Here is a 131,382-nt window from a genome sequence, read left to right on the forward strand (position 1 = left end):
ACCGCTGTTTGCGCATAAATGCAGTTTGTAAACCACACTGTTAAAACTCGGCAGTTTTCGGCGTGTCGTCATTATCGTCATCATCATCAGCGTATATTTATGTCCACTGCAGGATGAATGCCTTTCCCTGCGATCTCCAATTACCCTTGTCTTGCGCTAGCTGATTATAACTTGCGCCTGCGAATTTCCTAACTTCATCACCCCACCTAGTTTTCTGCCGTCCTCGACTGCGCTTCCCTTCTCTTGGGATCCATTCTGTATGGTCCACCGGTTATCCATCCTACGCATTACATGGCCTGCCCAGCTCCACTTTTTATATTTTAATGTCAATTAGAATATCAGTTATCCCCGTTTGTTCTCTGATCCACACCGCTCTCTTTCTGAAAGATAAGCAGGGTGATATCTTCAGCAATTTCGATGACATAGTAAAAGCAGCGCAAGAATTCTATACTGACCTGTACAGTACCCAGTGCAGCCAGGCTACTTTCATTCGAAGTAGGTGTGCATGAACAGGATAGAGAGGCTCCTTCTATAGAAGTTACAAGGGCCTTGCGAGACATGACCCCGGGAAAAGCTGTGGAAGGAGATGGAATAACAGTCGATTTAATCAAAGATGGAGGAGATATCCTGCTTGAAAAGCTTGCGTCCCTTTATACGCAATGCCTCACGACTGTACCAGAGAACTGGAAGAATGCCAACATTATACTAATCCATAAGAAGGGAGACGTTAGAGAACTGAAAAATTATAGGCTTGCTTTAAGTGTTGTAAAAAATATTCACTAAGATAATTTCCAATAGAATCAGGGCAACACTTCAATCAACTAAGAGAACAGGCTGGCTTCAGGAAGGGATATTCTACAATGGATCTCAACCATGTCATCAATCAGGTAATCGAGAAATCTGCGGAGTACAATAAACCTCCCTAATGGCTTTCATAGATTATGAAAAGGCATTTGATTCAGTAGATATACCTGCAGTCATAGAGGCATTGCGTGATCAAGGAGTACAGGAGGAATAGGAATATCTTGGGAAATATTTACAAAGGTTCCACAGCTACACTGGTACTCCACAAGAAAAGTAGAAAGTTACCTATCAAGAAAGGAGTCAGGCAAGGAGACACAATCTCTCCAATGATATCCACTGCATGCTTAGAAGAAGTATTCAAGCTCTTAGACTGGGAAGACTTAGGAGTTAGGATCGACGGCGAAATCTCAGCAACCTTCGTTTTGCAGATGACATTGTCCTATTCAGCAACAATGGGGATGAATTACAACAAATGATTCAGGACTTTAACCGAGAAAGTATAAGACCCGGGGGTTGACGATTAATATGCAGAAGACAAAGGTAATGTTCAATAGCCTGGCAAGAGAACAAGAATTCCGGATCCCCAGTCAGCCTCTAGAGTCTGTAAAGGAATACGCTTATCTAGGTCAATTACTCACAAGGGACCCTTATGATGAGAAGGAAATTTTCAGGAGGATAAAATTGGGTTGGAGTGCATACGGCCGGCATTGCAAAATCCCGACTGGGAGCTTACCATTCTCGTTGAAAAGATAAGTGTACATCATTGCATTCTACTGGTGCTGACATATGGGGCTGAAACTTGGAGGCTAACAAAGAAGCTCGAATACAAGTTAAGGACCGCACAAAAAGCGATGGAACGAAACATGTTAGGCGTAACGTTAAGAGACAGGAAGAAGCGGTGTGGATCAGAGAGCAAACGGGTTTTCGGCGTGTAGTCTCCAACTAAACTCCTTTTGCTGCCTCATTAGTGCCAATGTTGACAATCGGAACCTTAGAAAGCTTTCCTGTTAACTTTCTTCACACTATCGGTATTTTTTTATTCATTTACATCATACTGCAGCCCTTGTGGCCCACGCAGGATTGGAGAGGTACTGCTGGTAAATATACATACAAAAGGCTAGAATATTGTTAATATAATAATGAAGAAAAGAAAAGGAAGAAAAAACTGACACATTAAGAAAACAGCACAAAACAGCAATTTTAGCTACAGTGAACTATTGAGAACGTTAGCTTCAAGTGATTCTGCAGAGTTAAGATAATCAAAAGGTATGGAATTCCATTCTTCTATATTGACCCTTTTCACGGAGCTCCCGTGGGTGCTGCCATGCTTGATCACGCGGTGACGCGTCCATTGCTTGCCTCAGCCGCCTCTGTTGCCTCCGCGTATACAATACAAGCGCGTGTCGCCGGTGCGCGCAGCAAATTTCCGTTTCGACGCATATCGTAGACGGTGACTGAGTGGACGGCACTAAGCTTTGGCCACAGCTTTAGAAAGCATGTAAGTGCTTTCAGAGCGCGAGCAGCGTATACGGTGCTTTTACTAAAAGCGGGACTAGAAATGTATTCCAAGCTGTCCAAACTTTCCGCTTATGAATTAAAGCGGGATCAGTGTGCTCTTCGTTATTTATTTGACAAAAATTTTGAACCAGCGGCTTGTCATATTTCTGACTCAGTAATGTTCCACGGTGCGGCCACTATCTGATTGTTTATTTTCAGCCGTAATCGCTCGCGGGTGTGCTCTGCTGCGATAGATTTGTTCTTGCTGCGCACAAATCTTGGAATATAAATGTTCTGTACTTTGCGGTAGCTCGTAGCAAACACGTATTATCGCTAGTCCCTCGCTTACTCTGTGGACCGTCACGAAACGTTCAGCTTCCAACATTCGTGTCTTGTCGGTGTAGTCGCCGTCAATCATGCTTCGGCACATTGATTCAAGTGAGCGCCTATTCACTTATTATTGATACGTTAGCGATAGGGTTTGCGTAGGTTGGCATGCGAGTAGGGGTGGATGTGCGTAGATGACGTGCGAGAAACTTACTATGCCAGTAAGTGGCACTACTTCCTTTTGTAACGAGCGGTACTCAATCTTAAGTGCCGACGTTCAGGAGCTGAAGTGCCTTTCTTTGGAGGTTAGCTATACAGCTCAGGCGGATGAATTATCTTTTTTTATCCTTGAGGAAAGCCGTGCATCGCGAAGGGCGGCAACACAGGCAGTCCTAATGTAGCAGCGGCGACACAAGTTGATTGCATTCCAAATATGCGAATCACTATTTTTGCAGCGAACTACCGCACACGTCTTCCCTTTATCGTTACACATTTTGCAGCACGAATTGGGCAGAGTTCATTAGCGAACACCCAGTTGAATTTCCGACGGCTGATCGCACAGTAGCAGGGCAGAAGCAGTAATGGTTTCGTATTCGTGCGCATTCGCTGAGGCAACGTATAGCGCGCCGCAGAAAGCGCCATCTCGTTCCTCTAGAGCAAACTGCTCCGTGAAAAGGGTCAATAGTTTTGGGGAAAAATGAATACTTAAAAAGGTTTGGCCTGGCAAGGTATGGAGAGAGAGAGAGAGAGAGAGAGAGTAAGAGGGTGGGAATGACGGGTTTTTCTAGATGCAGAAAAAGTGAGGTATGGGCTATAGGATCTAAAGAAAGTTTACGGCTTATTAATGAGTAAAGGAATTTCAGCCGTAGCATTTTTCTCCTCGTTTGAAGGGCGTGAAATCCATTAGTGCGCAATAAATCGGATACAGACGCTTCACGGCTGTATTTGGAAAAAATAATACGAATGACTTTTCTTTGTATCCTCCCAACAGCATCAGTGTTACCTTTGTGAATAAATCCTAAATAACGTAAGATATTCCTGTTTGGGTCGAATAAAGGTTGTATACGTTAATGACTTCACTTCAGGGGATGCAACTTTAATCGTATGGCGTTGCAGACAGTTTTCTAAAAGCAGCAGAATACACGCAGCAGTTTTTGCTACGCATACTAAATTTGCGTGAAGTAATTCTTATCCATTTGTTGACCAGGGGCGCTATAACGTAAAATGATTCCATACTGTTTTGATTCCAAACTACTGACGTCAAATTTACGTAGCCACCGACGCAAGCATCGGGCGGTGACCCGCAGCGTTGTCTGAACAACCCAATCAAACACTCTCCTCGTTTATAGGATCGAGGTCACCTTTGTTCGCTTTCAAAACCAATAACATTGTCTACACTCAGCGGTTTTTCTTATCTGATTGGCTGACAAGAGGCGAGGAGCACGCTCTAGTGGAGAGGGTTTCGACGGGGCCGAGCCAGCACAGTGAAAATAGATAACCGCATGAAGAGGGTGGTGCCGGCTTCTCCGATTGGTCCGCTTCGCCTTACTTAGTTTGCGGTGGCTGGTCGAAAATCGCGGTGGCGTGCAACGGAAGGATAAGAATGCCGCTAAAACGGATACTCAGCAAGGAAGAGTTGGCAGAGCGATGTCGTATAGATAGTATTCATGTGACGTCACGCAGCCATATCTCACCGCGCTGGTACCCTAAGATGGCGACTACGATGACGTCAGTGCAACGTATTATCACGCGCAGACTGTTTTGCTTTTTCACGGCGATTGTTTTTCACCGGTTTATCATTGTTATCGCTCTGACGTTCGACGCAAGACGTGCTTTTTGTTGCTGTCATGCTGTAATGTTCCTTGCTTACGCCCCTTCTCGACCTGCTGGTACCCCAATATTGCGTCCGTGATGACGCCCGTGCAACCTATGTATATGTGCTGAAAGGGCTCGACAACGTTTTACTGCCAGGCAAAAAGGTTTATCATGCGCAAATAAATACATGGTCACCGGCAGGTGCGAGTAGCGAGGGCCTGAGCGATCGGCGGGCAGCCATCTTCTATTACTTTCGGAACGGGGCAGTCTGTGGCTTTTCAGAAAAACTTTCAGTTTTGTTCGGCATATTAATGCATTTTTTCGCGTACATGTCACTTTGACTTGGTGAGTTTTCGCGGTTTTGTGAGGTCGCGTGACAGACAGGCGAAGTGGGCGTAGCCAGAAAACATTGGACCAATAGCAGAGGGCTAATGGTGAGAAGGCGTCGAATCAGGAATGATATTTTTCTTTTGTGCGGTTTAATCATGCATAATCAGTGTGTACACGTTATATCAGATGAGGAGCTCGCGGTTTTCGTGACGTCGCGTGACAGACAAGCGAAGTTGGGAGTGGCCCGAAAATGTTTTGACCAATCATGGAGGCTGATTGCAGAGATTGGAATCAAAACAGTTTGGAATCATTTTACGTTATAGAGCCCCAGAACCATGTATGGAACAGAAACATGCTGGTACTAGCATCTCGATCGTCTCACCGCAGGAAGGTCGCCGTGGACTTGACTTCTGGAACGATACGCAGCCCCTTACGACTGAGGACGGAAAATACTCTACCACTCTGTTCACGGAGCGGGCTACTTCTATCATATCGAACAGGGATAAATCAAAAGTGAGCATTTCTTTCTTGTTGAATGCATCAAGAACAAAAGAGAAAACACTGCCGCTTCTTTTGTGTAGCCCCTGTTCCTGTACCTGGCGCATCAGGCATCACACAGCGGCATCAATCCGAATCCACTGCAAGCCCCAGAAGAAAACGTGGCTAAATTTCCGTACATTGGCCAACCGGACAGGACGACTTATGCGGGTGAGTTCCTGCGGTTTAAAATGTACGCGCATGCTTTCGTGGGCGTTTGATGGACCCTTTTTGCTGATGGTGTACTGTTCTGCTGCAGAATATGTACCCCCCCACAAATCGATATAAAATAAAAGGCTTTCAGCTCAATATATTAGAAATTAGGCATGTTACACCTATAGTTTTCACGAGGCGATATTTAAAAAAATTTACCTGCTTTTTTAGGAAGCTAACTTATAGATGGATAACCATATTTAAAGATTAAGCGAACTCCGCGTTACCGTTCACTTTATGGGGCTCTATTCGCTGAAGACTCTTGGGATTGCGAACTTGGGCCTTATAACGTAAAGATATTCCGTACTGTTTTATTACATTTCAGCGATCGAGTTCCACGATTGGTAAACAAATTTTCTGGCTATACCCCGCTTCGCCTGTCCGTCACGCGACGTCACGAAAACCGTGAGAACTCCCCATTTGATCTGACGGGTACACTCTGATTATACTTGACTAGATCGAACGAAAGAAAAAAAATATTTGTTGACGATCCCACATCTTTTTCGCCATTAGCCCTCCACTATAGGTCAAAAGGTTTCGGGTTGCGCCCACTTCGCCTTTCTGGCTCGCGACGTCACAAAATCGCGAAAACCCTCCAGGTCAAAGTATCCTGTACGCATTAGGGATGTAATTATATGCCGGATGAAAGTGAACTTTTTTTTTTCGAAATAGGCATACACTGCCCCGTCCCGAAAGGAGTAGAGATTGTCTGACCGCCGATCGCTCTGGCACTGGCTACTTGGAACTACGTAACCGCGGGAAGAACAGATTTATTTGCATATAATGAAAAAATACGTGACAATATAACGTTGTAAGGCCCTTTCGGAACGTATACGACATCGCTCTGTTAATTATTCTTCGCTCGGGATCCATTTTAGTGACATTTCTAACCTTCCGTTGCACGCCGCCGCGATTTTCGATCAGCCACTGCAAGCTGAGCAAAGGGAAGCGGTCCAATCGCAGACGATGGCACCACCCTCCTCATTCGGTTATCAACTTTCACTGCGCTAGCTTGGACCCACTAAAATCCTCTCCACTTCTGCGTGCTCCTCGCCTTTTTTCAGCCAATTAAATAAGAAATACTTGTCAAGGTAGGCAGTGCTATGCGCTTTGAAAGCAAGCAAAAATTACCTAGGAGAGCGTTTGATTGGGCGGTTCGATTGCTGGTCACCGCCCGATGCTTGCGTCGGCGGTTACTTAAATTTGACGTCAGGAGATTCGAATAAAAATGGGTTGGAATAGTTTTTCGTTATAGGGCCCCTGCTCTCACGTTTTCATTCGTGACGAAGTATTAGACAAATGTTATAGGTTTCCTTAGGAAAGCTTTGAGCTTAGACGCTGCAGCTCGCTTGTTTCTTCGTCGAAGGGATTAAGACACATGTCGCCGATTTGGAAGTGGAAATGTTCGGTTGTATACCAAGTGTGTGAAGATATGCGAAAGGCGAGGCTGGAGCTAAGTATAACGGGCTAATCTGTTTGAAATTTTATCTTTTTTTTTCCGGGTGACAAAAAGAAGCAAAACCTTATCTATGGCAAAGGCAGGTATCATCATCATCTAAAGTCAATAATGTGTAGAACTTCCGTTTCTGTCTTTCAAGCACCTCTAATGGCACGTACACACTGGCGGCAAAATTAAAATGCGCGTGGCGCGCCGGCGGCGGCAAGATACGCGCCGCGAAAGCAGCCGCGAAACAGGTTTTCCTTGCCGCGGGAGGGATCGCTCCTGGACCGATTTTTTGCGGTTTGCCGCGTGCCACAGATGGAGACCAATGAGAGCGGCCCACTTCCGTGACGTGCGCGCGGAAAACTGGTATCATGCGGACCCGCCCGACCGCTCGTTTCGTACTATACGTTGGCCTATGCTGTGACGTGTCTGCCGCAGCGGCGCGCCGCCGGTTGGTGTGGATAGAGTGTGGATAGTGAGGTCACTCTAGGCGTGGTCGCCCTGCCGCAGCTGCGTTTTGCCGCCGCGCACCGCACGTGTTTTGCCGCTAGTGTGTACGTGCCACAATAGCGCGTCAGCCGCTCGTATGTACAGGCCCACTTTTTACTTTTGGCTATCATACTTGATGATTTATCTGTATTTGTTGTGTCTTTTTTGGCTAGTTGATGCCTTGTGTACTTTGCGTCAGGTGATTTTTTTTGTTAGTGCATTTGTGTGTTTAAATGACAGGCTTGTTTGTGCTGTTATGGTATCTTCATTGTATGCTCATTATTTGCTCAGTATGCTCAACTGTATTTTTACTATGTACTTGCAGCTTATGCTGACTGTTCGCTTTTTACGTCAATTAATGATACTACGCTTACATTATTTATGTCGTTTACACGAGGTGTTTTCACTCATGATTGCTATGTACACCTTTCATGCATCGCGCCTCTTACCCTATGCCCCAGTTGGACTCTGTAAGGTATCTTTAAATAAATAAAGAAATATCCTTCTATAATTAGTGCTACCAGATTTAGCGTGAAAGCTGTGACGATACAGGTAGCTGAGCTGTCTGTCCTTCCTTACTTTCTCGAGGTATTTGCAAGTGTACCACTACTGCTGCCTGCTGCTTCTCTCACTTTGATGTAATGAGATCAACGGATTGCGCGCATGTAACATGATGACACTTTGCGCCAATCAACAGGGATGGTGGACGCCCTGGACCAGTCCATCGGGGCTGTTCTGGAAGTGCTCGAAGCGGAGTCCATGCTGAAGAACACGATCATCGTGTTCAGCAGCGACAACGGTGGCTCCCCCACGGGATTCGTGTCCAACTTCGGTTTCAACTGGCCCTTACGCGGTGCAAAGCAGACTCTTTGGGAAGGCGGCATCCGTGCAAGCGCATTCATTTGGAGTCCTCTGCTTCGTCATGGCGGGAAGGTGTCGCAGCAGCTCATGCACATCACTGATTGGTTGCCAACGTTATACGCGGCAGCTGGTACGTGAACTCTATTTTTTCTAATTGACTTGCGAAAGTTGGAACCGGACCACGCAAAACTTTTTTCGATTGCACGGGCTTGTGCAGCACGGGCTCTTCTTTTCTCTGTGTATAGTGATGGATGCACCGCAGTGAAGGCGTTGATGGCGCTTCTGGCCCATAGTGAATTTTAGAATGAACGAGAGAAAGGAATTATCCTTTATAATCTGAAAGCGTAACCTCAGATGCTGAAGGACAGTTGATAATGTTCATAACCTCTTCCAAGCAGCGCATGTGCGGATAGGACGATGGAGTTAATAACAGGTCACTATAGACTCGAGTCGGAAGATGACGCCAAGCTGGAAGCTTTTTCATTTCAGATTTTGTGAGCATAGCACCGAACCTACGAGGTCTCAAGCACTTTTTTGATGGCTCTGGGGGAACTTGAATGGGATGTCTGTCTGTCCATGGGAAAGAGCCAAAAAAATTGAAGGCGTCCAGGTCAATTGCAGCACCGTATGCATGCACTGTGAGCGTTACCCAGCAATTTGGCCACAAGGGGTCATATTATTGCGATAGCAATTATATGAACACTCAAAAGCAGATTTCTGCCGTCGGCGTCGCCGTCGCCGTCGCCGTGAGGTTCCGTATGACGTCATTTGGAGAAGAAATCGTCGCCGCGCCGAACGCTGTATGTGCGAGTGAAAGGGAGCGAGGGGCGCGTCTTTCACGGGGAGTGAACGCACGGCGGAGAACAAACGCGCGTTCTGCGCCGTGCTCGCTTAAGGGCTGCAGAAGTAGGCGTCTCTGTTCTCCTTCACAATCACCATGTATGTAGAGCAAACGCGCCTTCTTCCGACGAGCGAGAGGCCGTGGGGGAGGGGGAGGGAAGGGAGGCGACGTTTAGCTGCGGCACGCAGTGCCTATTTATATCAGAGGCTCCGGCAACAGTCACCAACGCCGCACGCATTTTGAGCGAACGCGGGCAAAACGCCGATGGCGTCGACAACAGTTCTGCGTGTTGCCGATGCTGCTGCATGTCCAAGTTTATACAGCTGATAAAGCTAATATCATTACTCCGTATAGCTCTCTACAAGTTTGCTATCGCAATTGATGCTTCGCCTTTCAGGTGAAACTGCGACAACTTTTTTTTTTGTTTATCTGACCACACAGGAGGAGACGTGAAGCGCCTAGGTGCTCTCGACGGTGTCAACATGTGGCACTCCCTCGTCGTCGGCAAGCCGTCACCTCGCACCGAGTTACTGCACAACATCAATCAGGATACCGGAATGGCTGCTCTGCGTTATCGAAACTTCAAGCTCATCGTGGGGAGCAACGGAGAGCTGGACGCGCGCTACGAGATCCCAGGAGGTAGCCGACCGTACGAAGACCTGGACGTCCTGCTGAAGCAGTCCAAGGCAGCCGCTGTGCTGAGCCGATTCTACGGGAAGAAGGACGTGTTCAAGCACGTCGACAAATGGAGGCGGCAGGCGACACTCGAGTGTGGTCATACTTGCGACGCCAACTTCGTAATGGGCGGGACCCGCTACCTTTTCGACATAGCTGATGATCCGTGCGAGCAGCGAAACTTGGTCGACGAGCGACCTGACGTAAGTGGCCCTGCATGCTCTGGATTTTGTCTCGTGGGCGGCTTTCCATTTCAATAAATTTAAGTTTTGCACGATCTCTCAAGGCAAGTGTAAAGTGCAGAGCAAAGAGAGTGAAAGAGAATGGGAGATGTAAGAGCGTCCGGTCGGCTGTGTATACTAGGCAGGCGAAAGGAAACAGGGAATCGAGAGAAAAGAGGAAGTCAATGTTGCATTTTTTTTCTTCTGAACACAGGTGCGAGCGCGCCTGAGCATTGATGCACGCACGCACGCACGCAGAGACAAAAAAGAAATAGAAATGACAACGCACACACGTGCGCACATTGGAGAGGTATGCGCACCACTATCGGCTGTCAGATGAATGGAAAGGCAAATTTCAGCGGTGGCCTTAACATTAGCTGCGCAGGTGATTTGCGTCGCGTCGAGAGAGTGCTGGTGGAGGTCTGTTTCATGGAAAATATGACCGTAGCGTCTCTTAAACATCCCCCCCCCCCCCCTCCCCAACTGCAGGTTCTGTCTGTGATGTTGAAAAAGCTGGCCACCTACAACAAGACGGTGGTGCCACCTGTGACTACAGAGCAAGACCCCAGGAGTTACCCTGACCAGCACAATGGCATTTGGGCACCGTGGCTGTGAAAGTGAAATGGGATGCGTACCAGCCCGCATCGTTGTATATACCATTCATTACGAATTCATACTGCGCAACAAATAAACAGAAATCGATTATTTGACAGAGTGATTTGTATCGCCCCATAGGGCGTCTTAGAAAACTAGGTAACGTCGCATCGGCGCAATCCTTCTTCCGCAGTGGCGTAAAGTTAATAAATGCATACAGAACCAAAGCATGGTATGTAGGGACACATTTCTGAGACGTTTCTTCACGAATAACGTCAGCAAGCACTTAAGTATAATGTGCCGTGTGGAAACCTGTGCGAAATGAAAAAAAAAAAAAAAAAAAATATTTGCAAGGCTGCTTGGTGGTTTGTCGACGCAGATGTACATGTGCAAGCGTGTGTCCTGTATTACTTTTTTTCCCCCTATCTAAGTAAAGAGTGAGTTTTAAAGTACGAAAGCCGCATGTTTCCTGGCCGAGCAAACGTTTCTATTATTTTAGCTCATATATATATACACACACACACTGTCATAGGCGTCTCTTTCCGGGGGGTGATTCACCATCCTGGCAAAAAAAAAAAAAAAGTTGGAAGGCGTCTAGTTGAAGTTGAACGTGTAGTTGAAGTTGATGAAAAGACCATCTCTTCCTGGGGCAGTTGGGCGTGAGAATGGAGTGGATGAACCGTGTAATTTATTGTGATAGCCGCTCAGGAGCGACAACGTTTGACCGATGTCAACGAAGTTGAATCGCCATCCAACCTTTTTGAGTGCATGACCGTCTGAAATTGTCCGCACGTCCGGCCGAAACATAGAAATTAAATGTTTCTTATTGCTTTTTTACGTGCGCCTAGCTGCACATGTTTCAATTTATATACATCAGTGAAGCGTTGAATCTCAGGTTCCGGCGGCAGTGAAACAGGTCAAAAGAATGGAAGCACGCAGGAAAAATACCGGATTTTACTGACGTTTTTATTGTACACTGATACTGCTTGTGATATTGGGTTTGATGTGTGCCGTACTAGCGCCTTCCTACATGACTAAATGGGATTCTACGTGACAGTCGGTTTCGTCACAGCTCTACAGCCCACAGAAGTTGTGCTTGGAACGTTCATTTTTTTTTTTAGTTTGCTTTATTGGCGCTGAAAAAAATCCAACTTCAAGCAGTGCAGTGAAGCAAACTTTGCCCAAAATTAAACAAATTTTATGGGTGTTCTGCAAATAAATATATTTTTCTGAGTGTATTCCGGGCATTTATTTAATTTGCCGATTCAACCAAGCACTTAAAAAAGTGGCATTTTGGAAAGGATTTATCAAAGATAACCAGGGAGGTGAACGTGAACTCAAAGCAAAGAAGTCTAGCTGCAACACAGCACATTACTGGCCTTGCTTCATTGACAGCCTCAGGCACTACAACAATACATTTTACGGTTTCACACCTGCTTACCTACAAAAGTGGACAAAATGCATGCGTCTTCGGTATAACACAGAATTCATAATGCACAATTAAACGAACGAAAATTAACTCGTAATTTAAAGAAACCCAAGGTGAACCTTCACTAATTCACTAGCAGGTAGCTTCGAACAAGGGTGGTGACGGTCACGTGCTGTGCCTCTGGGAAATGCATGCAGCCGTTCGACAATACGTGCCTTCCTGTTTTTGCTCATGCCACGTCAACCGATTAATCGCGATTAAATCGTCAATAGAAAAATTGGACAGTTAGAATTGCCCCGCACAAGGCACTATTGGTAATAAAATCACCTCGAGCGCTTGTCGAACGTGTGCCGCAGTGCTACAGTTTACCTGCCGAGGGGGGACCGAGCCCCTATTTAAAGAAATGGAGGGGGGGGGGGGGGGGGGGTGTCCGGACCCGTGGTAAGGATTCTCCCGCATATCGGCGTTTCTTATGTGAACCGCCGTTCTGTGGCGGTTACAAAGGAAATTGGCGTCGTCGCTACGTGCGTTTGTTGTAAAGGAATGAATCAGCACTCGGGGTCGTCTATAGTCATTCATTGTACAGGAAAATTCGTTGTAGGGGCCTTTGCTGTACAGGTGCTCACAATACACATGGCAGATAGGAATTCGGCCAGGACATAGGAAGTCCTTCGTTATGCAGGTCATTTCGCTGTTAAAAAAAAAAAAAAAAAAAAAAAAAAAAACCTGCAGACTTCAGTGACCCCTTCGGCAGAGTCTTATATCAACGGCGTGGGAAAAGCACGTGAATGATATGTGTCTCAATATTGATTCTCTTTCCAGTAGGCAATGCTAACGACTGGCGACAAAAAAAAAAAAAAAAGAAAAAAAAAGCTCTTCTAATTATTTAGAACATTTACGCATTAGGGATGGAAACATCGCCTCTTGAATGCAGAGGCCATAAATACGGGGTGTTTCAGCAAACACTTAAAAAAAAAAAAAATTAAAGGTGACTTCCAAAAAAGTAAAAAAAATTTAAAGGTTGCCTGTTGCAGATAGCACAATTCTAGTTCATGAGCTGGTCTACTCGAAGAGGTGGACATTACTTGCACAAAAAATTGAAATGCATAATCGACTAATTAAAAAATCACCAATTAGGTTTTTAACATATTAACTTATGGCCCGTGTTGTAATTTACAAATTCTAGCCGTGGAATTCGCAAGGCAGATGCACTAGGAACTAATTCTCAGGATGGCACCAGTTTCGAGATATTAATCCCCGAACATTGCGGAGAAATGCATTGGCGTTCCAGTTACTTTTGCGCTTACCCGCCGTGGTTGTTTAGTGGCTATGGTGTTGGACTGCTAAGCATGAGGTCGCGGGATCAAATCACGGCCACGGCGGATGCATTTCGATGGGGCGAAATGCTAGAACACCCGTATACTTAGATTTAGGTGCATGTTAAAGAACTCCAGGTGGTCTAAATTATTCCAGAGTCGGCGTGCCTCATAATCAGATCGTGGTTTTGGCACGTAAAATCCCATAATTTGTTCTTTTCATACTTTTGTGTTTTGATGCATAAAACGACGTTTTGTTGAGAAAGTGACTGGCACGCCAATGTGTTTCTCCGCAAAGTTAGAGAATATCTCGACACTGGTGTCAGCCTGAGATTTAATTCAAAGTGGATCCGCACTCCACGGCTAGAATTTGTAAATTGCACATGGACCATAAGGTAATTAGCTAAAACTTAATTGGTTAATTTTGTTAATTAGTCGATTATGCATATTAATTTTTTGTGCAAGTAATGCCCGCCTCTTCGAGTAACGAGCTCATGAACTAGAATTGTACTATCTGCCACAGGCCACCTTTAAAATTTTGGAAACTGTTAGCTGAAACACCTTGTATATAGATAGTATTCATGTGACGTCACGCAGCCATATCTCACCGCGCTGGTACCCAAAGATGGCGACTACGATGACGTCAGTGAAACGTATTATCACGCGCAAACTGTTTTGCTTTTTCACGGCGATTGTTTTTCACCGGTTTATCATTGTTATCGCTCTGACGTTCGACGCAAGACGCGCTTTTTGTTGCTGTCATGTTCCTTGCTTACGCCCCTTCTCGAGCTGCTGGTACCCAAATATGGCGTCCGCGATGACGTCCGTGCAACCTATGTATAGAATTCACTCAGTAACCGAAATGATGCCAAGCCGGATTCACTCAAAATCAGAATAAATAGAAGTCTAGAAGTCATGCGCAGCAGCGCTTATACTCGGACTCAAAGTACTAAAAAAATAAAAAAGAGTGCAGTTTGGTCGGGAAGGCGAAGCAGTATTAGTGATAGCGAAGTAGAAGACGATTACACGAAGGAAGATTCTTACCGTGTTAATCCGTGTAAGGATCGCACCCGTGTAAGGGCGGCACCCATAACTTGACAGCCAATAATAATAATAAAAAAAGAGACCTTCAACCGAGAAGCAATCACGTTCCATGCGCCGATTCTGATCGGGCTCAACAGCGAATTGTCGCGCGCAGCGTACTTTCGCGCGTCGCAACTGGATGTCGAGAGGAGGCGATCGTGGAGGTTTACGGCGGATTTCATACTCGTAGTTGGAAAAATTAGGTCAAATGACCCGGTCCCATGAAAGACTCGTAAAATCGCGACAGAAAAGTGTGGCCCTTACACGAGTCTATACGTTAGTTATAGTGGCCATATAAATTGTAGTAAACATTCACCTAAAATTAAAATAGTAAGCGAAGTGGACATAGTAAGCACGGACCATGTAAACCTGTAAATACCTCACTGGATGACCTCGAGCACTCGCTTTCACAACGCAAGCATTGTGAAGAACACCGGCAGCGGAGGCGAACGGTTCGTACAGCCGCGCGATTCACCGCAACTCCGAAAATTAGATTCATCATCATTATCTGCCTATTTTTATGTCCACTACTGACGGCCTCTGTGAGTGATCTGCGATGGCCTCTGTCTCTTAACACTGCAACACTAGGGGCGCAGAAAGACAGCCCGGCAAGGAAGACAGCGCGCATGAAGTTAGCAGCCATCCCTGGTCGCCCTTTATCATTGCACCCACCAGTGATTACCAACAATTAGATATGGCACGCGGGCCCCATAAGCGTCAGCCGCGCACAGTCATTCACAGCTAGGGCAGGTGTAGAGAAGAAGACGCGTGCTCTCCTTCCCATTCGCGTTTGATTACGTGACCTACAACTAACCCGAATATTGAGCGCGTGGGAAATAATGCCATCAAGCCGCCATCCTTTTCGGCTCACTGTTACGTGCTTTTTCCCGCACCCACAGGGTATGGGTCGCTCATGTATATGGCTTATGGATTTAATGCGGAACATCACGGCGACGACAACAGCGCCAATGCATTTCTCCGCAAAGTTCGAGAAATGATATCTCGAAACTGGTGTCCTCCCGAGAATTCATTCCAAGTGGATCCGCCTTGCGAACTCCACGGCCAAAATTTGTAAATTGCAATATGAGCCATCAAGTAATTAGTTAAAACATTATCAGTGAATTTTTGTTAATTATTCGATTATGCTTTTCAATTTCTTGTGCAGGTAATGTCTGCCTCATCGAGTAGACCAGCTCATGAACTAGAATTGTGCTATCTGCCACAGGCAACCTTTAAGAATTTTTGAAAGTGTTCGCTGAAACACCCTGTAGGTTCAACAGGTTTCGGAAAGCTGAAGAATGAAAACTTTCCGCCTATGCTGGAGAGGCGGCGTTCGTTGTAGGGGCGTTCGATTGTAGACATCCTGATCGAGATTTGCGAATAGGAAATATGAATAGTGTACTAGTCAGATAAGTTAGTTGACAGTTAATGAAAATCAGAATTAAGCCGCTTTTCGTTTCTAGTTATATTGAGACCCTTTCGAAATTTGCGCGTTGATAAACCATCATGTGCAGCGCTGCGCGTGCAAATAGGGGGTGGAGTAAGAAAGTGCAACATCGCAACCTCGACAGAAAGAAAAGGGAAATAAACGTAGAACGATTCTTTGTTAGCGTCATTGTTTGCTCGTGCATGTAAAACAGATCCGACAGAGGCGGCATATTTCGCTGCAACGAAGTCCCGAGTGGGCAGGTTGTTTTACATGGCCTTTGAGATCGTTGCGTTCCGCTCTTGCAACTTGGCGTGCTGCGATGTTGCTGTTAGTCCCGAGACAAAGAAAACGTGAGTTTCGGAATGACAACTGCACTGTAGACAAATGTATTGATAGGTGAAAGCCAACTTCCTACCAGCGCTCCATATGATTATAATACCATCCTAGCCACGGCTCTCTCAGAGTAATCTGAAAGGCCGTAATTGTTTTTTACCCCACTGATACGTGACGTTTTGGCAGCCATATTTGTTAAACCTAACGCAAGACGGAAAGGTGCTAGAAGCAAAGGTGACAATATATGGCGAGTATTTGAATGCAATAGAAGTTTTAACAACAACAGCATAATACAACAGCAGAAAGACATTTTGAAGACATTACCTCTTTTTATTTATACGTTCATTTTTGTTTGAGCCCACTCTAGCCAATCCAATCCACTAGTGTTTTTCATGAATTGTTTCAATGGTTTCTTAGGGGTTTCTTTAGTTTCATCAATGTTTTTCTAAAGCGCGAAGTCCTTGCAGTATTGTGCCTATAGCTCGCATTTGTTGCTTTTGTGAAGTATTAGAACGCTAAAGTAATACACAATGCTTGAGCCGCTACTTTGCGCGCTAGACAAGAAGAGAATCGTTCTTGCCAGTGCATCACCACGACGAAAAGAGATACTCAACATGCTGGTCAGTTCCGCGCGCAATACGATGTTAAGTAATACGGGAGTCACACGGTGCCCTTTTGATCGCGATCGAACCCGATCGGGATCGAAAGGCTACGGAAGGGAGCCACTCGCGGTTGAGAATTTCGATCCGTATCGGGTTTGATCGCGATCGACCGTGGCCGTGTGACACCGGTTACAGATATGTGTATATTCACTGTTACTTGATTGCTACATCACTGAATACAACATACGTATGGATGTGCACACCTGAGCTTCCAGAACTGTTCTAGTGGAGGAATGCATTAATTATTCGTATTAAGTTATATCTGATTTACCTCAAGCCCCTCCGAAGCTTTCTTTTATTAGTGTAGTTTCGGTCAGTTATTTTCTTGGACTTGGTTTCTTAAATTTGGGCGTGTACTAACGACACAGATGCCATTATAGGGCTTTCGTTACGATGTCGTGGCTTCCAGCTTCGAGGAGAATCTCGACAAGGATGCATTTACCACTCCGGCCGAATATTGCGTGCGAACGGCTGAAGGCAAAGCAAGAGATGTCGCCAGAGTCCTTCAAGAGAAGAATGTAAGTGTTTTGTTTTCCTTTAAACGTTCTACAAGGACGGAAGTGTTGTGCTTGAACTTAACACAGAATACCATATAATCGTTTCTTTGTAAATGTCACTGCCCTTAGTGTTTCGTTCTTTTCTTCCACCGTACACTATAACTTGTCATTCGAAATAAGGTTGCCCGCGTAAGAGAAATAAACTACCCGCATTTTAGACAAAGGAAATATTTTTGCTTTTTTGGAATTTCATATCAGGTACAGACGGGGTCAACTGCTACAGTGTCAGAATTAAGTATTTTGTCCGATAAACTACTTCTTGAGCTCTAGTCGTGCATTAGATTGTGTAGGCAAGTGATATACCTTAATTATGATGGTGATAAAAAGGGGCGAGATATATGTTACTCTACCAAACATGAAACATTTTTTTTCGGTGTAAAGTTGTATACATGCTTCTGAAATGTTACGACTTCATTTTCATAAATTTTTGGAACCTTAATGATATACTTGTTATGTAAATACACTCAACTTTTATAGAATAAGCACTAATGGAATATGCAGAACTGGTTGAAATCATGTTTGAAATGTATAAAAAGCGGGTGGGCCTATTGTGACTGCTCAACAGGCTTGACTTCCGAGGAAAGGTCAAATCAACCAGTAGCGCACCCAGGATCTCTGCCAGGGGAGGGGGGGGGGGGGGTTGACAGTTTGCCAATACCATCTAAACAGCACTAATTTCGATTTCTTCACGGGAAATTAAAAAAGAAATGCGCTTTTTGCGAGTGTATAGACGATTGCGCGTCTTACATCTTAGTTGCAGTACTCAAATGCGTAAGGAAAGAAAAGGGGTTAAACAAAAGGGGGGGGGGGATAAGTCGGCCTGAGGGGGGGGGGGTTACAACCCCCTGATCCCCCCCCCCCCGTCGGTGCGCCACTGAAATCAACTGCTATAGCATGTACAAATGTTGATGTTACTAAGGAATGCACAAGTGCTGAGGAAAATGCTTGTTTTTTGTTGCCTTGCGATTCAAATTTTTTTTTTCTCTGAAGGAGGCAGTCGATTTGGTGATTGGTGCTGACACAATTGTTGTGAAAGGCAACAGTCTGTACGAGAAGCCCAAGGACAGCAGTGATGCAGAACGCATGCTGAATGAGTAAGTTGGCTTTGTTCATAGTGCGGTGCCTTCTGAAGAGGTGGTGGTGCCTTCTGAAGAGGTGGTGGAGGATTCCGATACTTTTGACAAAACACTGTTTGTGTGTTCAACATCTTCAGATGATGACGTATTGAGCAGGTGAAAGAAACAATTGTTAATTAAACTTATGAAAATTACTAATTGGTCTATTTCATAAAAATTCATTGCAAGCAGCACCACTACTTCTGCATGCGTCCTGTGCTTCTCGATTTTAGTTCTTGTCTTTAGTGACGTGGCTCACAATGTCACAATCAGTAAATTTCCTGTAAATTTGACACTGAAGCCCTTTGTTGATATCAGACTTGTACTAGTTATAGGGAAAAAGTAACCAATTGCAATTATAATTCATTCAGAAATGTAATCGATTGCAAGTACCAATTACTGCCTCAGGAAAGTAATTGAGAAATTACTAGAATGTCATCAATTCCTTTACTTTCAGTGTGTCCTCTGCAGCCCTTTACACATTGTTTATCTTCACTGACAATAATTTTTCAAAATTTTCGTCAGTCTCCCTCCCTTGTTTTTTGTAAAGATACCAGCCATGACACTGAAAACGTGCTTAATGTGTGGAGTGAAGAGCGGTGTTGTATCATACAAACACCTTGCACACAAGATTGTGGTCACACAATGGCGCTATGCTTGCGTCTGTGTGCTCTATGAAGCTCAGTGCTTCATTGTTTTCATTGTTGCTGGGGCTTGAAGAAGGTGCTTCCGGTAGGTTCAGTGACAAGCTGAAAAATCGACTGTATTTGAGTTCCTAGCATCAACGTCTGATGTGGCCATCGCTATTGAACCATAGCAGTCAAATCGTTCTAAGATGAGGAAACAAATACTAAGCACCCGGATTTGCCTGTCTGAAAATGCGCATCCACGAGGCAGCTTCGTGGCATGACCTTGGGTGTTCTATAGTATAGTTCCTACCAAATCCAAGCACTCTAAGCTGCATCCCCTGTTACTGCTTGTCTCATCAATAAAGGAGCTGGTTGCATGTAATTGGTTACTGAAAAGAGTAAGTGAATTACAGTGAGTGTTACTAATAGTAATAGATTTAGTAGCGGAGTTAGTAATAGATCAATTACAAAACTACCAATGAATGTAATTGATTACAATTAGTTACATGTAATTTGTTACGTGCAAATATTGTTGAATGTCATGTAATGCCTGTTGATATCTGATAAAATGTATTAATGTGTACAGAATTCAGCTTTGCTCGAGGTTTTCATTGTTATCTAGTTACTGATAGAAGTAGTCAGCAGTTGCTAAAAGGTATTCTCACTGCCATCATCATCAGTCTATATTCATGTCCACTGCAGGACGAAGGCCTCTCCTGTGATCTCCAATTACCCATCTTGTGCTAGCTGATTCCAACTTGCGCCTGCAAATTTCCTAACTTCATCACCCCACCTAGTTTTCTGCTGTCCTCGACTTCGCTTCCCTTCTCTTGGTATCTATTCTGTATGCTCTAATGGTCCACTGGTTATCCATCCTATGCATTATGTGGCCTGCCCAGCTCCATTTTTTTTCTCTGAATGTCAATTAATGTCACTGCCACAATTCTTACCAAACTGTTCCACAAATTTTTACAATCCAGAAAAGAGCCCATGTTCACAATTTCTTGAAAAATAAGTTGTGCAGCAGGATGAATCGAAAAAAAAAAAAAAACTTTGTGGCTGTTGATGTTAAAGCACACAGTGCTTTTCTGTGTAGGAATCTTATGTAGAACTTCAATATCTAGAAAGTACCTATGTGTTAGCTTTTCAGTCATTGCTTGGTAAGGCAATGCTGTTACATGAAATTGTTACATAGCCATGGCTGAAGCAGTGACAAATGTGGCAGCTAGCACAGGAGTTGTCCGAGCTGCGACATTAAAGTTCTTTTGCCTTATGTGGACCACAGATGTGGCTGGCAGAGAAAAGTTGACAGATGTAGGTGAGAAACCTAATGCAGGATATATCCCTAACCCATTGAATGCAGGCATGGTGTAAATGCTGCGCCTTCGCAAGTTTGGTGAAAATGGACAGCTCTTTTTGTTTTACTCTTTGTAGCCACTCTGTAACTCAATGTTTGCATTACTTTCTTTCCCCAGGCTCAGCGGAGCAGGGCACTTTGTCCAAACAGGTGTGGCACTTATTTATCGGTGCAAAGATGGTAAGTCATTGTCACGAATCGACGTAACTATTACTGTGTTCAGAAAAGTGTGTACAAAATTCAAACTGTCTGGTCAAGTTTGCGCAGGAGAGAAATGCTTACTGTGACTCTTATGGCGTATCCTCAGATTAATATGGTATGAGAATTTAGAGCCCTCGACTACGGTGTCCCTCATAAACCACTGCAGTTTTGGGATGTTCAGCCCCACATTTGAACTTTTTTTAATGTGACCTCTACACAAGGATTGAAACGAGGCTATGATAGTGACGTACAAGTTTCTTTACCACGAGAACATACTTATACCATAGACCCTTAATAGCTTTTTCTGGTCACGAAACTCCCGCCTCAGTTTTAATATAGAGCCAGCGCCTGCCGCTAGGGGCGCCATAGTAAAAGAAAGACCACCTAGCCGAGCGGCCGCTCGGTATTTTTTTCTTCACTGGTCATGTTGCGGCCGAAAGCCCAGCTTCTTTTCGATTTTATTTACATTCTATTTTGTCTTACCACTTAGAGTATCCAAACTTGGAACACCTGAAAGTGTTTTCTAACCGAAATCAAAGCGCGTACAAAAAGTAAACAATCTCAGAGTCAGCTGGCAGCTCCGTGTGTCCAGCAGACGACGCGCATAGAATTATTCTTACTGAGAAATATGTTGTTAGTTGGCCCAACCGGCTTCGATTAAAAACTTTTAAGTGACTTTTATATGCTGTGCAAAGAATAAGACATTAGCGGTGTGGCGTTGCCACTAAACGGCAACCTGAGTTCAAGGTCGTATGCTGTTATTGAATTCAGATTGCACTCGAGCCATTCAGGCGATGGCGACAGATTCTAATCACACGTAACATAAAATGTTCTAGGACTGTCAGAATTAGTTTGGAACAGGTACATCGGCAGATCGTAGCCGTGAATGAAACACTTGCTAGAACAGAAGTATTGTCATTTTCATGTATCACAAGCTTTGCTAGTTTTTGTGCCTATTATTCCAAATGTGCGACAAAGTTTTCAAACGCGCTTTTCGTTGTCAATATACCCTATAAAACCCAAAGGGGTTAATATGCCCGACTGACTCAGCACTGCGCTTATTAATCTCGAACTCGCATGAGCAGAGTGACGAGGATTGACGGTCCGTTGCACAAATGTTGCCGTGAAAATGCTTATGAGAAATAACATTTAATTTTCGCTTTCACTCAGCACTGCTGTAGTGTAGAGCTCAAAAACGATCTGAAAGTTGTATTGACACAGAAAACTGACATCTTGTTTTTTTTCCTGTTGCACTAAGTTCCTCATGTCCCATTTATCACGGCAGGAAGCCTACTTTGCTTGGCTGGAAGCGCAGTGCTGAGGTAGCAACCTTAAGCAAATGTTAGAATTGTCAATAGCTGTTGCTATCAGCATGTGAAATGCGTAGGCAAGAACTCAAACTAAGTGGTTATGCGAAGAATTTGCCGTCTATAAATATCAAGACACAGACAGTGCAATCATGGTTACAGGACATAAATATTTGATTGTTTAAACCAGATAAAAGTTTTTATATGTGCTTATGGTTCTCATTGAGGCACTAATAGGCACCGATTTTATTTGCAATATACAAATGAAGCAAATCTTGTAAACAGAACAGGCTACTGAGAATCACACATACACACAAACGCACTCATGTGCACGCACGCGCAAGCACATTATATATATATACACATTATATAAAGTACGTGTTCAAACTTTCAGGCCGTGCTGGCCGCATCTGCAGTCTCTCTGGGTTTAACACGGAGAAAAATTTAACCCCCCTACGATAATGCCCAACTCGGGCGCTGTAGGTATTTGTAATAAATAAATAAATAAATAAATAAATAAATAAATAAATAAAAAGGTGGCCTCTCAGCTGCAGTGGCGCCGCAGCACGGCGGCTTCATGCGACATATCAAGCTCTCCCATAAAGTGACGGCGGAGTTTCGCGACCAGAAAAAGTATTGGACTATGGTTATACTTACCAAACGGAAGGAAGATTTTTCTGATTTCTTGAAAAGTGACTGCATTGAATGACGTTACTATGGTGGCCTTTTTTTTACACCACAGCTGGAACGAAAGTACAGTGTCACTTAACAAATCTGAAGTTAAATGCTGTATATGTATCTGCGTGCTGTACAATAAAATAGCTTACCTTGTGCTTATAATGCAGTGCACAGGCAAGACCAAGCTTCTTGCTTACACCACCTTAGTATGCTCTAAAATCGAATACACCTCCTTAATTTGGAATCCACATCAGGCCTACCTCAAACACAAACTGGAGTCTCTGCAAAAGAAGGATGCTCGCTTCATCACAAGAAACTACTTGCGTACATCAAGCGCTACAGAAATCAAATCTTCAATTAATCTAGCTCCTCTTGAAAAATGCAGGCTACTGACACTACTGTCATTCTTTCATAAACATGCGACACGCAAGGGCCGGGGCAAGCGAGCCCAAGACCCTTGATGAGGAGCCACAGTTCTCGGAGGCCAAGCATGGGATCAACAGTAGTTGACGGAGGGATGTGGTGGCGCGAGTGCGGGGAAGACAGCGGCGGGAGGGAGTGAATGAGCATGTGTGCGCGCGGATGAGAGGTGAACGAGGGAACGCGCAGTGGTGTGGTGTGCATGGTTGGTGTGCGATAATAAAGCATAAGTTCGGGTCGAACGTGTGGCATGTCGTCGATCATGACAAGTGGGGGCCCATCCAGGATTAACGTGGACATGGAGGCAGTGAATGTTCCCGAAGAATTAGTGCAGCATATGCTGGGGCAGACAACCGGATCAACCATGGAACGTGAGCAAGTTGCGGCAGCTGTCAGACAAAGACTGATGGCGGCCGAGGCAGTGCCTCCGAGTTCTACGACAACGGGGGCGGCGGTTCAACCGGCGAACGACTGCGCTCCACGGGAGGTCAGCTTCCAAGGTATAAGGGGTTCAATGACCCGCAGACCCCCCCGATGAATTTTTGGACCGGCTGGAAACCTTTTGTTTGGTCAGCGGTGTCGCCGCCGACAAGAGGCTTACTCACATTGTGCCCGCTGCGCTGGAAGGTAGCGCGAAGTTGTGGTGATTCGTGAACTCGTTTCGCATCGTGGGAGGAGTTCACAGCTGCGTTTATTGCGGAGTTCTCCTCCATTGACGCGAAGCGCCGCTTGAAGCAAGAGCTGGAGCTACGGACGCAACATCCCCAAGAAAATTTAAAAGAATTTATTTATACAATCGTGGCGTACTACAACCGGATTGGCGACGAAGTGCCCGAGTCGGAAAAAGTTGACCGCGTGCTGCGGCAGATGCACCCGCAACTCCAAAATTTGGTGGAGGGAAGGCAGTTTGCCAGTCTCGCAGAGTTGGCGAAGGCTGTTGATGGCCTCGTGGAGTGTTTCTGGAGGCGCATGCAGTACAAGCCACCACCACCTCTGACTGACCAAGTCGCGAGGGACTTGGCCTTCGAGTCGGCTATAACCGCGGCCTGCCTGCCGGGAACACAACCCGGAGGGTTGATCACAGCGGCTGCCGCGCCGCTGTGATCAACCCGCCGGCGGCATCCTTCTGGCCGTTGCACCCCGCGGCGATACAGCCCTCCTACCACCAAGACCAATTGCGCGGGTTGGTCGCATTTACCACAAGGAGGCCACATCTCTGAGCGCCGTCACAGCTGCAAAGGTACCAACCGCTTGACCCCGGAGGATTCATCTGCCATCGCTGTGGAGGCGTCGGTCACATAGCTCGTGAGTGCCCTACAGGTCGACATGGCGGCCTGCCCCGCTGCTACCAATGCAACGAGATCGGACATATCCGCTCTCAGTGTACGGGAAACGGGAGACGGTAGGTGCTACACCGGCAAGCACCTGCGAGACTGTGCTGCAAGTAGCGGCCTTGGCCAGCAACAAGGAGCCTCTCCTGGAAGTGCAGATTGGGAGGACGACGTTCCAGGCCCTACTGGACACAGGCTCGAGAGTGAGCTTGCTTGGAGCACCGGCGGCAAGGGTAGCGGTCGAGTCGGGCGCCAAACCCAAGACACAGGAACGAGCACCCTGCCTGGCAACAGGTTGGTCTCTGTCAACGACTTCCCTCAAGTGCAAAATACAGTGGGCCACAAGCAGCCACAGTCAACACTTCCTGGGTGGGCCAGACTTGTGTCGGGACATTGTGCTGGGCAGAGATTTTTTGACAGCAACAGGCATCTCCTTACATGTATCGCTGGGTGGATGGAACTGATCCACAGTGCATGGTGCCATTTGCTAAGCACGAAAAGGACCCAGCGAGAGCACTTGCAATAGAAGATGGAGAGTTGTACCACTTGCACAGCCTCCTTGAAGAAGTGCTTGTGGTTCCGGACATAGAGAACATGCACTTGGCTACCACCAAGGAGCTACAGCCAAGCATGAGTAAAGTTCTGTGACTTTAGCCATCTGTTTACTACAATTCCAGGATGTACCACACTGGCTCAGCACCGCATTGACACAAGGGACAGTGCGCCCGTGAGGTGCAAGCTACGTCCAGTGAATGTGAAGAAGCAAAAGATCATTGAGGGCTGTGTGGATGACCTCCTCGAACAGGGCCTTATAAGACGAAGCACCAGCCCTTGGACTAGTGCCCCAGTGCTTGTTGCAAAGAAGTCTGGAGGCTACCGGCTCGCTGTAGACTACCAGCTGTTAAATGCACGCACCCGAGTACCTGCCTACCCAATGCCCCGAACAGACTGGCTGCTAGCGCAATTGGGCCGAGCAATGTTGTTTTCCAGCTTTGATCTCTCCCAAGGGTTTTTTCAAGTTCCTGTTTGGGAAGCCGACATAGCTAAAACGGCCTTCATTTGCCATCAAGGTACATTTGAATTTACGAGGATGCCCTTCAAGGTAGCAGGCGGCCCAGCAACTTTTCAAACCCTGATGGACTGGGTGCTGCAGGGAATCGATCACCACTTTGCTATGGCGTTTTTAGATGATGTTCTTGTCTACTCGGAGACACTGGAGAACCATGTTGAGCATGTAAGGGAAGTGCTGCAACGCATTGAGGGTGCTGGCCTTATGATTAATCCACATAAAATACAGGTCTGCTGCCAGTCCCTCAAGTTTTAGGCCACATCATCTCCCCTGGGCAGCGCAGACCAGATGAGGAGAAGATGCGTGCTGTGCTGGATTACCCAAGACCCAGCACAGTTGAGCAGTTGCAAGCCTTCCTGGGACTTGCCGGCTACTATAGAAGCTTCATCCCTCACTTCTCACTGACCAACTTTTGAAGAAGAACGAGCCATGGCAGTGGCAGGAGTGCCAAGTACAGGCTTTCACTGCACTCAAGCAGGCCTTAGCTCAGGATGCTGTTACAAGCCTCCCAGATCTAAATCGACCCTTTGTGGTAGAGACAGAGGCAAGTGGCATTGGGATTGCAGCTGTGCTACTGCAGGCTGGCCCTGATGGATTGCGGCCTGTATCCTTCATTAGCAGAGTCCTTACAGCAGCCGAGAGAATGCCTGGACAGTAGTCTGGGCAGTGGACAAGTTCAGGGCATATCTTGAATTTACAGAGTTTGAGATACGCTGTGACCACTCCTCCCTGGCATGGATGTTTAATACCGACCATGCTTCACCCAGGGTCAAGTGTTGGGTTCTTCGGCTGCAGGGCTTCAACTGCCGAATCAAGCACAGACGAGGGCTGGCAAACATACCCGCTGATGCCTTGAGAAGAGCCCCTCTCCAGTGTGAAGACAGCCTAAATGACAACGTGCATGAGACGCTGTTCCCCATTGCTGCTCCAGAACCTGAAGGCAAAATTACATTTGATGAAGTAGCTGTTGCCTCGGAGAAAGACTCTTCGCTATTGAGTGACACAATACAGCTTGTACAAGAACAGGCTCGTGATGACTGCCTCTTGGGAGCCAAGGGACTCGGCTCCCAAGCTCAGACCCTGAACATCGCCTTTTCGCGATCTGGCAGAAACAACGGAACTGCAGCCAAGTGGACTACTGGTTCAGCAAAGAGGCAACCAGAAGGTAGCGTGGCTACCTAATCACTTGCGGCAGCTGGCATTGAAGATGGCCCATGACCATCCCACTGCAGGCCATGCTGGATTTTTCAAAACTCTGAGGCATGTTGCAGCACGATTCTTCTGGCTGGACATGCGGGCTGACATATCAAAGTATGTGCGATGCTGTACTGTCTGTCAGCGCACAAAAGCTCGGCGCAAGAAACCGGAAGGCCTCCTGAGCAGTCAGTGGACAACATCACCCATGGAAGAACTCAGTGTCGACATTATCACGCCCTTGCCATCTACACCTCAGGGCCACAAATACTTGCTGGTAGTTATTGATAAATTTATCAAGTTCCCAGAGCTTTTCCCTCTACGAGCAGCAACAAGTGCAAAAATACTGGAGTGCATGGTGCAAGTCTTCCGCCACCATGGCACACCTGTGGCCATCACCAGCGACAATTGCAAGCCCTTTGTTAGCACACTATGGTGCACACTATGAAACACTGAGGCTTCAAAGATCGTCACACGGTGCCTTACCGGACCGGCTGGCCAAATGGTGGAGCGTCACAATGGTACAATTAAGCAATGTCTATGGGCATACTGCACCAACTACAAAGACTGGGACCGCCATATACCCGAGATCGGCCTTGCCATGCGTACTGCCGAGAGCGTTGTCACCGGATATACTCCAGTATTGTTGTGTTACGGCCCGAGCTGTACACCCCATGGGAACCTGCAATTGACAAGGAGGACATGGAGCCTCTGGAAGCAACACATCATGCACTTGCTGCAGAACTTCAGCGGTGCCTTGGAGAGGCCCTCCAATATGCTCAGACACATCAGGCAGCTGCTTGGAAGGTGCAGAAATCCTGTTACGACCGTCATCGGCAGCCAACAACCATCAAAGAGGGCGACCTTGTGCTCCTGGATTCTCACACCTTGAGTGATGTGAACAAGGGCGTTTCGGCAAAATTGGCACCGCGGCGAAGTGGACCTTATTGTGTACTCAAATGATTAGGCGACAATGACTTTGTTTTGAGCAATCTTACTACAGGACGTCATTGGACTACTGCCCACGCAGTTCTGTTGATGCTTTACCATGAGCCATTGCTTCTCCCTACCAGCACGGCTTCACAATTCGAGGAGGGGGGAGAGTTGTGACACGCAAGGGCCGGGGCAAGCGATCCCAAGACCCGTGATGAGGAGCCACGGTTCTCGGAGACTAAGCGCGGGATCAACAGTAGTTGACGGAGCAGAAGAGAGGTGGCGCGAGTGCGGGAGTGAGTGAGTGTGTGCGCGGGGGTGAGAGGTGAACGAAGGAACGTGGAGTGGTGTGGTGTGCATGGCTGGCGTGCGATAATAAAGCATAAGTTCGGGACGAACGTGTGGTGTGTCGTTGATCGTGACAAACATTACCACAATCATTCGTCCCACATTGCTCTAAATATCAGGCCAGCGCACCATGTGTCTTTGCAACTTGATCACCAACTTAAAGTCGAACCTATCTTTGCCCGCACTAATCCGTTTTTACACTCACCTCTCCTCCTCGCTATCCGTCAATGGAATCTGCTTCCTGCTGACATCACATGCATAGTGTAAATAGTTCTGAAATCTGAGCTAATGGCTATCAGTAATCCTTACTCCCCTCATCTCTCAAAAAAGGGGAGGGAAAGAAAGAAATGGAAAGATGAAAAATAAATTTCATTCTATTACGTTCCAATTAGAATTCCATAATGTTATGATTTAATCTGTAATTCCTTTTAGGTTCAGGGATGTATACTGAAGGTCATTGTCTTATTTCGGGCTGTTTTATCAGATACATGCAATACCGCGCATTATGATAAGTGTTAGAAGTGTCTTAGGAACCTTCAACCTTGTGAATACTATACTGCGTTTTTTTTCCCACTCAATGTATATACTGTGTAATAAGTCATTGTTTTTGCGTTAATTCATGTTTACTGATTCTTGTTTTCTAGTTCACATTTTCTCTGTTTAGTTATGTATTTTGTGCCCCATTCATTATAATCTCCCCTATCTCCTCTGGGCTTTTAGGGTACATGAATTTAAAAAAAATTGTTCTGGACAACATGGGTAATAAGCTTTATGTATGTAGCACACAAAAACTAATGATGGAGGTGAGACAGGGATACGCTGAGTGCTATGTGCGACCTTGTTTGTCCTTCGTCCTTGTTTTTTTTTTTGTTCATGTGTGTGCGCTATTGGCACCGAATCATGCATTTCCATCTCCCCCCGAACCTATGCTCTAGGAATAAGAACCTTTTGGACAGCTCAGGCAAATGCTATATATGACTGTATCACTCTACTTATGCAGAAGGACAAACTATTGAATGAAAAATTGCTGAGAGGGTTGTTTAGTTGCGAATTTGTTGACCACTTGAGCACCATTAAGTCGTTCATCATAAGGAAGCCTACTGATCTTTCCAGACTTTTGATGCTTTTCTAGAACTAGATTTCTCATGTCTTTTGCCACATGTCTGTAGTTTGACTATTTTTCTGCTTAAGATTTCAGATGTATGACCTTTCATGAAACAACGGAGGTTTTCATGGCTCCTATGTCACAGGAAATTATCAAAGCATATGTACATACGGGAGAGCCACTGTGAGTATTTTAGTTGGGCTATATCCTTGTTTTTTCATTTCTGATTTAAGCATCCACTGCATCACACCTTACATATTCTCACATGTATAATTTATTTTACAATGGTGCGGATATGATGAGTCCAAATGGCCACTTGGACTCATTAGTCAGCAGAATGCACACCCCACTCAGACTCGCTTACAAAAGATATATTTAGCTTGGGGCTCATTCGGGTTCAGCTGGGCTCATGAACATCAGACCCAACCAGATCTGACAGTCTCGCCAAAAATCTGACCCCACTGAACTGAATTGAACTCACCCACAGAAACCAGACTCTGGCAGGCATACTCAGAATCGTACAATTGGGAATAAAGACTTTCATAGAATCGTGAAATCACGAACTTACTCAGGCTTGCAGGCTCACAGACTTGGCCCCGTCTTCTTAAGTGATCCTCGACTTGCACTCTTCCTCCACTCCACCGAGCTTGAGCACAGTGCATTCAATTTCGCCGGGCGTGGCCTAGGTCAACTGTGCACGGCGAAACTAAACGCGCACCCTGAACAACGATCTCCGATCGCGTCCCTGCCCTCACCTATGCTGTTAATGTGTATTACTGTATATACTCGCGACGCACTTTTTTTCCCCCCATAAATCCAATGCAAAGTTGGGGGGTGCATTTATTATGTGGGGTAAATTTTATGGCGTTCTACGAGTAAGCATTCTTTTTGAAACTGCTCCAAATTTGGGATTTAGTGCTCCGAAACATTTTTATTTTTTTCCGTAGCCTGCTCCAAATTTGGATTTTCCTGCTCCAAAAGCAAGATTTTCGTGCTCAAAAACTGCTCCAATATTTTGGCTGTTGCACTACTGCATGTGTTTGAAACTTGCACATATTTGCTGTCTCACGCAAGCTCAGATTCACTAGGATTCACTCAAGACTCCCTAGCAGGATGGAGTGGTGCTCACTCGAAGGGACCCCACATTGGCTCACTGAGGCTTACTTGGATCCAGATTAACAGGTGGTTTTGTATTTAGATGAGTCTGAGTGAGCCTACTCATGATTGAGTTTGCTGATGTATACTTAGACTTGAAAGGCCAACATGGTGCGAAATATATATTTTTATGTGTGGACATAGTGCAACAAATGCTGGTGCGAGTGCTTGCATATAAAATTTCTTCAGGCTACCCTTAAAGGGGCCCTGAACCACTTTTTATGGAAGTGGAGAAAGACATTTGAAGTGAAAATAGGCAATTTCAGTAATACTTTGCTGCAAAAAGTATTTCAATGCGTTCAGCAGAAGCGGAGTTATTGGGAATCAAACACGGGCTCCACTGTGCTCCCCTTTCTTCCTCAATGCCTTGCACTGCGAAGGCTACGGTGGGGTGGGGCGGGGCCACAACGCTCTGCCTTCGAAACATCACCATGGCGCACAGTTCAAATTTCATTTTGGATGTTAATGTAGACGCCACGACTTCCGATTTTGGTGCCTACGACACGCTAAACGTAAGCCAAATGCGGTTGCCCTCAGCGAGTCGCAGTGCACTTAGCCAGTGGACTCGTGGGGCACCCTGCGGCGACTAATAGCAGCCGCGTATTGGAATGTGCTTTATTACAAAATAAAGCACACAGAAAACAGCGAGGATCATGGTTTCTGTTGAAACGAATTGAAACGAGAGCATTTGAGAGAAAGGCAACTTCGCGCTCCGCTTGTGAGCTCCACGCACCATATACGACAGCAAAACTTGGCTGAGGTGTTCACAGCAGTGTATGCTACCCGTGGACTATGTTATTTCACCAAACCCGAGGGGTGGTTCAGGGCCCCTTTAAACAAACCAATGATTCATAGCACCACTTAATGAAAGTGGCACAGCTGGCTTTTTTCAAATGTTTCTTTAACATCTATCTCAGAGATGTCGGCAGACGTCAGTGACGTGCAGTCAGCTTGGCTGCAAAACAACGAAACAAAATAGATGCAACGTCATGCTCTGCTCAACACTGCAGCGGAACATGGCAGTGGAACACAGCAGCAGAACGGCAGCATTCTACCCACCATAGTTTTCCCATCTACTACTGGCCTGAGCATTGTGTGCACGCACACTGGTGTTCCTGCTGAGTGGTTGTGTGCAATTTTGTACAAAAGACCAGAACAGTGCATATTTCTCATATAAAAACCATTTCAGGCTCTTATGCGACAGACCTACAGTATGATCACAGTCACCTCATGGTGTCGGGCTCCTTGAGCGGAAAGAGGGCCCATATGTCACTGTTTACATTACGTGGCGAGAGCAACGTTCTAGGGAAACATTACTATACACGTGAATGGACTTGGTAGTGGCAGCTGAAGTACATATTTTACAGCCGCACTCCTATGTAAACACCGAGAGGCCATGTATTCACTTCACAATTTCGAACCAGGAAACATTATCAACCCTTCCTGCAAGGCATGCTGTCCACACCTAAAGAGTTTCTTTTACACTGTGATAGAGGTGGTGAGGGCACATGTTTACGTTGGCCCTGGCATCAATGATAAAATATAGTATTGTCTCTGTCCAGAAGATGCGAGAGATGCAATATTATTTTGTTTATTTTGTCACACTGAAGGAGTGAATACAATATGATATTAAGTGTCACAATTAGTTCTATATGCCTGTCTTTGAAACTTCAAAAACATGGTTTTGAAACTTTTAGGTGCTGCCATATTTATGGTCCAAACAAGCTTGGTTTTGACTTCATGCAGTGATAAAGCTGGAGCCTACGCAATCCAAGGGAAAGGAGGAAGCCTGGTGGAGAAGATTGTCGGCGATTTCTACAATGTTATGGGCTTCCCTCTACACAGGTTCTGCAAGGAGCTCGGGGACCTTTATGCAAGACTTGGAAATGTAAAATAAAATGATGGCATTTTGACAGAGCAAAATGTGCACATATATAGATGAAGGATGGGGCAGTTGAGTTAAGGGGTGTTCACCCATTGTTTGAATGACCACGCATTATTTCAGTGCTGACAGTGTAAAGCCAGAAAAGGGCTGTTTATAAGGTTTATGTAAGATATGTCCCATGTGGCTTTCTTTTGCGATTTAGAAAAGTTGGCATCTAGGTGCGGCACGTGCATCAATGCAGTGTTTGTCTCTGGTAAAAAATTTTGGTAAGCTGTGCTGTGAAGCATTTGCTATATAAGCTGTAGCTTATATAGCAGCTCGCCGTGACGCTCTCACCAGCTCACCGTGACGTCGTGAATTCTAACGGTGTCTGCTCAGGCTTAGTTATATTTTTTATCGGTAAAGATAGAGTAAATGGGCCAAATACTGAGTTTAGCAAGTTTCACAAACTTTTGCCGAGCTTCCACTGCCTAGATACAAAAAATGTACTTTGAGAGCAAGTGTTACACGGTTGTAAAACGTTAAGGCGAAAGCCTTATTCCACATTTTTTGTCACAATTAAGATATGTCCAGAAGAATTGTGGCAACAGTCCATCGGAGCGCACGACAGAACTCGCCGAAACCGCTGCACCTACTGGTAGTGGGAGAGTGCCGTCAGTGCCTTCGCAGGGGGAGGGGCAGTATGGGAACGCTGGCATGCTGAATGGCATCGGAGCCAACTGGAAGAAGACGAACGTGCGAGCAGTGGCACGAGCAGTATGGGAACGCTGGCATGCTGAGTGGCATCGGAGCCAACTGGAAGAAGACGAATGTGCGAGCAGTGGCACGAGCACATCTCTGTGACCACGTGACGTGTGCAATCAGGCACGCACAAATTTTCATTTTATATATATATATATATATATATATATATATATATATATATATATAGCCACACCTTTAGCCAGGACGGAGCAGCCGTGGCTTCGGGGAAGCGTGCTCGTCTCGCACCCCGGAGGCCTGGTTTCAATTGCCACCCAGATCGAAATGTACCAAATTTTCTTTTCAAAGCCACTTCTTTACTTTGTTTACAGGAACCTCCCTAAGAAATGCGACGTCAATCCGAGCATTTGTTGATGCGATTTTACTCCTTGCGGCGTCGGCTATTTTTCGTCACGGCGCAGTTTCGTCAAGGGCACCGCCAACATAGACCCCTCAGGCTTTCGCCTTAATAATTTACTCAGTGAGTGACCTACCAGCTTTTGGGTTTGAGCAGGATCAACGCACACTATAATGCTTAAAAAAATTAAATTATGGGGTTTTACGTGCCAAAACCAGTTCTGATTATGAGGCACGCCGTAGTGGGGGACTCCGGAAATTTGGACCACCTGGGGTTCTTTAACGTGCACCTAAATCTAAGTACACGGGTGTTTTCGCATTTCGCCCCCACCGAAATGCGGCCGCCGTGGCCGGGATTCGATCCCGCGACCTCGTGCTCACACTATAATGCTTGCCAGAAACATTGCCCAGGTCTGCTTAAAGGAAACTTAAGAGGAATACAAAGCTGTGTTAGCAAATACATTCACAGAGTCTCAAAAAGCTCACTGTTGTGGTGAGAGGAAACTTTGCACGACAGAATACATGAATAACGAAAGACGGGTAAGCGACATCTCTTGAAATTCCCACTTCAGCTTTTCGTGGTGCCATGGATTTTGACGGCATCTGTTTCGATTACTCCGCAATACAAATAACTAAATAAGCCATTGGCCCTTTATTTCCCTTCACCCAGTGCAGAGTAGCAAACCGGACGTGTGTCTAGTTAATCACCCTGCTTTTCCTTGCTTCCCCCTGAGCCAAAGACAATCAACGAAGATTTGGGTGCTTTTTCTGCGCTCAAACGGCGCATATACGAGAAAATTTGTGACGCTGAGGTTAGGGTGCGAAATTCAAGATATAGGGTAATTTGGCCTTCACTTCTGAACGTTTCCGCACCAAATATTTCGCCAGTTCAAATTGGCGTGCTATTCTGCACATTTTAAAATTCCGTCATATTGTCACATTCTGCAATGGCGGAATTTTGAGCCAGTCAGACGCCGCAGCAGCACTCTGGGCCAATCAGCTGACAAGATGGCGAAATTGACAATATTGCGCAATCTGACGATGTCCAGAAATGCACCTCCGATTTATCGCGTCTCCTTAGTCTACTTTTAACAATAGCACTGGCCAAACACTTCTTTTACATTCACATTACAGTCGATTAATCAACACTCACAATTGGCTGTGGGCCATCCATGTGCTATTAGCATGTAGCCATGAGAATATTACAATAAAATAAACAAATGAAATACGAAGTTGCTTACCTTGCGCCCTGGAGGTTACCTCGATCTATGCGGAGGAACAGGCTGGAGAAGGGAGCCCGATTTCAAACACAAACATTGTTTAATTAAGCGTGAAATGAAGCGAATATTTTTGCGATAAAGTTCGCCGGACACAGATCTGGTAGCCTACATCATGTAGTCTAGCGCCACAGTCGCTTAGTCTAGACTAGACGAAAAGCACAAAATGAAGCGAATATTTTGTATACGTCTAGTGCCGGGATACATACGGCGGCGTGACTGCGGATTTCGTGTCCCGTGAATTTCAGCGCAAGCGAACAGGCAGCATTCCAACAAGCAAAAGGATGACTGTTTATATATAGCCTTATATAGCCAATGGATCACGTGATCCGTAACAAAAGCAATGCGCGCACTGGCTAGATTAATTTCGATAGTCACTGGGTTGGTATCTGTTCGGGGGATGTTGTACACGTGCACTACGACGAAGAATTTGCAGCTCGGCTGTAGATGCAGGGTCTGGCCAAGGTATATCTACCTTTGTCTGGCTGGTTCGAAGAGCCGGGGGCAGCAGTTCCGGGCGTGGGTGATTCAGATACCGGAAGCTGCGGATTTGCACATTCTGTCGCGCCTGCAACCGCGAGGAGTGGCACGGCGACTGGCCCACTAGACATCGGAACAGACGGATGAGCTGTATCTTCCGAGGCTGTAGGAGCAGTTTGTACTGGCGGGAAGCTTGAGGAACCCGAGCTTGCGTAGCGGGCTCTGATGTGGTGAAATCTTTAAAACCCAAACATCAGTGCCAAATGCTTCTCACTCACCCTGAGCATAGTTCTCAGCTGGGCCGGTATTTTGTAGCGATGCCTTTCCTGTAATAAAGCCTTTTCGCGCTTTGTCAGTGGTCGGAGCGACGGTCAACGTGTTATCAACGGGATCAGCCGGCCGTGAGCGGTGGATGATAAGACTAGAATAAGTCATAATGCCTCGCTATAACATCGCGGCCCTGATGTAAGTCTTCTAGACGCAAACGTCACTGGCCTCTCTTGTCCCTCTGCAGTCTCATGATAAAGAACAGCACCCAACCCATACGAGAAAGCCCCATCACATGACAGAGCAATTGTTTTCACTACATCGTAAAAGGTGAGCACAGTACTCTTGATAAGCAACTGCTTCGTAGCAGCAAAAGCTTCGCCACACTCCCGTGTCCACGACCACTTTTTGCCCTTGCACAACAGATGATACAATGGTTCTGCCACGCAGGCATTGTTGCTTAAAAACTTTGCGTAAAAGTTTAACATGCCTAGATAAGCCTTTAGCTCCGTTTGGCAAGTGGGCTCTGACGCTTCCGTGACCGCTTTTATCTTTTCTTCCGTGGAACAGACACCGTCAGCGCACACAGTGTGACCTAGATATGTCACAGTGTCCTGAAAAAAAAAAAAAAAAAAAGATACTTCTTTTAGAGTCACGTTGTAATCATTAAGCCGCCGCAGGACTAGTTCCAACGTCTTTTGGCAGTCGGTGAAGTGTTTTCCCGGCACAATGACGTCATCTACGTAGCAATTAAGTGATCCACGTGCGGTATGCCCTTGAGCACCTCATCCATGAATGACTGAAAAATGGCTGGCGCGCTGGCTACACCAAACGGTAAACGCTGGAACTCGAAAAGTCCCATGTGCGTATTAATGGTTAGGACTCAGTAGTAAGCGGAACAAAACACCTTGCCACCCTCCATTGCAGGAGGAGGAGTAGATTTTAATGAAGAGAAGGGAGGAGAGGTCGGCCTGGAGAGCGTCTCTAGCCTGCTATACTCCTCACAGGGGTAAGGGGAAGTGGGACGCTATTGCAGAGTAGAAGTCTTGCTGACGAGGCAATGGATAGTGGTCGGTCTTTAGCACGGGATTTGTTACTTTGTAGTCCCCGCACAATCTAAGCGAGCCATCTTTTTTCTGAATCACAACCACTGGCGTTGCCCAATCCAGCTCCAGCCTTTCCAGCTCCTTTTCTACGTTATCTCGTAGCGCATATGGAACGTTTATGGCCTTGCCAAAGACTGGCGTACAGTTCTGATTAAGAACTATCCTTGCTGGGTAGTTCTTTACTACTCTGGGTTGCTTAGAAAACACCCCTAGGAACTTTTGTTTCACTGCTTCCACTTTGATAGCGTCACTTACATTTACAGACAACACACTCATAGAGAAAGGAATTCAACAAGAGGGGACACTCCCATAGGGCCAGCAGCGGCCGAAGTGACTGCAGCGCGCCAAGCGGTCGGCATCGATCACTTCCGGTTTCGGGCGCGCGTATTTTGAACGCAAGGTAGCACGCCGGCTGCCTCCCCCCCCCCCCCCCCCCCATTCCCCCCACCCCCCTATTTTTTTGCTCTTCGTGCAGAAACGGTTTATTTAGCAAAAATGATTGCGGGCGATCTCGTAAAGTCCCATCGAATCTGTGCCACGTGCAATTTCACAAAGTAGACGCAAGACCTTTTGTGCAATGATGAAATATTTATTTTGCTCTATTCATAGCTTTCACGTGACGTCAAGCACCCACCTTGGGTGCGATCGCGCAAACAGCTCGCTTTCCGCACGTTCGGTTTGACTGCTACGTCACAATGTGGGAAATCTGCGGTACCGCCCCGCTGTCTCTGACGGCCGCTGACGCAATCACTATTCTGATAAATCCAGAGAAGGCAAGCGAAGGAACGGAAAAGCGAGCTGTTTGCGCGATCGCACCCCTTATCACCGTTTTGGGGCACCAACATGGCGGCTACGCGCACTTCAGTCCAATCCATCGTATTGAAAGCTTTCACGTGACGTTACGGACCCAGCTTATCATCGTGCTGGTGCACCAACATGGCGGCTACAATGACGTCAGTGCAAGCTATCTATATAAAAGCTCGTTCCACGCTTTTTGTGCGTCCATCCAACGTTGTGACCCCAGCAGGTAAGGCAGTAGTTGCTGTATGAAGCTCCACCGGACGGCACCAGCTGAAAAGAAAGTAAATTACAAGCATGTTACATTTACAAGCACGTAACAGCATGTTACAAGCATGTATCATTTTGGTATTTAGACATAGGAATACTGCGTGTAGAGGCGAAACGTGCGAAAGCGGTGAATGGGCGGCATTACAAATAAAAGCAATTCGCTTTTACATACATGGCGTAGAAAATACCCGACTCATCCCAAACAATACCATAAAATATGAAAACATGATTTCCAAGCGTTCCCCCATTTCCGAGCATTATTTCCTGCACTTTGGGAGCACAAATACACGGGCGACTTGGCGTTTTCAAACCTTGGCCTCGGGCGACGCGACGGTACGCTACATACATAGAGACGGACGCAACAGGCACTCAATACAAATGCGTGGGTGCAATGCCTTTTTTTCAGTCCTTTAGAAGACGGAATTTCCGAATTACAAGTTTCTGATATGTTCGCCGGCGTCATCTTTCGCGCGTTCTGCCGGCGCTAGCAGCACACCCCATGTTATCACTCTTGGCAATCGCCCATCGCGTTTTCAACAGGCGTGAGTACCGAAAGAAGGTATATGTTGTTGCGGAGCAAAAAAAAAAAAAAAAAAAAAGCAAACGTCACAGACTTGTTTCTCTAAGATGCATTACACGCCAAACTAACTTTATCACCAAGGCCGAGCTGCTTATCGCCAACTGCGTCACAGCGTGCTGTGCGGCCAGCGTGCCTCTAAAGTACCCCAGAAAATAACGAAATTACTTTTCAGTGATGTCTGGCTTCAGAGAAAGCGGCACAAACTTCTCCTAGCAAGATGCACTAGACTACGCACCATGGAAGGCCGATTTCTCGCCAACTGCGACACGGCGCCCTGTGCGACCAGTGTGGCGCAAAAACCGAAATAAGTTACCACAATCCCCTAGGAAGCGTCGGAAACATGTCTCAGCACGATTCCTTAACTCAAATTAACTACGCCAGGATGGCCGAGCTGTTTTTCGCCAACTGCGTCTTAAGTCTCGGTCCCGTGCCATAAGCCTAATTGCGTCGTAGACTGGAAACAAGATTTCTCACCTTGCCGTGGTCCAATGGTGCAGTGGTGTCTTGTCCCAGTGCAGAAGGAACGCAAGAATACGCCGAGAGCCCAATAAACCAGGTTACATAAAAAAAAAAAGGGGGGGGGGGGGGGGGGGACAGGCGGGTCACCGCGCGCGCGAGCGCTCAAACGCGCGCGCAGCCGTCCTCGCTGGCTTCGGGGGAGTGTCTGGCGGATGACGCATGTATCTGGCGCGTCATTGACCTGTGGCTAGGTAAGGCAAGGAAAATAAGTCGCAAACCTCAAGGTCATTTATACGCAAAACGTTTTAGTTTTCGCGGCAAAGAATTGAAAAATAAATCAATGCCCGTTAACTTATTTACACTTTCTTTTTTTCGATGCTCGCGGCAGCTAACGATCGGCATCGAAAGTATAGCGTGACGTATGGTGACGTGTTTCCTGTTGCCAGTTTTTGCCGAGTGTCCCCTCTTGTTGAATTTCTTTCTCTATGACACTTTTCCAGTCAAGCCCTAGCCTCTCGAGCCAATTTGGCCCATCAGCAGTGGAAGCCGTTTGCCGTGATCTTTGACACTTTAGCAGTCGCAAAGACTGGTTTCCGGTCGTAATGAAAACGTTGCATTGCCCTTTCAGTGGAACGAGTTCCCCAGTGTATGTCCTTAGGGTGACTCGCGATGGCTCGCACTTGGCATGAGGAAGTGCGTTTAGCCTGACACTCAGGAATTAGGGTTACAGCAGCTCCCGTGTCAATCTGCATGCAGATGTCTTTCCCTTCTACGTTTACTTGCACTTCGTATCCAGAACGGACTGTATTAATAACATGGTACACATCTAATTCAGAGTCACTATCAGAGCAGTCCACCACGTTCGCAGTCTTTAGTTCTCTGCACTTACTGGGACACATCTTTTGTAAATGGCCGATTTGTGAAGAGCTGTGACACGGGACATTCTTATACTAGCAAACACTAGCGGCATGCGCCTTGCCACATCTTTCGCAGACTCGCTCGACGTTCTTGAATTTCCGAAGCTTCCATTTCTTTTCAGTTCCCTGTCCTCTTATCGCCATGGCATGCAGCGTCGCTTCCTTGCCTTCTGCATGCAGTAACGCTGTTTGCCGCGCAGCTTGCTCCCGGTCCAAGGCTATATCTTGCACGCCTTTTCAAAGGTTAAACTGTCTTCAGCAAACAAGGCGAGTTGCGTTTCTTCGCGTCGTATGCCTTTCACTAATCTGTCTCGCAGTGTGTCTTGCAGGAACAGACCGAAATCGCACTTTCTTGCTAAATGCTTTAAGGCCACTATGAATTCCTCGACGCTTTCTTGTTCCACTTGTGCTCGCCTGTTAAATTTGCAACGTTCGGCGATGACCGGTTATATGACCGATGATGGGTTATAGTGCTTATTCAACAGCACTGTCACCTCTTCAAAGGATTGTCCCCAGGAACGGCGGGTACTACGAAACTTTTGAGCACCTGGTACGTTCGTGGTCCTATCACGCTCAAGAATACGGCCAGCTTCTTTTCCTCTTCGATATCGTTTGCTGTGACGAAATGCTCAAAGCGTTCTAAATAGGATTCAAAATTCTGCTCCTTCTCCTCGTATACTCGTCTAGCTTCCCCAGTCGCGCCATTTCCAGTGAAGTGACTGTATACTTATCGGTTCGCTCTCCCGATGACTGCGTTGACTCGTTGCTGTGGTGCCGACGATTTCAACCGTTCCGGGCAGTGGCTGCCGCCGGTTTCCTTTCCGTGGCTGTCGACCGTGGCTGTCCGTACTAAAGCGAACAGACAGCATTCCAACAAGCAGAAGGATGACCGTTTATTTAACAGTGCACTTATATAGCCAAGGGATCACGTGACCCGTAACAAAAGGAATGCGCGCACTGGCTGCGCACTGATATGCGACGTCACGCTATAACACCATACACAATACATATGGTCGTGAATACCCCATGCATGTTTAATACTTCCCCCAACCATGGTCCGGTTTCGCTATCAGGTGGTTACAAGTAGACGGTGTTCCCTGGACATGTAAAAGATTTTCAGAGATATGACGGAAAGCTGGGTGCACTAAGCGAACGAGTTCGCCTTAAGCGTGGCTTTAAAAATGGGTTCGACGGTATTTCAAAATTTTAAAACCATTTAAATGCTGCGCTCTTCATGCGTGCCTGCGCGTCAGTTAACCGCAGTGGTAAAAAGAAATCGTTAGTCGCAGCTTCGGCGGTCACCTACTTTGGTTAAATGTTTTTGCTGGTGCTCGTGTCAGTTTCGGTCGCTCTCGAGGCTGCTTTCGCCTATGAATTATGTAGTGTTCCACGCAAATCGTAAAGTTGCCACGACTGGCGTTTCGTAGAAGCAGATCTTTCTTTTTTTTTCTTTCCAGCAAACGACGCTTGTTTTGTTTGGTATATCGTACGTACTCAATCATCTCTCCACTTCCTGCATGTTCTGCAGCACTCGTGGAAATGAACGGATGTCGGAATTTATTGATTGTTCACGTGTTCGCCCTTTTCGCCGGATGCTGATATTGTCATTCTGAAAAGCAGAATGGGTCGTTCGATTACAGTGGCGCGTGTGTGCCGGTCGCCGTACGCTTTTCTCACAGATGGTTTCAGACTGTCAGAGGAGCGGCGTTTTGTACACGCAAGTGCAATATTTTATGGCTGCAGAGCATTTGGACCAATGCCAACGTAGTCGGAAAGAGCGCTTGAAGATTATTTATAGATTCAGGGAAATAAGTGTGCGCTGCATACTTAATTATCCACATGCTGCTGAAGCGAAATCAACGCATTCCAACGCGGAAATGCTTCCTTCAATAAAGGCGTTTTAGTCAGGTCACTGCGTGTGGCCGCGGATCGTCGAATTTGTCACTGTGCATTGGCGAGCGTGCGCGTAGCCGCAGCACAATTTGGTCGTCCACATGAGGGCAGCAGAATTCTACAAATCAAACCCGTACCTGATCCGTAAGACAAGTCGGTCGAAGGAAGATTCGTCCTATTCCGGCAGTGGAACTAGGACCATCATCTGGCTTGAGCAGTAGTTTCCATTTTCTCGTCTACTTTCTTGGTTATTTGAGTGTGTGCAAGATAAGCCCCGGGGGTGTTAGACAGCGCTACTCATGACCACGGCGGCGAATGGGAACATCCATTTAACCGCAGACGTCCCATAGTACGTGAGTTTAATTAGTAGCCTCTAAATGGCCTGTTGACGAGAGAAAGGCCACCACGGCAGCTTAATTGGTACCGTACGCGTAATGTGGAAGGTGTGGGTTCGGCTCTCACTCGTGGCAAGATGCCTTTTCTTTTACTTGCATTTCATTCTCCTTACTTTTTCTACGTTTCAATGAAACACCAATTGATTGCCCTGTGTTTTCTCGGGCTTCGTTGTCTGTTTATTCATATGGTTGTAACTGAGAATAAAAAAGGAACTTGTCGCAGCGGCGACTGACAAGAAACGGGTAATGTAGCACATCTTTATGTTGGAAAAAGATTTCACAAAAAGTGAAAGGAAACCTTATATCTGTCACGTGTTCTAAAGTTTGCGAATAGCTTACCGAGAAGCCATGCCAAGTTAACTTAAAGAATGAAACACATAAGAACACGACTAATAAGCGTACGCTCTGCAATGACTACTGACTGAGTAATTAAGCAGGTTGAACGACACGACGCAAACTTCTGGTTCACTAGCGGGCTGGCCAACAGCAGCAGTGGACCTATAGGAGGCACTGCAATAGAGGGTGCTTCGCATACCAATTAAGAACTACGCTTATTTTTGACAACTGGTACATGGCAAACTATCGTAACCAACAAGTCTGTGAGATTTTGCTTCCTTTTTTTTGTGTCGATGGAATTTTCTTCCACATAAAGCGTTTTTCGGCGCTGTGTGCACACATCAGGCGTATCAACATGGACATGTAACTCGCGAATGTGCCTCTTTAAACAGTTTTCCGATTTGAAGTATATTCTGCCATGCCCAACTTTTCTGTCACTTGCCTTGCGAACAAGCATTGAAAATTGTTTGAGCGGTCGCAGCACACCGGAATTCTCAGCAAGCAATCATACGGCAGTAAATGAAAGTGCAAGAAACCGAGTCTATTTCGCATTGTGAACAGAAAGCATGGGATGTCTCGTTTCTCGAAAGCTGTCGGCGATGGCAAGTACGAGGAAGTCGAGTCGTAAACCTCACTGCTCACAACAAGCAGCTGCAGTTAGAAGGTGCCACACCATATCTATGCTTAGACTCAATAGGTGCCTGCGAAGAATTGGGCAGTGTGTGCGCAAAATACAGGAACACTTCTATTCCTCTTGGATTCGGGGGACACACTTTCATAACTAGCGACCAGGGGTGAATGAAGGCAGGCGGCTAGCGAGCGAGAGGGCTGACCGTGTCTTAGTATAGCAGGCTGCTGCAACTGTATATTGTGTCTCTGAGCACTATACGATATTGCGGTGTACACTTTTTGGCTATGTGAAAAGGCATCAAGAAGTAATTCCAAGTGAGCGTGTGCTATATGACCCACTTGGATATATATATATATATATATATATATATATATATATATATATATATATATATATTGGATGCGGGAAATGGTTGCCTGACCATACGCCTAGCAAGCTACTCCAGATGATGAGGGTGACATATGGAATGACGCATTCACACATAGTACGCCCGCGGATAACATATACAAGCACACAAATAACAAGTAACTGAAGTGTCTGGTCGAGGCCGGTCTCTCTGAGAAAGGCTAAGAGCCCCTTCATGGTGCGCAAAGCACTTCGGACGCTGCCCCTATAGGTCCAACTATATACATGACGCAACTCTAAGGAGCCGCCACATATGCTTAAGGCAGATTTTGGAGTAGCTCTTGAGCGCCGTGCATGAAGAGGCATAAAAAGTCGCACATATTGCACGCATTGCACTGTGGTGAACGCGTTAATTAAATGACACCACGGTACATGGCCCAGCGGGCCGCCTGGGCCTCCATTCACCCTGCTGGCTGCTCTCTATGACTTGAATAGCATAATAAGTAAGACTAAAGGTGTAATAGCAGTACTGAGCAACCTTCAGTCTTGGAAAAAAAAAAGGCAGGTGGAAGGAATAATGATGAATAAACTTTATTGTACGAAGAGTGTTGTTCTCGGGTGGAGCCCATTTGTAGAGCCCCACTGGCCGCGGCGGCTCGCCGGGTCTGGTCCAGGGTCGCCAGTTGGCTTCCCAGTGCCGGCTCGGAAAGCCGTGCCTCCTAAGACCACGTTGTGAGTGTCTGTGATGAGCTCACCAGCCTGGATACTGCCTCGGCTGGGCGTTCCGTACACTGGTATGTAATGTGTGTCAGTGTGGCTGTGTGGTCGTTGCACCAGGGGCATACCCTGGTTGTGTATACCTCTGGAAACATTGCGTGCAATCTCGATATGTGCGGGTGAGTGTTGGTTTGAAGGCGGCGCCAGTCCCTGGCTTGTTGGCTGCTTAACTTGGGATGTGGAGGAGCGCACTTCCGTCTGGTCAGGCGTTGGTCCTCCAAAATCTGCCTGCTCGTGATGGGATCTTCATGGCGGTTTGTGAGGGGCGTCGAAGAGTGTTCTGCAGCTCGGCCAGCAAGTCCGCGAGCTATGCAGTCGGCTTCCTCGTTGCCTTCCAGGCCTGTGTGCCCTGGGCACCAGACGATCCCATGGTCCTCAGTCAGCGTGGGGCCCAGGATATCGATGACGCACCTGGTAAGTGTGCCTCTAAGATATAACCGACAGATATATCCTGACGGATTCACAGGCCGCCTGTCGGAAGGAATGAGAGATAAGACTGTGTGATTTTGTGAGAGACATGCGTTAGCACGCGGCTGGACTTTGGGGCATGACAGCTCGATTCTCTTTCTTGGGACAGCCTCTGTGTTCATAAGAAACTTCTCGCACGAAGTCCTTCGGACCAGAACAAGATATTAATGGACAAGGTAGGATTTAATACTAACTCTAGATGACAGCGCTTCCTTACTTGCGTGATAAGTTTTTAACAGCGGAGCTGTTTATGCCGAGCGTAATGTGTCTGTCGTCAACAGAAAATGTGGGCCGATCCTGGCGGCAGTGCAGAAAGGGTTCAAGCGCAATGGCACATACCCCTGGGAACTAGCGAAGCTGAGCATGGCTAAGTCTAGCTAAGCATGATTGGGACTACTTAAGCTTAGTTAGTCATCGATAGCCAATTGATAGCCTAATCAATAGCTAATCGATAATCGATCAATAATCAATAAATTCCTCGAAATTCTGGCGATTACTTGGTATATGCTTAGCCTAGCCCCAATACATGGCCAATACCTTGCGATGGCCAATCGATAGCCAATCAATAGCTAATCAATAATCAATCAATAATTAATAAATTCCGGAAAATGCTGGGGATGACTTGGTATAGTGCTTAGTCTAGCCCAAAAGCCAGGACTAGCTAGGTGCCCATCAGCTCCGCTGTCTCTTTAGCATTGCGCTTCCAGTGCAATCTACGCTAATTTTTTTTAACATGTTAAAGCGAAGCTTTCTTGGACTACCCTGCCGGGTTTGGCGTGACTGATATCTTCTGCTGGGTCGGTCAGTATGTCGGTTTGTGGATATTATATGCGGACGATGCATGTGCGCCGAGTGCAAGTACCAGCTAACGGGCTTAACCCTTGTACGCTGACCGACAAAGTAGTGCGAGTATAGGGCGCCTCTCTTCTGCTCAACAAAAATTAAATTCCTACAAAGAACCTGAACATGTAAAGTCGGCTCACAGGTATCTCCAAAGCACACCGCTTAACGTAACCAGCTTAACGTAACGGCGCATTATATTCAGCTGATTCTTCAAATAACTTGATTTGTTTTGATTTAGCAATTTGATATGCTCTACTGGATATGAGTCCAAATTCTTCGCCAATTCTTCAGAATGTTTAAGTGCCACTCTGACGTAAGACATACATTATCCTTAAATATATCATAAGAACTTGAGAAGCCAACAAACACTGACACCAAGGAAAACCTAGGGTAAATTACTTGTACTTACAAAATGAAATAAAGAAATGATAACTTAATGAAGGAATAACTTAATGGAAATGGAAGTGAATGAAAAAACAACTTGCCGCAGGTGGGGCACAAACCCACGTCTTCGCATTACGCGTGCGATGCTTCGCGTAATGCAAAGACAAGGAAAAGAAAATTTAAAATCAAAGTTTACACAGCATGGTTTAAGTTTTTCAACTCTAAATATCCTTTCTCTACGAGCCTCCTCTTTTGGAAAGTGCCACAGGGATATTTTCTCAACCGTGGAGGAATTTATAGTTGCTTCAAAGATTTTCTTAAATTGTTCAAATTTTATTTTTAGTTCATTTCATCCAGAAAACGTTACCAATTTTAGTATTAAGGTTTACTAATACCATCCAAATCTTGGCCAATCCCCCGCAGTGGTTGTGCGCCATCAGATAAGGTATACCATACCATACCATACCATACCATACCATACCATACCATACCATACCATACCGTACCCTACCATACCATACCGTACCCTACCATACCCTACCATACCATACCATACAATACCAGGTTGCGAAGTCACCATCTCCATCGTGGGTACGAGCCATGTTCTATGCAACAACAACGACATCACCATCTCCTGTAAATAAAGCCACTTCTTCATAACTATCCGTACCAGTTGTGGTCGAAGGTTCTGGGTAATCGACACGACACCCGAAGACGGAGGTTAGACCGCAAGCTCTTCGTCGAAGCCACCGCCTTGCTGGACTTCCACCGAACCCAGCGCAGTTCGAGATGTCCCGCGACGCGGAAAAGCAACGGCCTGTGCCAGCCCCTGCCAGTTCCGTCCAACAACTGAGAGATGCACGTCCCTTCGCCGGAAAACCGGGCGAAGACGTCGAGGAATGGCTCATCCATTACAAACGGGTGAGCGCCTACAACAAGTGGAGTAGCGCTTCTCAGCTTTCCAACGTTGTGTTCTTACGGATACCCCGTTAGTGTGGTTCGATAACAACGAGGAGACATTGACAACATGGGAAAGATTTATTTCGCAAAACAAGGAGCGCTTCGGTGACTCCGTGACGAAAAAGAAAAGGGCAGAGCAGACGCTCTCACAACACGCGCAAGTGCCGGGCGAAACATGCATGACCTACATTGAGGAAATGCTAAAACTCTGCAGGATGGTGGACTCTGGCATGTCCAAAAAAAAAAAAAGGCAAAGTCGGTCACATCCTAAAAGGAATCACCGAGGTTGCTATAGCTTACTGATCGCTAAAGACAACCTGGCCTCCATCGCCGACGTCATCCGGCACTGACGCACGTTTGAGAAACTTAGGACGAGGCGCGTTACGCCGAAGTTTGGCAGGTTAGCCAAGGTTACGACCGTTGCAAGCATAGATAGCGACCAGTCGCTCAATCTTGCTTCACCAATCCATTCTCAGCCTGTACTCACAAGTGACTCACCGCGATACTTATCACTCATGCTCGTCACCAACTGTTGAAACAACCGTTTCATCCTTCTCCGAGTATCCAGCGGATTATGGACTCCTGCTTCGACAGCCACCGCTGGTCTACGAAAGAGGCTGTCCCTCTGACGCTCGATCACGATGGGCAGAGCCACGTTATTATCCCCAAGGCCTCATGAGTTATGATGCACTGACGCGACCAGAGCAACGTCTACCCTACTACCAGGACCCAAATTACGACCGATACAACCGATCCCAGCGAACACCAGAGGCGAGTTACACCAAAGAGAACGAACTCGCTAACCGCCCACAGCGAACTAGCATTGGTTTTGATAGATAGATAATTTATTTGAAAGAAGGCAGAGAGGTCGTCCTGAGCTAGCACGCTCTAGCCTGCTACTCTGCACAGGGGGAGGGGGAATGGGGGGACATAAAGGTGTGATGAGGGATGCGCAACGGTGAAAGCAAGTTCTGTTGATAAAGATTCAGACACGTCCTTCAAGAAGCCACCACCGGATTCCAGACCTTGTCTGTGTTCACTAGTTTAAACGAACGTTCAGATAAAGGCGTCAAGACGAAGCAGGTGTGTGGACTTCTCCTAAGGCTTTGAGGAATATACAGTGAACCGTGACCCTCCCGTGTGCTACAGCTGCGGTTCCACGGGACACATAGCTCGTTACTGTCGCCAACGCCGTCAGTCACGAAGGACACCGCCGATGTTCTCGCCACCTGGAACCCGTACATCGCATGACCCATGGACCAGTTCACTTCCCAGGGACCGTTTCTCGCGCGAGATTAGACGCAGAGATTCGCCAGCGTCTGACCGCAGTCTGACACCACCAATTAACCGTCCTCGTCGTTCTCTGTCCCCTCGGCGCCGTGCATCTTCGCCCTTGCCGGGAAACTAGCATCCGCGGCCGATGGAGGTGAGGTCGCTGGACGGTCCTCGTAAGAAATACATCTGCCTGTTGTGATGATCAAAAACAAAGTAAAATGCTAGTTAACGGACTACCGACCATTACCTTACTCGATACTGGCGCGAATGTGTCTGCCTTGAGCCTCGCTTTCAAGAACCGCCTAGGCCACAAAGTTATGTTTTCATGGGACGATGCCGTTTCGTTGCCTTTCGTGGAGTGGGCGGCGAGTGGCTCCACCCCTTGGTGTTTGCGCTGTGAGTGTTACGTTGGCCGGGAAAGTATTTGTGTCGGAGTTCTTAGTCCTTGCCCGCTGTTCGCACGATGTAATTCTCGGCATAGATTTTCTTTAACACTGCAGCCCTTCTGTGAACTGTGGTAATGGTGAAATACATGAGAACGAGGTGCTTTTATCGGCGCTTTCTGAACAAAGCTCGTACGGTGAAGAAAGGGACACACTCAGTGTGCTTGATGAAGTGCTTGCCCCTGCATGGTGCCTAACGCCCGTTCGTGTTTGTGCTACTACTGTTGACGCTACTTGCGTTGACCTCGTGATTAGGCCCCTCAGCATCAACTGTGCTAACAAATGTATACTCGTACCTTGCTCTGTCGTGTGCATGATGAGATGAGTCGCAACGTTGTGGGCGCTGAATTGTTCCGCCACGCCAGTTTTCCTGCCTCGAGGCATGAAAATTGCCGTTTTCGATGAAGCTTCATGCAGCCCAGTAGCGGTACTGACGGCAGAGACCGCTCCTGCTTACTCTCTTTGCAATTATCGCCCTTAGCTGATTCTCGGTATGATCAGCAAGGCTCTTTGTGCACCTGAGCGTCAAGCACTGGTACAAGTCCTGTCCCGACGTGTTGCTGCATTCGATCTTACCCACGGAGATGCGCCACTTCATTTACCATCATCACGCGCTCGCCACAGAATAGGTACCAGCTCAGCACACCCCATTCGCCAGAAGCCCTACCGCTTGTCATTCTCGAGCGCAAAGTTAACGCAGAACAAGTCAAGGAAATGATGAACAAAGGTGTCGTTAAAGAGTCTTCCAGCCCATGGGCAGCTCCAGTAATCCTGGTCGGGAAAAAAGATGGCTACTGGAGATTCTGCGTAGATTCATCATCATCATCATCATCATCATCATCATCATCATCATCATCATCATCCTATATTTATGTCCACTGCAGGACGAAGGCCTCTCCCTGCGATCTCCAATTACCCCTGCCTTGCGCTAGCGTATTCCAACTTGCGCCTGCGAATTTCCTAACCTCATCATCCCACCTGACTTTCTGCCGTCCTCGACTGCGCTTCCCTTATTACAGACGCCTAAACGCAGTGACGAAGAAGGATGTCTAATCGAAACGTCATCGACTGCTTACACGCTGGTACTTATTTTTCGACGCTTGATCGACGATCGGGGTATTGGCAAATACACATGGAACTTAAAGACAAGGAAAAGACCGCCGTCGTAACCCCAGATGGCTATTCGAATTTAATGTTATGCCTTTTGGCCTCTGTAATGCTCCCGCCACCTTTGAAAGATTCATGGATATATTACGTGGCCTAAAGTGGGAGATATGCATGTGTTACCTGGATGATGTTGTAATCTTTGGCGGCACGTTGGAAGAACATAATGCCCGCCTGAGCCTTGTTCGCAGTTGCATCGAAAAAGCTGGACTAGTTTAAACTAAAAAAAATTCAGAGCCCTTCCCCTGTAGAGAAAATGGGGGTAAGCGAAGCTTGTGGCAAGACGACACTGTCGCAGGCGTTCCGCTTCATTTGTCCTAAACTCAGGGTCGGCGGCTCTTCGTTGACGTTTGGCCTCAACATCACGCTCCCGCAACTCGGGGTCCGCGGCTCTTCGCTGACGTTTCGCCGGGGCTTCGGAAGCCCTCACGCTAGAATAGGACGACAAGATTCGCTTACCCCCATTTTATCGACAGGAGAAGGGCTGGTGATTTTGTCTCTTTGCGTCTCACGCGTGACAATTAAGGGTAGTTCTAGGATGCCTGTCACGGAGCGGCATATTTTCGAATGGTTTGGACGCTGATTAACGACACGCCGAATTACGAGCGTCAAACACGTGGGCTCCTGACTGTGCAGCGTATAATGCATTCGACATCGACACGCCGAATTACGAGCGTGAAACACGTGGGCTCCTAACTGTGCAGCGTATAATGCATTCGACATCGACACGCCGAATTACGAGTGTCAAAAACGTGGGCTCCTGACTGTGCAGCGTATAAAGCATTCGACATCGACACGCCTAATTACGGGCGTCAAAAGCGTCGTGGCCGCTCGGGCTGCCATCTCGATTCCAGACGCGTCACGCCGATTACGGACCACGAAGTGTGCACATACGGCCACGTGGTAGTGCCGGGCTCAACCTTGGCTCTTGACATTGGGAGAGAGGATAATCTGCGGTTCTTCGTCCATAGTGAAAGGGAGCGGCCAAGATTGTTGGGAGCTAAGAGAGCTGAATTCGGAGAATGCTACGTAGCGGCAGTTTCCCTACCTAGGGAACTAGGGAAAGGAGAGGCTATTTAGGCGCATGTTTTGGGCCCTGCTGATTAGTCTAGAAGCTGAACCTATGCGCTGCTGAGAAGCCGTTGGGGGGCTAGTGCCGTCCAGTATCACCTGGGCCGCCTGGCCACGTCGGAACTCCGAGGAACTTGTTGACGTACGAGACGTCAAACCAGCGTCTGCAACGAAGCTCACGGTAGTTCACCTCAAGTTAGCTCAACCTGCTTGAGGGAAGTCGTCAGATCTAGACTCCCGGGAAACCCAGCCCAGCAATTCGCATCCACCTCGACAAGATCGGACCGCCAGCATTCTTCGGGAAAGCTTTGTGCACCGACTTCCACGGTTTATGGACTTGCTGCTGCTGCCCGGCCATGCGTATGACACCATTTGTTTTCTTTTGAACTTTGATTTATTTTGATCTTTGTTTTGGTGAAATGCTGTTAAGTGTATTCTTGTGTATTTGATCCTCGCACTGTTTCATATGTATATGTTCTGTTAATTGCTCGTATTTATTGGTCTTCATCATTGTGTGATATTAAGTTCAGGTGTGTTAGTCTGTCTTGTGTTTTTCTTATTATGTTATTTTATTAACTTGTGTATATTTATCAGTCGATAAATATCTTGTTTTTTTGTTTACTCCCGACTCTGACTCTTTTCACTGTGCTCGCTTGCGTACGGAACGACCAACCAGCTTGTCTACCCCGTCGATCGACTTCGCGCCGACGACGAATCGGGGACAGCTGTGACAATGCCTTACAGGTCCCCGAGCCCACATGGGTATGTGCCATTGAGCTTGTACCCTTTCTGTACTATCACCAGGATCGGCCCACTTTTCAGCGTGACACCACCGCCGCCACCACCACCACCGCCGAAACTTGTAAGCCTATAAAACTTCGCTTAAAAAAAAATGTCGGTTTGGCGAGCGTCAAACATTGGTTCTGGGACATCTAGTCGACAAGGATGGTGTCAGACCCAATCCTCGTAAGATTGAAGCAGTCAGCTCCTTCAAGCCACCGCAGACAGCACGAGAACTTCACTCCTTCATTGGCCTATGTTCCTATTTTCGTCGTTTAGTACGCCGATTTGCCGACATTGTTCACCCGTTGACATGCATTCTGCGACAGGATGCAGCCTTCACATGGACACCGGAGTGTGACGCATCATTATGACACAACCTAGCAAGAACTTGGCCGAACCGAGATAAAGCTAGGTGGCGTGGCCAGCTTCGCTGTTTGCCCAGTCTTCGCACCACTAGTGTGAAGCTGCCCTTATATATTTTGTTAAATGTTTGCCCAGAGTACACGCCATTTGTGGGATACACAGACACTTCATCAACGATTCACCTGCGCACATGACACTGGAACAGCGGGAAACAAAGAACAGCACAGACTGACAAGAAGGACATTGTCTTTAGACCACAGTGAATTTTAACAGCGAAGCTGTTTAAGGCAGCCGTAATTTGTGGCTTGTGGCTCGTATCAAGAAATAAAAGAAAATAAACTTTCTTTCCGAGGCGAGATTCGAACCCGCGTACCCACAGTCCCAAGGCGAGCGTCGTAACCACTACGCTATACAGCTTTTTTTGTCTTTATTGCCGGGCTTCGACACAGTACAACAAATGAACACACAACAATAGACAGTACGCCAGATTGCTCAAGTGGCCAAATTGCCACTGCGGCCAGGCGTTGTCATATTAAAATTCCCTGAGCACTACCAAAGGATCCAGCCTTGATAGCCACTTAGGAACATCTGTTTGTGCTTTCAATTTTTGTGACCCAGACGCAAGACCAGCACACATGTATTTCCGCGAAAGTGTGCACAGATTTCTGGAGATACTAGACTATACAGTCATGCTGGCTATCCAGAACATGCATTTATGCGAACCATATCATTGCGTTCGAGCGTCGTCGTTTTCGTCCACAGTTGGCGCGTTCGCACGCTCGTGCTCTGCGAGGTGAAGAAGAGTTTTTGCGCACTATGAGAGCGAGAGAGAGAGAGAGAGAGACGCATTCACGGAGTGGGTCTGCTGGAACGCGTATGGCAATACGCGTTCCAGCAGACCCACTCCGTGAATGCGTCTCTCTCTCTCTCTCTCGCTCTCATAGTGCCTATGCCTGCCGGTTTTGCTTCGCCCAGCCATGGCGACTCCACTCTATCCCTTCTTTCGCTCCCACTTACCCCTCCCCGTTGGCGCTGAGCCGTGCTCCCTCAAGGGCTGCAGAAGATAGCGCCAGCCTTTCCCTTTCCCTCAAGAACCACTTATCATCTGCTGGAACGCGTTGTCGGCATTGCAACGCGGTGTCGGTGTTGCAAGCTTCGCTTTGCAACGCGCAGTGACGGCCGTAAGTTCAAGACGGGCGAAAATAAAGGATCATCATCATGAGTAATAAGATGAAATGTTCGCGCGCACTTTCGGAAAATGCCTGTCTACGATCGCCCAGCTTCGCTGTTTCAAGCGTTGCAAGCTTAAGCGTTTTTTTTTTCAGTGACTTTGTTGTAGCCGATTTGATGTGCTTTAGGAAGTTGTCTAGATAAATTTATTCAAAGCAACTACCCTTCTGGCAGGTGGCTTCTTAGCGCGCCACGAAGAGGGCGGCGCTTGTAGCATCATAATTTCTTGTTGTATGCATTTTTTCTCTAATAGTGCGCCACCCCTTATTTAGACATCTAATATTTCGTAAAACTTGACGCAAGCGTACGTAAAATCGTAGAATCAGCCCAGGTTCGTAAACTTTACGAAAAATTCGGGCAAGGGATATTTGATGCCAGCGAGGTGATATTTACTCGGGGTCATTCATAAATTATAGCTTTTGGTTAAGGCTCACTTGGAACTGATTCACTAAAATTATGCTCAGCGTCAGTCGGACTCAGACTCGCCAGAATTCTACTCAGCCGATCTAACTTGTACTCAGGCTCACTAGAATTATACTCAGCTCGGCTGTCACTCGCACTCAAACTCTCTAAAATTCTACTCAGCCGGGCTCACTCTAACTCATTTGCCAGATTCAGCCTCAGACAGGTCCACTTGGCCCACAGGCTACCACTCACTCAGGCTTTCTCGTGAATTGAACACAGCAAATATAAAAAGGCCTTCACACGAGACTAATAAAAGCATATGAATTGGTATTGTAAATACTAAACATTTAAGGAAAAAGTATATCGCTAACGACTGGTAATGAAACCTCGTGCCACCGCTCCGGAGCTCGAGCGGGCCGAGTAATGGAAGTTTGCGTATCGCCAGGCGGCACCGTTCCTCGTACTTGTCAATGAAGAACGAGTCGCCCTCGACCTGAAAGCGCCGCGCCATGTCAGTCGCACTTCTCATGGCGGCCTTGTCGCTTAAATCACCGTTCCGGTGTTCGTGATCGTTGTCTCAGTGCCTTCACCTCCGGATAGCATATGCCACTAAATAAAATGCGAGTCCTCTCTATGGGCGCCGTTTTTGTATCGGCCTTCTTGTTCCTCAACAAACACCGCTCGAGTGAGTTCATTAAGAACCTGCCAGAGCTCGAGAGTTAGCCGTGAAAGAAGCTTCAGCAGTGTGTGTGAGAGGCCAGGGTCGGCATCCCATCACACAGTCATATATGCACTTATAGCTATGGGACCTTGGATGTGGTGTAAGCTCGCCTTATTTTTAGCCTCTTCTTTATTGCCACGGAGACAGTCACGGAGACAAAAAAAATATGCAGGGCTGTGTGAGTAGGTGAGTAAATGTTTCTGTACAGGAACCATGTGATATGTCGAGCAATTGAAGGAATCTGGAATCTTGCGTTTATGAGCCACTGGTATAGAATACAAGAGATACAGAATCCTTGAATGTAGCTAGGTATGTGCCGTACTTCAATGCTCATACGCCTGTAGTCACCATTCTTCCCTCGACAAGCATCATACATTGCATTTGCCCTCGCGATATTGCTGCGTACACGTCTCACACTGCGCATCCGCCTCATGTGGTGTTTGCATTTCGCCATAACTTGGGAACAATTTAGTGAATAAATATAAAAATTGCATTGTATTAAAATTGTTACCTTTGTGATACGTAAACATAAACATTGCATAGGTTAGACACGTTGCACAAGATGGGAGTTAACGCTATTGCACGCATTGCCGTATCTGTATAATTTCTCACTTCTTTTCCCCTGCATCTTGCATAATGAGGCAATTGAGACAGCATGCATTTAAGGGCTTCTCCGCATTTATTCACTACACGGCGATAGTGTTCGTGTTGAGTTCTTTCGTACTGTGCGACAGTCAGCGCGAGCTTGAAGTCTGTAGCTAAACTCTGTTAACATTTTATTTAACCGCTCATAAAGCGTGTATTAATGGGATATCGTTAGTAATGTGCAAGTTTTACAGCGTATCGGGCAGCGGAAAAATGCCCTATAAGGCAAGCGCGCAGGGGCAGAAGACCCAAGCTTCCGCCAGTATGGTTGCGCCATCTAGGTAAGGCGCCTGCAAACGCAGCGTGCGCAAGCGCAGACGACGACATGCGATACAGACGAGGCGCGCAATCAACGCGATCTCGAGCTTGCGAGCTTCCGCAAGTATGGTGGCGCCATCTAGTTAACGTGCTGCAAACGCAGCGTGCCCGACATGTAAGTTGCAGTTGTAAGACTTGATCAGGCTCAGCAGACTGCTGAGCAGATAGCATTACAAGTCGCAGCTCGCTCTCGACGCCGGGCGGACAGTTCAGATCGTTCTCGTCAAAACGAGGCGAACAGACTGCCGCGAAGACCCTGTTGTGCGTGGTCTCCTAATTGGAGCTACTCTTGAGCCGCTCCACCAGCTTACGCTGTGACTATGCTGCGTGTGCCGCGCAGGCCTGTGACTTTTTTTGAACGACATTAACATTTTTTGGCTGCCCGTTGCGGACGTGTCCTAATGAATGAGAAACAAAAGTGCCCACACCGAAGCCATGCTAATATTCAGGACGTCCTTTGTGTCCAGAGAGAATGGGTTTTGGATCCTTTGTTTGGCCTTTTTAAATGCGTAAGCATTTCTATGGTACCCAATGAGAAAACTGTCCCAGCGTCCGTCCGTCCTGCGCGTAAGACGATCACTTTCAAGATAGAGCCAGCTGTGGGAGAAGACGACGAAGAACGCACGAGCAGTGGCACGAGCGCGAGGGGCAGTATGGGAATGCTGGCATGATCTGCGACATCGGAGCCAGCTGTGGAAAAAGACGACGAACGCGCGAGCAGTGGCACGAGCGCGTCTCTGTGACCACGTGACGTGTGCAATCAGGCACACACTGAGCACACTTGTAGTAAGCCAGAACTCTGGATGAGCCGTGGTTTCGGATCAGAACGTCATCCACGCAACTTTGATTTCTCTGATTGCGCTTTAGATATCATCAAAACGAACTAACTGCCACTACACTACTTGCATTTTTATTTTTCGCTACTGCGGAAACTACACAAAGCCTTTTAATAAACCTGATGCGAGGCGAACACTGACAACGTTGCGGACCGCACGCCGGAAGGCATGCTACCGCCCTCGTTACCTGGTGACGAACATTGGAGGCGCGCGCACCGTTCGGAGAAGTACCCACGGGTGAGCCCCACCTCCTCGCAGCCCCTCCTGAAGCTACGCAGCCCGCCAAGGAAACGCCAATTACCGAGCGCGTGCGCATTCGACCAGACACGGAAAAATTGGAGGAGTTAAGAGTGGAACGCGATAGCGTTATCGGGCCCCGCTGACATCGCATTTTTCTTTCAGTAGGCTTCACTGCAACAGAGAACGTGGGAAAGCCAGCGCACAGAGACCATGCTTACACTGATTCCCTTAAAGTCGGCTTCACTTTTAAACAGAAATGCATTGCCAAGAAGTCGTCTTTCCAGGGGCAATATAAGTCGTCTTATATTAAAATGTGAAGGCCCTAGCACCTTTTTTATTTTTTAAATAATTTTTTGCTATTGCCCACGACGCGCGCGCGTCCAAAACGCGTTAGGCAGGTGAAGTCCCAATTTGACCTGCCGAGGATGCGAGCGCCATCTGGATTGCATTTTCGCAAGTAAACTACCCGAGCGCGCCGCTGTTATAAATGCTGGAAAATGGGTTTGTGGGGCTTGAGTTTCCTCGTAACAGAATTGTTTTATCGTACAATGAAATCACAATCCGACGCCACCATGTCCGTAGGTTGTGGTTAAGTTGTACTTAACCATTTTTCTGACGGATTTCACTTGAGAAATTCAATTTTTGTTCACCAAAACCTTGCATCACGTGGAGGGCCTGCGCGCTCGGGGTGGTTCCGGATGATTTTCTCCTTCGCTAACACCTTGCGCCACACGGAGTGCCCAAGGTCTTGAAGTGCCTGCGCGGTCGGAGTGGTTGGGGATGATTTTCTCCGCCATGGACGCCGACACAGGATCTTCTGCGACACGGGGCCCTTAACGCTCTCGCGTTAAAACCTCGTTCGCCTGCCAAAGCTAATTGCTTTAAAAAGTCGAGTATGCGAGAAAACACAGCCAAGAGCGTTTCCTTCGTATGCCTCGCACCCGTGAGCCACGGAGACGCGCGTTACGGTAGGTCTTTTGGGAGAGAAATTACTTCGTAGCTTTGGTTGTGCCCGCCGCGATACCCGAGTGGCTCTGGTGTTGCGTTGCTGAGCACGAGGTCGCGGGTTCGATTCCCTACTACGACGGCCGCATTCTGATGTGGGCGAGATGCAAAAACACAAAAAATCACGCTCATGTATCATGCTTAGGTGCACGTTAAAGACCCGTAGGTAGTCGAAGACCCGTAGGTGATCATTGCGAATGGCAATACATATTGCTGGTCTCATTTTCCTTGCAGAGAAGCAAGAGCAGCCGCCTATTATCTGGTGATCTTCCTTTCCGTTCTGCCGATTTCCCAATGTGTGAGAGCGAGGCCGCACATTGTCTTCTTTCTTGCGGATGACGTGGTGAGAAGGTTGTTTGTAAACCTTATCATTAATGTCTGAGAGCGCGTAAAGTTGTACCAGTTTTTCTTACCTGACATTGAACAAGAGGTGACAGATCTCGGAAAAAAGAATAACTTATTCATCAGCATGGGCTTTCGGCCCCCTATACTTGTTTCCTTGTCGAGCTGTTAAAAAGCATACCAGAAAATTCTTTTGACATATGCGCCTCAGTACTTGAAGGCAATTATGTGCCGGAAGTGCTAAGTTATTTGCTTATTTTATCCTATGTAGCATATAGTCTGCGGATTACGGCATATGACACTTGATAATGCAGATGTTCTGATTCGTAGCAAAGTGCGAAGCAGACTCTTTTGTCTATCATGAGTACTAGAAATTTCATCCAGCAATAAACGTAACTGGTGTTCTGAGCCAAGCATCTACAAGATTCATAGACAAGAAAACATCTTTTGGTGACGCTATTGCTTTGAAGAACAGCAAGGGAAAAGCCGAAGTTCATTTCTACTTGCAGTTTTGGTTTTTCGTCTTAGGCAATGGGAAGTGATTACACTTTGTTCTGAATGTTTGTAAAAGAACTGAGGAGCTACAGCCTCAAAGCAGAGCTGCGTTATCGACATACATCTTCTGGTCCAGCCCTGAGAGGCTTGAGAAGGTCAAAACGAGTATATATAGAATTTGATTTTTATTTAAAGGCTCTTTGAAGGTTATTCGAGAGATATCAAAAACTTCGAACAGCTCTGCCTGATTCAAGGACCCTTATGGAGTAGGAAAAAGCATTTGCTCAGAATATGTCTCGGTTTTTTCAGAGATGTCGTAACGAGGGCTATTGACAATCAGGTTAGCGTCATAACATAGGTTCAAATACCTTACGATGCTGACTAAGCATGCAAGATAGGCTGCTGTGAAGCGTATGGTGCGCCAACATTCGTGCACAGGTGCTTTTCTTAACGAAGGAGAATATACGCACCGTATTGTTTTACGGCTGCTAGAGCGTGTGCGGTTCTTGCGAGGTGGATCAAAAGCTGTCCCTGAGTTTGTGCGTATTGCTAAAAAAGCTTTTAACGAAATTTGCTTCTCCACAGCAAGAGACTCTTTTGAGCCCACTTCATTCACGCCGTTTGCTTTACAAGTGGAACGTTTATACTAGGTGTATTATGGGCGTGTAATTAATATTATCGTAGCAACGTTAGGCATTAAGAAACCTATACGTCGTCTTACAAAGAAGGGGGGATGGGGGGGGAGGTGACTTATTAAAGAACGCTAGCCAATGCGTTACAGGTTACAGCGATGTATTTCGCACCAAACTACTACACTGCGCTCTTTACATATATCATATGCGTGGTAGTACTTTCTTTACATGCATCTGTTCTGCCATTACATTGGTCCTGACCGACAATTTTGAATGCGCATGGACTGTTAGGAAGAAATAACGGGATAATGTTTAGGAGGACTCCTATAAAAAGAGTTCAAGTTCAAGGGGCGACGCTGTTTCACCCCATCGTTGCAGGGATGGGCAGACGTGAGTTTCCACGGTTCCTCTCAGATACCGACGCCAAACCTGGATGCCTTGGCTGCTGATGGCGTGATTCTAAACAACTACTATGCCCAGCCATACTGCACTCCATCAAGGGCTGCTCTCATGACGGGATTTTATCCGATACGCACAGGTGACGTTTTAATAGCACAAAACAGGAGAAAACTCAAGTGTAAAGCACTTGAGGAGCTTATGGTCTACCATATGCGGGTCTTGATGTAGCGGAGTCACCCCAGAACGTTAGTTCTGGGAACAACACTATTTCATAACTTAATGAGATGTTATAGAGCTTACGCAGACACCGACTGACTGAATTTTGTGTCGGATAATTTTGTTGAACGACGTTCAGATACCGAGAAAGGGTGCAGGCAAAATGTTTAGCTACTAATAACACATGAACTTCATTGTCACTATGACAGTCATTGCACCTATGTATTCGAACGCTTTCACCATGCGCACGCTAGCGTGCGCGCGGTGAGAGCTGATGTACCGAAATATATGGCATCCTTCTTACACTATCACTCAGTTCCCTCACTAAATAGGTTACAAGGAAATTGCTTCACATTACAGGAACAACTTGATATTGCCTAATCCTGTTGTAAATTTCTTCCAGGCATGCAGGGCATCCCGATCGATGTGGGTGAGCCGTGGGGTATGCCGACGAACTTGCGCATTCTGCCTCAATATTTAAAGGAGTTTGGCTACGAAACTCATTTGGTTGGAAAGGTGTGCTCTGGATATACTTGTGAAATTTGTTTGTTGAGAATTGACACCGACGCACTGCCGTGTTTGTACCTTGACACCCGCTTTTTACGCACAGTGGCACCTTGGATCTTACAAAGAGAGCCTTACGCCGACATGCCGGGGCTTCGACAGTTTTTATGGTTATTACTATGGAGAGCAAGAGTACTACGCTCACACAACGAGCTATGTACGTATGTAATCTTGTGGATCATTGCAGGACGTTTACGCCAGATGAGTGTGTGTCTGTGAGTTCATCATAGTTCGGGATCCAAATGTCGCATCGTATCAAATTGAGATAAAGCAAACTGAGGTAAGCGTCTTTCTTGAAGCTACATCGAAGCGATTATTGGTCTGCGTTTTGGAAACGTTAACTCATATACGCGTCTCTATTTCCTGGCCCATTTAGGGGCGTCAATTTCTAATTACACAAGCAATCTGTAGGCTAGAGTTCATTATGAACATAGCAGTTTTAGTTTCAATAAACCGACAGGCGATGAGGTCCCTGATATGATTAATGTGGTTATGTTGACTCACTACTGTGAAAAAGATTTCAGAATTTAAAAATAATTTGATCATGTCAGAAGGTCTCGAAAACAGACTACCTGTGTACCTGTCCCAAACAAGGAGAAGACATCTGTTCCTGATACATACGCGACAATGAAAATTGAGAAATAAAGAGAGTGGTAGCGTGATTATGCCTTTTGACTATGTCCCTGTGGGTTAGTGAACTGTGACTCCCACGGGAAACACCAACTACTCTTCGTAACTGGTGCGTTTACTTCACGCACATCTACATGTTCTTTAGAGGCCTATTAGAAATTAGAGTACGAGATATCATGCGTTATCACGCCTTCCGTTTGGTGTAATGCGCTGCACCAATGCATTTCATCTACTTCGGTCGGGTGCATCGATCCTTACTTACTTTGCTTTTGTATAATTTTTCCAGAAAAACCACACCGGCCTAGACTTATGGTTCAACAAGAAGCCAATGTGGTCACACAGTGGAATCTACTCAACTTCACTGTACACAAGGAGAGCGCAAGATATAATCAGAAACCGAAAGAAATCCAAGGTACGATACAGCTCGAGTCCGCCTTTGTGACGCATGGCTCTTTAAAACGTATCTGCCTCTGTTAGTTATGAGCATCAGTTGCTACGAGCGATAAATAACACGCTTCAGGCAAGTGGAGCACATTCTTCTTTTTACAAGAGGAACATGTTAATTTATTCTCAAGTCATACATATTCTGCTGCATATATGTTGCAGAGGTAGATCTTAAGGTAGAAAATATTTAATGTAGTTCGGACACTACATTGTTTTTTTGTTCCGCCACATGACGAAGGAAGGATACGAAAGAAGAGAAACGGCTTCTACAACGCAGATCTGAATAAATAACAACTAGTGTTTCCTTCTTGGCTAAAAATTCCAGATTCCCTTTACAAATTTGAACCTTTAGTGGAAGAGTTGTCCATGTGGCGTGACGATTGTACTAAGCTACATTACTAAGCGAATTCACATGTAAGGTCTAATGCACACATCTCTTCCTGAGCACAGTTCAATTGAAGTCCATAGCTTAACACCCAAGCCGTTCAATAATTGAAGAAATCTGGTATCATGCTTCGGTGCATAAACCCGTACACAGCTCCTATTATGACTAATAATTACGTAGCCCTGTGTCCATTAAGAAATCTCTTAAGGGTTCTTTAACCTTCCTTCGAAGTTTTCTCGAACCATTCTAGAAGTATACGCACTTGAATAAGAATTCTCGCATTAACGTAAATATTAATCGACGACAGGTGCCTAAAAAACATCGTATCATCACTGTGCTGTCTCAAGGAAAAGAATATCCAAAACAATCTTGCAGGGTGCGAAGTCCGAGGGTCCGAGTGGCCACGAAGGTTCCATGGATGGTGCCGTGCCAAGTGTCTGGAGAAGGAGAGGCCCAGAGAGATGAGAAAAGCGTTTTATATACAAATGTACATCATAGTTTAAAAGAAAGGCTCCATGATGATCGCAGCTTACTACATGCTAAGTCGTTGCACGTCCGAGCGTCTACATGGTCGAGCGTCCACAGAACACTCAAGCTCCGCTTTTTGTGCAGTTAATTTCCCCGTTTCACTCGGTGAGGGAATTCACTGCAGTTCTTGGCCAATCACAAACTTCGACCAGTTCGCTATATCCCGCCCATCATGTGGCACCGTTCCGCCGGGCTCCGCCTCCAATGTTGCTTGATCGCCCCCGCACACTAGGCAACGGGTGGCAACTTGGGAACGAAACGTCGACGTGGTTCCCACGGGAATGATCGACGCTGGCCCCTTGGAAGTATTAGTGGCCTCTTCGTGATGGTCCGTTTGACAGGGTCCGGAGACTGGCCTTCGCGGAAGCCACCATTTCCAGGGAGGGCGGCGACTGTTGTCGTCTCGGAAGGGGGCTCCTGGCTTGCGCGTCACAGTCGGCGCCGGGCCTCGTCATAGTCCGGGCGGGCGCTGGTGCTTTTCGGAAACACCCCAAAAGCGACGTTGTCGCTTTAGCACCAGACGATGCCGATGACTCATTGCAGCCTGGGGTCTAATTGCTCGTCCATTAGTCCCAGGTGAAGGTGACGCTCCTCGGCCTCGACAAACGACGAAGCGTGAACAGCACTCCACAGCTGCAAGTCTGTCGGTGAGGCATTCTTTGTCCCGAAGGACCGTCAGCCACAACAAGGGAAAGGATCTTTAGTGACAAAGAACTGCTGTTTGAACGGAAGGCGTCAGGGTCTCCCCAAGTGCTATCGCATGCTCAAAAGCTTACGGAGTACGGAAGCTACAATAAACCTGAATATTTCTCCATCCTGTGCAGGCAACATGGAATTCAAGGCCCGTATTCACAAAATATTTCTCATTGGCCGGCCACGTTCGCTAATAATATTGCGACGGGGCGTCAAATAGACGAAAAAGGGATAGTATTTATCTACAGGGATTGTTGGCAGAGCCATGACGAAGTCACCGGTATCACGTTCGGTGGTGTCGGGAGGATCGACAGGGTAGCGGGATAAACAGTCAGCATCTTGATGCATCCGGCCAGATTTGTAGAGCACGTCAAAGGTGTATTCCTGTAGTCGTAACGCCCAGCGGCCAAGCCTTCCTGTAGGATCCTTCAGCGAGGAGAGCCAGCAAAGGGCATGGTGGTCCGTGACAACGGAAAAAGTTCGGCCGTACAAATAAGGGCGAAATTTTGCCACAGCCCAGACCAAAGCCAGGCATTCGCGCTCAGTTATCGAATAATTCCGCTCCGACGACGAGAGAAGGAGGCTGGCGTAGGCAATGACACGGTCCTGGTCGTTCTGGCGTTGGGCGAGTACTGCACCTATGCCGTGGCCACTAGAGTCGGTGCGAACTTCTGTAGGGGCCGACGGGTCATAATGCGCCAAAATGGGCGGTGAAGTCAGTAAACTGACAAGGGTGGTGAATGCGGCAGCTTGTGCACGACCCCAGGAAAAAGAGATGTCCTTCTTGAGTAGGTCAGTAAGCGGTCGGGCAATGTCGGCAAAATTCCTGACGAAGCGGCGGAAGTAGGAACACAAGCCGACAAAGCTCCGTACATCGCTAACTGAGCGAGGAACAGGAAAGTCTCGGACGGCACGCACCTTGTCGGGGTCAGGTTGGACACCGCTAGCACTAACAAGGTGTCCGAGAACGGTGATGTGACGCCGAGCGAAACGACACTTGGAGGAGTTGAGTTGTAGGCCAGCGCGGCGAAACACATCAAGAATGGCCGACAGGCGGGCTAGGTGATCCTCAAAAGTAGGCGAAAATACAATCACGTCATCTAGATAACATAAACACGTAGACCACTTATAGCCCCGAAGGAGAAAATCCATCATTCGCTCGAAGGTCGCGGGGGCATTACACAATCCAAAAGGCATAACCTTGAATTGGTAAAGTCCATCCGGTGTGACGAACGCAGTCTTTTCACGGTCCATGGCATCAACGGTAATCTGCCAGTATACGGAGCGTAGGTCGATGGAGGAAAAGTATGTGGCACCGTGGGGGCAGTCCAAGGCGTCATCGATTCGGGGCAGAGGGTAGACGTCCTTGCGTGGGATGTTGTTCAAGTGTCGGTAGTCAACACAAAAGCGCCAGCTGCCGTCTTTCTTTTTTACTAGCACCACAGGGGACGCCCACGGACTGGAAGAAGGTTCGATAACGCCTTTCGTGAGCATTTTGTCAACTTCGCCTTGGATCACACGACGTTCGGCGAGGGAGACACGATAGGGACGGCGACGGATAGGGCTCGCGTTCCCCGTGTCGATGCGATGTTGGACAACAGACGTTTGGCTCAGAGAACGATCGTCGAAGTCGAAAATGTCGTGGTAAGACTCCAGGAGGCGGCGAAGGTCAGTAGCTTGATCAGAAGGAAGGTCATCAGGGATCATTCTGACAAAGACATCGCGCTGCGAACTGGTTGTGGTGCAAAGGAAGGACGAACTGGAGGAACGGGTGGGATCCAACGCACAAATCTCGCAGTCTTCGGCAGCAGTGATGGCGGCGAGTGACATGCCTGCCGGAATCAGTTGAGGAGAGGCGCTGAAGTTTAAAATAGGAATGGCGATGCGGTTGCCGGTGACGGTCACGAGGGTGTTAGGCATGGCGACGTTCTTGGCGAGCAGAACGTCCGTTACCGGGGATAGCACGTAATCGCCATCAGCGACAGGAGGGCTCGAGACCATGGCGATATATATGGCGGCTTGCGGGGGCATGCGCACATAGTCGAGAGAGCAGAGACGTGCCGAAGGGGTGGTTGGGGCATCGGCTAGGTGAGGTAGTTCGAGCTGCAGGAGGCCAGTTGCACAGTCAATTAGGGCAGAATGAGTCGCGAGAAAGTCCAGACCAAGAATAACGTCGTTCGGACATTGTTCAAGAACGGCAAATAAAACAGTAGTTGGGTGACTGGCGATTGTGACGCGGGCGGTGCACATGCCAAGGATGGTGGGAGTTCCTCCATCGGCCACTCTTACAACGTGAGAAACAGCAGGTGTGACCACCTTCTTTAGGCGACGGCGAAGACCAGAGCTCATGACGGAAATATAAGCCCCGGTGTCGACAAGTGCAGAAATCGTCACGCCATCAACGTCAACGTCCAACACACAGCGTCGAGTCGGCAGAGTAACTAGAGGGTTTTCGGGCAGAGTCGTAGATGCAGCGTTACCTCCGGGCGCTGCATCGTTTAGTTTTCCGGAGTGAAGGAGTCACGGTTGCTCGGCGACGGGGCGCGGCGAGGTGGCGGGGAGCGGGAGGACGGACGGCGGTAGGGTGGCGAACGCGACTGGTGACCTCTAGGTGACGACGAGCGGCTGGACCATGTCGTGGCAGCGTCAGGATTGTAGGGGTGCGCTGCAGATAGTGGCTCAAAAGGGCTGCGATCAAGGCGGCGAGCATGGCCAAAGGATGGAGTACGTTGCGGGAACGACCAGCGGTTGTGACAGTAGCGAGCAACGTGCCCGACACGGCGGCAGTGAAAGCAGATAGGCCGATCGTCTTCAGTTCGCCAATCAGCAGAGTTTCGCGATCGTGGAGCGAACCGCGGATATCGAGGGAACGATGTCGGGGCCCCGGAAGCGGATGTAGGGCTGACAACGGCGCAAGCAGCGTGAACCCCGAGATTCGCGAGTTCGTTTCGCACGATGGCTTGGACTAGCGAAACCGCTGGTGTGCTCGAGTCGCCGGCGTTAGAGTTGGTAAAGAGGCTAGCGGGAGCCATTGCCTCGATTTCACGACGGACAATCCTCGTCAATTCGGCCGATGGCGGTGAAAGGTTAGATGGCGACCGCTCTTCACACGAAGACGTTGCAGCGGTGTTGGGAAGCCGGGCGAATGGTCGTTCAATACGGCGGCTCTTAGCCTGCTCGAAGCGCTGACACTCCTCGATCATGGCATCGACGGTAGCACAATTTCTGCACATGAGCAGATTGAATGCGTCGTCCGCTATCCCTTTCAGGACGTGGCCAACCTTGTCAGACTCTGACATGTTACTGTCAGCTTTACGGCACAGCGCCAGCACATCCTGTATGTAAGACAAATACGATTCCGTGGACGTCTGGGCGCGAGTTGACAGCTGTTGCTTCGCAATGATTTTTCGACTGGAGGCGTTACCGAACAGGTCACGGAGCTTTTGTTTGAATGTATCCCAGCTTCCGAAGTCGGCGTCATGATTGTCATACCACAACTTCGCCGTTCCACTAAGATAAAACACCACATTGGCCAGCACGACTGTCAGGTCCCAGTGGTTGGAATCGCTCACCCGTTCGTATAGCGTGAGCGATTCCTCAACGTCGATACCATCGGTGCCGTTGAACATTCCAGGGTCTCGAGGTTGGACGACTACAATCGGTGTCCGCGGCGCAGAAGCAGATTCCGGTTGGTGTGCCATGGTGGTCGCACCGCAGCGCCGACCGCTTCGGAGCTCCGTCGTCTGGCGAGAATACCCCGCACCTCCACCAATGTGTGACGGGGCGTCAAATAGACGAAAAAGGGATAGTATTTATCAACAGAGATTGTTGGCAGAGATGGCCAAGATGGCTGAACACACGCAGCGTTTTTCGGCGATCGTCGTCTTCTTCCTTAATGCAAGGAGGCGGCCCGTAACAATATTCTTACGAACAATGCTAGCCTAAGAGCCTTTTTTTGTGAATGCGGGCCCAAATTTCTAGCCTGCGTAAGTACAGTGCCTGCGGCTAACGCTCATGTTCTGTTTTACCGGGTGCACGCAACAACTGCATAAGAATTCACCCTTTTAGTAGAGCTTGCGCCTCGTAAGCTTACACGAGCGAGAAATGCAGTGCTCAAAAGCTAAACGCGATGATGCTAGCACGTGGCCTTTCGGAAACCGCACGAGGTTCAAGTTACAGCGGTGAATTGAGCATAAATGTGTGACTCAGATCGTTTCCACTACCTTCAAGAGTACAGCGTCCCACAAAAGTGCGAAGGCCACCGCTCTGACCGCATTAGCATGAGAGGTACTGTGTGTTGGATCTACGATCGCCGGCCTTCGTTGGCAGCAGGGTGAAAGCCTAGCCTTGTTGGAGATAAATGCCTGCCAACGCGGCGCACTCCAACAGTGAGAGTGTTGACCTTTGTCTTTAGTCGGCAGGCTGTACGGAGGCGCTGCATGCAGTGCGTCACAGAATGTATTGGAGCGTATACATTATCGCATTTCATTAGCTGAGGACAGTGTAACAGCGCGAAGATATTGGAGGTGTTCGGGGAGTGACAGAGCCGGTGAGCAAAAATGTTTTTTTTTTTTTATCCTTCCGCAGCCGCTCTTTCTTGTGGTGAGCTATCAGGCAGTACACTCAGCCGTAGGCGCAGAGCCGCTCCAGGCGCCGTATGAAAATGTCAAGAAGTTCTCCTACATCGGAGAGAAGAACAGGACAATATATGCAGGCAAGTGCATATTATTGGCAAGGGCGGATTTAAAGGCGGCGGGGAGTGATGGTGTAAGCACACCCCTTCAGGTACCTGCGAGGCAAGCATTCTGCTCTCAACTACGTGAGGTTCAGTAGCGTTCAGTATGAGCTGCAACACGGTGTCCGTGGTCGACGGGACTCCAAGACTAAAGCCTAGGCGCTTTATTGAAGACAGCACGGTGGCGCCGACATACGAAGAATTAGGAAACTGAAGACTGTTACATTTACTGGTATTTATCAAACACATTTTTCGTATGTCGATGGGCGCCATCGTGCAGTCTTCCCTTTCGTCCACAGGTACCATATTTATTTATTTATTTATTTATTTATTTATTTATTTATTTATTTATTTATTTATTTATTTATTTAATTATAATAAACTAAATTATTTAATATACTCTCAATACCTATTGGCCTTGCAGTGAGGAATGAGTGAGTTACGTTATGCAATACTGGAGATTGCGGCTTGTAAAGTTTCTTGGTCTGAATTGTTGACGATGGAGGCGGGAAGGTGGTTCCATTCGGTGGCTGTCGTCGGCAGGAACGAATTAAAATAAAGTTTAGTACGGCAGTTCAGTACGTGCACTAACACTGCACTTTAAACTGCTGGTCCACGCGTGAGGTGATGTAGGAAGCTGGCATGAACGGGTCTTGTCTCAGCTGACGGTTTGTGAGATAAACCTTATGGAAAAGACATAGGCGGACAATTCGCCTTTTAACTGACAATTCTGGTAAGTCAAGTAAAACTTTCATGGCATATACACTTGCATTGCAATAATAATTATGTAATGACGAAGACAGCCGAAGCTTCACTGCTTCCGCTTGGCTCCTAAAGTGCGGATGACAAAGACCCAAGTATCGGAGTTGCTGCCTTCCTCGCTTCGGGGGCCAAGCGAAAGCAACGACGTTGGTCTCTCTTCGTCATTACACAATTAATATCGCATGCGGCGAGGTTTATTGCCTGTTGGGACTCGGGGTATCGTTTAGGCCGGGGATCCTCCCAGCCATAGGGATGAATACGTCCGGCAGTAGGAGCCAGAGAAAAAGGGTCCATTCTACATATTTACAGTGGCTCCAGATATGAAAGGCCGCCTCCACTGTTGGGGGAGCACCTTGAATGTTTCTGCTCAATACATGTCTGAGCACACATCAGAACACGCCAGGACACACTCACTGCACCAAATGTGTTCACTTATAAAACCATCGTCTTTCCTAGGAGACTGCACTAGGGAATCTGATGACTGTAGCTCGGCCAATCACAATCGTCGAATCAGTCGCAAAATCCCTCCTAGGACGTCACATCATCCCGCCGGGCTCCACCTCTTATGTTGCACCTCGCCCCTGCATTCCTCGCAACTGTGTGGCCATCTGGAAAACCGAGATGGATGCGGTTCCCACGGTATTTGTCGACGTTTGCCCCCATTGTTTACGCGTCACAGTCTATGACAGGTACGGTTGCCGTCTGGGCGTGCGCTTATAGATGGGCTGCCTCGTGGGAAACGTCCGAGGAATGCTTTTTTCCAGGTTTAGACGTAACATGACGGTTAGCGGGAAGTCCAGTCAAGTCGGGTCCCGCGCAAACAACAGTCTATTAGTTGTTGTTGTTGCCTCAAAACATGGCTCGTACCCACGAGGGGGATTGCCACACTGAATGAAATGAAACATACACCCAACGACGTACAAAAGGGGTAAAGGCGAACAATCAAAACGAAGAGTTTGACAGCCAACTCCTAACGCAGATTTTGAGAGGGCCTATACATAAACTAAATAAATAAAAATAAAGATAAAACTAACTACAAAAATCAAAATCAAATAACATGTCCCGTGGTCGGTGCTCCAGACAAATGCTAGCGCGAGGAAGGCAGCAACACTGATACTTAGGTCTTTGTCTTCCTCACTTCAGGGATCAAGCGGCAACAGCGATGCTTGGGCTCTCTTCGTCATTACAATTAGACATAATGAATCGCGCAAAGCGATTCTGAATGCTTTCCTGAATGCTTTCGAATAAAGATGCGAAGTGCGTTGTATGTGGGTCAGAACATATACACGAGAAAAATTGCGACGCAAGAAACCAAGAGCGCGGTTATTATTACTGAAAACATAATCAACGTGATCTGCCACACGTTGATATAATTTATTGCAGCTCACATTGAACGTTTTACGCACGTAAGCCTGCTCTTTTCAACAAATCACGTGTTCGCATTGTGTCCACCCTGAGCCCAGCACATATTTTCATCGTAAGCGTTCCTTCCAGTGTGAGCAATTATAGTTTGAAATAATTTATTCTTGCATATGTTATTGTTGTCATACCGGGTGTTAAAAATTGAGCTTTATGGTATTTTTAAAAATCCTCTGTGGCAAGTAGCATAATTCTTATTATTGAGATGGGTTATTCAATGAGGCGGACATTAGAAGCACGAGAAATTGAAACCCATATTTAACTTGAATCGTTGCGTCCAGGAAGCCAGACATGTCGCGTCGAGGCAGTGGGGAAAACAACAACGGTTTATTGAACACACGTACATATATAGGATCTCAAAGGGGGCGTTGTCTTTCTGCCGATAACAGATAAGTAATCCTAATACATGACGCTTGCGGTTTGACATGCGATGCGCTTGCGCGGTACACGTGTAGCGCTCGGCGCCCAACATATGATACACAACTAATGAACAAAAATTGACCAATGAACTTCTTAGTTAATTACTTTACGACACATATTGCAATTTACGAATTGTAGCAGGTGAGGTTGCAGGACGCATCCACTTGAAATGAATTTCCAGGATGACACCAGTTTGAAGTTATTATTTCCCAAAGTGTGGGATGAAATACGTACATGGGCATTCCAGTTACTTTTGTGCTTCAATGTATAAAACAGCATTTTGGCAAAAACGTAAGTGGAACAACAGTGCATTTTTACGGCGAGTTTGATGCCGCATGTCTCCAGACTGGTGTCATTCTGGAAATTCATTCCAAAAGCTTGTCAGGCGTATCGCCTGACAAGCTCGCCGGCTACAATTCGTAAATTGAAATATGTGTTGCAAAGTAATTCACTAAAAGGTTAATTAGTGAATTTTTGTTAATTAGTTGAATATGTGTTTCGATTTCTCGTGCCGCTAATGTCTGCCTCCTCGAATAACCCCGCTCAACGATAAGAATTATGCTACTTGCCACAGGCGATCTTTAAAAATTCCGTAAAGCCTAATTTTGAACACCCGGTATATTGTTATCTTACTGGTTGCACGCCTCTCATCCGTGTAAGCATGCTCCAATGTAATGTATATGAATTAAAATAATAATACCTAATAAAGTATTATTGAAAATAATAATAAACTCTGCGGTCTACAAGACATTTTTTTTCTTTAAACAGGTATGCTTGACGCATTGGATCAGTCAGTCGGCGAGGTGGTAGAGTCGCTAAGCGACGCGGGAATGTTGGAGAATACCGTCATCGCCTTCAGCAGCGACAACGGCGGAGGGCCTTGGGGCAGACACAATTCTCGTGGCATCAACTGGCCGCTGCGAGGAGCCAAAGGCACGCTCTGGGAAGGAGGCACCAGGGCGGCCGCTTTCGTCTGGAGTCCCCTGCTTGCTCGGAAGCAGCGGGTATCCCACGGACTGATGCACATCACGGACTGGTTGCCCACGTTCTACTCGATCGCCGGTTGGTGTGCCACTCTTCTTGCTGAACCTACATGGCGCGTAGTTATGGTAAAGAGCTAAGTAGTATGCAAAGATAACCTTAAATATACATTTTTTTAGGAGTGACAAGCAGAGGTTCATAATCTGCACCATGACGCCAGAAATGACGTGGCCTCGTCGAATGAGGGTCCGATCCAATAAGGCGGCGATACTAAACACATATGAGGCTACGACACAACCGTAACAGATGTTTACTGATGGCACCTGGTACTCGAAGGACCCAAAGACATGCTGACCGACTGCAAATAAGTGTGGAAAACAACTCCCCTTTAATGAAAATTTCGCTACAGTTTTGAAGAAATTCTTCATGGGGTGCTCATGTTGTGAGTGTGTGAGTTGGAGTATCGTACTTCGTGGGTGTGCTTATAGCATAGTAGCTCGGTACTTCAAGCCGGCGCTTGTTTTAGAGACGTGTATCCTTTTACTAAGCGTCCATGCTGAGATCGCCAAGCGACTAACATTACTTTCGTGCGTACTTATGGGCATCAGTGCTTAGCTCAGCCATCCGCTACGTTCCTTTTCAGGTGGGAACCCAACCAAGCTTGCAGGCCTGGACGGACACAACATGTGGTATCACTTGTCGCACGGGCTGCGATCGCCCCGCGTCGAGGTGCTATACAATTACGACTATAGGTTCTCGAATTCATCGGGGCTGAGGAACTTGCGCTACAAGCTGGTCCTAGACGGCACCGGTGTGTTCACCGGTCGCTACGGCGTACCAGGTGGAAGCCGTCCACGCCGTGACCTCGACCGTCTGCTTGCTCGTTCAACCGTGGCTGGTGTGCTGATGGAAATGTATAACACTGACCACCTCGCCCTTCCTGAAGGCTGGAGGCAGCGGGCAACGCTAACGTGTGGTAAAGGAAACGTTACAAACTTCCTGTCCAACACTTCTGTGTACCTCTTCGATATTGTCAGAGATCCCTGTGAGCTGAATAACTTAGCCGACCAACTTCCGAATGTAAGTAATCGTTTTCACTCCTTTTATCCGCTGTAACAAACGCTGAGGCTTTGAAAACTGATGTCTTTAACTATTCCTTTATTTCTTTTTCTTGGAAGAATTTAAACACTTTTGACAACAATACACAATGGACAATTAAAAAGAAAAAAAAAAGCCTGCAATGTTTTCTTACCTTTTCTACTGAGTTGGTTTTGAATTCAGTTCGTGGAAGCCGATCTGTCAACGCGACGCCATAAGGCTTGAGCTGCAGGTGTGCGAAGGCATTTAATTACATGGCAGTGGTATAGCTTGAGATTTTAGCGAGGGCGTTTATTTTTCTGATGTTATTGTAGAAGAAAGACTTGTTTGGTGAACACAACTCATGTTTCTTTCAATGTCATGACTTAATGGCCATTTCTATTTGTACATAAATTGAATAGCTAGAAGTAGTCCACGCAGTTAAATGTAAAAGTACAAGACCTGTATGAGTAGTATCCGACCATGCTTCCGGAACAAAAAAAAAAAAAAAAAAGAAGAAGCGTCACCTTGTGTTTTCACCGTCCTAATCCCCTTGAAAGTTGGTTTCCTCCTGCTTCCACACACCTATAGGGTGTCTTTCAATTCTGGCCAGCATCGGAGGCAGTAGGCGCAGACAGCTAACGAGACAGCCGAGACAGCTTCGATGCCATGTAATGGACCGCGTTTCGAACTGTCTCAAGATGTATGGAAGACGCTTTGAGAGGTGACGTCGCCTCGCGGCGACGAAAATAAAGTTGAGAAAAGCACACATTACTTCTGTATTCTAAGTCTTTGCGCCTGCGCACCTATGAAAAACACAATGTGACTTACATTAAGGGCGTAGGGAAGCTTGTCTACGTTTTCTTGTGCGCAGACGATCTTCCTGTCGGCTTTCCAAGCGTCCTGCTCAGCCGCCATCTTGTGTGGACAGGAAAGTAGCCTGCATCGTTTTTGACTTCGATGCTGTCTTCGCGATGCTGTCTACTTTGACGCCTTCGTGAAAATTGGAACGAGATTTAAGATGGCTGCTGTCGGCTTAGCCATCTACTTTGCCGTCTATGGCGAGTATTGGAACACAGCCTGAGTCCCACGGTCTTTCCATTGCTCGAAACAGTCCTGGAACCCTTCCTCAGGAAATGCTGCTACAGGTCTGAGGTCGCGTTGCACTTGATGTCCTCTCGGGCTTGAAACTGGGTTCCTTTCAGGTGCCTTTTGATTTTTGTCAACAGCCAAAAGTCGCACGGGCCCAGGTTCTGAGAGTAGGGTGCTAGACGAACAACCGAAATACTGGGCCGCGTCAAAAAGGGGGAATCCCATGAACCACACGAACAGCGACGCTATCCTGGTGCAGTTGCCGGGTCTTCGAATTCCTGCGGCAAAATCCCGGCGAAATATGCAGGTATTCGCTGTGTACTCAAATTGTTCTTCAAATGGCATTCACAGCATCTTTATTGCCATCCGCAGCTGAGCAATTACTCTGGAGGTTAGCTGACTATCAATCTCATGGTTCGCACTTCATAAATAATCGCATCATCATGGCTGATTGAGGGCCTCGCGAAGCACCACTCACTCTCCACATGTTTGGCCTTCCTTGATGTGTTTGTACCACATTTTTATCGGCTTCATAATCACAGCGTCATCTCGAAACGCTGTTCAGATCTTCCGAATTGCATCTCTATGGTTATCTCTAAGCTTTGCGCATAAATTTATGCAGTATTTCTGTTCAATCTGCTCCGTCATTTTCACTCGCTTAAAATCGCGCTGAGTCCAGACGATAGCAATCAACACAATTGCTCCTGTACAAAAGCAGACGCAACTGAAGAGCACGCAGCCTGCAGGCGAAACACAACACGGACCCACCTCTCACATCGCACAGTGTGATCAACTTGCGACCGGTAGTTCTCTAGAAAATAAGTCGGGTCGGATACTTCTCAAGACAGGCTCTGTATGGTAGCATGAACAGAAAAGCATAACAGGTAAGAGGTTTGATTTAGTATTTTAGTATTATATTGAAGAGAAATTTTACTAAGGAAGCAACCAAGTGCAACCTAAAAATTACAAGTGCAGGATTCTGCGTTGTAAGCAGCAGTCAGCATTTACAAATGTGCGAAGTGCGTACGTCACTGTAGTGCATGACACTTCAAGTTTTGGATTGTGTTTTGTACGTTCGAATACTGCGTGGAGTGGTTGAAGGAAGAAAATGTGGTTAAACATCCGACGTTATTGCTAATCTGAAAGTATTAATCTTGTCTCGATACACTGAAAATTGCACATTAAAAGTAGACATGCAAAATCAGACAGCAAATGTCTACAGTTATTTGTGATTCACTGTTTGCGGCCATCTTTTAGTGTTGTTTGCTTTATATGAACTTAGCGCATATTTCTTTCGATTGATTTTATGTGTTATTCTAACAGGTCGTGAACTCTTTAAAGAAACGTCTGGACATGTATCAAGAAGCTGCTGTGCCCATGCTAAATAAGTTGACCCCTGATCCTGACAGTTTTCCCGAGAAACACAGCGGAACGTGGTCGCCATGGGTGCCATCGTCATGCCGGACATCTTGTAGTTAAAACAAAATATTTAGTGCAAGCATTCTAAAATTATTAGTGAGGAAAACATAATTAAAGGGTGATGAACATTTTGTGAAATCCTCTTTTGTTGAACTTATCTATGAAATCTGAAAACGTACACAGGTTGGTACTTGTTCGATCGTCAACTGACGTTGCTTCAAGAGTTGGCAAGTTTAGAATGTGGTAGTTTGCATGAAGAACGATATTGCAAGTCTGTAAAAAGTACTTGATAGAGCAATTAAACCAATGAAATATGATTGCCTTACTTCTATACTGCAATGATTTTCTCGTCAAACAGTTGTAGAAAACCACGTAAACGAAGCAAGAGATTTATGTGGACAACAATGTTGCACGTTCAACCTGTCCGCTATAAACTCTCTTGTCAGGTTTAGCTTTGGAGAATTGCAATTACATTTCTTGTAGCGATGTTAGTGATCTGAAAACATAAGATCCTAATTTCCTAAATTTCTGCAATTTTCACCAAAATTTGCGATACATTTCAGCACCGAAATTTTATGTGCTGCGATTATCAGTCATTACGATTCAACGGCTCAATTTGAGTGTGTTGTTTTGAGTTTGACGTACCTGAAGAGAGAAAACTGAACCACTGCCGACCTAATTTTGCTCCTAACGCCGTGTGAACGTCATGCTTGAGCGAAGCACCGAAATCGGATCATGGCGAGCATGCGTCGAGAGTTTGGCACTTCGCTAGTAATTGCCTTATAAAGCACTCGCTGACGCTTGTGAAATATACTGGTTCTGACTGCACTTTATCCAAAACCAGCGATAACGTAGCTGCTTTATCGATAGACCTTCCAGTAATTTTCCTGGTTTTCCTTGTCATGGCTCCAGCTGCGCTGCGTCCATCCTGATAGAACAGGTCCTTCAATTAGTGCGGCCAAAAAAATCAGCAAGCGGCATCTGTTTTAATGGGCTATGCGCTCGAGCAACCTTCAGTGTTTTTTAAAGCAGGTCTTCTAAGTACACAGAACATGAGCAGCGTGCCACGTGCTTGTGGCAGCGTCAGAAGCCTATATGGTGCCATACACGCTCGTGAAGCAGGGGCCTTCGGCCAATCTTCAAAAGGTCATTACAAGCAGACAATCAAATGAGCCTCGAGGTGGAACTTTGTGAAAACCAAGTATAGGCTGTACATACACTAACGCAAGCCCAAAAGGGTGTGTGGTATCTATCCCCCTATCTCTCTCCCCAGACAACTTTGTACCTGCTGGACTGCAGACCATTTTCTGAGTGAGCAATACCTGGACCGTGGCTAAATCCGTCGCTGGCACAAATAGCTATTCGAGCTCTAGTTCAGTTATTGAAGTGCACCGGCCCTCGTGTGCAACATTCGTCGTGCGCGCGGTGCTCACTTCTTCCTCTACCCCCCACTTTTCCTTGCCCCCAGTGTAGGGTAGCAGATAGGATGCTCGTCTGGTTGACCTCCCTGTTTTTCCCATTCTTGCTTTCTCTCCCTGTATCTCTCAACTTGGTGGACATTCCCTGTGTATGTTCACACGAAACATCCTGTGCCACTCACTCGCTCACATCTCCCGAAAAAAAAAAAAAAGCAATGCGTCCTGAGATTTATTTAGTTGAAGGGAGAAGGAACGTGCTTTTGGAGGGTGAAGAAACAGGCTTTACGCGTACAACTATTTGCCTTTAGATTAGGGCTGCCTTACGGCAAAGCTAAAAAAAAAAATGTCGCAGTTTCTCCCGAAAGGCGACATTTTACAAAAGCTTTTCTCCCGAAAGGCTTTTGCCCGCGTTCGTACCGCGTTCGTACCGTTCGGGCAAAAGCTACCGAACGCGGGCATTTCTGCGCGGCGTTGGTGACTGTTGTCGGTGCCTCTGGCGGCGGCTCGGAGATTTTCGACGAGATCAGAACGGGACACTCGTCGAGCAGCGTCAGAAGTCTTTACCACCTTCTCGCCTCGCAACGTTTTTATATAAGCAGGCATTTGGTGCCGCAGCTAAAGGTTGCCTCCCCTCCCTCCCTCCCATTACCCCACGGCCTTTCGCGCCACGGAAGACGTCGCGTTTGCTCTCTGCCATGCATTCGCTCCCAGTGAAAGCGCGCGTCCCTCGCGTGCTTTCACGCGCACATACAGCAGACAGCACGCGGCGACGATTTTATCGCCCTTGGACTCTATACGGAACCTCACGGCGACGGCGACGCCGACGGCAGAAAATCGCTTAGAGTGTTCATATAATTGCTATCTCAATAAATAAAGAGGAAGAAAGTATGAATGCAATCCTGCATCGTGCAGGAAGTCCAGTAAGACTGTAATCGCAGTTATCTTGACACCACTTGCTGAAGTCAGCATGCCAGTCACTGCGGAGGTTAGACCTTCTGAGCAAGGACTCCTGGACGTGTTGCGCGCCTGAGCAAGTCCTCAGCAGGTGGTACACGTCGGTGTTTTGTGTCAGGGTCGCTCAGTCGGGGCAAGGGGCGTCGTCATTGACGAAGCCCTTCCACTTGCAAGTGAGGGCAGGGTTGAGGGCTACCCCAACCCATATTCGCCTAAAGGGAACTTCCTTTACCCTTGTGAGGTTGCGGGGGAGGGAGTGGACATACGGGGGAAGAAGGGCACGTGTGCCCCGCCGGAGGGAATGTTTTGGGCTTGGAAAATGGTAAAGGTGTCACGCAAAAGAGGTGTCGGTGGATGCATGTTCCTCGCGTTGTTGTGTGATTCACTATCTGACATGGCATTGAAAGGGTCAAAGTTGCGTCCTTGAACCCAGTCTAGGTGAGTATTGAAAGGGGAGTTATCATGAAGCGTATGTGTCTTATAATAAAGCAATGCAGCTTTACTGACTCGCTTCAGCTATTTGATGGCACTCAAGGAATAAGTGAATTTGTTTATTTAGGAGATGTCTGATAATAATGAAGCTGCACTGGGAGTTCGAGTAGAGTTGAGTCACAGCATCCACCGTGAATGCCTTATTTCCTTGCGTACAGGTGCGTTTATGCGCACCATTGTTTGTATATTTTTACCAAAATAAATTTAAATACGGCTCAGTTTGAAGGCGAAAGTGACATTACATGAGGAATATATAGAATTAATGAACTATTGAGTAGCACCTTTTTTTTGGCGTACAAGACACTGCAGGAAAATTTTTAGAGAAAAGACGGAGAGTATCCAGCGAGATCGGCTAGAAGACACTGAATAATCAGTATCTTCTAATCTCGGAAATAGTCTCAACGGTAAATCGAGCGTTGTCTACTTGCGGCCGAATAACACGTACGATGAGTGGGCTAAAAATAATACAACCCAAATCACTGCCGGGAAATTCATTCAATTAAAGCCGACGCAGAGGAAACAATGGACGCTTCTTTATTCACACTCATTGGAGGAAGTGTGATCTGTACTTGCCACCTGGGCCCACTCTGCTGTTGGTATACCCTATCGGCGTCGAAGTAACGCCGACAACGGTAGCTGCCCAGCTGCAAACCTGCATATCATTTTCGACTTTGACTTCTGCAGTAGATGTTCTTTTTCATATGTTTTGCACAAAGCCTGGCATGGAGGGCTCCTGCCAAGGGTAGCGGAGTGAACCGGCGCGCAGCGCGGGGGGTGGAGGATAGGTAGAAGTTGTTTTAGCGGCCACAAACCAATGAACAATTTCACATTATTTGATTCAATGTGTTAATGACACGTTAATTTATTTTAAATTATTCATTGAGAGATCATATTGAAGCTCATATTCATGAGTGGGCGGAGCATGCGAAGAACGGTCCCAGGTGGCACGGATGGTGAAAAATGGCTCCCTCTTTACACCACCACCACCACCACCACCACCACCACCACCACCACCACCACCACCACCACCACCAACACCAACAACAACAACAACAACAACAACAACAACAACAACAACAACAACAACAACAACAACAACAACAACAACAACAGAAATCTAGGCTCAGCCCGAGTGCTTCTTGTTTTCCAAATAAATCACTGGACAAAATCAGGAAAAACAATTGGAGGACGCTTAAGCTTCGCCTTTTAAGCCCAGACCACACGTACGCTTGCGGGCGCGCGTAAGCTCGCGTCTACGCGCCTTGCGGTTGCCGCGCCTAGCGAGGAATGGCGGTTTGCATCCACAAATACGCGCGACAGCGCGCGCTCACTGGCCTCACTTGTTTATACCTTGGCAGACGCCACTTCGTATTTCGTTGCTGGTAGTGCTTCAAAATGCTTCGATATTTATAAACGTAATTGTTATCATTTTGGAGCTTTTAGATCAGCACAAAAAGTGAAGAATAAGCACTTTATTGCATGGTGTAATTCTGCTTAACTGAGAGTTGAATGTACCGCGCCGTCGCTGCGTAGCCAGGCGCGCCAACGCGAGGCAGCCCAGGCGCGCGATAACGGAGAGGAGCTGATCAGCGAGATCGCGCCGCGTTTCGACGCGTACGAGCCGTGCAGCACCGTCTGCGCATGCGTGGGCGCGCGGACGCGAGCTCGCGCGCGTTTGCAAGCGTACGTGTGGTCTGGGCTTAAAAGTGGAACGCGATAGCGTTATCGGGCTCCGTTCGCATCACATTTTTCTTTATGAATAGGCTTCACTGCAACAGACCACGTGGGAATGCCAGCTTACAAAGACCAGGCTTACGCTGATCCCCTTAAAGTCAGCTTCACTTTTAAACATAAATGCATTGCTCGGAATACATTTTTACAGGAGCAATTTGAGCCGTCTTATATCAAAATGTGAAGGCCCTGGGACCTTTTTTATTATTTTATTAATTGTTCGGTGTTGCCCCGAGGCATGCGCGTGTCCCAAATTTAGAAAGACTCGGTTTTTAACATTCCCCTTAATGTTGCCTAGAACCAAAGTACAGCGAAACACCATAAGAGTTGGAGGACGCTTAAGCTTCGCCTTTCAGAATGGAACGCGATAGCATTCAAAGATCCCTGGCTCCTTATCAGGCTTTTTTCTCGTATATTCAAATTACAATCCGACGCTATCACGCCTGTAGGTTGTGGTTAAGTCATACTTTATGATTTTTCTGACGGATTTTACTTTGAGAAATTCAATTTTCGTTCACTAACGCCTTGCGCCACGCGGAGAGCCTGTGTGGTCGGGGTGGTTCGGAATGATGTGGTTCGGCATGATTATTTCCGCCAGACGCCGATGCTTAACGCCGACGCCAAAGCCGACACCGACGCTGGATTTTCTGCGACACAGGGCCCTTAACGCTAACGCGTTAAAGCTTCTGGTGTAATCCAGCTGCCGATTTCTGTGAACGTGAGTGAAGAGAACTTGAAGAATCTCCTGAAGACTCATCACCATCGTCATGTATATTATTGCGATAGCAATTACATGGACACCCCAAAGCGGATTTCTGCCGTCGGCGTCGTCGTCGTCGTCACCGTTGCCGTGAGGTTCCGTATGACGTTAACGGTGATGAAATCGTCGCCGCGCTCCGGACGCTGTATGTGCGAGTGAAATCCTTGCTCCGTTACAATCGCCATATATAAGAGCAAACGCGACTTCTTCCGTGGCGCGAAATGCCGTGGGGGGACGGGAGGGAGGGAGGGGAGGCGACGTTTAGCTGCGGCTCCAAATGTGTATTTATATAAAAATGTGGTTGCAGTTTCACCTGAAAGGCGAAGCATCAATTGCGATAGCAAATTTGTCGAGAGCTATACGGAGTAATGATAATAGCTTGATCAGCTGTATAAACTTGGACATGCAGCAGCACCGGCAACAAGCAGAACTAATGTCGACGCTGTCGGCGTTTTACCAGCGTTCGCACAAAATGCGTGCGGCGTTGCTGACTGTTGCCGGAGCCTCTGATATAAATAGGCACTGGGTGCCACAGCTAAACGTCACCTCCCTTTCCTCCCCTCCCCCCCCCCCCCCCCCGGCCTTTCGCGCGTCGGAAGAAGGCGCGTTTGCTCTACATATATGGTGATTGTAAAGGAGGAAAGAGACGCCTACTTCTGCAGTCCTTAAGAGAGCACGGCGCAGAACGCGCGTTTGTTCTCCGCCGTGGGTTCACTCGCCGTGAAAGAGCGCGTCCCTCGCGGCCTTTCACTCGCACATACAGCGTTCGGCGGAGCGCGGCGACGATTTCATCTCCAGTGACGTCATACGGAACCTCACGGCAACGGCGACGCCGACGGCGACGCCGACGGCAGAAATCTGCTTTGGAGTGCCCATATAATTGCTATCGCAATGAAATGATGATGAGTGGGCGAAGCTCCGGAGGGAATCATCGGTAAACCGGGAATCTTCCGTGTAATTCGCACAGTCTCGCCGCACTAAATCGAACGATTGACTTCCACCAATGACACGCGCCATATGTGACGTCATTCCTATTTTATAACAGCGCCCTTCATTATAATTGCACCATCTCCCGCTTAAGGGGACGCTAGCACAAACGCGGTAGAAACGTGCAGTACTCTCTAGTAAGCGGGAGAGGCCACAGCGTCTTACGCAGCCGTTTACACATGCCGGAACGTGCACCGCGTTTGCCGACGCCATCACATGACTGCTGAGAGAGTATAACCCCCGTATTCATAAACGCTCCTCGACCTTTCCCTTTCCCTCAAGAACCACTTATCATCGACTTGAACTTGACTTGCCACCGCCTTCAACGCGTTTCGAACGCGCTGCCCAAGGCGGTGGCAAGTCAAGTTCAAGTCGAGGAGCGTTTATGAATACGGGGGTAAGGCGGAGAGGCCACAGCGTCTTACATGGGCCGTAACGCGCTAGCACAAACGCGTTAGAAACGCGCAGTCTTTCGTTAATGTTTGGTATTTATTGTCATCGTGGTGCGTGTGTCCATGGGCGCTTGGTGGCGTAGTGGTTAGCGCCACGCGTTCGGAAGCGAGGGGTCCCTGGTTCGATTCCGCGCTACAGACACAACTTTCGGAATTTTTTAAAGACGATAGTCTTTCTTGGGGAACTTAAACGCTGAAAATTTGGCCTGTCTGTCTGTCTGTCTGTCACCCGATTCAGCCACCCGGCCAAAGTTGGACCACTTGCTTACCGCCCACACTACTTAAACTGGTACGGCTGTTCATACTTGTGAACGTTATCGATCACAAAGTAAATATTACGCATATCTGAGGCGTAACATCACTAGGTAAGTATTAGGAGGTGTGTTCCTTTAATAGAAAATACATAGATACGTAACTCTAAAGACCCTGTTTCTTTAGCTGCGCTGAAAATGCCATGCTATGCGCGCCGACGAACGACGTTCCCCGACTGCGCGCCGACGAGCGCCCTCTGCCATGGAGGAAGGAAACCCTCTGCACAAGCTCATGTTTCCCGATGTATTGCCAGATGGCGTCCATGTCTCACGCAGCGCCTCCTCAATTTTATCAATGCCAGCCAGATGCGGCCGATTCAACATAAAGGAAGCGCTGTCTGAGGCAGGGCAAAACATAAATGGCCGCTTGATGAAATAATGCGGTAAAATGAAATCTGTTCAAACAAACCTTCATGCCAGGACGGAAATGGTACGAGAACAGCATCACGGGTGGCCGCGGATCAGACCAGCACTCATGTAGTAGGGCCGGCAGAAGACTATCGTCTTTCGACGACATTTGCAGCGAAGCACGCAGATACGCGGCAGTTTTTTTTTTCTCTCATAAAAGTAGACATGGCTACCTACTACTACGACGACGACTACTACTACTACTACTACATACTACAGAGGAGGGACAAACCCACACCCTAAGGAGCTTCGCCCCTAAAACGTTGCGAGGCGAGAAGGTAGGTAATGTTTCCAACGCTGCTCGACAAGTGTCCCATTCTGATCTCGTCGAAAACCTCCGAGCCGCCTAGAGGCGCCGGCAACAGTCACCAACGCCGCGCGCGTTCGGTGCGAACGCGGATAAAACGCCGACGGCGTCGAGAACAGTTCTGCGCGTTGCTGGTGCTGCTGCATGTCCGCAAGTTTATACAGCTGATAAAACTACTATCCTTACTCCGTATAGCTCTCTACTAATTTGCTATCGCAATTGATGCTTCGCCTTTCGGGTCAATTTTTTATCTCAATTATATCTGCGACAATTTTTTATCTCCTTGTCACCATCAACGCCGCTGGTATCAGAACATCATCGTTAAGGGCCGGATTTTTAGTCTCCAGAAATGCGGGTTTTAAGCACCTAACGGGTGCACTTAAATCCCTATTTTAGGACTATATATTGGGGCCAAGATAGACGCTATAAGCTGCTCGCAAACAACGACCTGTTTTATGAATTGAACGCGTATAGCCCATTCTCACGGTAAGAAAACTGACGTAGAATTAATTCACTCATGAGATTTGAAAGGCAGCAGATTGCGCACAGGTCATTGCATGCTGGGCAGACGAGAGGCTGCTTTTAAATGCGACGCATTTCTTGGCGAACATTTGCTACTTTGACAGTATCTATCTATCTATCTATCTATCTATCTATCTATCTATCTATCTATCTATCTATCTATCTATCTATCTATCTATCTATCTATCTATCTATCTATCTATCTATCTATCTATCTATCTATCTATCTATCTATCTATCTATCTATCTAAACGTCTACGACTTTGTGCTCTCATGGTCATTTCGTTAACTTGGTATGTAACAAAATTGGCATACTATGACAACAGTATATGGTGAACATAAATGGTGTGTCATGAGATGAATGTCATGGCATGTGTGTCATGTAGGTCATGAAACAGCCGCCTACGTCTTGGTGCTCTCATGGTCGTTTCGTTAACTTGGTAGGTACCAAAATTGGCATAGTATAACAGCAGTGTATGACGAACATAAGTGGTAGGTCATGACATAAATCTCATGACACGCGTGTCATGTAGGTCATGATAATGACTCAGCGAAAAACGATTAACACTCAAAAACCACTGAAATGGGTTCGGACGTGGGCACTGAGTGAAGGAAACACTAAAGGATGATGGTAGAAATCATAGTCATGAGCATGACTCAGTAAAACGACAATGACTCGGAGAAAAAGGATTAACACTCAAAAACCACTGAAATGGATTCTTACATGGGTACAAAGTGACGGAAACACTAAAGGATAATCGTAGAAGTCATAGCCATGACCATGAATGATAAAAAATGACAATGACTCAGCGAAAAAAGAATAACACCCAAAAACCACTGAAATGGGTTCAGACGTGGGTACTAAGTGAAGGAAACACTACAGGATGCTGATAGAAGTCATAGTCATGAGCATGACTCAGAAAAAATTACAATGACTCAGCTAAAAACGATTAACACTCAAAAACTACTGGAATGGGTTCGGACGTGGGTGCTACGGGAAAGAAACACTAAGGGATGATGGTAGAAGTCAAGTCATGAGCTTGAGTAAGGTTTTCACCTTAAGGTCTCTTAGGTGTAGCTAAAGGGACTCGACTCATGATATGAATGTCATGACATGCGTGTCATGTAGGTCATGAAAGCGCCGCGTACGTCTTGGTGCTCTCATGGTCGTTTCGTTAACTTGGTAGGCTCCCCACACACTGCTTCGCATAACATCGATTCCCACAGGGTGTAGGATCTGCCGGCTTTTTTTGTCAATCCGCGTACTGTAGGGGGCACGCTTAATACGTTTATCTTCATACTATGTGCAGGTATAGCGTCTATTCAATTCCGTGCTTACACTGACGCATATAGTGGAGCAAGCATAAAAAAAATGTCACAGTTTCGCCCTACGGGCGAAGCAATGAATGCGATAGCAACACAGCAATGTCATACGATGTAAGGCGAGCGGCTTTGGTAGCAATATGAATTGTAGTAAACATGAGCTGATTAAGTAAGCAGGTGTGCTGCGGCGTAAGTAGACCGACATGAAGAGAGACTCGATGACCACGAGAAGACGCGTGTGAAACGGTGGTGTTGATGAGAAGCGCTTCCCGTGGGCAGCGCGTGCGAAGGGACACACCTGTAGCGCTGCACTGCCGATCCGGGCAGCATTGCATGTGTAGCGTGCGTTGGAAAATGTGGCCCGTCTATTACTAACTGAATGAACAAGCGTGGTGTGAGCGCGCACAAACAAACATGAATAGATCACACTGAATGACTGCAGACAATGACTGTCAAAACGCTGGCAGCAAGCGCATATATACGCCGCAGCGGCGAAGGTACGTGCGGTCTATCGCTTCAACGGAAACTGAGCGGCGAATGCACGGCGCATAAAGGTCAGAGCCGCGGGGAGATAAGAGACGGTGCGGGTGAGACGAGCGCGGTTGTTGGCAGAGTAGAAGTGCGCCCCCCCCCCCCCCCCCCCTGCTCCCTCCGGCGCTGGCTTTCCGCTTCCTTGCTTGCGCGTGGGAGATTGAGTGCGTTCGCTCTCCGTGATAGCGCGCGTCCCCGCACGCTTCCGCTGGGGCATACGGCGCGCGGTGAAGATTTTATCTATACGGAACCTCACGGCGACGACGACGGCGACGACGACGGCAGAAATCCGGTTGAAGTGTCCATATAATTGCTATCGCAATAAAATACGAAATACGATACGAAAGCGGCTCAAGTGGGGAGGAGAGCTGTGTGGCAGTCAGAGTTTATTGCAGAGGAACCAAATTAGTTGCTGGTATGCTACAGAGTTCAGGTGAGCCGCCATTGGCAGATATATCGGCACAGCCACAAAAGAAGCGGGGGAGCCGAAAATGGGGACCCTACAGTCAACAGTACTTCTAGTGAAGTTTGCACCCTTCCGCCTAACACACACGCAGCGCCATCTGCAGACAACAGTTTCTCCATGCTGCAGTAGGCAGTTGCACCTTTCTCAATGCTTCACCGTTCTCACTAGAATCCCCGCCTGCAATGTAACATGGAGTTGCGTGCCCACTGCCGAAGGAGGATACTTTCGGTGCTCTTTTTCTCTGGCAATGCTAACCGGTAAGTGTTATTCAGATGGTGAGAGGACCTCACAAGCTTTGTCTATGCAAGCGCTTATTTCCTATGACGCATTGCCAGATGCTTTTCTATTAGCAGCAGTGTCTGTTAATGCTGCCAGGTCTTGTGGAAATAAATAAGCCAATGCGCGTTCGAAGCAACGAAAGAAAGTCACAGTTTTGCTCGAAACGCGAAGCATTGATAGCAATAGCAAAGTATTGGACGACTACATAAAGTGGGGTTCGTAGCTTTATGGGCCACATAAATTGCAGTAAACATTCGCTTACTTATTAAATTACCAAGAATGGCGTCATGCGCGCCCACGCAAAGAGGAACAGATCTCTCTCGATGACCGTGAACACTATACACTTGTAGGAGGACGTGACGGCGGCCGTACGAGCCGTGCTGTCGTCCCTACTTTTACAGAAGGGTGAAGGCGGCGAGCCAAGCAGCGGCGGCGACGACTAGCGTGGCTGGCTTCTAGAACGACACTGCGTGTGCACAGCTTGCGCCTCGAGCACATGCTGTGCTTCTTTATTTTTCACTTCTTTGAAAGCGGGCGCCAAGGCACCGGCTGATTTTTAGTTTGGCGTGTTTAGTGCAATAGCGGGCTTAGCGGAATAGCGGCATCGAAATGCGCATGCGCAGAACGCTAGACGACCCATAGCTTTCGTGACGCACGCTATTTCTCAGATATAACGTTACCGTCTTTGCGTAGTTTGCGTAGTTTACGTAAAACATGGCCGCGGTGCCGGTAACCCGCTTCGAATTTAATTTGGTGTTGCTTTTGTAAAATTCCCTTTGTTCGTAGCTATTGATATATAAACGAATTTCGGCTAGTCTCAGGCTGCTTCGACGACGGAGTATTATGAATAACTTTGTGGAGTTCTCGAGAACGCTCCCCGCTGGTATGCGACCCAAGTCTGAATGAACCTTAGTCCTTTTAAGTTGGCGCTGAAGCACCACATTGAACGACGAATATTGTGAAAACTTGCTAGATGGAAGCGTCCCCTATCTTCGAAGTCGGGAGATAGACGCGACGACATATGGCCTCTGAGATTGGAAGATCTCGGAGGCCATCGTTGGCAGCTTGTACTGCTTGCACTGATTGCGCCGCGGATCGGCAGACATGGAAAGTACAAATACAACTCGTTCCAGGCTTTCATTACGCTGTATGTCACAGTTTTCGGACGCACGCACAAAGTTTGATGAATAGATAGAATCACCTAGGTGCTGTATGCATGCGAAATTTAATGCGTAATTGAATAGTGTTCAGCACGTAAGCTACGCTATAACGCTATACTAAAACTTGCTTTCTGCAAGTTAGTTTGCGGAACCATAACGCTATTTCCCTTAACCCAGCTGTCACGCTAACGTTAAAACCTCTCCACTCCCTATCACAACGCTGGCGCGATTAAGAGCGGGAGCAGCAGCGAGTGAATTCCCCTTCATGCTGCCCCTAATTTCAACGCGCACTATGGGCGCGCAAGAACACAACACACGCGAAGCTACTAGCCATCTCGGCTTGCCTAGCTTGACGTGGCGCCGCCCTATGTCTATAGTCGCGGCCGGGCTAGACGAGACGCACGCTCACCTGCTCGTTCCCCCTTGCGCCCCTTGCGAGCGCGAGTAGATGGCGTGCATCAAGCTACCATCCTCCTCGGCTAACTCTCGCATGCTTTCTCTCCTACCTATAGCATACGGTGCGTGGGGCGAGATCTTATTGCAGTCGACTTGATGCGGAACCTCACCGCGGCACCGACGCCGACGTTGAAACTTCGATTGAAGTGTCATATAATTGTCTCAATAAAAAAGCGTCCCAAGAAAGAATTTATCGGGTGCTAAAAGCAAAAATAGGCATTTATATGTACAACTGTCAGAAATAGGCATTAATAGGCGCTATCAAGTCAGTGCTAAGCCACTTATTTACCCATAATTCGTGCTCATACATCATAAGGAAGGGGCCATGACGCGCGGGAAGAAAAAGGCATTTGCCTATAGTCCGGTCTCTAATCATCACCACCACCACCATCATCATGAACGTTATCATAGCTGACATCACAGCATCATCACCATGATCATCATGGGCATCTCAGCGGATCGTCATCTTGCGACGTTGCTTCGACACACGCAATGTGTGAGCATCTGACGTAACTGTGGCATCACCTATGGGGCCCCAGCCTCGCATTAAGCAATGCACTCTCAATTGAAGCTCACTGTTTACTGCAAGCATAAATTCTGCCCCAATGTGCACATTCTTGTCGACTGTAATATATGCCTCAACGTTCACAAGGCACAGGAAGACCGGTGACTAAAGACACCTGTTCCGAGGAAGGTCTTTCTTTACAGCGAAGATGTTTGTGGCTAGGGTTCAGTGAATTTTTCGTGTCTGTCAACAGATCTGCGTGTGCAAAAAACTCAGCTCCCGAATTTGATGCAAAATCGTTTCATTCTGTGCAAAAGCGTATACGTCTCGTCCCTCGGATATGCCTTTTCAGTAGATTAGTTACCAACAGGCACCATTTTCATAATCAGTAGACTCTCAGGTAGATAATAAGGGTTTCTCAAAGATTTGCCGCTGTGAGACCCACGTCGGCCTTGTGTACGCTCGCACCGCACTTTCTTTGTCGTCGTTCCAAGCACTTGTGTGCCTAGTTTCCTTCCACTCTCACGGCGTGGCGGTCCCGTCGCGCGTGTCTAGTTTCCTCCGGCTCCCCGAGGTGGCCGTAGTCTTCCACAGAAATGTATGCCGCCTGTCAAGACCGCCGATCAAAATTAAAGTGTGTGTGTGTGTGTGTGTGTGTGTGTGTGTGTGTGTGTGTGTGTGTGTGTGTGTGTGTGTGTGTGTGTGTGTGTGTGTGTGTGTGTGTGTGTGTGTGTGTGTGTGTGTGTGTGTGTGTGTGTGTGTGTGTGTGTGTGTGTGTGTGTGTGTGTGTGTGTGTGTGTGTGTGTGTGTGTGTGTGTGTGTGTGTGTGTGTATTCGGGATGACCGCCGTCGCCGTTCAAGAGAAATAAAATTTGCTCATAGCTTTCACCTAAATTCTGTGTCAGTTCTATGTCGCGCGCTAAACTATTCGCTGGTAATCCACCTTCGCAGCAGTGGAATAGCGCGTGATTTCTTTACACGTACATCGTTTAGTTACCGACGTACACTTCCAGACTTTTCAGCCACAATGGCTATCGTTTATTTGTTTATTTAACGCTCATGACTGTGGCTCTTTCTCCGGATGTATAAATGTACGTCTATGAGTACGCAGTCTGCAATGACGCCAAAGCACGTGTATATAAATCGGGCATGGTGTATCCTGAGTGCCGGCTTCCGTCGTGTCAATATACGTCGCTCAATGAACTTCCACCGCCTGCGTATGAGCGTAGAGGAGCTGCGGTTTTCAGAGAAGCTGCAGGGATTGCCGGAACTTTCTTTTTCTTGCTCCCCACTTGGCCTCTCATTTAACCTTGGTTGAATGGTTGTCCCCCCCCCCCCCCTTTTTTTTTTTTTCTTATGTCTAATGCATTCAAGAAGAAGATATTAAGACCAATTTTGATTTGCTTTATTAGACCGAATCCGGTGGACACTCAGAGAACCAAATAAACAGAACACTCCTGTTTTACGATCCTATTTTCAGTTTAGGATGGCTGCAGAGAAAAAAAAGCTCATCCGGCAGACTTTTCACAAGCAATACAGAGGGAAAAAAGCAGACGTATGTGTTTGACACGTTAACCTCTCTCTCCTCTCTCTCTCTCTCTCTCTCTCTATATATATATATATATATATATATATATATATATATATATATATATATAATGTTTTGCGAAAGGGCATTAAAATATGTGCGTGTGTGATGGCACAGCCGGTTTTGTGACCTGGAATGGTTTTTAGTGTACTGGAGGGGAGGGGGAGGGTTAAATCGTAGGCATTGATATTACGGAGAGGTGATTTAAATGACGCCGGGTGCTGCCATGCCACTGTGTCAATAAGTGAGAGGATAATTTTACTCGCATGGTTAGAATGTTCTTTAGTATTAAGTAAATCAGCTGAGAATTTACACAAATTGCGTTAGAGGTTCTCACTTATTGAATGCTAGCAGAGAAAACCAATCTTTCTAGATGCGGTTCTGACTACATATGGCTCATAAAAAGAAGAAAAAGAAAGAAGCAGAAGAAGAAGGAGAAAGGAAAAAAAAAACGAAGAAAAAGAAACGAGCAAACTGCGAAAAAAAAAAAGTTGTTGAGCCTTCCTGCCCGAAGGCTCAACAACTGTGATAATGATTGTTATAATCACCTGCAGAGGCAGGAACAGATGATTAGTTTGTACAGACAGATTGCCTGCATATCCGTTCTGATGTCAATTTACTTATAATTCCTGGCACATTGTGTTCGGGAAGTTTGGTAGATGCAACAATATATATATATAGTGACTCTGGAAGGGTCACTTTGTTGCAAGTGCAGCGATTATTAGGACATTCACGATTTCAATACGCCTTATAGTTGATGGTATGCGTGCATTCTCTGGATGAATTGGTAGGGAGACTGTAAAAAAAATTTTTTTTTGCCCACTTGAGTAGGCGTCAGGGCGAAATGCTGAAACGAACTTCTCAAGCTTCAGCTTTCGCACATGATGTTATCGTAAAACTGCAGCTCTACCACGTTATAAAAGACCGCAAGCAAGAACAAATTTTGATAATTTATATCTTGCTTTTCATCTTCCGTCACCTATTTGCCATTTACATATTAGGTCGCTTTTTTGATAAGTTTACTCAAAATTGCTCTGTCTTTCATTCACTCTCACTTATTTTGAAAAGTGTTTGGTTGTAAGTTCTTATGCATTAAAATCTTACATATTATTGATTCACGACGTCTCAGCTTCATTTCTTCTCCATCAGCGTTCTCCACCAATCACAAATCTCTTGAGGCTTATTATATATTATGTAAAGCTTGGTATACAACCACAGGATAACGTAGTGGAACGTGCAGTTAGCTCATGCATCACGCCATAAAAATAACAATATTGTAAGATCTACATATTCGCTAAAACCAAGTGATTGAAACCTTCATTATGAACCCTTACTCACTGGTTTTCATAACCCTGAATTTCACCCCAGCTTTAAAGTAGTGTATGAGCTCGCTTTCCGCGATTTATTGTACTAATTATTGACAAAATATTTATATTCGTTGACGTATTCCTGACATATAAAGCAAATTTCCCGTTTTTTGGCTAGCATCAATATGCATCCTATCCTGCTTGGAATTAATGGTACATAGCATTGTACAAAAATAATAAAAGTTTAAACCAGGTTTTTTAGAGGCAACATAATTTTTAACAATCGCCTGTGATACAAAGCACTACTCTATACTAATTGAGCTAGATTACTGGAAGTGGCAGACATTACATGCACAAGAAATCGAAATGCGTATTTGAATACACAAAATTTTACTAAGCAACTACATGACGAGTTACTTGAAGGAACGGATTGCAATTTACGAAATGAAGCCAATAAGTTGTCAAGGCACCTAATCTTGGAACAAATTTTGAAACTAGCACTAGTTTTGAGATAAGCGTCATCAAACTTGCGGTCAAAGTCACTGTTGTTCCGCTTGTCTTAAAAAAAAGTTAGCTTAAAAATAACTCAAACAGCAATTTCTTTCGACGCTAATTTTAGGAACGCACACATTGAAACCGATGCCACCCTCAGCAACCGTTTCAAGCGGACGTGCTTGCGAATTCATCGGCTACGATTCGTAAATGAACAAATATTTGGCAATTTTTTGGTTGTGCATTTTGATTTATTGTGCAAATACTATCCGTCTCTTACAGCAACCCAGCTCAAGCAGTAGAATTCTGCTACATTCCCCAGGCGATTAAAAAAATTGTTACCCGTTAAAAAAACCAAGAATAACACTCTGTATCGAAGCTACGCGTTCATCTAGCTTATGATGCAGTCTTGTTCACTCTTTCCCTTTTGCTTCTTTTATTGCGATATCAATTATATGGACACTCAAAGCGGATTTGTGCCGTCGCCGTCACCGTGAGGTTCCGTATGACGTCAAACGGCGATGAAATCGTCGCCGCGCGCGGTATGCTGTATGTGGGAGTGAAAGCGCGCCAGGGACGCGCGCTTTAACGGGGAGCGAACGCACGGCGGAGAGCAAACACGCGTTCTGCGCCGTGCTTCCTGAAGGGCTGCAGAATTATGCGTCTCTTTCCTCCTTTACAATCCCCATATATATATATATATATATATATATATATATATATATATATATATATATATATAGAGCAAACGCGGCTTCGTCCGTCGCGCGAAAGGCCGTGGGAGGGCGGTAGGGAGGGCAGGCGACGTTCAGCTGAGGCACCAAATGCGTATTTATATAAAAACGTTGCGAGGCGAGAAGGTGGTAAAGACTTCCGACGCTGCTCGACGAGTGTCCCGTTCTGATCTCGTCGAAAACCTCCGAGCCGCCCCCAGAGGCGCCGGCAACAGTCACCAACGCCGCACGCGTTCGATGCGAACGCGGATAAAACGCCGACGGCGTCGAGAACAGTTCTGCGCGTTGCTGGTGCTGTTACATGTCCAAGTTTATACAGCTGATAAAACTACAATCCTTACTCCGTATACCTATCTGCTAATTTGCTATCGCAATTGATGCTTTGCCTTTCGGGTGAAACTGCGACATTTTTTTTCACACTTTCTCTGACACCTAGTTTAGGGTGGCAAACCGGGCACCCATATGATTGACCTCTCAGCTTTCACTCTCCTCCCCAAACTGGACACTCGAATAGTTTACGTCCCTGCTTTCACTCTCCTTGCCTTTTCTCACTTTCGCATCTAGCTTAGTGTTGTTCGTTTCATTCAAGAGCGATATAACCAAAGTGTATTATAGAAGAAGTATATATATATATATATATATATATATATATATATATATATATATATATAGTAATAAACGCTTTCTCTCTCCGTATTTCTCATATATTGTGGTGCCAACAGGTGCTTCAGCCAGGCGTCTGTATTTTTGCTGAAGTAAGAGATTGAACTCATTTACGCCTCATGATACTGTTCTTTCGTTTATTGTCTTTTCGCCTGTTCCGTTTTATATTTAAGTTTTCATGTGTTCCCTATGAACCCCAGTTGAAAATGTAGCGCTTTGTATGTGTCCCGTATTCGTTTTTGTGTGCCGTTTCATTGCGATACTTCCATCAGGCTTAAATATAGTGTCTTTCCTAGCCTCTTAAGGCAAAGCGTCGTTGGCCTCACAATACCATTTTACCTGTTCCGGTATTGTGTCCTTCGATTCAAGCCTGTGTTGCTTGCAATTTGACATTTTGCCTCGAAAACTGTCACCGTGAAAGCATAATATTCCAGTGTCTCAGAAGGACAGCTGGCTTGGTATGTACAGTGCGTAGCGCCACGTTTATGAAATCGGCGCTATTCCGACTGGCACTGCTCAGCACTCTACAAGCAATAACGTCAAAACTAAAAAAATGAAAAAAAAATATATAGTGCATTACAAAAAGCTTCCGCGCATAAATCTCGCGCCCGTTTCCTTTAGTTATTAACAATTATTAAAGAAATAAAGTTTGAAATAAAGCCATTAATCAAGTACAGCGCTATTGCTCTACCAAGTAATAATGTAAGTGGACGTCGCACGCGCTTCCTGTAAGTTGTAGTCGGTAATTATTGACTACAATAAGTGCAAACATCGCCATAAATCAAACAGTTTTTGGTAATCTGAAAAAGAGGGCAGCAAAGGAAGAAAAACAAAATGCATATGCTTCCTTTAGGTGAGCTTCGGAATTATGGTACGAAATCTGACTAAAATTTTATATACGTGAATTGTGGTGGCCTCTCCGTGATAACTATATCATGTTACCACGCTTGCGAATACAACACGGCGCATATCCAATAGGCTGAGAAAACTTTTTGAAAATGCGTAGGAGATGAGAAAATGCATCGCGGGATAGGTTATAGCGCCAAGCGTGAACGGAGTCACGAGTACAGATGTGCACGAAGCCTTGGATATGCTACTCTACGCCGAGTAGCTCCCAAACACAAATATTCACTTCTTATCCGACAAAATTCAATCGTTTGCCAGAAGGTCATCATCATCATCATCATCATCATCATCATCATCATCATCATCATCATCATCATCATAATAATAATCATATATTTATGTCCAATGTAGGACGAAGGCCTCTCCCTGCGATCTCCAATTACCCCTGTCTTGCGCTGATTCCAACTTGCGCCTGCAAATTTCATAACTTCATCACCCCACCTAGTTTTCTGCCGTCCTCGACTGCATTTCCCTTCTCTTGGTATCCATTCTGTAACTCTAATAGTCCACCGGTTATCCAGCCTACGCATTACATGGTCTGTCCAGCTCCTTTTTCCCCGTCTTAATGCCGATTAGAATATCGGCTATCCGCGTTTGCTCTCTGATCGACACCGCTCTCTTCCTGTCTCTTAACGTTCGACCTAACGTTTTTCGTTCCATCGCTCCTTGCGTGGTCTTTAACTTATTCTCGAGCGTCCTTGTTAACCTCTAAGTTTCTGCCCCATATGTTTCTGCTCCATTGCATTCTACACAAACCGGTAGAATGCAATGATTGTACAATCTTCTTTTCAATGACAGTGGTAAGCTCCCAGTCATGATTTGGCAATGCCTGCCGTATGCACTCCAACCTAATTTTATTCTTCTGTAAATGTCCTTTTCATTATCAGGGTCCCTTGTGAGTAATGGATCTAGATAAACTTACTCCTTTACCGACTCTAGAGGCTGACTTGCGATCCTGAATTCTTGTTCCCTTGCCAGGCTATTAAACATTATCTCTGTCTTCTGCATATTAATCGTCAACCCCACCCTTACACTTTCTTGGTTAAGGTCCTCAATCATTTTTTGGTATTCGTCCCCCTTGTTGCTAAATAGGACAATGCCATCTGCAAACCGAAGGTTGCTGCGATATTCGCCGTTGATCTTCACTCCTAAGCCTTCCCAGTCTAATAGCTTGAATACTTCTTCTAAGCATGCAATGAATAACATTGGAGAGATTGTGCCTCCTTGCCTGACCCCTTTCTTGATAGGTAACTTTCTACTTTTCTTGGGGAGAAGCAATGTAGCTTTGGAATCGTTGTAGATATTTGCCAAGATATTCACGTATGCCTCATCTACTCTTAGATTACGCAATGCCTCTATGACTGCTGGCATACATACTGAGTCAAATGCATTTTCATAATTTATGAAAGTCATATAGAGAGGTTGATTGTACACCTCAAATTTCTCGATTACTTGATTGATAAAATCGATATGATCCATCGTAGAATATCCCTTCCTGAAGCCGGCCTGTTCTCTTGGTTGACTGAAGTCAAGTGTTGCCCTGATTCTTTTGGAAATTATCTTGGTCAATATTTTATACAATACGAAAGCAAGCTGATGCGTCTATAATTCTTCAATTCTTTAACGTCGCCCTTCTTATCGAAAAATCTAGTGTTGGCGTACTTACAGCTTTCTGGTCAAAGCTTGCGGCCCTTTATACCCAATGCCTCACGACTTCAAGTAGTCGTGAGGCATTGCGTAAAAGGGCCGGAAGCTTTTCAAGCATGATATCTCCTCCATTTTTTATTAGATGGACTGTTATTCCATCTTCTCCAGCAGCTTTTCCCCTCGTCATGTCTTGCAAGGCCCTTCTAACTTCATGGCTACTTATATAAGGAGCCTCTGTATCCTGTTCCTCACTACATAGAATGAAAGTAGCTTGGCTGCTCTGGGTACTGTACAGGTCAGTATAGCATTCTTCCGCTGCTTTTACTATGTCATTGAAATTGCTGATGCTATTACCCTGCTTATCTTTCAGTGCATACATTTTGCCTTGTCCTATGCCAAGTTTTCTTCTCACTGATTTCAGGCTGCACCCATTCTCTACAGCTTCCTGAATCTTATATGATCTTTTGAGTTTGATACTTTCATGCTTTGTCGTTTCATTGCTAGGTTCTTTGTTACTTGGGAGAGCTTGCCTACTGGTTGCGTTGGTGCCTTACGTCCCATTACAGTTGCTGCTTCTGAGATCAGCCTAGTTACGGTTTCATTCATTACCTCTATGTTGTCTTCATCTGCCTGTTCTAAAGCTGCATATTTGTTCGCGAGCACCAACCTGATGGTCTGCTTTTACCCTCACTGCGTCTAGGTTGGCCTGTTTCTTCTTGACTAATTTTATTCTTTCTCTCATCAAATTGAGATAAATCCTAGGCCTCACTAACCTATGGTCACTGCACTTTACCCTACCTAACACTTCTACATCCTGCACTATGCTGGGATCGGCAGCGAGTATGAAATCTATTTCGTTCCTTGTTTCTCCATTAGGGCTTTTCCAGGTCCACTTCCTGTTGCTGCGCTTCGTGAAGAAGATATTCATTATTCGGAGTCTATTCCTTTCCGCGAATTGTACCAACATCTCTCCTCTAGTGTTCCTAGAATTGATGTCGTAGTTGCCAATTGCTTGCTAACCAGCCTGCTTTTTCCCCACTTTTGCACTGAAGTCAGCCATGACTACAGTATATTGAGATTGCACTTTATTCAGTGCTAATTCAACACCTTCATAAAACTGTTCTACTTCTTCATCATCGTGACTGGAGGTTGGGGCGTAGGCTTTCAATCTGTACCTCCTATTCAGCATTATTACGACGACTGCTACCCTCTCATTAATGGTGTAGATTTTATCAATGTTGCCTGCTATGTCCTCATGGACTAGAAATCCTACTCCGAATTCTCTCTTATCTGGAAGACCTCTGTAGCAGAAGACGTGGCCGTTAGTCAGGACTTTATAAGCCTCACCAATTCTTCTATCGTCACTAAGGCTGATAATATCCCAGGCAATGCCTGATAGTTCCTCAAATAGCCCTGCTAAGCTAGCGTCACTCGAGAGGGTGCTCGTGTTGCACGTTGCCAGATTCAGTTTCCAGTGGCGGCCTGTCCGGACCCAGAGATTTTTAGCACCCTCTGCCACGTCGCAGGTCTGACCGCCTCTTTGGTCAGGTGCTCCGCAGCTTGCTGGGGACTGAGGGTCATGGGTTAATTGCAAGAGTCATGAGGGAGGTAGTGGCCGAATACTGCACCAGGGAGGCCAATTCCCGCTCTGATGAGGGAGTGATTTTGTTGAAGCTTAATGGGCCTTCCTAATTTCGTTGCACCAGAACTAGTATAGCCCCACATGCTCTCGGAAGCGTATTTTTTGTGCCGGTGTTAGGTGCCACTCCATGCCTGAAAATGTAGTGGACTGGAGGAGTACCGGGGTCTAGATTACGTGGCTTGAGTCGAATGACATGAACGATGTCACTCTGTGGGCGCGAAGACAGCGCCGTAGGTTTGGGTAGGGCAATCTCATAGGTGACTTCAATGACCTGGTGCAAAGCGTGGTAGGACCAACTCTTTATTTTATTTTTTTTGATAGAGACCAACTTTTCGAAATCCTGATCAGAGGAGCACTAGGGAACCATCTGCAACATTGTTGAAACAACCAGACAAAAAAAGAAAAAAAAAAGTGATGTTAGAGAGAGGTGCGCGCAGCGAGCAGTACCTTGTAACACTGTGTGTGGGTCAATTAATTAAAAGAAGGAACCGGCCTGCTAAACAACGGAAATCCTGCCCGGTGCGATGCACTCAGAGTACCGTAGCTTGCTAAAAGAATCTAAGCCAAAAACTCGTCCGGAGGTGAACTGGGGAAGATACCAGCCGGCACGTGGCATCCGTTTCTTTAAAAGTGTCAGCAAACGACGAATCGCCCGGATGTGATATTCGCTGCGCCAGATTGTTGTATATCAATTCAGCGTTCACGTTAAATACTCCTACTGTTGTTCTTCGTCAGTTCCGTCTGCATACGCTCCCAGGCTGCGAGTACCGCATGTGTATACGCACACACAGAGAAAAAGGAAGAGCGTGCCCCATTTCTCTATAGGCGCCGCTTTTATACCGGAATTGTGGAGCTACCGACGGTCGCCATTGCAGCGAGTTCACCATAGGCGGGCCTGTCAAGTTTCCGAGTCTGCCATTTAAAGGAGCTGCGGCGAGTGGCAAGCCTCAGCGTGCGCACTACAGTAGGTCGTTGTTTGCATTTACAACCCAGTATTTCTACATACCACGTGATTCATGATCATGTTCAGTCCATTCTGGATTACTACCTGTATGTTATAATAAGGATAAGAATCCAGCGATAAGAAGTGGTCGTTGAGCTTATGGAGACAGATTAGAGGCACAGGCCTATAACACTGCTTGGAATGTTAAGGGTACCAGGATGTGCCACTTGCAGGCCATTCATATCCCAGAAAAAGTTGAAGGAAAAAAAAATGCGGAAGAGGTCTTATTTGCGGTACACTTTATTTCAAATATTAAGAGAACATCGCAATTAGCACCCTCTCTTTAAATAACTCCTTCTTAGCGCTTTCATTAATCTGATCGTACCTGTAGCATCTCCTAATCATGAAACAACAGACATTTCTCAAACTCATTTCGCAACTCGTTAGCTGGAACAAAGTGCGCCGCCATGGTGCATCGATAGGCGCCGGACGTGTTCTTTTAGCAATCGCTTTTCTTCTTCGGTTCTTCATTGCGGACGTTCAGTGTACATCAAGTGTCAGCACCAGTATTGCAGGTATTCTGGAACTCATTATGAAGAGGGTTGGCACCCCTTTGTATTCTGCGCATAAATGCTGGAAGGCACTGTACTTAAAAGGAAAACTGCTTAAAGTACATTTTGATAACGCTGGAATCTTGGTGCACAACAGCTGCCACTCTTCTTTTTCTTTCACGCTGCCGTGATATTAGACAGTTTTAGTTTAGCGCGCGCTAGACAGTACGTACGCAACGTGCGGCGCGCTACGTACGTTGTATACGGTTGAGGCTGTCCCCCAGAGCATTAGTTTACCGCGCGCAACATCTGAAACGTGGAGCGCGCCTAAGCGTCAACACCCTTGCCTCGGAGTGCTACTTGGCGCCATCTAGTACCTAAGCAATAAACTCGTATAGCCAACATTGGTTGCCACAAGTCAAGGCACGAGACAAGCCAAGCTTTTTCGCGCCGTTCGCGCCAATTTTGTGTTCAGGCGAGCAGCAGCAAGGGAAGAGAATGCCGTCAAGGATCTTGGGGAATCGCCGCCTTTTGGCTACTCTTTCATGCCAAGAAATAGACGATCTGATGCTCACAACCCGCGAGCGGTGGCTTTTGAAAGGTGACTGCAGCCTTGACGACATAGAATACCGCATAAGGCGCGATCGTGAAAGCGAGCTGCTGCGATACCGCTCGTGCAACGGACTCCTCGATGTGGACCAAGTGGAGTCGATGTTCTTTCGACAACAGTTCCGCTTCGAGAAACGGGATCTGAGTGAACTTGTTCGTCTGCTGCTGATCCCCGACAAAATATGCAGTGCTCAAAAAGTGACGGTGGTCGGCCGTGATGCACTGTGCCTTTTGCTCCGGCGGCTCGCCTATCCAAACAGATGGTGAAACAATCGTGTGGTGCACAAACTCGCAAGCAATTGCCGAACAAAAATTCACGAAGTCAGACTCGGAACTTACTTTCTCAGGTTGACTATGTCCTTCGCAGCGTAATAGGATAGCAGGAGCTTCGTTCGACTGCGGACATTTCGGGCAATAAACGGCGATATCCCAGTGATATCCTGCATCTTTGCAGCGATCACGGTCCATTGCACAGGGTCCGCGAATGGATTTAAGCTCCTCACATAGGCAAGGAGCTCCAAATCGAGGGCGATACCGAAATGCACGCGGGATTTGCTCGCTGCCATTACCACTGACCCGCTTGTGTTGCCGTCGGTCGCCGCCATGTTCTTAAGCTCTCGGCAGAGCGAGATCTCGCGAGATCTCGCGAGAGGGCCGCCGGTAGGGTACGCAACGACTGTAGCGAGCGCAACGCAAGCCCGGAGAACTAGCGCGCGTATCCCATACGCGCGCAAACGCACGCATCTCTCATAGGTCCAGCGCATGCGCAGTCGTGCCCCCGCTGGCGCGTTGCGTGCGCAAGGCCGTTGCGCGCGCTGAACTAAAACTGTCTATTTACCTGCTCGTATGTGTTCTTAACGTACAGGGGGTGCTGCGAGGTCGTGCCTCGATAATTATGAAAGATTTTGCGAGATACCGTTAACAATATACTCTCTTGAAATCTCAGATGACGTCTCCGCCCGTGTCTCCTCCTTTTCCGATGGACATCATAGAGCGACCTAAGCCAGTGAAGCAAACTTTTTGCCTGAAGATACTCACGTCGACATCTTCGCAGATGCCTTCAAAAAAGGCCTTGCTGGCTGGCTTTAAGACGTAAGAGGCATCTCTTTCTATTTATTTTTCGTCTCGCTTAGAAAATAACTACTAGTGGTGTATGGACAATGTCCCATTATGAGCGGTGTTGTTGCTGTGCATGGAGGCAATGTCTTGTCGCAGGACATTGCAGACTATGAATGTACAGGAGAACTGATGTAGCGATGCAAATGCTAGCGAGATTTGACATCTTCACTGTTGTTGGAAATGACTGGATATCGTCAAGCTTTCGTTTACCACCATGCGTGTCCCAGCGACGACATCAAAACAGGCGACAGAGAAAATTCAGGAGCCCTTGTTGGCATTGGCTACGAGAATGTTTACTAAGTTTACCCCCTTTGCCTGCTGAAACACGTCAAATGTGATCTGGTGCTTGCTGTCTTATTTTGTTTGTTAATTTCTTTTCGCGTTAATATATATAGGTATACTGGTTGAATCCCTCATCTTCGGTTGACTCTGTTTCCATTTTATCTCCCGCGGTTAACGCAAGGTTTTTCAAATCTCACATTGTAAGCGAAGACATATCTCACATTGAAGAGAAGTGAGGAAACGTAGTGTTTTACTGACATCCTGGATTTAATTGTCTCTAAATGTGTCGCTTGCGTTCCATACATACTCCGTGAGTATGGGCTGTGTCAGATTCTCTACGCGTCCTGTTTTGTTTCAAGGCATTTCATACCATGAAATGCATCGTGGAACGTCTATGTACTCTCATACACTGAAAAAAAAAAGGTTTATAACTTGAGAAAGATGGTCAACAACAATTCAGCACATAGCGATGAAGCAGCCTTTGTGCGCCGACAGAATAGGCGCTTGCGTCGTCGATGCGAAAACTATGCAAATTCACTAAGAAGTTCGCTGTCTTCTGTACCTTTTGCTTTTTGTATCCGGTGCCTTCGGCGATGCTGGCTGAAGGAAATATATCGAAAAATGACTGTACGTTGTGATTCGGATCCACAACACCGAATAAGCAACACCGCACTGGTTTCCGGAGTTTGCACGGTCATCCATACGACATACATGAATATCCGTAGCTTTCAACCTCTAAAAGAACAACACAGGTGCAGCGAGGGCATCAGCGTCGCACGTTCAAGGCAATGTCATGGCAAAGCAAATAATGTCCGGAAGCAGCTGCACGCTGGCGTTGAAACAACTGTGGTGAAAACGGACAGCTGCTGAAGTGACGAACTGCGAGGCACCTCTACAGTCCGTATACTCTAGTATAATTGACTAGTCATACGCGGTACGTCTTGGGCACAGAATGTGCGTACAATGTTCACGGGACCAAATTGTTACTTACGTGCGTAGTTGCTTAGTAATCATTCGTTATTGCCGAATATGTAATCTATGTCCCAGGTCACGTTATCCAAATGCATCTGAAAGTTTGAGTTTCATTTCCACTTCTGGATGTTCATTTGTGCACCATCACGTTACCTACAGCTTAAATGCACCTTTTGCGATAGAGAAAGCTGCAGCTACATGCCTATAGGAAAGCAATGTGATGCGATATACATGGACGGCAATAGACAGTGTAGCCTTTGCCTTTTGTTTACACACAGGTTCATCATTTGTCGGCTTCATTAAGCTCGACCTGGCATCCTAATTAGGGTCCAGCAATAAATAACTAGGAGATTTTACTGAGCACGAAAGAACACATATAAGTTCATGACATTCAGCAGTGTTTAAAGTGAAGCGTTATTTACCTAATATCCCGAGTTTCTCGTCCTTTGGTGCTGTCTCACCAATTAAACCGGCTTACTTAGCGCTGAATACTGACAGGCAACATAGTGCCAGTGAGATCACCAGTGTTCGGCGTAAGAAAACATTAAATTCTGATATAAATACTGCCCAATCTCTACAGCACACATATCTCTTAATAGAATAACGCATGATATTAATTGACCTGTTCGGATTTCCTTATTGTCTTATATTTGGACCACCCATTCTTGTAACATTCCGTATGTGCTCTTTCTTGGTTAATCCTCCAGCAGGGGTACGTGCTACTGTCACATGAGGGCTATAGAATCCTCAGATGTATTTACATATCTGTCGTACTTCCCTGTGCCTACACCTTTCACCGCCATTCTCCCCTCTACAAACATCATACATCACCTAGTAATCCTGTAACACCGCAACATCGACGTTAAACAATGTCGTCCGCATCATATTTAGCCGTAAAGCATCCAATAACCCTTTCAGATAAATTGCAACATGTACATCTCATCTGCGTAATTATAATTATTTTATTGAGAAATGTTTGGACATAAAAAAGTTTTTTTTTATATAGGCTCTTGCAGCTCTGAGGAGTTCGATGTTGGGAAAGCCTTTCTTAATCAGCCGCTTTTTTTTTTTTTCACCGAGAGCGACGCACATAGTGGGGGCGCATGTGTCATCTCCCACGTGTGTAATGATCTATAATTTCGTTTACTTCAACGACACTCTCTTCGAACCTGAATTTCATTCCTCTAACTCTACTACCACCATCGCTAATCACTACACCGCCACCACTTCCCTGAACGTAGTCTCAGTTGCCCCGCTCAACGCTTCTTTACTATATTCGATCAATGTTGATTTCATCTCCTCGTTATCTGACCGTGAGCACCTCCTGTCGCGCTCAGGTTACGTCCAGGCCACAAAAAAAAATTAAAGACAAAGAAGGTTCTTTTTCTCGGCATGCGTTGCCAACGTTCAGTGACGCCAGCCGCGATCTGGAAAGAATGAACTACCTTCTATGGTCGTATCCTCTGTAAAGCGGAATTCGGCCTACTCACCTGTAACTCTGTACGTTCCGTGCATTGTTTGACAGACGGGGCTTTTTGGCATGATCACATTCGATGAAAAAGTTTAACATAATTTGAGGCCAGGTTTTTAAGTGTCGGATGCCCTCCTTTACGTCAACATATTTGCATTACTTACACTTGAAAACACCATAGAAAATCAAGACTGTCTGTCCACAAGAAATAAAGAAATAAAGAATAGAGAAAGAAAGAACGAGACAAATGCGTACGGCGTTAAGTTTTAGTGCGTTTAGATTATGAGCCACCAAGATTCACTTGAAGCCCCCGATCGAAAAGTTATTGTTAGGTAGCGTCTGTATTGATGTAAATTGCATTCGGTGGTATTTTTATCACAGACTCACTAATGCTGTTAATGTCTCTCACTTTTCTTATAGGGCAGCAGAAGCCAGTGTATATTACCTGACGTTTTTCCTTTGCGCTCTGCCGACAGCGCGGTGTGCGAAAACGAAGCCACACATAGTGTTTTTCCTTGCAGATGACGTGGTAAGAGGGTCATTTGTTCTCATTGTCACGAAGTAGTATTTGATACAGCACAAAAGTTTGCCTTTCTTTTGGACGGAATGTTTGGAATGTCCGCTGTGCCCCTTATGACACGAGAAGGAAGGGTAGGCACTTTTTCTTGTATTAGGTCTTGTTTGTGGGAAGTGAAAAACGTTCTTAAATTGATTTTTCAACTGTGATTTAAACTTGGCGTATTGCTCATGCACTCGGTGTATGTGAAATACCAGCGCGAGAACTTCGTCAACATTTAGTGATACCCACACCACCTTGTAGGTGCGTTTGTATAATTCCGCCAGTGGTTTTCCTCCCAATGCGAACCTTTACGAGGAGTGAAACACTGGGAGCCTTGCGACGGGTAATGCTTTTATTCTGTCACTTAGTCGCTTTTTGGGGGAAACTGCGAATATTTTGTTACATTAATGCGTGACGATCTAAGTTTGAACAGTTGATGGCGCAGTTCCGCATTTATTACGAGGTGAGGTGCTGCTATTATTGTCCACCTCTCTCATGTCCACGTGCGTGAATTTCGAGCGCTTAAGAATAATCCCCTCTGAATTAGCCTTCCGTTCTTTGGGATTAGCCGGGTGTGTTCATCGCTACGGAGAGATGATAGCTATGACTGCGTGAGTGAGTTGATTTATTGTGATGACATTGGAAATGTTAGCAACTGTTCTGTCGCCGGCTTCTTCGCAAACAAGACATTGTTCAGTGAACAAACGATAACATGAGGTGATATGAAAAAAAAAAAAAACGACCCGGCAATAAAGCGCACTTCGTTAACATGGTGAAGCAACAACACTAAATATAGAAAAGAAAACACCACAAAAATTAATGTACAACCAACACAGAATGATGCGACATAACGATAACTCTAAAAGAACATAGAAAGTGTCAGTACATAGATATACAATGTCACTTTCGGTGAAGAAGCTTATTAAAGCTTTCAGGGCTGAACGCTGTTATGATGCCTTATCGCATCGCAAAAGCAACTTTTCTAAGCTGAAAGGGCAATTATTAAGAGCCATCAACGTTGCCTTCAAAGCATATCTTTTCGGTTCAAATTTAGGATAAGCTTAATAGAACGTGAATGTATGTATGAAGATGACGCTTCTTGAAGTTGGGATAAGGCCAATATTTGTCAAATCTTTAGCCACGAAATGAAGCTTTCTTGCAACATTGGTACTGGATAAAGGGATTGGAACTGGTCGGGCTTCTACATGGGCGGACCGGGCAGCTTCGTCGGCGAGGTCATTACCAGCAATGCTGGCATGTCCAGGCAGCCACTATTTCATGTCATGTATTTCAGTATAATTCATGTACCTCAGCAATACATTGATGGTGGTCCTCCCTTATCTTATATGGGAGCTGCTCATGAGTCCTGTGATCTAGGGCAAAATGCAAACTCTGAAGTGCTGCCTTAGAATCCAAAAAGATGACTCATTTCCGAGGTGTCTCTTGCAGGAGGTATTTTGCAGCAGCACGCAGGGCAGCAAGCTCTTCTCAAAAGCTACAAGCACCATAAAAGGTTTCTCACCGTGATGCGACAGTACTGTGCCGCCTCTGGCTCGGGGTGGCATTAAAAAAGGCCTACTCGTTACGCATCGGAATGGGAGAAGCGCCCATGTGCGACCCTTGTGGAACTACAGAAACGATTGAACACATCTTATGTCTCTGTCCCCTGTACGACGTCAAGCGTGAAGCTCACCGGACAGCATTGAACTAGCTCGACTCTAGGACATTTTCGAAAATGAAGATCCTTGGGCCATGACCGTACGCAACGATGACACAGAATGTCACGAAAGCGTTATTGCAGTGCCTGAAGTCGACAGGGCTTGGCGAACGTTTGTAGACTCGATGTGAACCTTCAAACGTGCGCAAAACTGTGCTCTCTCTCTCTTCTCACCCTTATAACCCTTTCGCCCAGTGCCGGTATAGCAAACCGGACGTGCGTCTGGATAACCTCCCTGCCTTTCCTCTCTTCTATTTCTCTCTCTTTCCCATGAACGACCACACGTCCAACAAGGCATAGCTGAACGACGTATACGATACAAAAAGCTACCTGTATACGTCACTTCTAACCTGATACGTTGAATGAGATATTATATGTCACGGCCAGCACCAGCAGAGATCGTAAACTGTATGTGGGAGTAGAAGTAGACGGCCAGAGAAGCACATCATTCCGCTCCTGTCACACCAAATAAATTCACGAGGTATGATGCTACCATTAGAGCAGAACAATTATGCAAGTCTATAACAGAAGTTTATCAATTTGACAACAGTTCTATGAACACACTTCTGTATAGAGATATATGAATGCCCTTTCTTTCTCCACATCTTTGAATCGATTAAACTAAATCCACTACTTTCAAAAACCAGACGCATGCAGTGCCATTCTTGTCATTGAATGAGTACGACCGGCTTAAATGACCACGAATAACAGGGGCATGGCACTCAGTTTGACAACACATCCACTGTTACGCTGAAAAAAAGGGAAGTTGATAAGACACTCGACCATTTTACGCGCTTGTTCAGATCAAACTTATTTGTTCGCACGTCTTACAGGCTCCAGCAGGAGTATTATGGGATTTGGGGTATACAATAGATATTAAAAGTGAAAGCATTCTAGAGTTACAAGTAACAAGGCCGCGTGGATATAAGCAGGATGTTGAGGTATACGTAAAACAAGGCGACGTTATATAGTAGTTAGAGAGTGAAAAACGAACTAATGAAACGGATGCAGGCACGCGCAATGAAAGGGTACATCTCGCAACACCATGCAGTTATTACAACAGTTAGCGAGAATCGTGTAAATGATTAATAAACTATAGTAGAAAATAACAGTGAAAGCAAATGCTCATGAAAAAAATGGCAGTTACTTCATGTCGAAACTGCACTGGTTCACGACTGTTGACGATGTCATCAGGAAGGCCATTCCGTAGTCAAACTGCTAGTGGTAAGGCTGTAGAATTGAAAGCGTTGGAGGCGTCCGAAAAAATGTGTTCGAAGCTGCGGTTATTGTGCAAACGGTGAGACTTTCGCAGCCGTCGGGAAATGGGGAAGGTAGTTTGGTGCTGTCTAGATGTTATTTTATGAAACAAGCAGAATCAACGCTGTTTTACGCCATCGCTGCAGGGATGGGGCGACGTCAGCTTCCACGGCTCGTCTCAGATACCGACGCCCAACTTGGACGCTCTGGCTGCAGACGGTATCGTACTGAACAACTACTATGTTCAGTCTTACTGCACGCCATCGAGGGCTGCCCTTCTGACGGGACTGTACCCAATACGCACAGGTAAGGTATCTGTGCCGCAGAGCGATATCACTTACTTGAGATAGCACTTGACCTGACCCGGTTTCTTATATGTACTCATTGTGAATAAATATTCAACTGCGACAAATATATATATATATATATATATATATATATATATATATATATATATATATATATATATATGTACATACATATGAATAAACGCCTGGTTGTTCTGGAGGTTGGGGCGGAATTGGGTTGGTGTGGTTGGGGACGGCGGTGTGCTCTTAACGCCCATAATGTGAACGGTTTTATACATGACTGTCATTTACATAACTGCTGTGCACTACATGCGCCATTGGCGTGGCTTCTATTTGCCATTTAGTCATTTATTATTTTTAATTGCAACTGACTGCCACGCGTTTGGCTACAAGCTGCTATATAGCTGACATGTTTCACTTTACCAATCATCACCCTTAATTCATTCAGCAATTTATAGATATGGAGAAGCTGGTGACAGACTCTGCTTGTCGCCAACGTTTCCAATCAATCAATCAATCAATCAATCAATCAATCAATCAATCAATCAATCAATCAATCAATCAATCAATCAATCAATCAATCAATCAATCAATCAATCAATCAATCAATCAATCAATCAATTAATTAATCAATGAACTAACCCTCTACAGTCCGCTCGCTTGCCAGGCTTTATCAGGCATCTCCTTCGAGGAGGGGTGGCGGCTGAAGTCGCCAAGTGTGGAGGCTTGGACGGGTGGGTGATTAATAGTGACAAATGGACAGAGCGTGGAAGACAGGGACGTCAGAATAGGAAACAACAGTGCGGCATTGTGGGTTTAGGACAGCACAAATAGAACCGATGCAAACATGTAGAGCCAAATACATAAAATAACAGGAAACAATCGTATGATACCCAAAAATCCAAGAGGCTTGACGATCTGTCGAGGAGCGAGTGACCGCTACTTGAGTAACAAACGCATCTTCAGCTGAGCGAGTGAAGAAACAGAAAATATGGTGTGGCTCTAGTTTTCGCGTTCACTTAGTTAACGCAAAGAAATGAAAAAAAAAGAATATAAAAATAAGTAAAACTTTCTTAAACCAGCCGTTAGTATAAGAAATTTTCATTGATGTGATGTTATCCGTTCCTACCAGGCATGCAGGGTGTGCCGATTGATATACCTCAGCCATGGGGTCTGCCGACGGACGTGCGTATTCTGCCCCAATACCTTAAAGAATTCGGCTACGAGACCCACTTGGTAGGAAAGGTAACCGATCCAAGCCTGAATGGATCTTAGTCCTTTTATGTTGGTGCTGAAGCACCATATTGAACGCTGAACATTGTGGAGGAAAATGGCAAGTGCGGATTCATTCGAGACGCATATGTGGCAGAGGAATTAACAATTACTAGTTACTTAACAATTACTTAACATTTCCTTAACAATTACTAGAATTAATAAGTACTAGTTACATTCATTGCTTCCTGCAGGCTTACTTCAACTACATACAGGGCGTCCCAACTATCATGTACCAGTATTTAAAAATGTGCAAATGCCACGTAGCTACACTTTTATGCAGCACGTATTGAGCAATAGAAAGCTGTATCGGGAGTTTTTCATGTTGCTCTACAATTTTCTCATTGACACTTTTCATCTAATAAAATTTTGAGAAGTTGAATAATTAATTAAGCCTAATTATGTATTTAGGCGGAATGCAAAAAAAATAATCTGAGTGTCGCCAAGCGACGGCAAACAACATTACCTTGGTGCTGTCCAGCTACATGGCATTTGGCTATTTTCAAATCTTGGTGCATGATTAGTTGGGACGCCCTGCATAACATTCGTATGTGCGTGTGCCCTTTTGCGTTCGTGTGTGTTTAACTTATAGTGCACTTTTTTGCACACTGATATGAACTTGAATTACTTAAAGCGTGTATTGCCTATGGACGCCTCTCTCGCAAAAGCTTAGCATTCGTCAACATTAACGAGTTCTAGAAATAACGTACCCAAGGGGCGTTGCGTATGGCAAAAAGCGAAAACTCCACCGTAGGCCCTTTGCGTTCTTTTGTAAACCAGGCGGTTTGCGCCTCCTAACTGTGCGTGCACAATATCGAAAACTCCCTACTAACATCTTGTTAACTCCCTATTAACTCCCTACTGTTAACTCCCTACTGTTAACTCCCTACTGTTAACTTCCTACTAACATCCCTACTAACATCTTCGTCGAGCGAGGAGGGAACGACACGCTGCGAGCCTTCCCTTCTCTCCGACTTTGTGAACTGAAGTGGCACTGCTTGAATGTGTTGCTGTCGTGTGCTGCGGAACGATTTCGATATGTTATAGCTCGTTTTATCTAAAACTTACGTCATGTAAGTTCACACGAAGGCGTCGAACAACCACTTTGCAGCCTTGAGGTGCAGCCATAGTTGTTACAGTATGCTGGAGTTTCTCTTGACTGCGAAAACGTGCGACGCGCGCCATCACCCGCGGTGTGGGTACGCATTGTGAATAATTTTGGCTGTATCGGTTGCCGCACATAATGCCCGGGTGGCCTGAGCCCGGGCGGGCAACCTCGCAGGTGCCTTTATCAATAAAGTTCTTTCAGTCCGTCACTCGACTAAGAGAACCGGCGTCTGCGAATTGCAAGAAAGAATGGGAAAATATTCTCACTATCTGATAGCGTGGCGTGGGAACTGAAATATTAGAGCGCTCGTGTACGGCCAACCTAATGCAACCCAGAATCATCTATAAGCGTCAATCGTTATAAAACATTTGCGTTAACCACCGGCATCATTAACACGCATTTCAAGTTTAGTAGGCTTCAAATCACTATCTTTTGTCTACGTTAGTCTCCTGTATGAAGCCGATGGCCTTGCTGAACAGCGGGAACACTGCGTTTGGCAAACCAGCATGCTACATATAAGTTTTGTGCTTCGGCATTGCCTTGTTACCCTGTAAAAGAGGATATCCAAAGAGGATCACATAAACAAAACTCGACGGCTATTTGTGAGGACAGAATTTTCCTAAAATTGCTAACTTCGTCGCAGAAGACGAGACAAACAAGACAAAAAAAGTATAGTAAAAAAACGAACACTGGATAACACCGCAGTAAGACCTCGCATGGTCATGCCACGTGCTTGGACCATACGCTATAGAGAACAAACAGATCTATAACCCTGGGTCTACCACTGCCTAATACCACCATACTGTACAGTATGGTGCTATTACTAACCAAAACTATTTTAGTCGTGGGCGGACACCTCGTCCAGCAAACAAGGTAGTCGCACAATGTACCTACAGATAACAATTTCAAACGCTTGTTAAAGTAAACAGCACAACTTGTTCCGCAGCAGAACGGTGCCCACGCTGTTAGGATCGGCGTATTCTTCGTAATTGTCAATTACTGCTAAATAAGAACTTTGTATTACAGTGAGAATGCTGTAGTAAGATCACATTCGCGAAACGAATTTTCAGAAATACACAACTGATCTCCGATGCTGATTGTAGGCTCAAACACGTGCGCAAACATCGCGCTGGACCCGCCGTGTTTACTTCGTGGCTTTGACGTTGCGCTGTTAAGAACGAGGTCGAGGCGATCGCGTTTCGATGGGGACGAAATGCCCATGTACCATGCTCATGTACTGTGCCCATGTACCGTGGAAATACCCATGTATCGCCTATGTACTGTGCATTGGGTGCACGTCAAAGAACTCCAGGGGATCGAATTTAATTCGGACTTCCCCACTATGGCGTACCTCATAATCAGTCGTGGTTTTGGCACGTAAAACCCCAGAATTCAATTCAATTCAATACATCGCGCTATAGGTGCACCGTCCGCCTCAACGCCATCAGAAACTCCGGTCATGTCGACTTAAATCACTTCAGTATCCCCTCACAGGACCGTTTCGCACGTAGAAAACGCCATGTCATGCTAAATAGATGGCGCAAGCGCAAAAACAACCTCCAGAAACTGCTGCCGAGCGTATACCATGGCATACAACACGGAGCGCTCGCTTAAGCTAGCATTCCGACTGCCCATAGATGGCTCCACAGCCTACGCAATATGGCGGCGCCCATGATGTCGGGCTTGTGCGTCTATGGCACGTGTGCTCGTGTTATATGAAAACAAACAAACGAACAAGAAAAAAGAGAGAGAGAGAAAAAAAGGAAAAGACCGGTAGCGTCTTTTTTTTACTGTGTCTCCGCATAACTGGCTCTGATGTAAAGGCTACCTTCCCGTTTGTCTACTCTTATGAAAAAAATAAAATAACGAATACAAGAAAGCGCGAGACGTGATATCGCCAACCAGAGGGCCGAGAAAATGGCTGGCTACGTTGGCCTCGCTTGTATTATTATTGGCCCGCATTATGGAAACTTCGAAGCACTATTTAACCGCGCTTCAAAATGGTGTTGCATTAAGGTCTCTAGGTAAAACAAGGGACCTCATGTTGCATAGGATGAGGGACCACCTACCGGTTCTGCTTCCAAAAATATTTTGAAAGTTGAGTGTTTTGTATCAGCAATCAAAGTTTTACCTCGACAGTCATCGCGGCTCTCGTGACGTAAGAGCGCAATAAGACGCAAGCAGTAGTCGGCGCTGTCATGTATTATTGGAAACTAGCGCAGATAAACTTGGACCAAGATGGAGACGTGTCAAAACAAGCCACAGAAAGGTCTCGACATCTTCAACAATGGTTCCCGAAAAGCGGAAAAATCAAAGCCGCTTTCTTAAAGAAAGATGGTTGAACGCGAAGCTTTTGCCCATGCAAACTGAATCAAAGTCCAAAGCCAATGACCACGCAACGAACCCAAAAAATGCTGAGCGACCCGATGCGATGCATATGTGATTTGATTGCTTGTTTAGGTTTGCATTTTTAAATGTTGAAGTTGAATGAAGACACATTTCGTTAAGTTGCATAGCATTTATTTTAGGTCATCTAGCCGTTGATTACACGCACACACTCACACTTTCACGGACTGCATGCCGTTGCCGATACACCGGATCGGCCTTACGGGCACGATCGCGCTCGCGCTTACGTTCGCGTACGGCAGCCTCTGCTTCTGCCATGCGCTGCACCCGCGGCCTACCCATGGTGATGACCGGGAATGCATTGCGAGACGCGTGTAATGCAATGCAGATATATACAGTGCGCCTGGGTAGCGTGGCGTTGCAGTTCCCATTGTTCTTATCGGTACAACTGCGAATGTAAACGGTAGTGTTCTACGATTGTGTACGCAGATGCGCAGATTTTTCTGTTGACTGCACAGATGCGAAGATAGTTCCACTGTGTAAGTTGGCTTTCCTGCAGTGCATTTTTGGACGCTCACGGACGAATCAGTGAGACATAGAAAGCTTCGCTTTAATTATTGCGTTGCATTCTTTGACTAGGTGCCCGGGCCCATTTACTGCTCCGTTCTGTTCGTCTTTCCGTTTCGTGTCACAGAAAATCCGTAGTGCCATCTAGGCTTGAATAGGTGAATTCCTGTGAATACAGACACTTCCGTACGCTTACCGCCACCTACTTGTGAGCGCACGAACCTCCGTCGCGATACGTTATCAGAAAGCAGCCAGGAGCCGACACACATCCGTGAACAGCCCATACCATAGATTTCATACAATAGTCACTAGAGGGAAACGTGGCGCTAGTGTTTACGGCAGCTGCAGGCAGGGTGGTTCAGTCAGCAGGTGAATGATGGTTAAGTACATGGATTTGTCTACACTTCGTCTTCCTGGCTTCAAACGCCTTTTATACAAGTATATATTGCTTTGAAATTTAGGACAGAGAAGGCAGATAAAGCATAATAAACAAAACCAGAAGAACGTCTCAAGCCACAAGCATGAATATTAGACAAATATATGTACTAACCATCATTCCCATGGTGACAGAATGATTGCAGAGACATATAGTTTCCTCTTATATTTATTGTAGGGGACTCTATGGCCCAAATTATTGCTAGAATTTACTGGACACGCGACCGGCGCACTCAACATCGGGGGGCCTGCGTCGCATCATAGGCTAACAAAATAACACTTCCTGTGGAGTTCCTTGCTTGTATTACATCAAATGACTATGCTGCGCCCTAAGAAACTACTCAGTGACGAGGAACAGAGACGTCAGAATGCGGCGAGAAAACGTATACGAAACGCAGCCCTTACGTAGGCACAGTTAGAACGCAGGCGAGAGCTTGCGTGGGCAAGGTACGCGCGGAAAACGCAAGCGACAAGAGAATTGCGTTTGCAAGAACAGAGATAAGTTTCTCAGGAGGACACGTCGGAGCGCAGGCGAGAAAAAAAAATCAAACACAATAACAACGTTTCTTTCATTTACCAAACACAAGAGCGGTGGTAAAAAAAAATCCGCCACCGTTCCACCCTGCGAAAGTGAATGTATACAGCGAAGCTGTTGCCGACGTTAGACAATCACGACCGACGTTAGACGACATTAGACAAGCACCACCACCACCACCACCACAAGCGACGTACGTCAGGCACGCACGCACGTGTGCGGAAGTGCAGCATACATGCTCATTCCTCTAGGCTCTCCGTCAAGCGCAAGTGCATTATTGGACTAACTAAATTTTTCAAAGTAAATTGCGTCAGAAAATTCGTTAAGTACGGTTTACACACAAGCTGCAGGCCTGATAGCTTCGGATTGTAATTCGAATACACCAGAATAAGGGCATCATCACCTGGCGATATAGCCTGATGACGTCATCACCTCAAAGATGGCGTCACGCGATGACGCCTACGTCCAGTGATGATGTCACCTGATGACGTGATGTGCTGCCTCTTGGAAAGCAGCACACTGTGTGCTTCCAGCTTCTTTGCACAGTCCCCGGGATCGGCCCACATTTTTTGAGCGAGAGCCGTGCACGTGGACACGAAAAATCCCGACCAACTAGAGGCTAGCCGCTTCGCTGTAAAACGAGCTTCCTGGGGAGATCGTTAAAGTATGCGTGGTATTTTTTGGAGTTGCTTATCTCTTAAAATACACCAATTTCGATTTCAAGGGCAGAGTATAAGCTTCATAAGTAATGATTCGAAAGAATGCTACGCACTGTATGATAATTCCCTAGTGGAGAGTTTCTGCCCCAATTTATTAATTTTTTTACCTGACGTGTTCATTAAAAAGGAAGGACAGAAGAAAGGAAATTCGTTATAATTGAACATGCATATGGCTCATTGTAACTCCGTTAGTATTTTGGTAGACGGCCTTATCTGTAAAAAAAAAAGGGAAGAAAGCACTGACAAGAACTGGCATAAAAGCTGGCCGTTAGCATTGGTTGCTTCCCGTAAAGTAATGATGGCACTTATTGATTAGCTTTCGTTTCTGACGCGGGACGTGTATCTGAATGCTCCACTACGGGATTGCGTGGAAGTGCTACTCTGCGAAATGATTGTTTAATGCGAGCACATACATATTAAGATATTATTTTGTATTCAAAATGCCTAAACGCCCACAAGTCCGAAAATAGCGGCACAAGCGATTGAACGGTTTTGCTAGCCACTGGGTAAGCTGACAAGCTTATGTTCGCTTACAATACGTGATCTGGCCACCTATGATGACCTTCACTTTGATATATATATATATATATATATATATATATATCTGAAAAAATATGCCGTTTATAGGCATTGAACAACTTGTTAAATATTATATCAATGCAAAGTTAAATAGCTGCAAACTTGGTGCACATTGCCAAATAAAACGTTTGCGCTCACATCGCCGGTGCTTTAATTATTTGTAGATAGATCTTTGTTTTCTGATAAGTGCCATGCGCTCAACACTCGCTTACTACGCACAGTGGCACCTAGGATCTTACAAGGACAGCCTTACGCCAACATGCCGAGGCTTTGACAGTTTTTACGGCTTCTACTATGGAGAGGAAGACTACTACACTCACACCCTCAGCTATGTACGTGAGTCAAGACGGACTATTTTTCTTTTTCTTTTTCAACAGAAAGTATTTTCGAGACCTCCAGTCAATACGGCAAGCCTTATTTATCGCTCAAACCAAGTTCAACAAAATAACACAAATGCTATAACCGTGTTATGTTTTTTTAGTCACGCTCGTGTCAGCAGTACGAGAGATTTAAAGAATATACCTGCGCCGTATATATGAGCAGGAAAGGTCTCGCGGTGCATTGCAGCCACCGCCACACCCGCTAATGAGCATGATGAAGTTACTTCGGAGCGCCTTTTTGCTGTTCTACTTTCCAGTAGTAATTGCAGTAGCTGGCGATTCCTTCGAGAGACGCTCTCGATTTTTTCTTCTGATTGTTCAAAATAAATTTGTAGCTATTTCTGCGGTCTAAAAGAACCAGTGGCCGTATTTTGTAAGAATTATTTTACAACCCTCGCGGTTATAGCTCAGTGGCTGTGGCGTTCATACCGGGCCTTCATTTCTTATCACCCATAACGCTGGGTAGCTGATATCGGCGATAATGGCACCGTGATGGCGTCAGAGCCAACGAAGAAAGCCGAATTGAATGGAAAACGAAACGAATCGTTACAAAATTATAAAATGAATCGTTATAAGGCCCAAAACCTGTCATTTAAGACATGGGGCTTCTGAGTGTGAGATATGCTATATGGGCACGTCACCAATATCCGCAATATCTGCCACGTAACGCAGACGCGTCACCGTGTTGGGCGACGATAAAGCACGTCAGGCGCTGCGGTACCTCAAGATTGCTGGGACATTGCTGATTGTGAGCGAAAAGAAGAGACGTTCTCAAGATACTTCGAACGCAGAGTGATAAGTGGCGATGTCAAGTCTACTTTATAGCGTTTGCTATGAGGGCACGAAGGGGAAACACAGCTTGAACCAGTGGCAGTCAGTGTACATTTCCGGTGCGTTGCTGTGCGCACCCTTTTTTGCGTTCGACACTACAGTGCGACGAAGGCTGTGCGCAGGCTGCTTAGACAGGTTTGCTACAAGTCTTTAATTTATCGGGCTGCGCGTCGAAAATATGTCCTTAGGACAGGCAATTTTAATCAACCACAGGCTCAGGACACTAACCTTAGCTGCACGTTTTTATGCTTCCAGGAAAACCACACAGGTCTCGATTTCTGGCTGAACAAGGAACCCGTGTGGTCAGACAATGGAACCTATTCTACGTCACTGTACACGAAGAGGGTACAGTCCATCATCAAAAACAGGAAAAAGTCCAAGGTATGGCACTGCTGAATGCCGCCTTTGTGACGCTCGGCGTTTGTAATGACATCCTTCGTCCGGTTCTCTCTCCCTGTCATCTTTGTGTTCCCCTTTCCCATTTTCCCGGACGTTATTCTGGTTAACCTCCCTACCTCCTTCCTTTCTCTTTCCCTTCCCTTCCTTCGTCCGGGGCCGGTTAACATTGTTTCAGGTCCAGCAGGTGGCCCTGATGAACTTTTCGCACTTATCAACTGTTCGTCCCAGAGCGGTTGTCAGGAGATGCTGCGCCAGTTACTGCCACATTTTTCGGAACTTGGTGCTACGAAAAAAAAAAAAAATCAGTAGCAATCTTTGAATGTTAGTTTCCAATGCGGAACTGTGTGGACACGCCGTGGTGTCTATAGCGTTCTGTTGCCAAGCACAGGTTCGCGGATTCGATTTACGGTGTCGACGGCTGCTTTTCTACAAAGGCGGAATGTAGAAACGTTTGTGTGTCTAGCTTTCGGGGCACGTTGAGAACTGGTCACAACTTGCGCCGTCCAAGTAAGCTGGTACCACAAGAATGCCGGCGATTGCAGGATCAGATGCTACGGGTTTCTTTTAGATAGAAGCTGCCATAGAACAGTCTCGACACAAGTCTTACACAGTGAAAGGCGTGTCGCGAGCGAGCGATAACTTTACTTCGACAACAAGTTGAAGGTCAAAGAAAACATGGTACAGGATCGACCACATCTAAGGTGAACACCTCATTAGTATCCATGAAAGCCGGTAAAACTACAGCGTTTATTCTACTTCACGAGTGAAATGTTCGTTATACGATGTGTAATCATGGTGTCGATAAACACAATAATGATTTTTCGAATTATGTATACAGAACATCAGCTTCCATGATGTCTTGAATACTAATGAGGTGTTCACCTTAGACGTGGCCGTCCCTGTACACGGGAAAGCAGGGAAAACACTTTGAGCGTGCCAGCGTACTTGAGCAGCCAGCTTATCGGCGATACCTGACGCCTTCGAGCTTTCAGGTATCGTTCGGTCAAGCAGTAGCTGCGACAGCCCAGCAACACACGTGGGACGCCCTGTGCGATTGGCCAGTCATGCACAACTGTGGGTAAGGTGCTGACTGGTGTTGACTATAAGACCATGTGCAAAAATCGGTAGGCGGGAGCCGCGGAGCTAGCGAAACGGAAGCAAAGCAGGTACGTCCGACGTACCTTTAGACAAAGCGTTATTATAATCTCAGCTGCTCCCCTGAGGCGTCCGTTTGCCGTTTACATGTACCCTCTTGGAGCAGTACTTGTAAAAAATAAAATCTATCGCTGCGACGAATAAAGCACCCAGCAACGAAAAAAGCGCCTCGCGATTTCTACAACACCAGTCCGAACCTTGCCCAATTAGGCATGCTACGCCTTTTGTCCTTTTGCCCAATGTAGGCGTTCATAATCGGCAAAAGGCTGAAAAATAAGCTACCAAAACACAACCCCAACACAACTTGAAGAGATGTGAAGTAGCGACAACCGAAGGAAATAGTAAAGAGCCTTCAGATCAGGCTTGGCCGGGCGTACAGTATCCCCTTCGCAACCCAATTCATTGCGCCTTCTGCAAACCTTCTCAATCTTTCTTCGCGTCGGGTTTCAAGGATGAAAGTGAGCACTGTCTAGTTTACATGTGGGTTTGTTTCGTTTACTACCGTTAATTATGTTAATTGTACACGTGAGCGAGACTCATATCTCTGAGAAACACACTGCCGCTTCAAAAGATCGTCCAAATTTAAAATGGGCATGGTAATAAGCAAGAATCAACATATTTGTAATGCCACGCGATAATGGGACATGCACAGCCGGCGTGAAAAATTAGCGCTCGAAAGTTCTCTGAAATCCGCACATTGGGAACGCAGCCTGAAATTTTGACCGGCAGCTAGCACAGCGGACTACGCAGTGATGTAGGTAGGAACTACTCGGGAATCCAATTTTCCAGCACATGCGCCCCGTAAAGATCTTAACACTGACTGTATGTTCAGAAGCCCTCCAAAGAAAATCGTCGTAGAAGAGAAACAGCGTGGTTAAGTATAAACGCATGCACGCGATCTTGCGAGCGACAGCGACAAGCGACGTGATGGAGATGGCTGTCGCGTTCGCTCGTTGCCTACAAGTCGTACCGCATGCGAGCGACGAGATGAGCGACGACTTTGAGCGACGTCTCCGCAGTGTTTCCGGTATGAGGGCAGCAAATACTCGCCGAAAATGGCGTGACGCGTGCTTTAATAATTTAAATTGATGTGTTTTAGTGTAAATTAGGAGCAGTATAAATATTCTAAATGTCTTGCACTACGTTATTATTCTTGCACGTATCAAAATCTAGTCGTTTGCTCGTTCCGTGCGACAATCGGTAGTACTTGACTGACGTATATCCAATTCCGGCTTCGCGCTATTGGCTAGTCGCTCATAGGACTTCCGGGCGACGAGTGACGAATTCTAGATTTCCAGAACCGAGCGATCGAGCGACAAGAACGAGCGATCTGTTCGCGCGACGGCCCGTTTCGCCGCTCGAAGCCGTCGCTCGTCGCCGTCGCACGTTCTCATGCGGTTTGGGCTTTAAGCATGAATTAATGGCTAGACGCACATGGCGTAGCGTAGCGCTTGTACGTCATGCAGGTCAGTATATCATCAGGCAAAACTAATACAGTTGCTTCAAAGGCTGTCTTAACCAAAAGTAAGCATAACGGCGTTTACTCACTTAGCAATGGTTAGCGCCAACCAAGACGCGAGGTGTTTCTGGGCCTCTAATATATAAGAACATTAGGAAGAAGGCTGTGGCTAGCGTGCAGGTGAACCTCGCCTTGCAAGGAGATACCGATAAGTGCTTTCCCCTTAGCGCCTCTGTGCGTGTGTCATATGCAGCACCACCAGCTAAAACTCCAGAAAACAGGTGTCCAGAAAGTCCATAAACCAGAAAAAAGTCCACAACACAGGTGGGTTCGGACACTGCAGAAGTTAGAATTCATTGCCCCGGCTAGTACTAACCGAACCTCCATCCCTCTTACACAGCTCGCCATTGATTATTTGGGTCTGTTTCACTGGGCAACAGAAGTCCGATACATCTCGTGTCGTCAGAGGAACACAGTGTCCCTTGCGCTTGTGGGGAGGGCCGCGCTGCTTTCAAGTCACCAGGAAGAGAGGTGTGCATCGTACACCAAGTTCAGGGCAATATAGCTGGTCTATGTCTCTTTTAATTTTTTATTAGGTACGCCCGGTATTATCGGCGAACGCGCGGTATTAAGTTGCGCACCGCATCCACATGTGTATTTTCGAACTTTTCGCAGCCACTGTTGCTCGTGGTGTCTTACCAGGCCGCACACTCCACAGTAGACCCAGATCACCTGCAAGCGCCGGAGGAAAATATCGCCAAGTTCCCCTACATAGGAGAGAAGAACAGAACGTTCTATGCTGGTAAGAGCGCTTTATTAAGCTCAGCAGTGCACGTTGATTGGGAAAATTTCCTTATTATAGAGCGAAGATTCAAATTTGGTTTAATGGCACTGTATTGTATGGAAAAGCTGTGCGAAAAATTGACAGACACAGGGTCGGCTCTCTTGCTGTCCATGTATTTTTGCTGTCTTTTGGTGTCCGGTGTAGTCTTTACCGTAAGTTCCTTATTATTGCTACAGCTGCTTTGACGTGATGCAGAAATAAGGCTTACGCTCGTGGCGGAAAAGTATTCGGCATTTTAATTCCAAGGGGGCATATTTCAGGTCTATATCTTCAGTTTACTAACATTGATGGGGGGGGGGGGGGAGTTAATTTTTGTAGGCTGTTCACCGCAATATCACATAATAGTGTTTCACGTATGTCTCGCACAAGTCTTATTTGGTTTTTCGCATACCTCTCTAATCAGGGGCCATGGCCCTCAGCAGATAGGGGGAAGTTTGCAGATTTAAAGTTTTACCTAAGCGGCCATATTTCGAACCGAGTGGATGCTGGAACGCTAATGCAGTATGCTACTATTTTTTTTGCACGATACACAGCATCGTGTGGCTAGAACTGATCTGAAGTCCCAATTTCGACGACTTTAGAGCCAAATGCAGCTTTGCATGTAAAATCAATTAATAAATCTATCTATCAAATATTTAACCATACAATCAATCAAATAATAAACCATACAATGAATCAATCAATCACTTCTAAAGGGTATAACTCTTCACAGCCTTAAGCACACATTTGAATAATGCTGACGACTTCGTTCGGTAATGTGCCCTGCAGCAGAAGTGTACCTGGCCCTGCATGTGAACATGCGATCCCTGCAGCAAAGGTGTACCTTTCTTTGACAGGCTTCAACGCGTGCTGCTCTAAAATTCACGTTCTCGTATAATATAGACTCGTCTTACCACGCCGCATCGTTAATATAGAGCTACGCATTCGACATCATCGTCAACTGGCATTCTATTTTACAGGCACCGAATTTACTAAGGTTGTCGTTTAAGAATTGTTTCCCATTGCCGTGCCACCTTCGCAAATGATATGTTCGTTCTCATTATTGGCTTATTTTTATTCTTACGAACTTATTTGGCATAAGAACTGCTTCGTGAACACGACCTCTGATTTGTAATCATATATCTAAAATATTAAAAGGGAAGTAAAAAAAAAGCGCGCTAAACGATAAATCTGAAAGAAAAAATATGTAGAAACCATCGACGATCATTGTTAATTTTTTATAGGCGAATAGAACGAACGAACGAACGACCGAATGAGCGCGTGAGTGAGTGAGCGAGCTCAGTCCCTTTCCACCCATCCGCCGCAACTTGTTTGCGCGAGAGCGCATGCCCTTTCCCTCGGCGCCTTGCTTCGTCCTTCCGCGAAGAAAAAGCGAGTGTCAGTTACTTCTCGTCCTCTTTCCCGCTCCTCCCCACAACTCGGTTGCGCGAGAGATAACGCGCAACATATCCCCCTCCCCCTCTTCCCTTCTTATCAACTTGGTTGCCCGAGTGCTCACACCTTTTCCCTCGGCGCCTTCCTCGTGTTCTCACTCAGACATCCTAATGGAATGCGAAGGGATTCATCCAGTGAGGCCCGCATGTAACGTACACCTTCCAGAAGCGCTTGTTTATACAGTGGACGGAAGCATCAAGCGGTCAGCAGTCGAGATAAGCAAGATACGTTTAAAGTATTGGAAAGAAAAAAAAGCCGGGAAGAGATTGATATGACCCGATCCGTTACAGGCATAGGTAACGGTACAATGTAGATAGCGAAGTTATGAGGAAGAAAAAGAATTAACAGATGTATACAAATGCTAGAATAAAAAAATGTATAACATGCGTGAGTAACTCAAGCAAGCTAGGTGACTATTTGCCACCCGCCCTGTTTTAAAAGAGGATGCCAATAAAACTCATCATCATCATCATCGTCCCCGCGACGAACGAGTGAGCGACAATCCTGCCATTCTCCTCACTACATCCTTCCCTGAAACTCGGCTGCCCCAGAGCACGCACACTTTTCCTAGCTCGGTGAGTTTCCTAGCGTTCCCTTGCCCCAGGTCCGACCACCGACCTTCAGCCACCGACCTCAGCCAACCGACCTTCAAACACCGACGACCACCAAACCTCCCATAAAAGCGGCCGAAACAGTGAAAGAAAGCTATTCGATTCAAAAAAAGAAAAAAAGAACAACAGTTTAGGCGCTTTAAATGCCATGTCCCTACGTAAATGAGAAAACCGCGCAAATTTGCAGCCATAATAAAGAAGGCCTAATAATAATATGTGCGATGTGTATAAGCGGTTGTCTGTTGTAGACAAGGAATGGAAGTTAGGGTAATGAAAACATACTCGAAGGCAGTCGATACTCCGATGCAGTGATGATGTTTTAGTTGCCCTGGTGACGCAGGTTAGGCATATTTTTTTTAGCATTGAGCTCTGGAGGCGTTTCTTCAGCAGCGTACGCACACTTAATTAGTCCTGGTAGATATAACTGTGTAAAACTGTTACAGATCCGCACTGTTCGTGGCTCCTACCCACTGAACACACATTGGTCTATAAGCCGTCTTCAAGACGTCTTGACAAGATAAGCAAGACGTCTTCAAAGCCATTTTAAACGTTTACGAGATGTCTTGGAGACGTCTTGGCAAGATATTAAGAACTCCTTCAAGACATCCTACCAAGACATTGTCGGACGTCTTAAGACGTCTTGTAGCCATCTTCTAGCCGTCTGATATCGTAATTTTCCAATTAACGATGTCAGACGTTTTGCAAGACGTCTGGTAGACGTCCTTGCAAGACATCTTGGCAACGTGCTGAAAACGGCTACAAAGCTTTCTGCTGGACGTTTTGAGGATGTCTTGAAAACGTTTTTAAATGCTTTAAACATCTACTGGCCAACTAAGGCGCGACCTTTTCTAGCCGCTCATATTTAGTTAATTAAGCCCTAAACTGTTTTACGGTATTTACAAAAGATTGCGAGTGTAAATATACTTATTCTAAAGTGCAGAGGACGTGAACTCTGAACACGACGTAGGTTATTTCAATACAAAATGTATTCCATAAAGTTACCAAGTCTTCACCTTGTAGAAAAAGTGAAGAAACAAATAACCGATAAACATGGTGACTATGAATATATACATACGTTATAAAGTACAACGGACTTGATCTCTCTAAACTTTAGTTCAACACCTAATCTAATGTGAGCTAGGGGAAGCACTAGCACATTTTAAATAGTCTCTAGAAGCTAAAATTACGTCACATTACAATCCAGATGGTCTGTCTCCTTCCGATGTCAACTATCCAACGAAATGTTGCTTAGCTTCAGTGATCTTGCTAGAAACGGCATACATTGCCCATTATGGTCCGGGAAGACCGAATATCATTTTACTTACCTAGTCAACACTGATATAGATTTGTAGATGGAATAATATCAAATACTCCTGCAATACTATCACGGAAGTTTTTTTTTTTCACGGATGTTTGGCACGCACAAGAATTTAGATACATAAAACACCCTTCAATTAAAGCATTAATTATGAACGAATTGAGTGTCTCCCTGCTACATAGAGAAATCAATGAGGATGTTCGTATTCCTGGCAAGATTGAAAAAGGTTGGCTTTACCAACAGTACCAATCGCTATGGCCATTTCTTACAACCCACCATAGCAACATTAATGTTTATCGCTTAGTGGCAAAGCCACAAAAGCGATAAACACGTTTCAAAGCCACGTACGCTTAACATAAACCATGATTGTTCACAAAAATGAAGCGCTAAAGCGGCCAAAGGTTTCAAAGAATTTTTAATAAATCAGTAACACGCCACTACATAAGCAAATGTTTCTAATGTACCTATCCTAGAGTTTTGTATTGTGGCAGCCGTAACAAATTGGTCACTTCACGATTCAGGTAACTGGCTTAGACATTTCCACAGGCTGATGCACCCGCAGAAAATTCAGCGTGTTCCAATGATGCTTGACCTCAGATTTCGCACCTGCAATTAGAACGCAAGACAAAAGATTAACAAATATGTTACAGTGAAACTTCGTTATAACTGAACGGGATATAACAAATTATTGTATACAACAAAATGACATTCCCGCTGAAATCCCCGAAGATATCCAAGTTTTTATAACCTCGTTTCAACGAAGTAAAATTATCCTGTCAATTGATACACAAAACTTCAGTTTTCCCTGAAAAAGGAAATGCCTGACCCTTGCAGGCTCGGTTCTGCTTTGCGTAGGGTAGAGCACACATTCGTTGCCGATGTTTTAAACCGTTTAGATATTGCGTTGAATCCACCGTCGAACACTGGTCCTTGTCACCACTACGCGTAGTTGCGCATAAGCACACTCTAGATCGCCATCGCAATTCCTCTCACTGCGGCACCGCGCAGGTTATATAGTTAGTGCAGCTATAGGCATGGCCTCGGAGATTGCGCCGGTGCAATTTCAGAGGCCATGCCTCCCTGCGTGTACCACGTGCTGCTCGCACACGACGAACATTGTTGGTGTCGCAGCGTGCAACCTATTCAACCGCGTCGCCGGTTTCGCGATGCTAGAGACGACCCCAACTAAAAGCGTTAACGAAAGATCATCACATAGAAACAGAAGGCAGCTATCGCAAAGGCAATCGTGCCAGATGCTACGAAGTGGTGTGTTAAGGACGCCGAAGTTTCTTTTGCTTTTTATTAGAAGTTCAGTGAGCACGTGGCCATATGTGGTTCTGCTGGCCGAAAAGCCGTGTTCTTTTATACAAGGTGGAATTTGTGCGCGACATTGCGCATATATTGCAGTGAACGGCAGTAATGAATATAATGACGTAATTTTGGCTCCCCCTTCAACTTCGCTATAAAAGGATTTTTTTGCATATGACTGATAAGAGTTCCCACTCATTTATACCGCAGCCTTGTTGGCAAACAGTAACTGTTAGAAATCCGACCTAAGTACTTCCGTATGCAGATGCAATAATGCCATCGCTGCGATTCGGCCTTATCTGTAGCCTCAGTAGCAAGCTCCCGAGATACTACCGTGAAATCCCGATTCGTGGCGATAACGACAGACTTGTCCAAGAAGGCCAGTGCCATGGTTGGAGGCTGCCACCTCCTCCGCAACTACGTCGCAAGCGGCACTTTTCGTTTTCAAATCTTACACAGGCTGCAACCCCTTTTTCGAAATTGCATCTTTTGTTGATTAAAGCGTAGTAGCAGTTTGCGCCGAAAAACAATTCTACATCGTGTCCTTCACATGTACCAGTTAATGATGCAACGTGCAGGCAGGAACATACTTGCGCCGCACGTCATAGGTTTTCAGAACACGTGACAAGGCCTTCTTTTGGGGACATGTTTAATGGCAGCGTCGACTCAAGGACGTGCGGCTAAGCGAGGTCACTGGTCAACTTGAATGATGTTCTACGCAACGAATGAAACACTTCCGGGGTACCGCACTCAGAATGTTCGCGACGTAATTTGAGCCAGGCACGTAGCCGGATATTTTTTAAGGTTTGGGGGTGTGGGGAGCTAAAGCACCGCGATCCTCCTGACTGTGGTGCTTCGTTATTTTAAGCTCCCAGGCATCGGAGAAGCGTTGAGACGCGAATGCCTATATTAGCCGCACGTTCGAAGGATACGCGCTTTTGTTAATAGGCGACATGCCAGGCACAAAAGGGAGCAGGGCGCCGGCCGTAAAAGAAAAAAAAGGACAGAATTTGGAGATGGGGGGGGGGGGGGATGTGGCGGAAGCCCTGTCACCCACCCCCACCTGATGCGCCACTGCCCTGAGCGTCCTGATTTGAGACCAAATTTGCCGGGATCGCTGTAAAATCTTTGCTTTATTCCTGGCGACCAGATTTCTGACAATGACTTGCACACATTACGTCCGCGTGAGCATAAGCCCCCCCCCCCGTAAATGTTCATTCGTTCCATGAAATATCGTTGAGGCCTGCCACATTGCCGGCCACGCGTGCCCTCGAGCTCGCACGACCCTCGCCTATGTCCCTTGAGTGAGCATGACCATCGCAATTGTTATGAAACCCTATGAAGTCAGTGTCCCACGTTTAGGCCCACTAGTTGCAGCATGAACAGGCAGATGTGAAGATGCAGAAGATATGTTCCAAGCATTGTATACAGAACAGCCTGCGCGAATCGCGACTGTCTTTACGTCAGCGAAAGCAGTCTCTCTGAAAGCGCTTGAAGCAAGAAATCTATGTCAAAGATATCAATTAGAAATGAATCAAAAGAGAAACAATGTCGTTTCCATTGCACTTGCGGGGCAGGTGGCAGGCTGAATATGCCACCGACGATACAAGGCTTCTATCATTGCTAAGGAAACTGGATTTCAAGGGAGCTTCTCGAATCCCTTGCTATCCAGACTACAGAAAACTACTGAAAAAAAATGTGGTTGATCCTCTTATATAGGAATCGGTATAGAACACGAAAGTGAAACGTGTCTTCACAGAAGTAGTGTAATGTTTATTGCACATTGATATATAATGTCTATTGGTGTTTTGTGGCTAAAGCGCCTTAGGCGTTGATGCCCACGCTGACGCCTGGTGGCACGTCTCCTCCATCACGACTACCACGTCGATGACCATGAGCAACGTCGTGCATATGGAAGCTGCACTACGCTGCACACGCTAGCACAACGCGAAGACGAAGCACGTAACTGACACACTAATACAACGCGCAAGACAAAGCACGTAACTGAATCGTCACCGAGTCAAATCAGCGCGTACAGGCGTCGTAATTGCAGCCTCCGCGATCAACTTCAGAAACATTTTCAGAGCTAATTGCGGAGGCCACGCTCCGCTGTGCTGAGTACGGTGAACGCCACCTGGCGTTGGTAGTGCTTCTTGATGCGAGCGTCCCTTCGAATGCTGGCATCGAGGTGTCGTAGTGCTGAGACCACCGAAGCGTTCACTGTCGGTGCGCGTTAGTGTTATAATGCAGTACTTCTTTTCTGCTCGTAGGCGGCGGCACCGCCCCGAGCAAGAGCGCGGGTACACGGAGGAGTGTTAGATATATAAGGCGCGTCTGTGTAGCTCTTTGCAAATGCGTTTGTGGCGCAATGGGTTAAACGCTCGGCGATCTGTCGTCGCGGAGCGAGAGGTCGTGGGTTCGATTTCCAGATTTTGCATGTTTGTGGAACTTTTTCTTCTAGTTCTTTCTTTGTATTATGTTCGTGTACATTGTAAGCTGACGTATTTCCGTGACGGAAATACGTCAGTGAAGTCTTGGTGGACCCCGGCATAAAACACTTTCGTGTTAAAAAACGCTGTATCTCAACGATGGCATGATCCCGCCTGCATACGCAGAATGCCGTCGTTTCGAGCAGTTCGTGTTGTGAACGAGGCTTGGGTACGTGCAATACTTATTACCACTTTTGATCGGCGTCCTTTGTTTCTTTCTTCTTGTAACATGAACTCCTGAACCAAGAGAAAAACATAAGCCAGATGCAGCATTGAATTTGAATTTATTGTACTAGCTGTTGCAAAGTATGGAAGTCAATGTGAGCAAAATTCTACGTATTAATCATTCTTGTGGTTTTAATTAGGACAGATAGATTTGTTAAGAACCAAGTGAAGCAGCATAAAAAAATTAGGTCCAAACTATCAGTTAATGAGGACACAAAAGTACATATGCCGCACATACAGCTCACACTTAGAATTTATTTATTTAAAGGCGCAAACGATAGGACATTACATCCGTGTGTTATTCTGAAGGCCAACATCTTGTTCTGTCATTACTGAGGCCGCAATGGCGTATTCACTTTCTGTCATCCTCGCCTCAGTGGTAAGCTCAACCTACTCAGCGGTTCGTTCAGCTTACCGGTAACAGCATACTCAATTAAAATGACAATTACATGACAAGCGCCATGGGCTAGTCATATCACTACTGCAAACCATTACGTTATTAAGCAGCTGGAATAGCATGTCAGGCGAATAGCCAGGCTAACATCTCCAGCATCTCATTAAAGAATGTTTCTCTATCTCTCTATGTGACACAGAAAGCAGCTTAATAACGTAATGGTTTGAAGCATGTGATATGACTGGACTATTGTGCTTGCCTAAGTGCTATCTGCCACATGCAATGTTTTTTTTTTAGTTTGTTTCAGTTTAAAAAAAATAAAACCTTGTAGAATGAGATCATACGGTATGTTCTCATTCTACATGGTCCTTTTTATTTTAGCTGAATTAATTTTAAGAACATGTGGCAAACAGCACAATTGTGCTGTCCAAATTGTTCTAAATTACTCGATGAGGTGGCCTATTACTTCTACGAAAAATCAGAACGTTTAATTGAACAATTGACAGTTTATTTATTTTTATTTATTTATTTATTATACCCTCAAGGTACAGTTGTACATTGCAGAGGGGAGGGGCAAGGTAAATACAGAGGCAAATGGCACAGTCGTTGATTATAGAAAAAAATACAAGTGCAAATAAGCAAAAACTTTCCAAGAAAACGTCAAGCTAAATGAGTTGATATCATATAACAATAAAAAGAACAAGAAGAAATAAGGAAGACAAAAAAAAGAATAAAAAAGAATTGTCCTGGAAATGTTAGATAATTTCTTGATGCAATACTGGGAAAAAAACATGGCAGAACATCGCAAAACGTGGTATACAAGATGATAAGAATGGTAAATAGAAACTTAGTAAGCGTTGCAAAAATACACGTCGTAACAAAAAAGCAAAGAAACGAAAAAGAAGCATTATATAAAAATACAAGCCATAACTTAAATTATGGCATAAGAACAGATATTATGCAGAACAAGCAATCGCAACATTAATTATAAAATGAAACTTTCAAGTGTGGTTTTAAAGTTATTGGTGTCAATTATGCTGTAAGTGATGCGGGTAAGTTATTCCAATCTTTGCCCGTTTGAGGAAGAAATGAATATGAAAAGCGGATGGTGTTGCAACGCGGAATGTTTACCTTTGGCGGTTGTCAATGCGAAATGTCAATTAGTTACACTAAATAACTTTTTATTAATTACCTCACTGCACATATTTTAATTGTAGCTGGTGATTATGCCAGGTATATCGACGGAACAAATTCTGAGGATCGCAGCGGTTTCGAGATATGCGGTGCCAAACTTGCAGTAAAAATGCACAGTTTTTAACTTAATTTTTAAGAACACGCTGTTAATAGATTGAAACACACACTAACTGGAACGCCAATGCATTTTGGTGGACACATTCAAAATTATTATATCGAAAACTAGCCTATAGTCCTCAAATCTCCGTCTAAGTCGATATGCATTGCAGCCCACTAGCTACAATTCGTAGATTAAAATATGTGCTGCAATGTAGTTAGTGTTTATTAGCGCAATTAAGTAAATTATTCTAAAAGCATATTGGTTTCTCGTAACGTAATGACCGCCTTATCGATTAATTTGATCAAGGTTATAATTGTGCTATCTGCCACAGGAGGAGGAGGAGGAATGAACGTTTATTGCTAGAAACAGCGAGAAAGTGTTCTTTCTTCGCCCTAGGTGGGCAGCTCTCTCAGTCCAGAAAGCCGTTGGCTAATGCCGCAGCCCGGACCGGTCCACCAGACTTCGCTGATCCTCCAGGCTCTGTGCCGTTAGCATTGCCTCCACGTTTCTTCGGTGGCTTGTATCGTTTCTGAGGCATCGTCTTGACTGTTTTTTTCGCGGTTGTGGGCACACCAACACCATGTGTTGTAGGGTGTCTGGTACATCACAGTATCGGCAGGTATGAGAATTTAGTGGGATGCATCCGATGCATGATAATTCCATGGACATATGTATTTGTTTGTAGTCTGCGGAGGGCGGTGGCTTCTTCTTGCTTAATTTGGATGTGGTAAAGGAATATCTTTCTTTCGAGTCGGTAATGTTGCAGTATTACGGCGTAGTTGATGGGAATGCCCTCCGCCCTCGTCGATTTTCCGGATCCTGTGCGGCAGGAAATCCCGGCTGGTATGTTCTCCGGAGACAGCATGTGCTGCTTCGTTTCCTGCAGGTGTTCGTGGCCTGGGGTCCATACGACGTAGGTTTCGGGTAGTTCTTGGTGTCTTGATAGCTCTTTTAGAATTTTCACGGCAGCGGCAGAGATTCGGCCTTGTTGTAAGTTTCTACATGCCTTTTGCGAGTCGCTCAAGACGATTGCGGTGTCCTTGCATGTGGCGATGCCGAGGATGATGGCCACTTCCTCCGCCGTTTCTGGATTTCTGGCCGGTATGGTGGCAGCAGCTAGCTCATTCCCTTTGTTGTTGGTCACGGTAATTGCGTAGGCTCTTCTACCTGGGTGTTTTGCCGCATCTGTATATCTCGTGTTGGGGGTTCCTGAGTATTCTTGCTTAGCGCTCGAACTCTTGCTTGGTCAATTAAAAAATTGGTGCAACTAAAGAAAGACACCACGTAATGGACACATAATCCGCTCTGGAACAATAATGCGGCCTGACTTGTAGAGTATATTTCCGCATGTCTATGGCACAAGAGGAATAAGAAATGACCTTTTCAGCGTTGTAAATAATTAGTCTTGCGATAACAAAGGCCCATCGTTATGTGAATCACAGGAAACCACTCTCTCATGCATCGTTCTGTTTACCAGCGCTTCAGCTTGCTGGTAGAACGCTGCAAGTGTCCGATTTTGCTCAACGCTTGACGCTACGCGGGAGTAGGTACACATACCTCAATTTATTTAATTATCCAGTTACTTCACGGGTTCCCACTGGAAAATTAAATGAACACGCATTTACCATATGCCGCTCTACCATTGCCACTACCGTATCCACCAGCTACCGGTTGGTTTGCTTGCATTGCCTAAAGCACGCCACGCGTACAACTGGCGCAGCTTAGCGAGCATGCGGCAACCAGACTTGTGCCTGAGACCGTCGCGGCAACGGTATAAAGCGATATATAGCGCTATGCTAAACGTTCGTAACAACGCTAAAATTTCAATTTCCCTTCCCTTCCAGAGAAGTGCGTTGGAGGAAATCGCTACCAGCGATCCCATAAAGCTCTGATAAAATAACGGTAACAACAAACAAAGCAACAATTCACAACAGCGTTACCCGCCGTGGTGGCTCAGTCGGCTAAGGCATTGCGCTGCCTAGTCAGCACGAGATCTTTCGATGGAGGCGAAATGTAAAAACGCCCGTGTGCTTGCGTTGTATTGCACGTTAAAGAACCCCAGGTGGTCAAAATTAATCCGGATCCCTCCACTACGGCGTGCCTCATAATCAGAAGGGGTATTGGCTCGTAAAACCCCTGAAAGAAGACAAAACACAACAGCGTGGAAACGCGTAGATGGCCTGGCGATATTTCATTAACCAGAGAAACAAGGAAACAAGATATGGGGCGTGCTGTAGGTGCGCAAATCCCGTCTGCGGCGGCCGCATTAGAATGGGGGCGAAATGCAAAAATTTCGTGTGCTGTGCATTGGGTGCACGCTAGAGAGCCACAGGTGGTGAAAACTTATCCGAAGTCCCCTACTAAGGCGCACTTCATAATCATATCGCGCTTCCGGCACGTAAAGCCCCAGATTTTCATTAATTTTAATTACGAGTTCACCTAACGTTTCGTCTTCAGCCCGCGAGATTAGCATGTTCAGATTATGACTTGCGGTAGGAACGCCGATGCGAATTAATTTAAGCCATGCCAATTTATGGGTTAAATTGATAGCGCGAAAGAAAATATGGGCAAAGCGGCGTGTTCCCGAGTCCGCATCCATGAGCAGGCACCCACAAAGATTGCAATATTTTAGAAGAGCTAACACCAATCAATACATTCGAAGCGTAGGTGAGTGTAGCTCGACCGAATGCGCAGTACACAGCTACATCACCGTAAGTAAACGCAAATGAAAAGAATAAAACAGGTGGTCACACGCAACCAGTACAATACGAGTTGAAACGTAACACGTTGCAAGCAAGCGCAGTAACACGCAACAGCAAGCGCGCAATTTTACGCGAGAACAATCATCAAGATTCGAGGCGGGAATATTTTTAAGCGGCGCTACCGCGCCAGCCAGGAATTGAATAAAAATAAACGTGCCAAACAAATTATGTCGGCTACGCAAGTTTGCCTGATCGCGTTCGTGATCGCCAACAATGCGGGAATGGTGGGCCACTGGAAGAGAAAGCAGCGTAGTTCTGTATCGCCAAACGAGCGACACTAGTTGAAGCCCAAAGGTTTCGGCATGCGTACAACAGCAGCTGTGATAAGCCTGTCATGAGTAACTAACTCTCCTTAACGTTAAAAAATTATGGGGTTTTACGCGCGAAAACCACGATCTGCATTATGATGCACGCCAAAGTGAGGGATTCAGGATTAATTTGGACCACCTGGGATACCTTAGCATGCACCTAAATCTAAGCACACGGGTGTTTTAGCATTTCGCCCCCACAGGGACACTAACTGACCCGAACGCATTCCACGGACAATGGATGGCTGCAATATAATTAGGAATTAAATTTGTCAGGGCAGCGCTATATTCGCACGTTGTCAGGATCGTCGAGAAAACACGAAAACGCGTCACGAAATAGTTATTCACAATGTGGAAAAAGCAAGCATTATTTTATCTGTGACAAACATGTATCAACGTTTAATTTAAGATGGCGGCAGGCTCACAGTATACTTTTCTAGCGCGTCGCGCAAACGTGACATGCCCATACAAAGGGCATTTGGGGGTAAAAATTCACAGAAATAAGGCACTTTCGTGCGTACTCACCTTTTTTTTTTGCCCGTATCGACCAGCATGATCCGTTTTCCGAGTCAAAGAAGCGA

At 46.3% G+C, this 131,382-nt stretch overlaps 4 protein-coding genes, 1 long non-coding RNA gene and 1 pseudogene across 6 annotated transcripts in view; 4 read left to right on the forward strand and 2 right to left on the reverse strand.

Annotated features, from left to right (window-relative positions):
* The window catches only part of LOC119440644 (arylsulfatase B-like), a 20,652-nt gene extending 9,675 nt beyond the window's left edge, over positions 1–10,977 (forward strand). Inside the window, exons 6-10 of the mRNA XM_049662129.1 lie at positions 5,161–5,286; positions 5,355–5,481; positions 8,154–8,447; positions 9,600–10,036; positions 10,544–10,977. Coding sequence (XP_049518086.1) covers positions 5,161–5,286; positions 5,355–5,481; positions 8,154–8,447; positions 9,600–10,036; positions 10,544–10,669 — 1,110 coding nt within the window. The 3' untranslated portion in view covers positions 10,670–10,977. The remainder of the gene's footprint in view (positions 1–5,160; positions 5,287–5,354; positions 5,482–8,153; positions 8,448–9,599; positions 10,037–10,543) is intronic.
* A 5,660-nt stretch (positions 10,978–16,637) lies between these two features.
* LOC119442421 (probable bifunctional dTTP/UTP pyrophosphatase/methyltransferase protein) lies at positions 16,638–32,209 on the forward strand. Of its 2 annotated transcripts, XM_037707293.2 has the most exons (6): positions 16,638–16,858; positions 17,281–17,418; positions 18,448–18,551; positions 20,677–20,738; positions 29,231–29,327; positions 32,046–32,209. In XM_037707293.2, exons 1-6 carry the CDS (start codon positions 16,769–16,771, stop codon positions 32,194–32,196), a joined length of 642 nt encoding a protein of 213 aa, XP_037563221.1. In that variant the 5' UTR covers positions 16,638–16,768; the 3' UTR covers positions 32,197–32,209. The 2 variants fall into 2 exon arrangements, with proteins under 2 accessions (XP_037563221.1, XP_049518087.1); XM_049662130.1 differs by lacking the exon at positions 29,231–29,327.
* A 5,170-nt stretch (positions 32,210–37,379) lies between these two features.
* Positions 37,380–38,628, reverse strand: LOC125943266 (uncharacterized). Its single transcript, XR_007465707.1, has 2 exons — positions 38,535–38,628; positions 37,380–37,483 (listed from the first exon to the last, which is right to left on the reverse strand). It is a non-coding gene; the product is annotated as an uncharacterized LOC125943266 (long non-coding RNA).
* Positions 38,629–39,469: 841 nt separating this feature from the next.
* On the reverse strand, positions 39,470–40,221 carry LOC119440645 (uncharacterized; annotated as a pseudogene).
* Positions 40,222–41,430: 1,209 nt separating this feature from the next.
* On the forward strand, positions 41,431–74,386 carry LOC125943570 (arylsulfatase B-like). The gene is made up of 10 exons (XM_049662994.1): positions 41,431–41,546; positions 57,202–57,310; positions 58,815–58,974; positions 59,455–59,567; positions 59,662–59,772; positions 60,532–60,657; positions 66,883–67,009; positions 70,400–70,693; positions 71,256–71,692; positions 74,105–74,386. Exons 1-10 carry the CDS (start codon positions 41,431–41,433, stop codon positions 74,258–74,260), a joined length of 1,749 nt encoding a protein of 582 aa, XP_049518951.1. The 3' UTR covers positions 74,261–74,386.
* A 24,904-nt stretch (positions 74,387–99,290) lies between these two features.
* Positions 99,291–119,084, forward strand: LOC125943571 (arylsulfatase B-like). The gene is made up of 8 exons (XM_049662995.1): positions 99,291–99,436; positions 102,609–102,717; positions 105,868–106,027; positions 107,162–107,274; positions 113,812–113,922; positions 115,057–115,182; positions 118,490–118,616; positions 119,062–119,084. The coding sequence occupies exons 1-8, from the start codon at positions 99,291–99,293 to the stop codon at positions 119,082–119,084; spliced, it is 915 nt and encodes a 304-aa protein (XP_049518952.1).
* The last annotated feature ends 12,298 nt before the right edge of the window (positions 119,085–131,382 follow it).

This window comes from Dermacentor silvarum, chromosome 2, assembly GCF_013339745.2.
Source record: "Dermacentor silvarum isolate Dsil-2018 chromosome 2, BIME_Dsil_1.4, whole genome shotgun sequence".
NCBI classification, from domain to species: Eukaryota; Metazoa; Arthropoda; class Arachnida; order Ixodida; family Ixodidae; genus Dermacentor; species Dermacentor silvarum.

Bases quoted from the DNA above. Each gene is read 5' to 3' on its own strand.
- LOC119442421 (XM_037707293.2), top strand. From the start codon at position 16,769: ATGCTTGAGCCGCTACTTTGCGCGCTAGACAAGAAGAGAATCGTTCTT. The intron at 16,859-17,280 runs GTCAGTTCCGCG...ATGCCATTATAG, and splicing joins AAGAGATACTCAACATGCTG to GGCTTTCGTTACGATGTCGT. The intron at 20,739-29,230 runs GTAAGTCATTGT...TTTCTGCTTAAG, and splicing joins TATTTATCGGTGCAAAGATG to ATTTCAGATGTATGACCTTT.
- LOC125943570 (XM_049662994.1), top strand. From the start codon at position 41,431: ATGAGGGCAGCAGAATTCTACAAATCAAACCCGTACCTGATCCGTAAG. The intron at 59,568-59,661 runs GTGTGCTCTGGA...TTTTACGCACAG, and splicing joins AAACTCATTTGGTTGGAAAG to TGGCACCTTGGATCTTACAA. The intron at 71,693-74,104 runs GTAAGTAATCGT...TTATTCTAACAG, and splicing joins TAGCCGACCAACTTCCGAAT to GTCGTGAACTCTTTAAAGAA.
- LOC125943571 (XM_049662995.1), top strand. From the start codon at position 99,291: ATGACGTCTCCGCCCGTGTCTCCTCCTTTTCCGATGGACATCATAGAG. The intron at 107,275-113,811 runs GTAACCGATCCA...TACTACGCACAG, and splicing joins AGACCCACTTGGTAGGAAAG to TGGCACCTAGGATCTTACAA. The intron at 115,183-118,489 runs GTATGGCACTGC...AACTTTTCGCAG, and splicing joins AAAACAGGAAAAAGTCCAAG to CCACTGTTGCTCGTGGTGTC.